Source organism: Triplophysa rosa, linkage group LG1 (genome assembly GCF_024868665.1).
Source record: "Triplophysa rosa linkage group LG1, Trosa_1v2, whole genome shotgun sequence".
NCBI classification, from domain to species: domain Eukaryota; kingdom Metazoa; phylum Chordata; class Actinopteri; order Cypriniformes; family Nemacheilidae; genus Triplophysa; species Triplophysa rosa.
Window position 1 is genome coordinate 9,427,861 of NC_079890.1, and position 124,457 is coordinate 9,552,317.

The following is a 124,457-nucleotide window of genomic DNA, read 5'->3' on the forward strand; positions in this document are numbered from 1 at the left end:
GTACATCAGTGCAGAGAACAACAGGTGGAACACCAGGACGAAGCGCGCGTGGCTCCGGAGGCGCTCCTCGCGCACTATAGTCCAATTAATAATCAGATTAAAAAAAGACAAAATGATGAAGGAACCTGCAGATGCCCACACACGCACGCCGATGTGGGGATCGTCAACTCCATCTGAATAATTTGACATCATACAGATTCTTCAGGCCTCACTCATACTGTACATCAAATAGTTTCGTAAGGCAAAATATTTCCACAATGGGATGGTACATTTGGATCGCAAGTATTTCTCCAAAGTCCACGCAAGTTCTTTGTTCCTAGTTTGAGTCTCGAGCACCTGCGTTCCTTGCACATGACAGTTCACACACGAAACCCATTTTAGTGATGGCAACAATGTACCTCACTTCACACTTTAGGCTACATGAGAAAAGAGAGACAGAAGTGGGCGGTGTTTTAGCAGTTTCATATCCGCGCCTTTTGTGTTACAATTGCATAAGCCTAAAATGCCTCATGCATTTCATACCCGTCAACATTTGGGTACCAAAATCCGGGAGACCCATGATGGGGGTGATGTGGTTGCGGGGGTGTTGTGCAGGGCAAATAGGGCACCCCTCTTTTATAAGGTGACCAGACGTCCCAGTTTTCCGGGGACAGTCCTGTTTTTGGATGTTCTGTCCCCGACTGGACCTGTCCCCGGAAATGTCCCCATTTTACAGCACGTCCAAAACAACCAGGAAACACACTGACAAAGCCCGATCAACATATCCTGCGGTGTTCCAGAGCAACCATGTAGTGATTATTTACACCAGCAGAGGGGGCTGTAAGATGCTTAGCGATGAAAAAGGTACGACGAGACATGATAAAGCGTCATCAAGTTATTATCAAATATAAAAAGACTGGAGTCAAAGTTATCGGGTTCAAGGTACTAACTACTCATGTTAAATTAATGTTAAACTGTTTTTATGTGTTATATAACAGGGCCAGGCCAGGGAGCTGGATTGTTTTGCACGAAATTGTAAACTTTACCATTAAGTTCCATCGTCACAACACAGAATTCCCACAACTGATCTAGTGATTGATTCCCACACATACGTTGGCAAAAAGTACGCAACGATATAAACAAATAAAAATATGTATCTAAGCAACAGCAATTACACTGACAACTATTACATTCGCAGAAAGGACATGTGCTCAAAATGAGTCTAAAATGCAAATAAAAAGCTTCCATTTCAAAAAGCACAAACATAGAAAGTTATTTTAAACGTTTTAATTACTGGTTGTAATGACTGTATACAGTTTGGAAAATATTAATTACAATTAGATGTTAAATGTTAAAAATGGTAACTACCGTATTATTTGTCATATTTTTCACATTTGTTATATGTTTGTAGTGTTTTTAAATTTTGTGTAATGCATGCAACTGATTTGATCATTTGCAATGGTTAGTATTTACTATTTTCACAGTGGGCTATTTTTCCACAGAGTTTTGGTAAACTTTATTAAAACCAGTTATTGTCAGTTTGATCGGCAAACAATCTAATACTATTTTAATACGTTGCAATAGTACAAAAACTAATTAATAATTATGTGCAAATAAAAAGAATAAAATGTCTTGTCTACGTTTTTTAATTGATTGATTATAACAAATGAGATTTCAATGATATTTTGACCATTTAACTAGAAAATGTCCCCGGTTTTCATTTAAAAAATCTGCTCACCGTATAAATCTTTTAAAATCGTTTAATTACTTTATAACATAACATGATTTTCATGTCAAATTCTTAAATGTAAATGAGTACATTTTTTCAGAACAATAATACAGACTGTTGCACCTCTGCAAGGAATCATTTTAATTTTGCCAGGGATCTTTATGTCAGACATGAAATACATCTAAACGCGGTTTAAAAAAGTGCGAGCAGTTTGTCCCTTCACGCGGCCCGTAGTTCGGTTGTTTTAACTTGCTTTATAAGTTAGCAGAATGTTTTTATTATTTATTTACATGGATGGGTGTATTTACCAGTGTTTGCATATTGCAGCTATTATTTATAAGAACTGCTAAGGGTCACAGTACGGGAAATATTAGAAATAAACTCTATATTACCTGTTTTTATTCAGAGTTGTCTGCAGAACACAACACTCTTTTCATATCACGTTTAAAAAGTGTAACAACAGCCGCTAATAAGACATAGTTGAAAAGTACGAAAATATTTATTTTGCAGATCAAGCTGTAATGTAACGTTATACTCTACTGCATCTAGGCTACCTGTAAAAGCTCTGGGTGGAACGATCTGTCGTCTCCAGTGAGCAGACACAGGTTGTGAGGAGCGAGCGTTAAATGGAAAACGCGGAGTGGAATATGCGGACCTTTAGCAGTGTAAAGAGAAAGTTTTTAGCGGGGATGTGAATACTCTCTACTCCACTTCGCCTACCGATCAGTTCGCCTACCAAAGTGAGCCTGTGAGGGCAAATGAGCAGTGGCTCAAGCCACGGAGCCACCTTCCTGTTCACCCGAAAGCGTTCCGGTTCCCGTTATTCCGGGTTTCTAAGGAGATTCAGGAGAAATAACTGAAATACGGTAGTTTTACGGGAGAAATAATAAAACGGAAGGGTGGCAGGAGATAGGTGAGAAAAACGGGAGACTCCCGGCCAAAACGTCCCTGAGAAGCAGGAATGAGACATTGCGGAAACGTCGCATATGGGAACTCTTCCCTTTTCCACTTTCCTGAAGTCTTATTGGATAACGCGAGTAAAAAAAACTGTCCAATTGTCGCAAGACATGCAACAGTATGCAAATACTGACGAACCCCTGGCAGTATAAATACGGTGCATAGCGACAATACCTCAGAGTCTACAAGAAAACGTCTGCTTGCCTGATGAGCGTCGAACACGTCGGACTACGCAATGTCTCGTTCCCGCTTCTCAGGGAACCGAGGTTACGATAGTAACCGAGACATTCCCTTTCAAGAGCGGTCTCTCAACATTCCGGAAGCTCCGCATATGGGAACGATAGACAATCCCGCCGTGAGAGTAGCAAGATCAGCCCGACCAACTGGGTTAAAACACACCAAGCACTGGGTCATGCACACAGATTCAACCAACCGCAAAGTCGCCCTGAGCGCTCACAGCTGGTTGGCTGAGACAGACCAATGAACTGCCAGTTCGGACTCATGCATATCCAAGCCAAAGAAATGAGCGGGCAGACACCAGAAATATGACAGGGCAGACACCAGAACAGTAAGAGCCAGCACGGAATCCCGGGCAGACATAACAGTGAACATAAAAGTACACCAAAGCACAGCGTCAACAGCAACGCGGTAACAACTGTGCAGCATAAACGATCAGCAGCTAGGAGAAAAGGGTTGGGTTGGGGGGGGTGGCAAGCGCAGTAACCATAGGCCATGGCAGCGTGAAAGAGAAGATTCTGAGGTATTGTCGCTATGCACCGTATTTATACTGCCAGGGGTTCGTCAGTATTTGCATACTGTTGCATGTCTTGCGACAATTGGACAGTTTTTTTTACTGGCGTTATCCAATACGACTTCAGGAAAGTGGAAAAGGGAAGAGTTCCCATATGTGGGGCTTCCGCAATGTTGAGAGACCGATCTCGAAAGGGAACGGGAGTGTTGACAGGTGGCATTTGTAGCATAGGCTAGAAGAATGTACTGAATGTTAAACTAAACCTATTTTTAAAACTTAGATTAAAAATTTATATTTTTTCCAATTATCCAAATAGTTTTAGATTACTGTATGCCTCTGTCTGCTGTTAAGCTTCATGGAAATGCTGATTTACCTTTCCAGTTTAATTAAAGTTTAAACTTTCCACAATACTCTAAATTTGAGATGCACCTGTATTGTTGGGGTACATGCTTTCAATATGATTAAGTAAGATTCAGTAGAATGTAAAACTTTTTATATACATGTTTTAATATTCATATAAGTTTATAATAGAAAAGACCATTTTTTTCTCTCTTTCTTATCAAATTTACACCTGCAAATTCACCACCAGAGGTCATCATCATCACAGTATTTATGACATTTCTGTCATCTTGTTGAGGCGTCTGTTTTGGCACTGTCATATGTAAATAGTTTGTTTTAAATTTCCTGTGTACTTGTGCAAACTGGTTTTCTCGATCTTGTACGTTTTGATGAAAAATGCACATTAACCTATTTGTCTTAATTGTGAGCCCTCTAGGCCTAAATCATTTTAATCTGGGTTGCAATATTGTACCAGTATTGTACAGGGAGAGAGGGATGAATTTGCGATGTGTCATGGGAAGACTCAAATCTGGGTCTTAAACATGAGTAGCCAAGATCAATGTGTAATTCAGCTATATGTGCCCGTTGCCCCTTTACAAAAAAATAAATAAATCTCATATATAAATCGTGCGTATTTCAACATCATTTGCGAAGATTTCACATCACATCTGATAGAGAGGCGTACACGCGTTTGCTGTGCCTACGTTCGTTCTATGAATTAGTACGCACTTTAAGAAATGATAGTAAAATCTAATTTAGGACGGTTTCTTCGCAACATTTTATAAATGAGGCCGTGTCCAATATACTAGGCCTACTGTACATGCTTGTTCTTCTAAGGTTTTTGTGGCCTTTAGTGATCCCCTTGAAGGCCACTGTGGTTATTTGAGACTTGTGATACATAGATTAGGTGACATTCATTATTTTAGTTAAATCACGAGGAGCAAGCTTGCGCTGTCAAGATAAGAAGATATTCATTCAATTACAACTATCCCCTCTTTTTTATAGTAAGATAAAATATTTGATTCGTGGATAAATAACAGATTAGCATTTTTTTTGACAATTAAACATATGATCGCAAACGCATAAATGTAGTGAATAATTCCAGAACTATTATCCAGCGTTGCGTGATGGTGATGATGACGTAGGCTAAATCGAAACTTTGCACAGATGCAATCTTGAAGCGTTTCCGGGGAAAATAAAAGAAACTCTCTTGAGGTCTCCCAACGGTCTTATAGGTTTCATTTCACGGAAGCCCACCAAAGCCGCACCTGCAAAAGTAAGTAACAACATCTTGACACGTTTAAATTCAAAAGCTTTGGGTATTCACGTAACATTTTGAAATTGAATAATAAATCAAACGTAACCTATTTTTTACAAACGTTTATCAAAAAGAGCATAGCCTATTTTTTATAGATAATGTAAAATCTTACACGTTTAGTTACTGTATACGATCTTCTCTTACGTTTAAACTAACATTTAACGGCGTTGAAGCACCTCGGCACTTAGACTACACCTGACAGCATCATTCTTTTGAGAAAAAAAGAGTTTTAGATTTAGATTTTTGTTGAAATAGTTTGCAACTTGTTTATTGGAAATATGTTAATTAACAGGAAAAAAACACAATGGCAATCTAAACCTGTAACTTTAAACGTGTATATAAATACATAGGCCTACATCGTATCGTATTGTAACATTTTCTCAAAATGTTTAATCTCCCATTTGAAACTCATGCAGTCATGGCAGTACAACAAACTACCATTGTGACAACCCAGCATCATGTGTCCTCTGGAACCTGGACCACGGGGATCTGTGACTGCTGTTCCGATATGAGCACCTGTAAGTCACCTACTGACTCATATCATAGCCAGTTAATATTGAGCCATGACCATGTGGACAATACTCCATACACTGTAAACCCGAATGTTCAAAGAAATTAAACAGTTTAAGTAGTGTAAACTTAATTTAAATTATGTTTAAAAAACTTAATAAAAATTATTACTTAAATGTTTTGAGTTCCTGTAACTAATTCTTACTTTTGAGTTAGTTTAACTTAATTTCAACAAGTTAATTCAAGATGATTTGTTGAGAATGAAATTCAGTTCCCAGCATGCTTTGCGTGAGACTGCATTAGGAAAGTAAATTTTGAAATGAAGTGTTATTTTATGAGTTTTTAGAAAGGAAAAAGCCTTGTTAATGATGAATGTTCAATTATCTTGGATATTTAGAAGAGTTTGTTGTATTTTTGACTTTTGGGGTTACCATCGTTCAGAAGAGTGGTGCTTATGAAGACTGCCAAAAATGATAATCATAATTTTATGGCTTTATATTGACATTTAAGCATTGAGACAACATTTGCATATTGCACTTAAGTGTAATATGCAAATGTTGTCTCAATGCTTAAATGTCATATAAAGCCATAAAATTCTAATTTTATCTGGACGTTTGTTTAATCCTGTTCAATCATTATAATCTGGTTAGGAATTCCACTTTAATATAGTTTATTTACTTATTAAATATCTGAAATGTTGTCTTTCAATCACAGTATATGGAGCCATTTTACAAAAAAAAGATTTTTGGCTACTCGTGTGAAATGGGGAAATACATTTACAATCGTGGTTCTACATTTTCTGTTCCTTTTTCTAGAGAAACCAAGGTTATGTTTTTAATATGGTATTTATGCTTTGTTTTTATGGATGTTGTATATGTATGTCAGTGACTTACATATGCATTTACATTTAGTCTTTTAGCAGACGGGAGCCGTGTCATGAGGTGACTGTCATGTGATGAAGGGAAAGAGGGAATGTCATTAATTATGTCGGGTTTAAACACCTGTGGTTGTGTTTGGGAGGAAATATATTTTTTTGTTGAATGTATACAGGCCTACATTTATTGTAGCCTACTTATGCTCATCATGATTAATAAAAAGGAAGATACAAGTATTACGATGATTGGCGAAGTTCCTCACTCGGCTCCTTAATGACTTTGGTTTTATTTGTGCCAATACCTGTTGAGAGAAAGAGAGAGGTTTAGTGATTTTTTTAAATTTGTCTGTTAAAGGAGTCAAAGACACAGAAAAACACATGTTTTTCTGTGTCTTTGGTGTGTTATAAGTTGCCCATGCATGTATTAGACACGTAAAATTGCAAAAATTAAAGTGTCAAATCGTGGTATGAGTTGACTAAGACCGCCCAAATGTATACGCAAGTCAGTACTGTCAGTAGCATTACAGTATTATACAGCATTATACAGTATTTGACCAATCACTACGCACTGGTTAACTGGCCAATCATAGCACACCTCGCTTTTCAGAGCGATGAGCTTTGTTAAAAATCTGTGCGTTTCAGAGAGGCGGAGTAAAGAGGAGATACAAACAAGCACGGTATGTGGAAAATACAGCGTTTTTGAACCTTAAATCGTGTATACACATTGCATTACATTTAAATCAAACGATAATATTCTTTTTAGCCTTTTCATAGGACTCTTTTAAGTATTCACAGACGAGAGAGGTTTTAGTTTTTTGAATGTTGTAAGAGATGTGGTTGACCGGACTGAGTTAGGAAGAATGTTCCACCAGGAAGGAGGTGTGAAGGAGAATGAGCGGGAAAGTGATTTACTGCCCTTTTGAGAAGCAATACAAGACGCCGCTCGTTTGCTGAACGCAGGGATCTTGATGGGGTGTATGAGTGTAGGAGGGTGTGAAAATATGCCGATGCAGATCAAGTGATAGTCCTATAGGCAAGCATTAGTGACTTGAATCTGATATGGGCTTCAACCGATATCCATTGGAGAGAGATGAAAAGGGGTGTCACAAATTGGAAGACAAGGCATGCTGCTGCATTCTGAACCAACTGGAGTGGTTTGATAGCTTTTGCAGTGAGAACAGCAAGGAGAGCATTGCAGAAGTCCAACCTTGAGATTATAAGGGCCTGGACAAGGAGTTGTGCTGCATGCTCAGTGAGATAGGGTCTAACCTTTCTTGTCATGGTCCTGCCTTCTTATTCATGATTTTCTAGTCTTGTGGCAGGATCGTGACAGATCCCTTATGTTTAGTGTGAGAAAGTCATGGTTTGTTTACCATTGACATGCCATGTGCTTTCTCGTGTCTCGTCATTGGCCCCGCCCCTCTTGTTTCCCGTATTGCTTTCCTGCCATGTCTCATGTTCCTCACCTGCCCATCGTTATCTTCCTTTTTGTCTCCCTTTAAAATGCCCTCGTGTTCATTGTACCTTGTACTTGTACCGTTGTACTTACCTGTTTGTGGAAGTCTTCGTGTTAGCGCGTGTGCCTGATTCCTGTTACCTTGCCTTGTCTTTGTCTGTGGATTTACCTTGCCCTGCCTTGGTTACCCTTCCGTGTTTTGTAAGACGTTTTGTCGTGTTTTTTCAGTTATTTGTTATTCTTTTTTTACGTTTTGCCCCCACGTGGGAAGTCTTTGTTTTGTATATATATATATATATATATATACACTCACCTAAAGGATTATTAGGAACACCATACTAATACGGTGTTTGTTAATAAAGTCTTTGTTAACCCCTTCATCCCCGCTGCCTGTATTTGGGTTCTTCCGCCACGCCAGCCGTGACACTTTCTAATGTTAAATAAGGCAAATCGGCATGACCGTGTTGTCTTTGTTTATCAGTTGCATTTTGGAGTAATAATGTAGTACTTAGAGGAGCAGGCACATGCACAGAACCTGTACAGAGCACATGCCCTTTTTGCCCTTACACTTACACAAGTGTCATGAATCGCTATGGTGGGAGAGAACCCAATTGCAGGCAGCAGGGAATTAAGAGGTTAACAGACTTTATTACAAATATAAACACAAAACAAAAACCCACGCGGGTGTAAAATAACAAAGACAAGGGAAATACGAATGGCAGACTTAACAGGAAAAATAAACTACTAACTAGACTAACAGAACACTAAAACTAAACTGACAACAATTAGATAAACATTTACTCACAAACAGGAACAAGGTACAATGACAAAACAGACTTGGGGAAACACTACGGTGGCACACTGGATACACAGGTAAATAGAACGTAATGCACGAGCAATAAGACAACGAACCATGAGGACTATTTAAAGGGAAGACAAACGAAGGATAATGACACAGGGCAGGCGAGGGTAATGAAACACAGCAGGGAAACAATACAGGAAACGAGAGGGGTGGGGCCACTGACGAGACACGAGAAAACACATGAGAAGTAAAAAACATAAACATCTCATGGCTTTCTCACATAAAACAAGGGATCCTGCCGTGATTCTGCTACAAGATCAAAAAAGACATGACAAGATGGGCAGAATCACGACACACAAGGCTTCAAGCTATAGACGTGTTCAGCGGCAACAACATAAACAAAAGTTATGTGGCCCGAGGTTTACTTCCGGTAGACCTCCGCAAAGAATCATTAACTCTTGAGTAGATGTAATTTAATACAATTAATATACAAAAAAATCTTATAAATTGATATTATTATAAATTAAATATAGAATAAATTGTTACATTATAACCAAAGACAGACCGGAAGTTGACTTCTGGTCAGGCGTGTGCGTCTGATGAAACCGTCTATATTAACACATGAAAAAAGTAAACTTCACCCTGTGTACATATAGTCTTTTTGAGAAAAATACATAAAATGTAATTCTGTGCTAAAACAAGTAGGCTATTCCTAAATATTTTTTTGTGTGTCTGTTTTAGGTTGCTGTGGCCTGTTTTGTTTCCCTTGCATGCAGTGTCAGACTGTGTCTCAATTTGGATGGTGTTTCTGCATGCCGTTGTTAGACTGCTGCATGATAGTGTCATGCTGTTTCCGCCAGAAGACAAGAGAGCGATATAATATCAATGTGAGTTCACAAACCCACACAAACACATGCACATTTAAATGTAATCCACATACAAACCAGTTGACATTATACACTTAAAGTGAAACATTTGACTGATTTATAAGCTTTTCGATGATGGGAAAAATAAGTAAGAAACAGTAATAAGATTATGTTAGAGTGGACAAATAAATCTGACCAGAGCTTTGAATGCTGTTGTACATTGCGTAGCATAAAACACATACTGTAGTCCAGTTATGGTATCAATTTGTTATATTTTAATTATTGCTGGGTCGGTATATCACTTTTCCTTTTTTCATTCTTTGTATATTTGTATTACATAAAAAGTAAAATGTAGCAAGATTAGGACTATGTGTGCAGTGGCTTATTCATTGATTAAAGTTTTTAAATAAAACACAGAGTAAAAATAAAGTTAAATCCTGCCCATTGTCCATCAGGACTAGACTTTGAACTTGAACGCACGCATGCATATTAAGCGGCCGTTGAGCAATACCTACAAGTTGTAGATGCAATGCGTGGCCCTGTGCTTTTCATCCTGTGCGCACTGCCATTTTGTTGTCTCAAGCTTATCAATTCTAAATGTCTATTTCAAAGAGCGCATTGCATATTTCTAATAGCTTTTTTAAAGCTAAGAAATTGGACCGATCTAAAGCATGCTGTATGAAAGACACTGTTACTGAAAGGCTTGGAGGAAAGCAAATATTGTATGATGTTTTGACGAAAAAAAACAGAAATACACAGATCATACATAAAATTCAGTGGAAGTTAATAAATGAAGATTATTAATTTAGACAGGTGTGTCAAAAGCAGACTTTGAAGAAAAGTGACGGAAAAAGCAATGGGGGACTGTTCCACAGTAGAGCTTTGTGTCTAGCAAAACCATTGCATCACTATAGCAACACTAAAGAGCGAGCTCTTACTTCCTGCTGCCAACTTTGAATTACATTCACTGAAATGCGCTTCCATTTCACCAAGAACATGATCCAAAGCACTGATAGACAGCCTGTATGTATCTCCATGTACTATAAATATGTGCAGAAATATTTCTGTCAAGTATGTAATTTCTATAACCTCTGTTCTTGTCTTGTTGCTTCTTTAATTAATATTCACAAATTCATTTTCCAAATGTTTTTAAAATGATTTCGTTCATCATCATTTCAAAAAGAGGGCACAAATGGCCGGGATATGCTCCCTAGGGCCCGCTCGTGGCGCCGACACTGCAGATATTAAATTATGTGTTCTGAGTCACACCACAAAAATGTGGTATTAAGCACCAAACCAAATTGGAATGATATAGAACAGCCAAGTAAATAAAATACGTTGTCAAAATCTTGAAAAAAATATCAGTACTCTCTGCTCTGAAATTCAGTCAGCGCTGAAGCCATTCCCAATTTTGAAAAAAAGCATTATACGCAGCCTCTCTCAAAATGGCGACACATAAATTATGAAACCTATATAATGTTAATAATAATAACCTTAAATGCAATTAATACAATGATAATTTACTGCATGCAAAACCAGATATGTAGGCTTAGGCTATGCCGCTGCAGCAGGTGCTTGACATGACGTCACTGCTGGTGGGAAGGGCCCCATCTCGTGCTTTTTGGGGGGCCTCACAGATTTGCGGTACACTGTATGTGTGCGTGATAAAACTTAATCTTCAAAATGTTGTTGAATTATTCAGGTAATGCAAACTTGTCATGGTTCTGCCTTCCTAGTCATGGTTTTTTGAGTCTGGTGGCAGAATCATGACATACCCACGTGTTAAGTGTGAGAAAGACATGGCATTGTTTAGATATTGGCATGCCATGTGCTTTCTTGTGTCTCGTCTTTGGCCCCACCCCTCTCGTTCCTCGTATAGCTTTCCTCCTGTGTCTCATTACCCACACCTGCCCATTGTTATCTTCCTTTGTTAGTCTCCCTATTTAATGCCCTTGTGTTTGCTGCCCTGTGCTGAATCGGTTTGTATAGTCTCCGTGTGTGCTCGTGTTCCTCTTGCATTGCCTTGTAAATGATACGTTTTTGTGAATTACCTTGTTACCCTTCCGAGTTTGTGAGACGTTGTGTCACTGTTTATAGTTCGTTTTATTTTTTCCCTGTCCTTATGTTTTCTCCCACGTGGGAAGTCTTGTTTTGTATATATTCTTAGTTTAGTTTCCCCCATCGAGGGTGTTTGTTTTGTAATAAAGTCTTTGTGTTAACCCCTTCACCACCGCCTGCCTGCAATTGGGTTCTTCCACACAAAACCTGAAAAAACTAATGTAATTAGTCCAAAAAATTACCCCAAAGGTCTATTGCAGCTTATTACAACCTGTAGTAATGTTAAAAAATACCCATTTCTTAAAATTGACATTTTATGAATATGTGAGTGCCCTAGGATCAGATGATCTTTGTGCTGCTGATGCAATGCTCTTGAGCCCCAATTATCACCCAGATTAAACCCTTCAATGCATTAAAGTAAAAGGTTAAGGTTTTTGTGTTATGATCTCAGCCTGGTTTGTCATTAGTTGCTTATGCTGCGTCCCAATTTTGTTATGAAAAGAGTATACATTTTAGTGTGTAGAAAAACAATATGCACGCACCGGGACATACTAACAGGAAACGGAAGTGGCCGTTGTGGCCTAGACAACATTGTGCTCATTAACTGTCACACATATCAACATACAGCTCTTCTTTCCATTTAAGTACTTATTCATTTATTGTTTCATAATTATGTAATGTTAACTCGTTATATTTATTAATTTAGTGATGCATCAGTTATTTAATTTTATTAATGCAGTGGAGCCTCACTAAACTCTGCCTAGTTGCGGTGAGTTGTGGGCAATATCAGCCGTTAGAGTGAGCATCATTCTGGGCTGTGTTCAGAAACGGTGGTGTGGTTGAACACCCTGTTGTGATGACGCAAGAGTTGCAACTATAGCCCTTTTCACACAGAGATCCTGGAAAATACACTGAAAATGTGTCCAGGAATTTGTCCCGGGATCGTTAAATTTTGTTCATTCACACTGCCAGTGATTTTCTGGACTCTGTGCATGCGTTCACACACATCCCGTTAAGATCCCGCGAAGACACGTGACGTAATATACTGCAATGTAATGATCACGGTGAAAGATATTTCCTAGCGGTGTTTTTAGGTGGCTGAATAGCTCAATTTGTTATTATTACTGCCAAGAGAAAACGTATCTCAAACCCTGTGGCACACCGTTTCCAGGAAACTTGTTGTTCAACCCGGAAACCGTAGCAAAAGCCGGTTTGAGCTTGAACGTGCCCCAGCACTTCGGATTTCTAATGGAAGTAGTACCGTAGACCATCCGGGAATCTTTGGAATACTCTTTTCAACATACTACGATTTGGGACATACTAATTCTATTTTCGAATACTATTTAGGACAGATAGTGTGCGAATTGGGATGCAGCAATTGTGTTCCCTATCAAAAGCTACACTCGATCTGCTACACTACAGCTCTGAGTCACAACTGAAACCATCTCATATGCAGGAGGCCCAAAGGTATCACTGTGGAAGCCGACGCCATGAAACCTAGAACTCTTTGAAAGTGATAAATAGTGACTTCCTGGCCTAGCCTGATGCTCCTCAGGGTGCTCTGGATGGATTCGACATGTGTATAAGATAGCTGTGCCTGCATCGCGATCGAGTCCCATATAACTCCCAGATACGTTGTATTTTGCGTAGGGGAGAGAACGCTCTTTTTGACCTTGAGTCTCAACCCGAGAGCTTCGAGATGAGCTAGGACGACATCCCGATGTCGAAGCGCTAGCTCCCGAGACTGAGCCAAAATCAGCCAGTCGTCTATGTAATTCAAAATGCGGATGCCCTGGAGTCGCAGAGGAGCAGTCCTTGAAGACAAAGAAACCTGAAACCTGTCCGCTTCGCATGTATTTATAACCTGCAGGGGTAATTAGACACGTCACCTGCCAAGGTTATTTAAAGCCAATTTTTGGCGGGTTTGACACACGTGCTTCACAACCGGTCGAACAAAGAATGTTCTCCCATAGCGTTTGAAACGCAGAATCTCGTTCCCGCTTTTTCAGGGAACAGGGTTACAGCCAAGTAACCTGAGATGTTTCCCTGCTACTTTGCTCCCTCGTTTGTTGCCATAGCCACTCATTTGAACCACACCCACCTCTTTTTATTCCCATGGTTACTCATTAGTTCATTGGTTTCTGTCAGATATTTACTGCCCTGCTTTGTGTGTTGTTGGTTGTTTAGTTGTAATGTGATTGTAGATTTGTAGATTCCCATGGTTACTCATTAGTTCATTGGTTTCTGTCAGATATTTACTGCCCTGCTTTGTGTGTTGTTGGTTGTTTAGTTGTAATGTGATTGTAGATTTGTGCCAGGATTATTGTGTTGATTTTGGTTTCATTTATCTTAATTTGCTATCTTAATAAATGTTAACTGCATGTGGAACTGCAACTCTGCCTGTTCCTTTCTTGCCTGTCTCCTGCTGCTGGTAGATGTGTTATTTTAATAATGACTAGTCAAATACATGTAAGACAAGTAATGATCTTGGTGTTAATACAGAACTTCAGAACAGGTGTTGAGTGTTCATCCGGACACTATTTATACTCTGCCTGTTCCTTTGTTCATTGTCTTGTCTAAAATGTAACCAGTGTGTGTTTACTCCTTCGAAGATCTTTTGTTCCTTGTTTTTCCCTGTATGTGGACATAGTATTAAAATGATTATTGTCTAGAATCATCTCATCTGGGAGTAATTGTTAGAGTGTGTTGGTCAAAGTCCAATTTACGGTGGAAGAACCAATAAAATCTTACAGCTTTTTTGATGATGTGATGCAAGACACAAGGTTTTTTATTATTTTATCTGAACATAAAGATAAGATCAAGAAGTTAATTTAACATAACAGAATGAAGAATAGAATTGGAGCAAGGCAATAAAAGTAAAAAACAAAAATAAACAACAGGGAGAGTGTTCTGAATTGGACAAATTAACCGAGATAACCAAAGCAATATCAAACATCAAATAAAATAAATAGATATAAAAGGTAACCCTTATAATGACGCCATGTTTTTTCCCATCAATAAAGCAGTTTTAGGGGCTTTCTTATTAAATGAAGAACAAAGAAAGCGTGTAGAATGTCTTTAAATAAAAAACAAAACTGGTCTTTGAATCAGTGATTAATTTAAGGTGAAGCTTGGCACTATGGGCCCTATCATACACCCGGCATACACTAGCAAAGTGTTTTTGCTAGTTTCAGCCTGGCGCAGTTCTCATTTTCCTGTCCTGTGCTGCGTTGTTTAAATAGCAAATGCATTTGCGGTCATTTGTGCACGCATGGGCGTGTTGTTCTAAAAAAAGAGGTGTTTCAGGTGCATTGTTGGCGAGTTGCTATTTTGAGGAACTGAAAATAGACTGCGCCATAGACTATTTCAAACCTGGTCTAAAGTCAATGGCGCAATATGTGTAAATAGCGAATCCGCCATGGCGCGAGTGCAACTGGCTCTTAAAGGGAATGAGAGATGAGACTCTGATTGGTTTACTGCACGTTACGCCCAAAAAACACCCATTACTCATTAAGAGAATCGGGACAACCCGTTTAGACCATGCGCCCTGGCTCGCCGACCGTTTTCCCGTCGTTAAACTAGCAAAAGTGGATTTGGTCACAACCTGAGTGCACTTGCGCCCTGTGCTTTAGACCATGCGCTTAGATCGTGAAAATAGGGCCCAGAGACTTCTACATTTGAGTTATCTGAATTAGTAAATAAATGAATGACAGTGTGATTTTGTATTGGTGTCATCGTGATCAGCACATTATCAGCTGATTGTGAGTTTCACAAACGTGACCTTCAAACTCAATTACATTCTTGATTTTTGGGTGAACTATCGTTAAAACTGCATGTGTTTATCTAAGTATGTTTTAAAGAATGTGCTGGTTTAGCTTGTTAGTAATTGAACATTAATTTTTATTCATTTTATATTAGTGTTTATTTATACCTTAAATATAATATTAAACCTCATTGTGGAAAAGTTTTCATAGTCATGTGAATTCAGTGGTGTTAATGTAACACTGTCACTTTCTTTGATTCTTAGGGTTCATGCTGTGATGACTTTTGCACTCTTTGCTTCTGTTATCCATGTGCCTGGTGTCAGATGTCTCGTGAAATCAAAACTCGTGCTCGTTCTGGTTCTGTGATCACCCAACAGATTACCCACAGTTAGAGATCAGTTTGAGTTGAGTTGCAAAAGTATGGCCATGTTTTCTTGTTAGGTCTACTTTGTGTTTTTCACATTTTTATTTAGAACTCTTCTGTTGCTGTATGCACCAATACACACTTCTTTTTTTCTTGCTGTTTTAGAAACTTTATTCGTAATGCAGTATGTACTACAAATAATGGTGAAACAATGGTCATTTGTGTTTTTTGTTGTAATTTCAATTCATTTTGTATTGGTACTTGTTTTTTAATAAAGCCAAAGAGTTCTGAAAATTCTGTCCTTTATATATTTGTAAAAAAAGGGCCTTTAGATTTAATAAATTTGACATGTGCAAGATGTGTGAACAGCAACTCATGGGCTCATTAAGGATGACACTTACTGGGCTTCTGCAGAGCAACTTTAACACTTTTTTCATCACTACGTACCAACACAGCACCTTTTAAATGAGATTGTTGCACGTCAATTGCAGGTAGTTAATCTATAGTAATAGATAATAGATTATAGCTTTACAGTATAATAATAGTAATTAATGTTTAACACAAATATGTAGAAAAAAACATTTAAAGATAGAAAAGACATGATAAACATTAAAAAGTTGTAGCGGTTTTAGCTAACGTTATTATATTGATGAGCAAAGCTCACCAAATATGGTTCTCCACCAGATCTTTCAAGATCATATACATGAAATGAGTTATTTAAAACATCAATTTCAGTCATGGAATTAGTTTAGCTCAAAGTAAAATACGTATAATAATCGTGATCAAATATACATATTTTACGGTCTCTGATTAGTAATATAAAGTATAACAATACTTGTATGAATTCGTCCAGCGAATGCCTCAATGATATTATATACTTTACATTATCTCATGGCCATAAGTAATGTGACTTTACCAAACAGCATTTAGAGCAAAGGTAGTGAATCGAAACACAGTAGAAGGGACCAAGCTTGTGTCATGGCTCTGCCTCTATTAGTCATGTTTTTCTTGGTCCTGTGGCAGAGCCATGACAAAGCCTTTGGTTATGTGTGGAGAGAAACATATTATTGTCCTTTTGACAATAATATGCGTAATATATCTCTCCAGTGTCTCGTCATTGGCCCCGCCCCTCTCGTTTCCTGTATTGTTTCCCGGCCGTGTCTGATTACCCTCACCTGCCCTGTGTCGTTATCCTTAGTTTGTCTCTCCTATTTAATGCCCTCTTGTTTCTTTGTCCTGTGCTGGTGTATTGTATATGGTCCTTGTGCTGTGTGCGTTTATATGCTTCATGTTATTTGTTTCCCGAGTTCCTGCCTTGTCTTGCTCTGTGTGTCCCGTTCTGTAAGTGTGTTATTTATTATCTTAGTTCTTGTTTTTGCCCCCTCGTGGGAAGTTTTTGGTTTACAGTTTTTTGTATTTTAGTTGATCTTATCAGACACCCCCTCGTGGGTATTTCCTTTGTTCTCTGTGTTTCGTGTATTAAAGTCTTGTTTTACCCCTTCACCACCGTCTGCCTGCATTTGGGTTCGTCTCCACGCCCGTCATGACAGAATACACCAGCCAGAACTACGAACCCAGTAGGCAGCATGGGCACGAGACGGTCCCACCAGGCTCACCTCCTCTGCGGCATTCGTCAGGGGAACGATGACATCGAGGACTATCTGGATAGGTTCCTGGATGCCGCAGAGGAAGATGTCTTCGGGGAGGAGGAGGTGGCGGTGCTTTTTAACGCCGGTCTCAGGGACCCCCTGTCACGGGCGGAGATGCGGTCGTTGAGACCGCTGGACTTCGATGTCATGTGGCGGTACGTCATGAACCGACTGGGTTGAGTCCAGGGTCTCAACATGACACAACCACCCATCTCCGCTGGCCGCCATACAGGAGGGTCAGACCCTGCAGATCGGGGTTATAGGCATCGCTACACCGCTCTCCTCACCCCCTGCAGCCTCGCCACCAGTCAGCCTTGGTGGCAAGCAGGGAAGACCTGGGGGTCCTGGGGGTCCACCTCCGTGCATTTGGGTTCGTCTCCACGCCCGTCGTGACAGCTTGTGAGCGTGAATACAGAAAACCCATCACAAATGAATATATATGGTTGTTTACTAAACTCTACTCTACATGGTAAACAAAACAATGACGATCGCATAAAACAAACAAATACATGAAACACAAATGCGCTAGGAAGCACGGAGAGAGAAAGAGAGAGAGAGAGAGAGAGGGCATGGCAGCGATTTCTGAACACCAATAAAAATCATCTTTAACAAAGAGGCACAGACTTAACGCAGCTATTCTATAAATAGAAATGGATACTTGCAAGGTCTGTGCTGGACCGATATCCGTATGCGCGTATAGAGATGGAATTGTTCAAAAGGTTTCAGAAGGCAGTCCTGCAGAAAGTTGTGGGCCTCGTGATCGGTCGCATGGCTTAACCACGTGGCAGCAGAAGTCCATTGTTCCTTCTTTTCTCACAGTGGGGGGGAAAAAGGCAGTCTCCGAAGAGACGCCACGAACCAAGTTTTGGAGGCAGGTATAGCAGAAGAGAAGAAAAGGAAGGGACTCCAGAGCAGGCTCGATATTTAACCTCATGAGAGGGCATGCCCACCTGCGTTTGAATCGACCAATCAGAGTTGAGCAGGGAAGAGGTTCTTTGTCCACTCAACAGCTAATTTGCATCTTTATGACCTCCTGGCAACTTTACAAAATACCATTCCAAATTATAACATAATGAAAAGAGAATGTTCTATGGTCACACAATATATGTAAACAAGGAGAAATTGTAAAGACAAACATTTATATATCAAATATGCTAAGGTTTGAATTGCATCAAGTCATGATTCATTCGGAGGTACGAATACAAACAAAGCCTGAATTAACTTGCCTATTTAACAATTACAGATTATTTAAAAATGGCAAGCGCGACAACATATAACCTAGATATTTAGATATATTTATAGAAAAAGACAGTTGAATCACACAAGTTCCTATTTGTCAGAGAAGTTTCTCTGGTTAGCCTCAGATGTAAAGTTTCAGATTAGACAGAGAGACTTCTCCCCTCTGCTTTGAAGCTTAGGAGTCGTAAAATATCCAACAGAGAAACAAAAGGTTATCAAAACTCTCTGTGAGAGGTTTTGACTCTGGTCTTTTGATGATGGCATCAAGAAACCAGGAGAAAGGGGAGTGAATATGGCAAGCCGAATTAGCTTTTAATCATTCTCAGGATATGAATTTTTGATATCAACAATTCAATTTTTACTAGTAAAAATTATAATTCTTGATATCAAGAATAGAATTTCTACTAGTAACAATTGCTATTTTTGATATCAGTAATTACATTTTCATTAGTAAAAATGTGAATTACAATGACGTCATCACTCATCAAAAATTGAATTTCAACTAGTAACAAACGTAATTCTTGATATCTGTAATTGCATTTTTACTAGTTAAATATCACAATAGGCTGCCATTCAAATTCAATTTCAGATATCAATAATTCATTTCTTATACGTTAAAAATCTTATTTCAGATATCAGAAATGCAATTCTTACTAGTAAAAAACATAATTTTTGTTATCAAAATGTAACTTGTTGCTAGTAAAAATGAATTCAAGAAATGAAATCAAGAATTCAATTTTTACTAGTTGAAATGCTCATTCTTGATATCTGTAAATGAATTTTAACATGTTGCATTTGGTATTTCTGACATCAGGAAATAGATTTCTGATATCAATAAATCTGAGAGTAATTGTAGATATCTAAAATGGCTTTCTTACTAGCAACAATCACATTGTTGATATCAAGAATTAACATTGTCACTAGTGAAAATGTAATTATTGATATCAGAAATTGGCATTTTTACATGTAGTAATTCAATTGTTGATATCAAGAATAGACATTACCACTAGTAACCACACAATTGTTGATATCAAAAATTATGTTTTTTACTAGTAAGAATTGCATTTCTGATATCTGAAATAAGATTTTTAACATGTAAGAAATGAATTATTGATATCTGAAATTGAATTTGAATGGCAGCTGTTGTGATATTTAACTAGTAAAAATGCAATTACAGATATCAAGAATGACGTTTTTTACTAGTTGAAATTCAATTTTTGATATCATGAATGTACATTTCTGCGAGTGATGACGTCATTGTTGATATCAAGAATTCACATTTTTACTAGTGAAAATGTAATTACTGATATCAAAAACAGCAATTGTTACTAGTAAAAATTTGATATCAACAATTCAGAATTATCATTTTTACTAGTAAAAACTGAATTGTTGATATCAAAGATTCATATCCTGAGAATGATTAAAAGCTAATTCGGCTTGCCATAAGTGAAGGGGGTTGATGGCTCTTCTTTCAATGACTCCGACCATTTGGCTTATGCTAAATTCTCTACACACACACTGTAGAGTATAAAGTAAAACAAATTTTATTGTTTCTTGGGTTGCTTAATGTTAATGTTAATTCACACTGATCCAACAAAGTTTGAAACCCCTGGTGTTTGTTGGATCAATGTCTATGAGAATGTCAGTGTTGGAGTTTGTTGACATTTGTAATGTGGATCAGTGTGAATTATAGCCTTTAAAATATCCAAAGACCCAAACTCTTAATAAGCGCCCCTATTTTTGAGCATTTTATTGATTGCAAAAACATGTTCAGAACATGTATTGAATTATTTTAGCTTTCAAATGATGTATAGTTTTTGATTGAAGAATAATGTAAAACAAAGTTAATATCTATGCAGACACATTTAAAACTCCTTTTCCATTGGCCCTGTGCATGTTAAGGGGTTTAAAAAATGTATGCATGAAATGTGCCATTAGAGATATCCCTAAAACCCACACTACAGAGCATTTTGCAACACGCAAACAACAGTGCACTTCCTCCTTCAGTCATATTATGTTTCACATTTTCTCTTTGTTGTATGTTTGCTCTTATACTGTGTAATATTAAAAATCTGTAACAGGAAGAGCTTCTGGGCCAATGATTGCAAAACATCTTGCAAAATACCCACATAGCAAAATTGGTTTGGCCCAGTGATGGTCCACACAACCCACATTCACTTGGCCCACATACAGCAATGAATTACGGTCCATGAGTTGACCAGGTCTGGTTGTCAGAACTTGGCCACATACAGCCCATGGCATAGCCATATCTCAGCCAATTGTATGACTGGTCACACATATACGGGTGCTGGTCATATAATTAGAATATCATCAAAAAGTTGATTTATTTCACTAATTCCATTCAAAAAGTGAAACTTGTATATTATATTCATTCATTACACACAGACTGATATATTTCAAATGTTTATTTCTTTTAATTTGATGATTATAACTGACAACTAATGAAAATCCCAAATTCAGTATCTCAGAAAATTAGAATATTACTTAAGACCAATACAAAGAAAGGATTTTTAGAAATCTTGGCCAACTGAAAAGTATGAACATGAAAAGTATGAGCATGTACAGCACTCAATACTTAGTTGGGGCTCCTTTTGCCTGAATTACTGCAGCAATGCGGCGTGGCATGGAGTCGATCAGTCTGTGGCACTGCTCAGGTGTTATGAGAGCCCAGGTTGCTCTGATAGTGGCCTTCAGCTCTTCTGCATTGTTGGGTCTGGCATATCGCATCTTCCTCTTCACAATACCCCATAGATTTTCTATGGGGTTAAGGTCAGGCGAGTTTGCTGGCCAATTAAGAACAGGGATACCATGGTCCTTAAACCAGGTACTGGTAGCTTTGGCACTGTGTGCAGGTGCCAAGTCCTGTTGGAAAATGAAATCTGCATCTCCATAAAGTTGGTCAGCAGCAGGAAGCATCAGAAGCGTCTCGCCTGGGCTAAAGACAAAAAGGACTGGACTGCTGCTGAGTGGTCCAAAGTTATGTTCTCTGATGAAAGTAAATTTTGCATTTCCTTTGGAAATCAGGGTCCCAGAGTCTGGAGGAAGAGAGGAGAGGCACAGAATCCACGTTGCTTGAGGTCCAGTGTAAAGTTTCCACAGTCAGTGATGGTTTGGGGTGCCATGTCATCTGCTGGTGTTGGTCCACTGTGTTTTCTGAGGTCCAAGGTCAACGCAGCCGTATACCAGGAAGTTTTAGAGCACTTCATGCTTCCTGCTGCTGACCAACTTTATGGAGATGCAGATTTCATTTTCCAACAGGACTTGGCACCTGCACACAGTGCCAAAGCTACCAGTACCTGGTTTAAGGACCATGGTATCCCTGTTCTTAATTGGCCAGCAAACTCGCCTGACCTTAACCCCATAGAAAATCTATGGGGTATTGTGAAGAGGAAGATGCGATATGCCAGACCCAACAATGCAGAAGAGCTGAAGGCCACTATCAGAGCAACCTGGGCTCTCATAACACCTGAGCAGTGCCACAGACTGATCGACTCCATGCCACGCCGCATTGCTGCAGTAATTCAGGCAAAAGGAGCCCCAACTAAGTATTGAGTGCTGTACATGCTCATACTTTTCAAGTTCATACTTTTCAGTTGGCCAAGATTTCTAAAAATCCTTTCTTTGTATTGGTCTTAAGTAATATTCTAATTTTCTGAGATACTGAATTTGGGATTTTCATTAGTTGTCAGTTATAATCATCAAATTAAAAGAAATAAACATTTGAAATATATCAGTCTGTGTGTAATGAATGAATATAATATACAAGTTTCACTTTTTGAATGGAATTAGTGAAATAAATCAACTTTTTGATGATATTCTAATTATATGACCAGCACCTGTATATATTCCCACAGTTCTATATTTTACATCTGGGCCAAATAATACACTAATACCCAGCTAACAAAACTGTTATAAGAACGTTCATTTTTTCCATGTTTTTGAATAAGTTTTAAAAACTTTTTTAATGTTTTAAGAACGTAGTGAATAAGTACCTTTACTTAGTATAGTCAAACATTTGTTTCTTGAAGAGGCATTAACATTAATCCATTTTGATAGATCCAATTACCTGTATGGATATGACTAATCCTGATCCATCATGATGCCACATAATATTCCATTCTATTCTGTTACATGTCTATAGGTTCAGGGATTAGAGTCCAGTAGCTCTTGCACTAAGCTTCAGTATAGATCTCTCTTTGTCAAAATATCAACCCACAGAGAACCCGTCAGAATTTAAATAATCTCCCAAAAATAACACACACACAGGCTGCTTTGATGGGCATATAGGAGATGAGCATATTAGTAAGTGTCAAGGATACATGGAAGAAAGAACCCAATTGCAGGCAGCGGGGATGAAGGGGTTAACAAAGGATATTTATTATACAAAAACACAAAACAAAGACCCACAGTGGGGTATAACAAGACAAGCGGGGTAATGACAGGACATAGACTAACTATCACTAAACTGAAATAAACAACATTAGACATAAACTAGACTGAAAACTTACTAACATGACTGGGGTTTTCACAGAAAACAGGAACACAGCAGTACACAGGAAATTCACACAGCGTACACAGGAAATTCACACAGCAAACACAACGTAATCCACGAACACAAGACAAAGAAACAAGAGGGTATTTGTAGGGGAACACAAACAAGGGATAACGACACAGGGCAGGTGTGGGTAATGAAACACTCAGGGAAGGATAACAAGGAAACGAGATGGCGGGAACAGAGACGAGACACTGGAGAGAACGTATATTATTGTCAAAAGGACAATAATATGTTTCTCTCCACACATAACCAAAGACTTTGTCATGGCTCTGCTACAGGACCAAGAAAAACATGACTAAGGAAGCAGAGCCATGACAAGTAAGCAAACAGAACTACAATTTAAACAACAATGGTTATTTTTTTAATTTACCTTTACATTTATTCATTTAGCAAAAGCTTTTTTCCAAAGCGACTTACAGATAAACTTTGTTGTCATACTGTATTGCTCAAGCCGTACACACACTTGGTCATGGCGGTTGTTTAAGTTAGATCCAGATTGCTCAATGTAATGCAAGACTATGCGGTCTGAAGACACGAATGCATGAAAACATTACAGAACACTAACATTGTGTTGTGCAGACACACATGCACGCACACGCACAAAAAAACATTTTGCCGATTCACTGAGCAAATAATTATCTAAAGAACTGCAACTGAGAACAGTCACTGGCCTAGATATGAATCCATAAAGCAATTATATTTCTCATGTAAGACAAAACTTCTTATCTCTTTACTGACCTTGAAGCAGTTCTGGGTTGCCATGTATTTTAATTACATCAAAGCTAGGCCCTTACATTGTTGATATTCTTTGGGTTTACAAATGCATAACTATGTTTTTGTGTCACACAAAACTTTTGGTTTTAATGGTATTATTTTTCTACATGAAACAGCACTAGAGCACAATCAATATGTAGTACTCCACCCTCAAGAGCTGACCTATCACAGCATTTCAATCCTTTCATAAGCACTCAATATTGTTTTAGGAGAGAGGCAGTGGAGTCGAGAGGAAGTGAGGGTAGTGAGTAGGAGAAACATTCCAACTCCTTTAATCAAATGGTGAGATTTGCTTGCTCAGACAAAGAGTCTAGAAAAAACGAAAGAAGTCACATTCTTCAAGTAAACAAATCACTTAATGTACTGTAGAGAAAATAGGCCACAAAATTAAAAGGACAGAAATGAGCATACAGTAAACATGTCAGGTATACATACAATCATGTTTTGTAAATTTATGACAAGAATAAATAAGCATTTATGTAAATATATAGCAAAAAAAAAACTACAGTACAGAGGAAAAGAGAAACGGAAGTCACAATATATAAAAGGCCTACTATGTGCTTTGGTGGTAAGACACATAGAACTATGTAGAACATGTAGAAGCTATTCAAATAGTGACTGAGATCAGTCTCTCATGTCTGTGCATGTCTGACATGCAGATTAATTTGGAAAATTTATTTTGATTTGCTTCAGATTTTTGCCAGATCTATTTGTAGCATAATTATCTTAAGTCTTGCATCTGGAAAGAAGATTGTTACTACATTAATGGAAGCCATCTTGTCAGCTTTAACAACCAAAATAACGAAAACCACAGGTGCTGTGAGAATATGCAAATATGTCACATTCTCATTAATATTGAAGCAGTAAGAGGCCAACACAGTAGGTGGCGATAATAGACATTATTGTTTGTGTTACCTGAAATAAAACCAAAAAGAAGAAGACGAAAAGGAAGCAGAAGCATCCAGAAAGTGAGGTGAATTAAGGAATATTGCTATGTCGGTAGGTAAAATAATCGTGTAATTTAAAAAGTATTTATATTAAATATTATGTAAGCTTGATAGAAATGGCATCAGTAAATTCACAAGGATTGTGTCGTGGCACACGTAATCTTTTTCTATCAATGTTGTTACGTGGTTGGTATGAATTTTCTACCTTCACACGTGCCTGTCAGTTGGTAATACCTAGAATTTCAAAATCAAGTGCAGGTGGTAGATCCTTCTCCTATCTAGCGCCTAAACTTTGGAATAGTCTTCCCTGCACTGTCCGGGAGGCAGACACACTCTGTCAGTTTAAATCTAGATTTTACTGTAGCCATATTACATTGCTAAGTAGCAAATGCCTGATTTATATCTTAGTGGCATTTTTATTAATAAAATACCAATGTGCTGTATGGTGGCTAAAAATAAAAAATATTGTGTTTTGTAAAAATATATTGGCCAAGGCAATATATTGGTCTTTCACTAATATTTGTCGTCCTCACCAACTTGTTTCAACTGGCTATTTTTCTAGACTTTTTTATGTTGCTTTTTAGGTGAGCTCTTGTCACCGTTGCCAACTGAATGACCCCCTTAAGACTGCTGTGCCAGTCTTGCATTCCATTAAGGTACTGCTTACAATAACCTTGTTTACCGTTTTACCAGCATTTGACTGATGCTAATTTTGTGCCATGCAGGTGAAAGAAGCTTGGGAGGTCCTTGGTTTGGATTTAATTGGACCTCTGCCAGAAACAGCACGTACCAACAAGTATGTCCTTACCATGACCGACCTGTACACCAAGTGGGTGATTGCAGAACCAATGCAGTCTAAGACAGCAGCTGAGGTGTCTGCAATAATAACCACAAAATTGTACTCGTTCGGCATTGTTAGGAAGATTATTACTGACCAAGGGAAGGAGTTTGTTAACAAGGTGAAGTTTTGTAAAGGTTTCATTATGTTTCGCCCCACTCTAGTCTCAACATATATGTTGTTGTCTCCAATTAGTCTTGCAAATTTAACTGATGATCCCTCTGCAGCTCAACGACAGCATTTTCAGTGCACTGAAAATCAAACACGCCGTCTCCAGTGCTTACCATCCCCAGACCAATGGGCAGGTAACTCTTTGGTTGTATGTCTATTGGAAGTCCCATTGTTGTCTTGCAGTTATTCATCAACTTTATAAATACAGTACATTGATTTAACAGGATGAAAGAACCAATCAGAATATCAAGCGGACCCTCAGGAAGTATGTGAATGACAACCACAATGACTGGGACCTCCACCTTCCTGCTGTGGTGTATGGGATCAACACTGCCAATCAGGTTCTCTCTTAACATGCTTATTATATTTTTAATATCTACAGTTAATTGTCAATGGTAAAACTGAATTGAAGAATTTATTAAATATTACCATTAAAGCGGGGGTAACACACAGAGATTTTGCCAATCTCATGTTAATCCTGAGCAATCTAGAGTAGTATTGCATTCTTTATATCTCCGAAGAGTCTTTAGTTTTATCATAAAATACAGATACAGATGTACAATTCTGTATTTGACAAATAAAGCTAAATAAAGTAGTGAATTACTATTGGAATTAGACCTTGGCATAGGCTGTTCCATGTATTTTATTTGCTGTGATTCTACATTATATGTAACTCTTAGCCTTTGTTATGTCACTGTTACACTGTATACAGTCTCTGCCTCGATAGATACCATCACCAGTTCCTTATACTTTTCAAAGTTGGCTTGACTGAGACTCCATTGATCTGTTGGTTGCAAAAAATCCCTTCAAGATAGAGACCAGATCATTTGTTTTCAATGAGTTTTCATTTTTGGGTATTGTTGTTATTTGTAGGTTCTTAGCAACATAGAGAAAGCACAGAGCAGGCAACAAAAGTCATTCCAAAATAGTAAGAGCAAGTATGTGCGAGAATGTTCAATTGAGGCTGGCGATGATGTTCTGCTCTCTGGGGACCCCAAGAAAATGAGGACAGGAGACACATTGACAAGTCAGCACCAGGGACCATATTCTGTGGCCAACATCTCTTCCAAAGGTGTGGCCACCATTGTAAAAGGGTCAGTCTGCAAGAGGGTCAGTGTGTCAAGACTAAGGACATACTACAGATTGAAAAGTAAGATTTTAATAAAATCTGTATAAAATGGTTTACAATTAAATGCAAGATTTAAAAAAATATTGCATGTGTGTCTGTAATTCCTCTTGTTACCAATTGTCACTTAATTGTGTATCATCAGATGGACCAAATGAGATGCGGTTTCTCCAGGACCATGGTTACTCAACATTTAAATGGCAGATAGATCATCCATATGCTTGTTCAGGAGCAAAGTGGGAGAAGATCTTGAGCCCTATTCAAGATGAACTGGTAAGCATTCTGTTTATTTATCTTTGAATTGTTTATTCATAACCATTAATTAATCATATCAAACATTCTTCATTTTTAGTTAAAGTATGTGTTGGATGAAAATCGTCCACCAGGAGAACTGATTGTAAAGCAGGGCAAAATTTGCCTTACACGAGAAGACTTCTGGAGCCTGGGTTTAAGCCAGTTTATGGAATCTAATGAGCGTATGTTTTATTGTGTTACTCCGATAATGCATAATGTTACACATGACAGATTTCACAGGGATGTAATCGTTCTGCAATTAATTTCAGATTGGAAATGCTTGCCTTAAAATTATGGAAGAAGCTGCACGAAGACATGTACTGTATTACTATTATATCTTTTAAAAAGATTTTTATTTGATGCATGCATGTTTAATAACTTTAAATGTTCTTTCCACCAGGGAAAAAGTGTTCACATTATGGACCTTTATGTTGTTCCAACCTGGAAGAACAAAAATGTGTACCCAGTGCATGTTTTGCCTGTAAGTTATTTTTTGCTATCATACACTCATCAACCAAGAAACTCTTTTGAGAACAGGCACAGAAGTATGTTTTTTGTCCATGCATATTGTTTTGTTCCAATACTAATAGGAAAATGTGGGGTCCACGGATGCCGTAGTATTTCCAGCTCGGAGCAGGCAGCCAGATGAAGCTGATCATTATCTGCTCTGTGTTAAGTTTCTTTTCTCTAATATTTTTAGCCGTAATATTTAAATTCAACAGATAGGGTTAGTGAGTTCTATTTTCATTGATATTAACAAAATACCCATTGCAGGTTATGTTGGTAGCTAAGAGGGAGATACTTTTTCTTGATTCTCTTTGCCCTGATGGTTTTGGAGATAAGACTTACAGAACCATATTTAGGTTGAGACCTAAGATAATTTACTGGCCTTTTTCCAGGCATGTTATTTGGTTACAGTTTCCAAAAGGAGCCTCGTTCTCAGGCTTCAAGTTTGTATAGAGCCTCGTTCACAGGCTTCAAGTTCATCAAAGAGTAGTTCTCAGGCTGCACACCTGATAATTTAATTGCACGTTATGTAATTTTGTGTTCTCTATGGAATCCCAGACACATTACAAGCTTCATTGACCCAGGATCCTGGACTGAAAAAACAGGAAGAGACCTTGAGGTATGTTTTAAATGATGGAATTGTGTCAAGCAAATGTATGTATATAACTAAACATGTTTATTACACTGTGCTCTGGAATACTTGATTCTGATTGGCCAGTTGCAACATTCCAAGGTTTGATATTCCCAGATAACAAGCACACAAAACTAATAACACATGGTAACCCAGTCTTTATCACACTGTCAGGCTTTATTCTGAGATAACAACCTGCTGCCTGTACATCATCCCTTACCTAAAAATTGCAGTTGTTTTTTAAACTAACTGGATGCACTTTTCCTTTTCCAGTTTTTTCCTCAACAGTCCAGTGGGGATTCTTGTGGTGTCTACATGCTGATGGTAAGAATGTTTAATTTATCAAAGCTGTTAGATAAACCAAAGTAAAGTAAAACCAAAGTATTACAGTGTTATTTGTGTTTCACAGTATGCTCTCAGCATCTGCACATCATGTCCCTTAACATTCACAGAGGTAAGCTGGATTTTCACACAAGTATGTCATTGAACTACTGGTATGTGTACATTTTTTTGTGTGTTTGTGTGTTTTAGGAGGAGGTGCCATTGATTTGCCAGTGGTGGTAAATTAACCTCATGGAAAGATTTTGCCTAGAAGGGTATGATAGATTCTACAGATATAATTTCAGTATCTTGGCTGTATTAAGTTAGCTAAAGCAATTACATAGAGTTCATATACATTTACATATATTTTCAAAGGCATGGACAGAGGTTTGCATACTGGACCGAAGAAGCATCCCAACTCCTTCAGGGGATCGTTGAGCCTGTGTTTAGGGTGTCGAAATTCACCACCACCAAACTGTCACCCAGCAGAAGAGTTGTGGATGACAAGGACATTGATAAGGTTAATGATTATACAGTAGTGGTTATACATGAAGCATTTGCATGACTGCTGAATAAATAGTATAACTGTTGTGCCATTTTACTATGTAAGGAATAAATGACTATAGGCCATTTAATTAGTCAACCAATTAGAATGAAGCATAAACTTCATTTACTTCAATAGGTGCAGCAGCCAACCATTGTCCGAGACCTAAATACAGCGTGGTACTGGGTACAGAATCACAGACACTTATTCCGTGGGGAGGTGACAGAGCCTGCCTTTTTGCAGATAAACAGGGGTGATCAACAAAATGCCATCAAGAACCTCTTGGGGGGTCAATTCTCTGAGGCGAAGGATGCCTTTTTGTTTATATTTCATTACCAAGAAGACATGTTCTACAAAGAGAAATGTAGTGTGTGAGTGTGTGTGCGCGCGTGTGTGAGTGAGTGTGTGTGCGTGCGTGCGAGAGAGCGTGAGAGAGAGTGCGTGTGCGTGCGAGAGTGTGCGTGAGTGTGTGAGTGAGCAAGCGAGCGAGCGTGTGTGAGTGAGTGAGTGAGTGAGTGAGTGAGGAATGGAACAAATGTATAAATAAATTGAAAGAATATATAAATAACTGTATTCTGTGTGTTTCTTAAATGCAGTTAAATATCTAGAACAGTTATGTAGAACCTATCTTTAGAAAATGAATAGAAAGAAAACACATCTGTATGCACATCTGTATTTTCCAAATTGTGTCTAGCAAATTTAAACAATTCAGTTTAATTTGACCATTTATTTAATTCAATGAAGTTAATTTGTGCCACATATTAACCAAAATTTAACCGAAATGGATCGGGTAGTTATTTTTTATGACCACCTTAAAACAAACATGCATTATAATTCAGCAACAATTTAACAAGCCAGGAAATATCGCAAAGCATTGTAAGAAACAAATTAAGAAAAAAGAAACTTATACAGATATAATAAATACATTTATTAATAAATGTAATACAAAATGTATAAAATATATATATATATTAAACTCCGAGTGTAAAACAACAGCAGTCACGGTATAGCCTACATACCCGAAACTGCCGTAAAGTGTTTCGATTTATTTCAGACAGGAAGTGACGTCAGTTTCGCACATGCGCGGAACAAATCGTGTTTCCGGGACGGATCGGGTAGCCACATAGCCTACATACCCGAAACTGCCGTAAAGTGTTTCGATTTATTTCAGACAGGAAGTGACGTCAGTTTCGCGCATGCGCGGAACAAATCGTGTTTCCGGGACGGATCAGGTATGTATGCGTGTGGCGGGGAGCAAATTACGGTTGTGGTGCATATCCTCAACCTACTGTACTGGAGTGTACATGGCCAGAGATTAACTATGCGACGTAATAACAAGCGTAACAACTTAAGTTATGACAGACAGGTGCATTAACATCAGTAATGCTAACTTTACCTTCCATGCGTTTTCCTAGCATTTGCAACATGTTTGTAATGCCTTCACAAAGCGACGATGTCGTCTTAGGAGAGCACTGCTGATTTTATTGTCAAGGAATATAAGTATTATTGCTTATAAATTAAGTGTACCCTAGAAATGCATTGCTAGCCCACACCTACACTTGTGCACAATATTATTGAGAAGTGCTGACCAAATTATATATTGTATTAAAATAGGCTACTAAATTTAATTGTATTTCCATATGCCATCTATGCATTAATACAGACTACAAAAATGTGAATGCATACGTTTTCAGTGAAGCATTGACATAATGCATGAAGTAATGTAATATGTTTTATTTACAGAAAACGTCTCCGGTTACTGTCGTAACCTCGGTTCCCTGAGAGGAGGGAACGAGACATTGCGTGAAACGCTGGGGGAATCCCCTTCTCCAACCTTTACTGAATCCTTATTGAATAACGGCAGTGAAAATAAAATGTAACTGGCCAATGCCGGTCAAGACGGCGCTTAGGGGCGTGGCACCACCCCTATATAACTCGCCATCTGGACCGCATTCCTCAGAATCTTACGACTGAAACATACAGCGCGATGATCTGAGCACGCGAGCACGGCGGTTTACGCAATGTCTCGTACCCTCCTCTCAGGGAACCGAGGTTACGACAGTAACCGGAGACGTTCCCTTTCGAGAGAGGTCTCTCTACATTGCGTGCAACGCTAGGGGAACCGAATAAAATCACGCCGTGAGAGCAGCAAAGAGTGAAAACTAGTGCTCCCCGCATGATCAGGAGAAAAGGAGAAAAAACCTCCCCCTTCATCCACAGGGCGTAGCCTCGAGCACGAGTATCAAGCCCATTGGATACCGCGCAAGCGGGAGCCAATCCGATCGGTCCTAAGTTTGGGCAAAAATTTGCATACCACTAACTTTTTAGTGTGAACTGAGCTGTGATGCCGCGCTATGTTTAGAGCGGCAGGACATACAGCAAAGAAATGATGTTAAGGGCGATAGATAGCAGTGCACAGAATAGCTGGTTGCACCCGCCGGCTAAAAAAGGACACCTAGTAGCTCGACGAGTGGAATTGAACGGGGCGGAAACAAATACTGTTATTCCGCATCACCGTCTCAAGTCGCAATACATACTGATCCAAGCTATGCAGAAAGCGTCGTCTACGGGCTCATAGGCGTAGACGCTATGCCTCCCCCACCGCCTATACGACCTAGCTGAGCGCAGCATAGCTAAGCCGTTAGTCGCTACAGGCAGCTGTGGGTGGTGCCGAAACAGACAGCACTTGTGCCGCTAGAGAGGACACATCCAGCCTGTAAAATCTGGCGAAGGTATTCTGCGAAGACCAGCCCGCTGCTGCACAAATGTCCTGAACAGACACCCCTCTCGACCAAGCCCGTGAAGAAGCCACAGCTCTAGTAGATCTAGGCCCTAAGATCGATCGGGCAGTCCAAGCCTTGACTGGCGTATGCCAGCGCTATCGCGTCTGTTATCCAATGAGACAACCGCTGCTCTGAAACGGGACATCCCTTAGCTGGTCCACCGTAGCAAACGAACAGCTGGTCAGACTGTCTGAACGCGGCGGACTGCTCAATGTAAATCCTCAAAACTTGCACCGGGCACAGCGCGCGCTGAGCGTAATCCTGCAAGACTGGCGGCTCCGGGGAGAAAGCAGACAGGGATATAACTTGCGCTCTAAATGGTGTTGAGAGGCACATAACCCACTTTAGGTTTGAGCATGACGCTGCAGTCGTTAGGTCCGAACCGCATGCAGGCATCATCGATAGACAGCGCGTGTATGTCCCCTACACGCTTAGCAGACACAAGTGCAAGCAGTAGGACGTTTTTTAGGGAGAGCTACCGCAGTCCCGATGATTGCAAGGGCTCGAACGGAGGAAGTGAAAGCGCCTTTAAAACCAAGGCTAGGTCCCAGGGCAGCACCGTAGGAGGGCGAGGGGGGTTTAGTCGTTTCGCACCCCGTAAAAAGCTCACCACCCAAGTATGCTTGCCTACCGAGTGACCGTCAATCGGAGGGTGAAAAGTGGCAATGGCAGCGACATAAACTTTCAGTGTAGACGGCGAGCTGCTGGCGTCCAAGCGCTGCTGCAGAAAGGCTAGAATGTCAGATACGGGGCATAGCTCTGGATCGAGACCGTTTTCCTCGCACCATTTTACAAAAACCGCCCATTTAAAAGTGTAAAGGCGCCTCGTAGAGGAAGCTCGCGACTCTGTGATTGTATCCATGGCACGACTCGCTAAATTCCCCAAGGCTCCCTGCCCCCGTGAACCCGCCACAAGTGCAGACGCCACAACTCGGGGTTGGGGTGCCAGATTGTGCCGCTCGCTTGGGTCAGCAGATCCCTCCTCAGCGGAATCGGCCACGGAGGCACTGCCATCAGCTCCATTAGGTCTGGAAACCACGGCTGATTCGTCCACCTCGGGCGATCAGCGTAACGGCAGCTTTCTCTGTTCTGATTTTGCGTAGCACCAACGGTAAAATCTTCACTGGTGGAAACTCATAGAGGCTGGTTCTCGGCCACGGGCTCGTGAGCGCGTCCCCCCCCCAGCGGCGAGCTCGACAGGGAGAAGAACAGAGGGCAATGCGTATTCTTCTCCGTCGCGAAAAGATCGACATCTGCTTTCCCGAACCGATCCCAGATCAAGCTTACTGACTTAGGGTTCAACCTCCATTCCCCGTGATGGGGGCCGTCCCTCGACAGCATGTCCGCTCCGCAGTTCATCTGACCTGGCACATGCATCGCCCTGATGGAGAGCAGGTGACGATCGGCCCAAAGGAGGAGTTGCACCGCCTGTTCGAAGAGGGCTCGTGAACGGACACCGCCCTGTCGATTTATGTATGACACTACTGACGTGTTGTCCGTACGAATCAGTACATGTTGCGACTCGATCTGTGGGAGAAAGCACTTGAGGGCCAAGAAAACAGCTTTCAACTCTAAGCGGTTGATATGCCACTGTCTCTCCGACTCCAACCAGGAGCCCGAGGCGCCATCGCACAGGGCTCCCCATCCCGTCAGAGATGCGTCTGTCGTAACCACTTTCTGCCCTGTGATAGGACCCAACTGGACGCCGCGGCGATACATGTCGGGGTTGCGCCAAGGCTTCAGGGTGTTTAGACATCCGCGTGTTACCGCGACTCTCGCGTGCCCCGCTAACCAAGCATTTCTCGGCACGCGGGACCTCAGCCAGAGCTGGAGGGGACGCATGAACAACAAACCGAGGTGGCACACTGCGGTTGCTGACGCCATCAGCCCCAGAAGCCTCTGAAACACTTTTAGCAAGACGAGACGTCCCAGACCGAAAAGGCTCAAGGTCGACGTGATACGTTGAACGCGCTCTGGGCTCAGATGAGCGCACATGGTGATCGAGTCTAAGCACACTCCCAAATACACGATCAACCGGCTGGGGAGAAGCACGCTCTTCTGTCTGTTCACACACAGCCCCAAGGCTTTCATGTGCGAAAGGAGCCTGCATACATGGGCATCGAGCATCTCTTGCGAGTGGGCCAAAACTAGCCAATCGTCCAAATAATTCAGAATGCGCATACCGCTCGCTCTCAGAGGGGATAAAGCCGCATCCACTATCTTTGTAAAAGTGCGCGGAGCTAACGCCAGCCCGAAGGTGAGCACCATGAACTGGTACGCAGTGCCCTCGAATGCAAACCTCAGAAAGCGCCTGTGGCGAGGGGCTATTTGAACATGAAAATATGCATCTTTTAGATCCACTGAAATAAACCAGTGCCCGGGCCGAGTCTGCGAGAGGATCTGTTTTATCATCAACATTCTGAAAGCGCATTTGTACAGCACACGATTGATGGGTCTCAGGTCTAAAATTGGCCGGAAGCCCCTATTTCTCTTTAGAACAACAAAATAGCGGCTGTAGAAGCCGCTCTCGCTTGAGGGGACTACCTCTATCGCTTGCTTCGCGAGGAGGCTGTCGATCTCCTGTCTCAACAGCGGTATATTCCGTAGGGAGACTACAGACGGGACCACGCCATTGAAGCGGTGCGGCCTGCGCCGAAACTGGAGCGTGTAGCCGTTCTCTACTATGTTCAGCACCCAGGGCGAGATACCCGGGATGGACTGCCATGCTGCCTTGCGAGCCTGCAAGGGACGCAACGTCTCATTCTGCACTCTCCGGGTTATCCCTCGCGAGGGAGAAACCGCCGGCGGCGTACGAGCGCCGCTCCGAGCTCCGCCGAGAGAGCTCTGACTCGCAGTAACCAGAGTATGAGACAGGACATAAGGCGGGATTGGTGCATCGCCGTAAAACCGGGGGTGCGACCAGCTTGGCACAGGATGAGACAACAGCAGCTCGCGGCACAGAGGCGGCGAGCTTGCAGCATTCATCAGAGGAGGAAGATGCTCTGATTGTGAAAATGTGTGCATTTTTATTACATTTGACACAACAACATCCATAACACAATCGTTCTCTGTGTCGCCTGCAACCGCTAGGGGGACAGACGAGAACCTCGGACTCTTCGCGGGAGGTCCCCCGTCGAGCACTTTCCTCCTCCCAGCGAACTCGTCAGGAACTCGGCTTCGGCCCCAACGCCAAACCTCCCCTCGGGCGACGATCCTTCCCTGGGCCGTGGCGGCGGAGGGGGCCGCGAGCGTGGACTGCTTCACCGGTCTCTGCGCCGAGCGCGCAGATGAGGATCGGTGACGCGAAGACAGCTGGGCGGGGTGTCTGGGGAGTACCTGGCTCATAGCGCGCGAGCGCTTCTGGTCCTCCGTGAAACGCTGGATGACGGCATCCACAGCGTCCCCGAATAGACCAGAGGGAGACAACGGAGCGTTCAGGAGGGCTCTCTTGTCCGCCTCCTTGAGATCCGTGAGCGTCAGCCACAGGTGACGGTGGAGCGCAACCATGAAGCCCATGGTGCGGCCGATAGCTTGGGCTGTGCGCTTAGTGGCAATAAGCGCGAAATCCGTGGCCACGCGCAGGTCCTTAACGCCGTCCGGGTTAGGTTCTTCCCCATCCAGAGAACGCAGCAGCTGAGCCTGGAAAACCTGGAGTATCGCCATGCTGTGCAGAGCAGAGACAGCCTCCCCAGAGGCGGCATATGCCTTCTCTGCTATGTGGGCGGTCATCCGGCACGGTTTAGACGGCAGCACCGCCTCGGATCGCAGCGATGACGAAGACGGACCCAGGTGCGCCGCAATCGCCTGCTCGACGGCGGGAATGCGCCCATAGCCGCGGGCTTCCGCCCCATCCACCAGGGAGAAAATAGCCGATCCCGAGGCGTGGGTGCGTGCCGACCACGCTTTCACGACCTCCTCATGGACATCTGGGAAAAAGGCGCGTGTTTACCTCTGGGCGGCGGCGCGGCGGCCCGGCTGAAGAAACCACGTGTCCAGCTTACTCCTCGCCGGCTCGTCGGGGGAGTTCCACTCGAGGCCAAGGTCTTGTATGGCCCTGGTGAGAACATGAACGAGCTCTTCGTGAAGCACGGGAGGGGCATCCCACTCTGCCCGTTCCTTCTCCGACGCCGCTAGCTCCTCTGACCCCGACAGATCGGATCATCTCCATAGCTTCATAAGCGGGACGGAGGCTATCATCCGCGAAGGACACTGGAGACCCGGGGGCCGAGAGCGATGACGGCGGTGCAGCTCTTTATCTCCCTGGGGGGGGAGGGGCGGCGGCTCGCTGGCGGCGGCGGGACGCTGCCTAACAAAATATTCGAGGGCAGTGACTCTCCGAGCCTTAAGCACCCGTTCCGGAAGGTCTTCGCAGTGCGGGCAGTTAGACTCAGAGAGAGCCCCCTCTGCGTGGGCCAGACCTGGGCAGAGCACGCAGTGTGAGTGCGTGTCCTGCGGGTCGATGGGCCCTGAACATAACTTGCAAATTGGCATACCGGAACACACGAGCAGAAGGATCCGATGAATTCTTCTTCTCTGAAGCGTATCCTCAACAGCATGAGAAAGGTGAGTGAAGGAGAAAGATTCTGAGGAATGCGGTCCAGATGGTGAGTTATATGGGGTGGCGCCACGCCCCTAAGCGCCGTCTTGACCGGCATTGGCCAGTTACATTTTATTTTCACTGGCGTTATTCAATAAGGATTCAGTAAAGGTTGGAGAAGGGGATTCCCCTAGCGTTTCACGCAATGTAGAGACCTCTCTCGAAAGGGAACTATAGAATAAACAAGAATAAAAAATACGTACATTTGATGTAAGAAAATAAATTAATTTAATCATTATTAATACATATATAAGTAAACATCACATAAATCAAAGCTTTATTTCAATTTATTGTTGTAACAAATTGTCCTTTATCTACAGGTGTTGAACCCCACACCCTACTGCCATCTCGCAGCTGACCACCGTCGCCACCTTCGTGATTTTAACGAGTGTGCTCATCTGTCCCTGTAACAGTCAAACAAGATTCAAGTGACCTCTGTGATTTGTGCTCAATACTGCATGTAAATGTGGAGGTAGTTGCACGTGTTAACTCGCTGTTTATTCAACTCAAATTTTCCTGAGTTCATCATCAGTAGGCTACTAATGGACAAATAAAATATATACATTATGTTTAGTTACTTAAGTATATAAGCAATGCTTTGTACCACATATTAACAGACATAAGTTCCATTACTGTGATAGTGTATTTCATGTTGTGATGTGCTCATTTTCAATACTTCTCGAGAAATGACAGGTCACATGTTACACAGACATTAAAAACGTCTGTAACATGCGTATGGTTTTAATATATATAACGTTAAGTCTACTTCGAAGACGCGTGTGTGCGTGGAGCTCCCCTTTATGCTATACATATTAAAACACTGCATTTTCACAGCAAAATCAAACGTTACTAAACTATGCAGCATCGTACAGGTTAACCTTACGCTACAGCACTTTAACAATTGCGACTGCAACGCCAAGAGTATGGGAGGCAAATCCTGCCAAATTTAAATAAATAAATTAAACGATGAAAATGAAAATGAAAACCAGATTAGAAATTTCATTATACACAACTGCGTGCACAATATGTGCCAAAATGAAAAATAAAATGAAATTATTTCATTTTCATTTTTACACTGACAATGCGTTGTCCCTCTCAAATTGAAAAAGAAAATACAATTGGTGATTTGACATTTCATTTTCACTAAAATCTCGAGGCAAGACTGCCAATTTGAAAATGAAAAGGCAAATGTGAAAAATAAATTGTAAAAACATTTTTACAAAGGTTTTATTAATGTTCACGCAATAATACTGACACAATTCAAATTAAAATGTAAACTTTGATTTTCATTTTATTTTATTTTCTCTTCTCTTTTATTTCATTTTCGTTTTCATTTTCTTTTTCTTGTTCACAGTCATACAAATTACATGTTAATTAGTGGGTGTGGACGAGCGTCTGCATTACTGGGAACGCCCACAAAAAACGTCATATTCGTTTATTTGAACGAACGTGTGTAGACCTTGTCAGGCGCTTGGCATTAGCGCTTTGTAATGATGACGATGACTGTGCCTGGTGCAATACCGAAAATTGTTGCATGGTGTTCTGCATCTCTGATAAGTTAACAGACGAACAAACTAAAGCATTGGAGAGCCCGTATCTCTAGCGTGCCCTGAAACATGCCGGAGCGCGATTGTCCCCACTCCGCCGCTGACCTGCTCACTGTACATTACCATCCGCACCCGAGCACGCTATCATCATTACACTGTGACTGCTTTTAAGAAAACATAAACAAAGCGATCTTTGTCAGCACAATAGAATCCATCGTTATGTTCGGTTTGAGGTTGATAAGATGTGTTTAACCTCACGCGCGCTGTGCGCAGACCAATTCGCTTATGGTATCACAAGAGCGGCTCATATGTGTTTAAATCAGCCCCGCGTACTTCATTCATTATGATTATGAGCCAATCGTTATACAAAGTGCTGCACTATGTTATGAATGCATGTTTTAAATGATGCGCCTGTTTAAATTCCTTGAAGTTCAGCTGTCATGGCAAAAAACATCTAATACGCACAGCACTATTAATTGATTCGAATGGTTTTTTTTGTCCCACGGCGCGGTGACACAGGCCTGCACTTATAAGTGTTGTAGGTATTAGATGTTTTTTGGTATGAGCCCAAGCAATGTCATCAATGTACATCGTACTGAGAAAAATTGCAATAATATCATGTATTATTATGTATTCTGGCTTCACATTTTCACATTTATTATCTGTACTATAGAAATATTATATAGAAGTGTATAGAAATATATTTTCACTAACTGTATGTAAAGCCACTCAAATAACATTTTATTTTGGATTTTTTGTTGATCTATTCTATGGACCTAGATTGGAACGTCAGCGCCCTCTTTAGGCTTTACCGGATAAATACAGCAAAATTGTTGCTACATAAAACATTATTTTGGATTTTGCGTTGATGTACACTATTGACCTGGAGTGGAACGTCAGCGCCCTCTTTAGGCTTTACCGAAGAAACACAGCTTGCCTGTAGACACATGCAGTTGTTTTTAAATATTTTTATTAATGTGTCTGCGCGCATTCTCTACAGAGTGTACGGCACTTTGACGCCAAAAACAATAGTCTTGTAAAAAATTACGCATGCACGATACGTCGCAGACTGACATAAATTCACATTCCTGGCAGCATAGCCCAATTCCAATTCATCCGCCTTCCGATCCTGAAAACAATATTAACACAAATGAGTAAGAAATTATATAATTCAATATTAATTATTATTAATTATTATTTTATTTTGATGTGAACATTTTTACTCTGAAATACAAAAGCTACATAAGGGGGTATTTGGTTAATTTGGGCATATTGTGCCTGTACATATCAGATATGGTCAAAATAGCACTGTGCATTACTGATTGGATTACTGAATTCCCTTATACAATTACTTTCCCCACTTTACAGACACTCTGTTTAAAATTACAATTCTATGATGAAAACATTTGAGCATGAGCTAGAATATCTATTTCCAAATGGATCAGTTAAACATTGGTATTGCTATTTTAAAGCTGCTGTCCTAAAATCATGATTTTTACATTTGTGTGTGATTGTAAAAGTGATACGCTCTTTATCCAGCAGTAGGTGGCAGTGTTAAACAGTGGTAGATTGCCACATTTCACCGTTTTAGAACACGTTTAAGTCATGATGTATCTTTTACTTTTAAAGTAATTAAAATTTGATAAATAATACTGTTTATTTGACTAAGATATTAAATATAATATAGTATATAACACGTGCGTGTGTGTCAATGTATGAAGAGTTCATTTGCAAAAACAGATAACAACGTTTCAAAAAAAGCAAAAATCATTTTTTAATGTGCATTCCAATTAATATAAATCAATCTGCAGTTTGGTTGTTTTAATTAAATAATAATAGCTCGAAAACATACATACATGATTTTTACATCTGTTTTATTCTTTTAAAGGGACATTTCACTACCAAATCAAAATTTCCCCATGTTTTACTCACCCTCAAGGCATCCTAACTGAATATGGTTTTCTTCTGGAAGAATAATCCAATCAGAGTTATAATACCACCACGTATCAATTTGCTTCCAAGCGGTAGAATGGGAGTAAACGGGTGTTGATTTTTTGAAGCTCAGAAAATCCATCGATCAAAGAACTGCTTGACAAGACTCCGTGGTCTTAACAAAGGTCTTCTGAAGCGAATCGGTGCATTTGTTTTCTCTTAAACAAACGCATCGATTTGCTTCAGAAGACCTCTGTTAAGACCACGGACCCGTGTCGAGCAGTTCTTTGATTGATGGATGCACTTTTTGGAGCTTCAAAAAAATCAACACCCGTTCACTCCCATTCTACCGCTTGGAAGCAAAATGATAGGTGGTATTATAACTCTGATTTCTTCTTTCAGAAGAAAACCATATTCAGTTAGGATACCTTGAACACGAGACTTCCCTTGCCCCTTGTGGCTGATTTATTATTGTATTTATGAGAATCAGGAAGAAAGCAAGCTTTTACTACAGGCGACTGTCAGTGTGTGAAAGTGAAAGCTACATATCACAGACCGACTGCAGCTTTTGAAGAGAGTGACACACTGGCAGAGCACACGGAGCACTTCTCTGCACCAGCTGCTGGTGATGGAGCTCTATAGAGAAGCGGATCACTATCTTATGTCCTATGGCATCTCACCTGGTAAGACTGTGCAAATAAACATTTGTTTCATTAACATGTGTTTGGTTTTACTGTTATGTTTTATTAAGTTAAAAATGCACTTTGCTCATGTGACATGGTAAATTCTGCTTATATTGTTTTATGGTTTCCTGTTAGTGACGGAAAATGAGAATGAGATGAGGGATTCTGACTTACTACAGGATGTGTTCAATGCGGAGACAGACTGGGTTTCTCACAGCCCTCTGCAAACTGAACCATGTGTGTCATCCGCTCCAGTAAGTCTGCATTTAAAGCCTTTACTGATAATTACTGTAGCTGATAACAAACTTATCTATCAGTGAGTTATTGTGGTTTTACTGTGGCTGGTAGATGATAATTTACCTTTTTGATCAAGCTGTGCAAATATATAGCCAATATGCACCAGTTATGTTGTTTGGATGTTACTTGGTAAATTATTTGGGTAATGATGAATGGTCAACAGAATTCAACTTTTTTTGTTGTAAAAATTCTCTAGATAGCAGATAGCCCAGATGACCTTCTACAGAAGAGAATGGTGGTTCTGAAAGGGCTTCTGACCAGTGAGGAGATCTATCTGACAGAGTTAGAGACGCTGCTCACGGTAATCTGCACACCTAATCTACATCTGTTGATAACTGACCAACAACATTTTTTCAATTCATCAGCATTTATTCATATCACTTCCTGTCCTAAACACTTCCTGGTTATAATAATGATATCTAAAAATAATAAGTGTGAAGACCAACCCAAAATGGAGGAACATCAGAGAAAAAAAATAATGTGCTAGCTATTATTTCTAGCCTCCATTATCAAGAAGAAGTTCAGAACACCATATTATAGAAAACAAGCACAGATCAGCTATCATTTCTAGTGTACTTTACCAAATTTTTAGCATTTTCTTTAAACACCTCTTCAGATTAATAGATTTTCTGAATATAATATGGAATTTCCATATTCAGTTATAAACAAATGTGTCTGAATATGTAAGCACTGATTTTAGAGAATAGTCTCAAGCTCAATACCTCCTTCAATAATTTATTTTCCAGTTTCCAAAACATCTTATTCAAGTAAATCCCTTTTCTCATCTGTCACTTCCTGCAGATCAACTTCTCTTTCTCTTAGCGAAGTACTGCTTCCCCTTCTAGTCTGGTTGTCATTTGAGTGCCAAAAAAAATCCAGAATGACATGCAAGGATGAAGTACAGAACACATAAAAGTGTCATATTTCTCATTCACTTCCTCGCAGTGTTGAGTTATGTTGAGCTGAACGTTCTGCAAATGTGTCGTATAGTGTTCAAATAAGTGTGAAGTGTGTAGTTTAGCATTCATCTGATCCCCTTCATCTTTTTACCTACAGCCCATGAAAGCTCTGAAGGCAGCAGCAGGTACATCTCAACCTGTGTTGTCCACTGAGGAGGTTCGGACTGTGTTCTATCAAATTCCTGAACTCAGAGACCTGCACAAGGACTTTTACACTAGCCTTAAAACCAGACTGCTTAGTGAAAAAGGGCTGGATCAAGAAGATAGGTCTCAAAATCAGGGGACCCTGGAAAGTGCAGTGATACTTTACCAGGGGAACCCTCAAGTACCTGTAGGAGATCTGTTTCTTAAGTTTGTGAGTTTTTTTGGGGTTATGTAAAAATATGTTTAGGTCATTATGTACACTTATTTTTTTTAAAGTATATAAAGCCATATCTACAATGATTATAATTAAACATGCTGAATTCTAATCTATCATAACGTTTGCAAATCCTTGTTTATGAAACAATTAACATTTCATTGGCCATTTGAGAACATTGGTTATATATCCTTACACCCTGCCCAGACATGTGCATTCATGATTGTTGTATTTATTGTATAGGTTAACCAGTTAGGAGTGTACCGGGGCTTCATTGATAACTATGAGAATGCGCTGGAGATTGTGCAGAAGTGTATGCTGTCAGACCAGCGCTTTAGGACACTAGCAGAGGTCTTCTGTTCTTCTCTTTTTAATTTTTATTTTGGGAAGCCTGGCATTTGTTTATATTTGTTCTCTTTAACATTTAGAGTATGATGTCCTTCAAAGGGTCAGATAGGGTCAAAACTAAGTATACCATGGAAGGTAAACAGATGGTTTTTGTTTGTTTCTCTTTGTGTATCTGAATACATTTGTAAACACTGGTTCCATTCATTGATCAATTGATTCATTGATTTCCTTTTTGCACTCCATAGCTCTCCTGTATAAGCCGTTGGACAGAGTGATGAAAACCACCCTCATGTTACATGTAAGACACTGTTCAAGCTCATTTCTCCCTGCGTGCATAGTGTTTATAAATTTTCGTTCATGCTCAAGGATTTATTATTGTTCATCTCTCTCAGGAACTGTGGAACCACACGCCACCTGATCACCACGATAGTGTCTTACTGCAGGAAGCCCTTCGTCTTTCCAGCAGCTTCCTGTCTGGGGTCAATGAAAGGTCCCAGTGCAAAAGGGCTGTCATGCTCAGCAAAGGAGAGGTACTCGTACACCTTCAGTGTCACATTACAATAGTGCAATTGTACAAACTGTTCCATGCCAGCTTGAGTGTATGCTGATATTTAATCTATGTCTGCCATAGAGACGTCAACTGATACGTGATGGGTTTGTGGTGGATGTCTGTGAGAGCGGGCACAACCTGAGACACCTCTTCTTGTACGCAGACTTGTTGCTGTGTGTCAAACTCACAAGTACTGGGTAGGTCCCCACCAATCAAAGCAAACTACTATACGTTTAACATCACAATTTCACATTGGACCATATGGATTTGTAGCCATAAACTGAGTTTGTATGCATGTTTCCAAGTGTAGGAGACAAGCACATTACAGGTTTTGCTGGTACCTGCCATTGGTTGGCCTGAAGCTGCAGTGGGCTTCGGAACAGCTTCCCTCATCAGAATGCCAAATAAAAATCAGCAAAACCAGAGCCAAAATGTACCAGCTCAAACAAGCACTCCAACAACACATGGTAAGGCAAGAGAGTTTAGACTGGGTGTGTGTGATTTTCTGTCATTTAGCTACTATTTTAGCAAACTAAGAAACATGTTTTGTTCCATGTTTTGTTCAAGCAATAATGTGTGTGTGTGTCTGAGTTTGTTTCTAGCCTAGATTAACTATTGTGGACAAATATGCAGATGGTTAGACAAATCTTTAAAACAACTATGGGCATGTCATCAACAGGAATGACAAAAAAAAGTTCTGTACATGTGAATTAGAGTTAGTCTATAGTCATTCTAGAGTCTTTCATAATTTAGATGTAATTTAGAAATTAAATACAGAACAAAATAATTATTTAGAGAGCTACATAAATATGTTTGTTACAGAAAGGTGGCAAGGGGTCATTTTCACGTGCAGTTGAACGTTTGAGGCGGAAGCTTGAAGAATGTGAGCTTTGGCTTTTAACAAACACACCATCCTTTACTTTAGATCTACACAGCACCAGTGGAAAGGTGAGACCACAGCACTCTCACACGTGAACACTTGCACATCCTCTCTCACGGATGTGAGACACGCATTATCTTAAAAAACTCCTTAAGACGTTTAAGCAGATGAGGAACATTGAGAAAAACCAAGACTCAGGAAATTCTATAATAGGCTTAAGTTTAATAGACTGGTATTAAACAAGGTTTCTTTCTCCTCAGAGTCACACAGTCCGATTGTATTCTTTATATGACTTGGATGAGTGGAAAGAGGTCATTGAGATACAGAGTGGAAAGAGTGAGTGCATCTTCTTCCAAATGAGCACCTTTTCCCATTGTTTGACTTTGTTTAAAGGGATTTTCAAAAAAATTCTTCCATTAAAGATGGCTTTCAATTTGTGATATATTATTTTATCATTTATTTGGTTTAGGATTTAGTTGTAACACAAGTGACAAATTCAAACAAGTAGCAAGTTCAGTCAATAAATTCAAATATTAAAATAACATGCAAACTAAGAATGTTAAACTATTTCGTATTATTTCGTAAAACAATAGTAATAGTGATGCTTTTAATTTAAGGCTTGTCGATATCTTTGTCATGACTGTGAAGTCAAATACCACGTTTGTTCTCATATTATGACCTAGTTTTAACATTTTCCATTTGTATGTTTGTGAATGTGTGGTAAAATATTTGATAGGTATAGAGACAGTTCCTCCAGACCTGCTGTCTGTCACTGGTTCCTGTATCAAACTCAGAATGACTCAACAACCTCCCCTTCATTGTGTTAAATCTAGTAAAGCTCTCTCTGTATCTTCCACACAGTAAATAATGTTTTCTAAATCTCTCCAGTGCACAATGATCATACAGTCTCTCTCTCCTTCTGTGGCTTTCACAGATGAACAATCACACGTGTGTGGGAGCATATATGTGATGGTTCATTCGGCGTGTGGTCTGCAACATCCAAGCAGTAAGTCACATTACAGACATATACATATCTTTTGACCTCTGAATGGAAGTTTCCGAGCAACAGATCAAACCACAAGCTCATCGCATGCAATCTGCTTTGTGTATTTAACATACTGCCTTTATTGAACACTCACTTCACCAAGTCTCTGCAATACCCAGCCAGACATACAGTATGATGGGTAATTGACACTTCTACTTGTAAAGACAAAAAAGATAAAATGTCATATAAATTAAAAAAATCAACCCAGTCACTTAAACCAGGGGTTCCCAAACTTTTCAGCCCGCCCCCCCCCTCAAAATAACAGTGCCAGTGACTCGAGAACCCCACTATTCTCGGAGGTGCATGGTTAAAATATACAAACGCTGCGCGCAAATCAACACATTCTCAGTCCCGACTCGTCACATATTTACTCTCGGTTAGCGTCCTTCGGCGTCACTTTTGAACGCGCAGGGTACCCCTTTGGCGTCGTTTTTCGACGTGAAGGGCACGCGAATTTTACCGTTATTATGAAAATGTATATTAGATATCATTTGCAATGATGATGTTTCGGGGTTAATGGCCAGGATAATTGCGTTTACATGACGCTATTCAGACAGTTTCACAGTTTGAGCAAGTAATGTAACAGTTTATTTATCGTAATATAAAACACATAATACAAGCAGTCACAATGTCGTTCAAAAATACAGATATTCCAAGGGTACCAACGCGAAACGATAAATTTGTACGAGGAACAGAACAGATCCGAAAGAGATCACCGTCCTCCGTAAATCTCAAATCCAGTGAAGGAACGACGTTCAAATATTGCCGCCAGAGGAAGTTACGTCAGCTTCGATGCCATTGGCTCTCCCGTGTCTCGTGACCGAGACATTCGTTCATTTCGTTGGCTTTGAACGTGAAACGGTATTGGCTCCCGCGACCGACTTCATCTAGCTGTTCCGGTTTGTCTTTTGAATGGGAGCGACTTCATGTATTCACGGACAAGCAGGGCATCTTCATGTAAAGTTATTGTACGGCTTTGGTGCAAAAAGGTCTTCGAAACGAGTTTTTGTTATATTTTGTAATGCTTTTGGTCAGTTTGTGCAATAAATACCTGTGACTTTACTTTTATTCGCGTGTTGCTTTTCAAATGGCTGAGAAGTGGTTAGGGTTAGGTTTAGGGTGAGGTTGGGGTTAGGTGCTACAAAATATTTAAACCATAAATAATTATGAAATGCTAAGAATTGCACGTATCTCGGTCTGGAGCATTTAGCAAACAGCAACGCAGTTCCCTGTTCGTGGAAAAACGACGCCAAAGGGGTACCCTGCGCGTTCAAAAGTGACGCCGAGGGGCGCTGACCGAGCGTAAATATGTGACGAGTCGGGAGTGAGAACGGGTTGCGCAAATGCGCACATGCACCTATTCTACCCAAACGCGCATAATGACAACACAATAGAGCACAGTCTAACATAATATTATTTTATAGTTATTTACTCATCACTTTACTTGTTGTTGTACATAAACTATGAACTATTAGTACAGATGGACGAATTTCATCAAACTTGATTCGAGTGCTGATGGATGTGCCTCTTTTCGTACCTGAGGACGATGGCCCCTTTGACTGCGGCGCTTCTACGCCCTCCTAAACTGGCCTCCCTGTGTTGTCTTTTGTTGATATTAAGCAACGTGTGATTTCGACAAATAAGTAAATAATCTGGGTGCACATGGGACTGTTTAACGTGGTGCTGTAAATGGACTTGCTGCACCTAACCTAATGCGGTTGCTAATGTCGTTAATGTGACGTAATCACCTCAGGGGTCATGATGGAGAGGGAGGAAATTCCTAAGGCTGATGGCTTTTTATTTGCTTGGTTTTATTTTAAACTTAACTAATATATATTTTTATTTTGTTACACTTATTGATTTCATAAGCTATTTCTAATAATAAAAAAAGATTTCTGGAAATCATCTTGCGACCCTGCCCTCGCAGTTTTGCACCACTTTGGGGAACCCCTGACTTAAACTACCTTAGGAGGTGGTTTAAGACACGAACAAGGCATGACTCACCCTTGTGTACAGTAAATGCATGTGGTTGTTCGGGCCACAAAAGTAAACTTTAAAGCCTTAAATTTGACAGTTTTTGGCATCATCCCAGAAGTGTTCTGCATCTTATTGGCACATAGTCTTGGAATAGTAGAGCAGATTTATAGCTATTTCAATGCAACACATTTATGTAAATGTTAATTGTATGTGTAAGAAACATTGTATCTTTGTGTGTTTTATATACAGGTGTATATGTATGTGTAGAGGTTGATGGCTTTGAATTCTACGACAGGCAAAAACAAACCTGCCTTTCAGCATTCAGTGTGACAACGGTGTGGGATGAGGTGAGGAGTTGGCATATTGAATTTTTAGATTATGCCATCTTTAGTTTTTGGATGCATATATCAGCTTGTGTTATGGTAAATAGGAGCTAGTGTTTCAAGTGGACGGAGCTCAGCAGCTGTTCCTGGTGGTTGTATCTCAGTCTGAGAGTGACTCGCAGGATAACATCTTGGGTAGAGCTGTGTTACAAGTGAGTTCACATACTATTTGGTCTGTGACTATTGGTTATCATTTTTTTTAAAAGGACAGAAAAGGCTCACAGATGGAAATTATGGTAAATTTAGGCCTTGCGGAAACAATCTTTGTGACCTGCTCCTTTAAAGCAGTGGTCTAAAATCTGGCATTGACTCACTGTTTTCATATAATTAAAGGGAGGGATAGTTCAGACAAATTAAACAATATGTCATAATTTATTCCCTCATATCTAGTTCAAAACCTATATATGACTCTTCTGTGGAACACAGAAGAAGATATTTTGAGAAATGTCTTAGTGTACATGGATGAACAATGGATGTCAGCAATGGTGTGGACAATGGATGTCAACATTGTTGTTCGGTTACCAGTATTCCACAAAATATCTACTTTTGTGTTCTACAGAAGAAAGTCACCCATACAGGTTTGAAATGACATGAGCATGAGTACATTTTTCCCAAGCTATTGTTTATAGGATGTACTGTTGTTTTTATTTTTCGTAAAGATATTATGGAAAAGCAGACATATATGTTGTATGTATACTTTACAGCTAGACCCTGACATCATGTTTAAGAAGTGGAAGAAACTCACATGTTCTTTGGGGCATATTGATGTAACCTTGTCAATGAAGTACTTGCCCCACCCTCTTGAACCTCCTAGCTGTACCCCTCTCATACCGGAACCAGTGTTCTGTGTGCAGATTGCACAAGTGGCAAAGTGAGTTTACAAACCAATTCATTTTCAAAGAAGTGGGATTCATGTTTTTCCTAAATTGAACATTTGGCCTGCATGTTTTTTGTTGTTGTTGAGGAAATGTAGAAATAGTAGAGGTGATTGGCCATAAAAAAGAAAGAAGGAAATTAAAACAGAAAAAGGCAACAAAAAAGGGTTTCTAGGCCTAATCATGTGCGTGCGTGCGTGTGCGTGCGTGTGTGTGCGTGTGTGTGTGTGTGCGTGTGTATGTATGGTTTTACATAGCTATACATACATCAGTGACAAAATTGCCCCTGTGTGTGTGTGTGATGTCAGGCAAGAGGGTGTGCTGGTCCCTCACATTGTCCGTTCCTGTGTGGAGGAGGTTGAGAGGAGAGGATTGAATGAAGAGGGCATCTACAGAATCTCAGGAGCTAGTAGAGAGATACAAGAACTCAAGCATGCATTCAACACTAGTGAGTGGGTTTATGTGTGTGTACCTATTTAACAATTATTTAGGATTTTTTGGGGTGTCCTCCTTTGGAAAAACAAAAAAGTTAATAATGTTGTTTTAATAATGTCACTTGCAGTATCATTGGCAGTATATGAAAACCCCATGGTATGTGTTTGTGTTAATTCTAAACTCTTTGATTTCCACAGTAAGTATCTGTCATTATTGTCTGTAGATTACCGTGAGGCTGTGAGTAAACTGAGGAGTTTAGATGTGAACGCAGTGTCAGGCACTTTGAAGCTATACTTCAGAGAACTTCCTCTAGCTCTTATTCCCTCTGACCATTTCCAGGGCTTCTCAGTAGCAATAGGTGAGTTTCTTACACACAAGGTCAAGCCCCTTTATATTATTATTACAATGTAGAACCTGTCCCCTTGGTGAAAGTAAATATCAAAATGGCAACTTCTGTAAGAAAACCCCTGTAACTGTAAAGCTTCTGCAAGTTTTATTACAATTGACAAAGTTGCAATGTGTAACTTTTGTCTGTATAGCGCTATTTGGAACATAAATTTGCAGATTACTTTACTGTACACACTTTGAACTCTTTGAAAGTGTTAAAGTCAAATGATGTTGATTTTACATTTCTGGCGAAATCTCACCAGACATCTCAAAGTATAAATCATTATTATAAGCTCACTGTAGAATAATCTCTCTCTCTTTCCCTCTCAGACATTGCTGACCCATATGTCAGGGCAAACCATATGCTGGCTGTATTGCAGGGCCTACCAGATGTAAATCGCAACACCTTCCTCTTCCTCTTACACCACCTGAGACGGTACATCACTTCCTGTCCTCAGCTCATAACTGTCAAAACACTGATTGCGTTTCAGTCCTGACCTGTCTTTCTCTCTGGCTTTTTTGTTATTGTTCCTTGCTTTCTCTTTCTTATACACATCTTTATTTTCCTCAGTGTTGCAGAGAAGCAGGAACAGAATAAAATGTCTTTAAGTAATTTGGCCACAGTGTTTGGCCCCAGTCTCTTGCGTCCCCCAGTGGATCGTGTTGACATATCTCAAGAAGTGGAAGTTCAGGCAAGTTATTCTTCATTTCAAAATGAAATACATATTAGTTCAAATCATAGTAACATGAAAGAGTATTGATAATGGTTATTCATTATGATATATTTAGTTTTCATTCTAGAGGAAAATACAAAAGAGGCACATTTTCAAACGATTTGAAAATGGTTTACTCATTTACATTTATGCATTTGGCAGACGCTTTTATCCAAAATTACTTACATTGCATTGTATTATACATTTGTTTCTGACTATGTGCAATCCCCTGGGATCAACCCATGACCTTGGCATTGCTAGTGCCATGCTCTAACCACTGAGCCACAGGAAAGCTTACTCATATTTTAGTTCATTTACGTCAAAAGGACAGTTCACCCAAAAATGAAAATTATGTTATCATTTAGTCATGTTACTCAAGTTGTTCCAAATCTGTATGCATTTCTTTGTTCCGATAAACACAGAGAAAGATATTTGGAAGAATGCTTAGAACCAATCAGTTCTTCACCACCATCGACTACCATAGTAAGACAAATTACAACGGTAGTCCAAAGTGCCCCAGAACTGTCCTACATTCTTCAAAATATCTTATACAAAAAAAGAAATGTATAAAGCTGTTTTTCCTAATATGATTTTTAGGATTGCTGTTGTAGTAAAAATTGGACTTTATATTTATAATTATATTTGTAATACATAATTTTATTTAAAATGAAATATTTTTACATATTTATAATTATACATTTTGAATTATTTTGATAATGGTAGATCGTGGTAAAACCAATGTTTGAAGTAGCCTAACTGACGACCTCTACTGGTGTGCTTTTTTCATTATAGGTTCAAGTTATTAATCTCTATCTACAGTGTCATAACCTTCCCGAACCTCTTCTTACTAAACCTCTGGACCTAGAGGAGCTAGAGACATGAGCAACAGCCATAAACCAGACTCATTCAAAGACTCAATTTTTATAAGCCATATGTTTTATGAAGGCATATTTCTTAAATATATTAAGTGAGATTCTATTCCCATTTTTTACAGTTTCTAAATAAATGAGCTTGAAGCTAAACTTTGGTCTTTGGACAGTATTTAGTAAAACATCAGTTGGCAACTATCATAGCTTGTAAATGCAGCCAAAGTCTTTCAGTTTTTTATAGCAAAAGACTACAAGTTCTGTGAGATTCATGGACTATCTCACATGCCTTCTCTTGTCTGTATCTAAAGTAGTCCATTTTAGATGTTAAGGTTTGTTTTGGTTCCTTATACTGCTGTGGAATTAAATCCTCTTTTTAACTTTTTTTGCAGACAGTGTAATGTTTGCCTACAGAACTTTCAGAAATTTTTATTTTCCCCTCTACCCAAGAAATATTCCCCATGCCACAGTTGTCCTGGAAAGTTTCTTGGTTTTCAAGTACTCAGCTGGCAGTAAACAGAAATAATGTTAACTGCCATTCTGTCAGGTTCACTATCGTCAAAAATGATTGACATTAGCATACAGTTTAGATTTGTGGTATAGTTCTGTTCTGGGCAAAAACTCCCTGTCCATCCATGTAGCCAGCATGAATAAGAGCAGGGAGCGCAGCGATAACCCCCCTTAGGGTAAACAGAACAGGAAAAATAGGTGTCATTAGTTCTTAATGACATTTAAGTGTAACACATCATGTAATTGAGACTTATGAAAAGGAATAGCAGAAGTCAAGTCCTGATTGAAAATGTGAATTGGAGTTGGGGATGGAGGGGGGTAATGTGCTCCTGAGCAACGCGATAAGCTGCTGTTAGCTGAATGAATTTTAAAACAGAAGCTGTGATAACATCATATTTCTAGGTAGATGAAGATCAGCTGATGTGAGCCTGACTCACGTGACATGCCAGAACTAACGTGTACACTTGATTTCTTAATTACAGTACAAACTAAGAAAACTGCTATATGAAATTGCTATTTCTAATAACTTGGACCTTGATAAAAGTCAGCAGAGGGGAGCAATTTCATATAGCTGTTTCCCTAATTTGTACTGTAATTAAGAAATCAAGCGTAAAGCGTTAGTTCTGGCAGGTCACATGAGTCAGGCTCACATCAGCTTTTGGGTACACAAAAAAGCAATGTTACTTACAATTTTGATGAGTGGTAACACTTTACAATAAGGTTGTATTTGTTACTTACAATTTTGATGAGTGGTAACACTTTACAATAAGGTTGTATTTGTTAACAATGACTTAATATACACCATTAGCTAACATTAACAATATACAATACTTCTGTAACATTTATTATTCTTATAATAATAATAATAATATATTCATTTCAGCATTTACTAATATATTTTTAAAATAAAAAGTTTAACTGTTAACATTAGTTAATGGTGCCATGAACTAAAATGAATAATTGTGTTAACATTAACAAAAATTTACAAGGATTAGGCTATACATGCTAAAAAAACACAGGACCACAGCAGTATAGTTTACTTGAGTGTTAACCCTTGTACTGACTACATTTTAGATTCAGAGACTCTGGGTGGGCTCAGAGGGCAATAGGGGAAAAGGTGAAGTGAGACACTTGTAATATCCTAACACAGATGGCCTGTTCACTCACTCTCTCACACACACATACACTTGTGGGGGCCATCAATAGCTCTACCACTCTTTCCCCAGCCCCTCACCCCAACATCCATGCAAATCAATCCGTTATAGTTCAGCTTCAACAAGACCAAGTTCACCATGGCATGAACCAATACTTCAAAGAGATCCCAGCTTCCCAACCTCCCCTAAGTTCGCTGGGTGTTGCTTTTCACCTCAATTTATACCCCACCTGGCCGGGGTGGGATTCCTTCTCCCTCCTTCTGCATGAATTTGACTTTGATCCGTAATCCCAACTTGGAAAATCGCTGCCGTTCCCAGCGTTTACCACAGGAAAAGTGCAGCAGTGTCAGATGTATGTGGTAACGCCATCCAGACATGCCCCAGTTTCAACTAAGCATCGAATGGTTTATGAACGAAATCAGGGCTCCTGCAAGCCAGTGCTAATGCAGAGAAGATAACACAAAAGATATTGCTCTCAACAAAAGGAGAACGATTGACTGAATAACAAAAACAAAGGACCTGTATGTTTTAGCAATGTCTGTCTGTCTGTGTTAACAGTACGTTCACATGATAGTATGCAAGTTAGTATGTCTTCAAAGGTGACATTAATATTATGGATGCTATAGAAACCTGAAGGTTTTTTCAGTAATCATTGTCTGTCATTTACTTGTATTTGATGATGTTTGGCCTACAACCTAATGTGCCACACAGTTGTATGTTTGAGGGTTAGAGTGTGGTACAGTGAACGAGTGAATATATCAAAGTTGGCACCGGTTTTATTAGAGGTAACACAGAGCAGGAATCTTGTTGCCATGGACGCAATGTGTTCGTATGAGCGGCATGCATGCAAGAGATCAACTGGATTGACCTCCTCACTCTCGGGTTAACAGAAGCCGTGTGTGTGTATCTTGTTTCGTTGTGCCTGTCCATGTGTATGCGTGCATGATTTGAACATGAGCGTGCCGGCAGCATGTTCACACAGGCTTTTTTAACACTGTGGTTCGATCTATGGTATCATTACTCACACTGTGAGAAAGAACAGGAGAGAGTGCTGTACAGCTTATTGAACTTTGTCTCTTAATGTACTGTAGGCCTCGTGTCTCGTAAAAATTCCCCAGTAAACAAAGATCCATATTCTTGTGGGGGTTTCGAGTACTAGACAATCGGGTGTCTTTACGAACTGCATGCCTAAATGTACAGGTGAAACTATTTTTGTTTTGTTTTACTGTGTCAAAAATGTCACACATGTGATGTATCAAGACATCGCACAACTGTGTGTCTAAGGGGGCTCAGATAGTGTTAAGAGCGTGTTATCTGATACACACACTTGACTGGTAGACAAAATAGAGGACATGTGGATGTTGGAGCACATGAGTTAGTAAGACTTCCTGCAATATTATTCACGAGGAAATGAGAGGGCAGTTTGATTCTTCAAGCTGTGGGAGATTTCTTACACTAAATTAACTGTCGTCAGTCAGGCAGACAGGAAAACTGGGAACAGGTGTTTCCTGTGGAAACATAGCAGGTGCATCATTGCCTGTCTGGCTTGCTTTTACTGACTCTCCCCACGTGTCTTTCCCCCTCCACACTGTAAAAAACAGCTATAGGATTTACTTAATTTTCTTGTGCAAATTATACACACAGTTTTTTTTTTGACAGGACAGCAGAGAACAGACAGGAAAGAATTGGATAGAGACAGGGGAGTGGGACCAGCATAGGACGCTAGACAGGAATCGAACTTGGGTCAGGCATATAGTGCACTGGCACTATATGTCGGCACACTAACCACAGGACTATTGGCACTGACTGTTTTTTACATTATATTTTACTTTTGGGGAAAGTTTTTTACACTGTTTTTAAGTGAAATTTATTAAATTAACAATTAATTTTTTTGCGTAAATTTGCAGTGAATCTTACTAGTTTTTTACAGTGCAGACTCGTATGCAATAACTTTCCTTCTCTTTGAAGTAATGTAAGTAATTTTTACACCCATCTGTATTGTTTTATATAGGAAGCAAATTTATAAATAAACAACATTACAATGTGTGTTTACAGTATTTATTATGAGGTAGAGTGTTACGTAAATCACTGATATTTGTAACATTTACATGTTGAATGATAGTTTGAGAAGTTCACAATAATACGACTTTAAAAGGCACCATTTGAAGTTCAGTTTAATATTTCTACAGTCTGAATTCACCGCCTTTGTGTTTACAGTTTTAGCCAAGCCACCAAAACAAAAATATTACTTGAATCGTGAAAGCATAATACAGTCTGGCATACATCGCATTTTATTTTCTTGTTTACCCAAAATTCAATGCTTTCGTCAAAGATCTGACAATACAGGGTACAATTTCTCAGCTTCTGACCTGAAAAACTGTGCTTCTTGAAACTAAAAAAAAAACACAAAATTGAAATCAACTGTGAATGTGAGCCACTATCACGCATAACACTGTAGACTAAACATAAATGCATTTAGGGTAACATCTTAAGTGACTACAACATTCAGTTTTCCAGAAGTTAAAAGTTTTGAACTAGTGTTTTCATGGATGGGGTGCAAAATCATTTTCTGTCAAAATAATAATACAAGTTCAACACATAAGCAGTTAAATACAGCATGTGAATATTCAGTGACATCAGTGGCTCGGCAATAGACACATCCTAAACTATTAAAAATAAAGGTGTTCTACTATGCCACCGAAGAACCATTTTTGCCTGTAAGTTCCATAAAGAAACTTTAACATCCTCATGGGAAAACTCATATAACATGGAAAAAGTTCTTTAAACTATGAAAAGGCAAGAAACAAATGGTGACCAAAAGGGTCTTTGGGTGAACAAAAATGTTTTTTATGGCATTGCTGTGAAGAACATTACAGTATGTAGCACCTTCAATAAAAAAAAGTGAATATAATAGGACTAGAGGTCTGACAGATAGAATATCCCTAAGCATCTGTACATTTTTCCCAGTGGAATCTCACCTTAGGTCTCTCTGCTCATTATCTCTCACTCTATCAGACAGGTCGCTCAGGTGACCATGTTGGACACACTGTTGGGTGATACTGGTCATGCTCATTGCTGTGACTAATCTTTGTAGTACCTAACAGAGGATCCGGAGTGTTCTGCAATATATTCTCTGTATCCGGAGGAGAGGTAGATGTGGAGTATCTTCCATTACGGCTGTCATTTTCGGCCTTACGGTCCTCTTCTTGCTCAAGGTGCCTTGCTGTATTTAGACTTCTTCCATGTAAGGCTTTGTGTTTATGTGTCGTTGTGTGCGTATGTTTGTGTCGTAAATGAACTTCAGGGTGAAGTTTCTCAAGATGTGGGGGTGTGTATTCTTCATACAAGTTTGGGTCTGAGTGTTTCTGTGCAGTGGTGTTTCCCTGTGGGCACTTTCCCCTGGTGTCCTGCCCACGAAAGCCTCTTAATTTTGGGCTCCAGTGTTCCCGCCACTGCAAAGCCATTGTGGTGCGATCGGCAACTAATCGCTTTTCCTCCGGGACCCAACTCCGCCCACTTTCCTCTGCACCAATCAGAAGGAAGCTTCGACCCACCTGAAGTGCAGGGCAGCCACAGGTCAGGTCCCGGTTAGGAACCCAGAGAGCCTGAAGGCCTCGTTTCACGTGTGATGAACCTGTGCGGAAAACTGTATGGACCAACACAGAAAACTGCCACCAGGGGCCGGAACGTTCCTTACCTTTCACCTGAACCTTCAGCACTGAGCCAAAGAATCACAGAAAACAGGGAAAAGATAGTAAAAAAAGACTAAATACTATTAATCTTTTTGTAATTCAATTAGCTTTTAAAAAAGCCATATTCTACACTATAGACATGTAACCCTGTAGAAAAATCGCAACAACTGTTTTACTTTCTTTTATGGACACTGCTTGTTTCAATACCGGGTCTGAAAACTATTGTTAAATCATAACATGTATTTACAATCCAAATGTCACTATTTGCATTTAGCATCGTGATTCATTTTATCGCACGCAGTACATGCATTACAACAACAATACAGTTTTAGGGACGTACCATAGTCCTTGAGGCAATACGTTTCTAAACTCATTCTGACTTTAGCTTGGGAGGGTGGACAGTAGGAAAGACACTCCTCACCTAGAGAAGAGTTTAAAGAAGAGAGAAACAATTAATTACAGAATTAAATGTACAATGTTTTATTTGATCTGCTTTTTTATAGAGACAATGCTGGAAGATAAACAAAAATAAAAAGGTTAATAACTCAATTGCATCGAGTAAGTTCTAGTTTGTAAAACTAAGACCACCAGTATCATACTATCATGTTCTCAAAGGCAAGAGATGGGATTTTTGTAAAGCTCTATTTAAGTATTTAATAAAGCTCCACATCCAGCAGTGAAGTGATGTGCGTTTATGTGTAAAATGCATTGCTGAATTCTCTAGAGAACTAGAGTGGGTCATTCTGCTAGATACAGATCACATAATGTGTGTGTGAAATCAATCAGCAGTAATGGACTTTCCTGTGTTAAAGTGCTTCCAAAGATATTGGCAGTGCAGCTGCCACAGGTATATGTTACTATAATCAGGACATACTGTACAAGAATCTGTTGCTGCCAATAGTATGAACATGTTTTACTCATAAAAAAAGTTTGAACTTGCTGTCTGCGGGTTACCAGTCCAGTATTTTAGATTTTACAACACTGGGAAAAAATGCTGCAATTCACTCAACTTTTCTAATGTTTTAATGTGAGGCATTGAGCAAATGAATATTTTTTAGTGATTCTTTTGGGGAATCAATAGACTATATGCACGCAGGGTGATGACGTACGTCCACTACAATCTCTTTGTTACCTAGAGATAAGGATATGTTCATAAAAAAAGTTCAAATTTTAGCGAACCGACAGCAGTACAGCTGAGAATTGTTGAGTGCCTCAAGTAAGTGCAAAAGTTTACTTTGTTTTTTTCATATTTGTGGATGTAGCTTAAAACATATAGCTTGAAACCTTTTCCCTTTTTGGTTGTCAATGTATGATGTTCTGTTTGGATATATATTGAATTAAATTAAAACTACTCAACTGTTATTGATTCTTTGCGGAGGTCCACCAGAAGTTAAGTTTGGGCCACATTGTGTTTGTTTATTTTGTTGCTACTGAAACCATCTATAGTGCCAAAGGCAGTAGATTTCTAAACTGTAGTGGCACCAAGGGCAAATGAAATTACAATGATCATGCAGTTTGTGCATGTTATTAACCTGAATGCAATTTGTGCCCTGTGTAAACAGGTTGTACAAATATTGTACACATCTAATCCACAAGGGGGCAGTAAATCACAACTGGTCTATGGTTTTACAAGCAACAGTTCTTGCTTTAGTCTTAGACAAACGGTGAACCTGGAAGTTTACAACCTTAGAGAACAACCACATGATTTTCACATGTGGTTAACATGAATGTGCAAAAACATGTGAGTGAATATGTGTAATATGGATAACATCACATCACCACATGTGTCAAATATGATCCCATGCATTTCACCCAGTATGTGAAATTCATGTGTCTTCTCTGTGAGAAAATAAAATGATTTGTAAAAAAGTAAACAGTTATTTTAATCAAAACAGCATCTACCAGTCTACTTACCAATGCTGTACTGGGGCTGGTAAACTGGGGTGGGTGGCGCAACCTCCTGAATACCTGAATGAACAACAGACAGGGAGAAAGGGGACGAGGGTCTCATTAAATTACAGCAAGCAGTGACAAGTTTATTTGTGTGCCTTCCATTTTGTCCTTTCTCTTTTTCACACCTCTACTGTGGTGACTAATTCTAATCCCTGTGGTGGCTCATTAGAGCATACTTGGCATTTGTATGTGTTTGGGTGGGAGGATAAGGACAGTTGTGCTGTGACTGCAGTTTGCCCTATTGTGTATTAGCCTTTGGCAAAAACAAGTGTATGTTTGTCACAGTGTGTGTTTAGACAATTTTATGCATGTGTGTGGTCTTAGAGGTCAATAGGGCCACCTATCAGTAAGCTCTCTGTCACACATACATACATTCTGCCCATGATAGGTCTGCTGTACTGGGTCAACCATATATTACCCATGACTTCTGTACTTCTGCCCACATCTCTTGACACAACTGGGGCACTGACACTTTATACCCATCCAACCCCAACACACCCCCCCGCAGACTTTCTAAACTCCTTTGGCTATAACTCATAACAAACGTCAAGGGCTTGATGCTTCAAATGCTTCATTCAAAAAGATACATGTTTGAGACGTGTTTGTAGGCTTAGCAGAGTTAGAAAGGCCTTTGAGTAATTGTGAAGGCCGGAGGGTTTGTGGGTGAATCTATCTGCCATGAAGTTACACTTGTCGCAGAAGATGTGAAGAACAGAACCTTAATATCATGAGACTTTCTGTTGTCCAAAGTTATTCAAAATAAAGACCCCTACAAATCTTATGTGTTGTGCTAATAATATCTGAGGCTTTTGATAAACGACGGCTGCTCCATTAGAGGTGGCAAACGGTTAGTTAGTGCTGGTCGTGTTTTTAGCTGCGGCTCGCCTTTGGTGGAGGAAAGATGGGACCTCACGCTATAAATATCCATGTTGAGTCGATCCATGTAGAACAACAAACAAGCTCTTCTATCACTGAGCCATAACCCGTGAAGAATTATGCGTCTGTCGTGCTAGGAGGGACGCTGATCTGGTTGTACAACACGACAGGTGCCGCTCGCCATAAGGTGTCACTTGATTAGAAATGTAAAAGCATCCTGCGGCTAAATGTGATCTGAGGGTTAAACCCAATGCTGTTTGATGGATTATCACTTATTTAGACAGCAGGTACATCTGCAGAGCAAAACACCCGGAAATCCCGGAAAGCTGATGGCAATGTTGAGGAAAGCCAAGTGATAAAAGCTGAAAGGTTCTGAGACTTTGCATGGTACTAGATATTCACAGGAATGTAGGCAAGGTTTAGAGCTACGAAAAGAGACTTCTGCTAAATCCCCCATAAACAAACAATACAACTATGATACAACAAACAAAGCAATGACAATGAGCTCAGAGAGTAAACAAATAAAGAAATTTGGTTTAATTGGATCAAGAGGAATGGAGATGAAAATAAATCAAGACTAAAACTAAACAACCCATTTCCAGATTGCCAGAAATGATTGGAAAGAATCCTTGATGTAACCAGAAACTTTACTTTCATTACCATTCAGACATTTAGGATCACTTGACTGAAATGTTGTTCATTATCTTAAAAACCTCTTGATCTGAAAAGACTGAATGACTATAATTAGTTTTGTGGAAACAAAACATTATTAAAAACATTTTTCAATAGATAACATTTTTTTGTTTTAGCCATAGTTTGACTTTGAAAATGTCACCCGTTTAATCCTAGTAGCTGTGTTTTTTCACAAAAAATATTAATAAACAATGAGTAGGTGATGCCAAACATTTAGTGTATATATGGCCATATATTGGACTAAAATAGTGATGCATTATTATAGCAATGATGCACAGGCGCTGTGGAATTGTACTCACGAATGCAGGGTCGAAGGGGTGAGTGGCCTTGCTTATATCCAGGGGCACAACGGTTACACCTCTGCCCTGTGACTCCCTCTTTACACAAACATTGCCCTGATGACTGGTTGCACCAATGGCCCAATGCACCCATTGGGTGGCACTGACATGCTGGGAGAGAGAGAGAGAGCGAGAGAGAGAGAGAGAGAGAGAGAGAGAGAGAGAGAGAAAGAAAGGAAAAACACTTTGACAAGGCTACAGACATTGACAAACATGGCTGCCACAAAATGTTTTGTCCATACCTTGATCAAGGCAAAAATTAGATGGACAGATCTGACAGAATGTACATAACATGTTGGAGAAGTTGCATCAAACACCAAAACAAAGCAATAACAAACTTTTTTGCATACTGAAAATGTGAGATTATAAAAGAAAGTTAGAAGTAGAGTGATTAAAAAAGATATTTTAAAAAATGTGTTGAGAAAATGAATGAAATAGGACAGGTATTAAAGTTCACCAAAAATAAAAAATCTTTTCTCATTTACTCACCCATTTTTTAGCCATAAAAAAAGGCTAAAAAAGGCTTTTTACTTGTCATTTATTTGTTGCCAAGGTGTACCAAATCTGTATAGATTTCTTTGCTCTGATGAACACAAAGAAATATATTTGGAAGAATGTTTGTAATTTTTCCTACTATAGTTACAAGCATTCTTCTAAATATCTTTCTGTGTGTTTAACCAAACAAAGAAATGTATACAGATTTGAAACAACTCAGGTAAATGATGACAGAATTTTTATTTTTGGGTGAACTGTCCCTTTAATGTGGGTCTAGTGGAGTTAGACACATGAAGGGAAATGTCAATGAACACTACACAGAACAAGATAACACTACACAGAACAGTCAGCTGTGGTTCATGTCCTGAGTTCTAATTCAAGTCCCGTTTGCTCCCTAAGCAACAGTTTCCTCATAAAACATATGTGTGATGACTTGGAGACCATTGAGAAGGGAGCTATGCTTCTCTGCTTCTGCTCAACCCTTGTTCATCCAAACAAAGCTCCAACTGTCCTACAAACATTTATGCACTCTTAAAAAAGTCAGGCCTTCTTCAACATTAACAAGTATTAAATCTTTCACTTTCTAGATAATTATATTGCACTTAATTCAAATATTTACATTTTGCGATTTTTCAGAACATAAGTTAGATTTTGTATACATTTTACTTTATAGTTGGACATTAAGTGACAAAGAAACATGGTGATATATGACATTTGTACTGAAGCACACGGTGTAAACTGATGTTATATTGGGTTGCATCGAATGAAACGCTTCGTGAACATGCCATAGACATGAGAGCAGTCAAAGGGCAAATGTCAATGCACATTCCAATGCTCACGGTGTAGCCATAACATAGACACAGACTATGCTGCGTTTCACAGCCACACACCTCAGACCCCACAGATGGGCTAAACCAAAAGAAAACATCTTTTTTCTTTTGCTTGCGAAGCAGAAAGAATGATTCACACATACCAGTTTAAAACATCTTAAAACATGACTTCCACACACAATCATTTGTTACTGACGTTGGCAGGCCTTGCGATGGCTGAGTGGTTTGCTGTGGTCCCGTGTGTATCCATTCTGGCAGAACTGGCAATGCCGTCCCATTGTGTGATGCCGACACTTCAAACAGACGCCTCCCCTGACTCGACCGGACTGCTGATACACAGCCATACTGAACCTACACTTAGTAGAATGACCATTACATTCACATGCTGGGAGAGAAAAAATAAAAGTGGGCAAAATTGATGAGACAAGAATATCGGATTTATACATTGTATATAGATTATTTTTCTAGTATAATTTTAAATGTGGATCCAATCACAGATAGACCAATAGACACACACACAGGCTTATAACTCACGGACGCACGGGTGTGGTTGGCTGGGGGTGGCCCGCTGCCATGGGCGATCATAAAAAAAATGCTCACATACATCACAGTCTGGTCCAGACGTATGATGCTCACACTGACACACAGCACGGCCCTGGTTGTCTCGGCGACAGCGTGAGGCATGGCCATTGCATTTGCATCTGCCTCCGACCTGCAGGTCGGAAAGGGCGAGAGGGAAATTAGATGGGGCAGAAAGAGCAGACGGAGGGAGGTCTTGTGGAGCCTTTCTTCTTGATATAGAATGGGACTTATCTCTCCCTCCATTATTTCGTCTTCTCCTTAACTCTCGCCCCTTGGGAGCCTGCTGGTTATTTAGGGACCATTTACAGGTGCCATCCTGGCACGGTTTCCAGTTTTCTTTCTTGCGACTCCTCACCTTACCTCTTCCCACTCTGTCTTGAGACCCCAACTCCTTCCGGGTGACGTTGTGTCCATTTAGCTGTAAAGTACTTTTATTCCGATATCTCTGTGTGGCCTTTTCTGTCTTTCTGTCTTGACTAGTTTCCCGAATCGTTGATGTTTTAGTGCCTGTATCTTTCTCCCCAAACTTCAGTGCTTTAGTCATCCTTTCTCTCCCTGCCCTCCATCTTAACGCACCTTCCACCTCATTCTGTTTTTCTTCCTGCTTGTTCATTTTTGCCACTGACTGGTTAAACACTATCCTTATGTCAGTAGCAGTCACCCAGTCTTGGAGCCCTGGACTATAGTCAAAATCTGGTGATGAAGGACGTCCATCCAAAGTCGAGAAAGCCAGGACAATATTTCCACGATGCTTCTGTAGTGGCCTGGGATCTGAACACAGAGCCTCTGTCTCTTGGTGCCTTGTCTGAGCAATAGACTGAGCGGGAAGGCCAAACATACCCATACAGTTACTGGAGTAATACTGTAGGGGGCGCCAGCTCCTGCCAAAGTCCATCGACTTTAAGATGGTGATGGAGTAAGACTCCACCGACTCCACCTGTTGACAAAACTGAAGACTAATGTATGTGATTTCAAAGCGTCTGCCCAGGGGAATTGTGAAAGTCCAATCCCTGCCACCCGAGCCTTCAACAGGCATCCAGCATGTCAGATTGTGAGGATTATGAAGGTCTGTTAAGGTGCTGATGTTTGTCTTGGGTGCTTGCTGGATATCCTCCATGGTCACAGGCACTCCATATGCAGCATTGATAAATTCTGACAGGCAGTGGCGCGGACGCCCATCCAGATGGTAGCAGGGGTCATGTGGAGAAGTCCAGCTGAGAGGAGATTGAGAAAGAAGAGGTGAAAGAAGGGAAAGAGGGAAGAGGGTGAAAAGAAAGGAGATGGTCTGGAAAAGAGGGGAGTGATATCTGGACATGATGTCATCGAGCCTGTGAAAGTAGGAGAGAAGAAGACAAAAAAAATTATATAAAACGCACAATAAAATTTTTGTGTATTGATGGATTTACAATATTTGAGAGAGGACCAAACAGGTGAGAACATTGCAATGTTGTTAGGTTCTCAGACCCTCTGTGACCCAAAAACATCCCAACTCATGACTCTAACCACATAATGCAGCCAATCAGTGGCATATCTGTCAGTAGAGGCCCTCCCTTTACCTGGTTTATGTCAGTTAATGTCAGCTTTTAAAGATATATTGAACCTGACATTTCAAGGCCATAAAGAATGGATGGGGCAATTGAGTGTGTAAACATTGAGAGTTTGCAAGACATGAAAAAGAGCACGTGGAGTAGCTGGTCTAATATTCCAACCCCCTTTCCATTTATCATATTTATGGCTATCCACCCAGCCTTTTTAATCCGACCCTGGCCAGTGCAGATGGGGAATTGAGAGTGGAGAAGTGAAGAAACAATACAGATATGATTCAGATATAAAGAGGAATATAAAAGGGAATATTAGGATCCATATATTAAATTTAGGGCTGTGCAAAAATATCGATACATGTAACTATCGCAATATTTTTTTATCGATAGTGATACCTCTACTATCGATATATTTTTTTAAATCATGTCATATACATATGGCCAAAAGTAAGTGGAAGCGAGCATGGCGAAAAATGCTCTCAGAGCTGATGTGTGGGTGTGCTTTGGTTTTCAAAATAAGTAATGGAGTAATGAGTTATATAAAATAATGCTGTTTGTAGGCTTCGCAAGTCATGACACAAGTCACTTGGCTACTGCAGTGCATTAGACAAAAAGTTTATTCCAAAAAGTAACAATGACATTTATTGTGCTTTCACGGATGTGACACCAGCACAATTACAGCAAGGATGAACCAGGGGTTTTATACTGCCCATGTTCATTGTTTTAACTGTAATGTACCACAACAGCCAAGTGACTTGCGTGACCCACCTTATTCCCCTGTGCTACCCACTTGAGGGGCGCAATCCACAGTTTGAGATCCCAAACTTCTGATCTAAAGGTCCATGCATCGCACACCATGGCAACTCTGCAGAGGTAAGGGATGTTTTTACACTTACCCTTACAGAAAACCCCAGGTGGTGCACAGCATGTTGTATTTCTAGCTCTACTTTTTACATTTTCTATTTAGAGTATTGCAATTTATCGCAAATGTGTATCGTATCGAAATACATAGCAATATATTGTATCGTGACCCATCTATCGTGATAATACACAGCCCTAATTAAATTACTGTAAAATTCCACCTTGGTCCTCAGTTTGTACAACTGCCTACAAATAAATATAATTTGGATAAAAATAAATGGATTTTTAAAATGTAAAGACATGTTTTTAAAATGATGAGTGAAAGAGAAACAGAGAGAAAGAGAGATGAGTAGAAAATAGTAGAGAATTTGAGAAGGTTAGAGAAATGCCTTGCTCCTCACTAAGATTAGAAGATAAAATGGAGTGGCAGATTTATAGATTGAATCCGAGATATGCATATAAGATACAACTTGAGCTTTCATTCAGCTATACTTCCTTTGGCTAGACAGAGTAGCCTGTGCCCATCTGTCTGCTGGCACATGGTAATGAATCTCTTCCTCTGGCTTCCTCTTCTCGGCCTAATGACACAGCGTGTGTATTTATCTGTTGAGAACCAACACCACACAAACTTGCGAAATATCTCCTGCAGACATAGGCTACTGTAAGAAACAATGCATGAACTGCTCTAAAGGCCTGATTTAAGGGGGAGTCAAATGAGTTGCATGAAACTCTTTTTTTTGTGTCCAGTCAGTTCTTAAAGTTATTAGATCTCTGTTATTGAACTGTTGGAAGCGTACCCTAAAATAACAGATGAGCACTGTGTCTGCTAAACATATGCTTTCTGTTTTTCTGTCAGTGTATCTCCTGCCCTCAAACTTCTGAGAATATTCCTAAGTGCCGATGATTGATGATCTTCTAACAAGCGTTTGACATTGACAGCGAAGTCAGCAGGGATGCATAAACGGTCCGCTAGGAGAGAGGAGCATGGAGAGATCCACGAGAGCGGTCACCTCGCTCAATTAGCCATAGGCTGAAATATGAGGACCCCCGAGGGAAATGAAGGTCAAAGGATTACTGACGGTGAGAAGTAAAATATCTACCTTGTTCTGTTTACACTGTTTATACATCAAATAAATACTTTCCGTATTTATTTGATCTTCCTATGTGTTGATATATTAAAAATATTGATAAATGTGAAGCATTTTCTTAAAACGTCGTCAGGTGTCTGCTTCAACGCGAGGTGATGATGAACGGCCAACGTAGTACTGTCCAACCTTCCTGCCCTCCGCGGCGCATTCCCAGGATCCAGTGTTCGGCTCGCGATCATTCCACACGTTGCAACGTGCCCCGGGGGAAACTGAGAACACTGCGAAAACCCCATCCGCATTAATTGATCGTTTGATTAATTGAATCTCAGGTTTCAGAGAGACGGCAATATATCTGAGAACGATGCGTAAGGCTGTAAGTTGGGAAACTGATGAGAGTGTGGAGATATTCGCGGCTGTTGGTAAGGCAAGAGAGGCGCGAGTTTGAGAGGGGAGGGTTTGATAAACTCCTCAGATAATTTGTAATCGTCATTATTGTTTTAATTATTTTAACAATTCAGTGTACATGCTTGACGTACCTATTGTAGATTAGACGCTGTCAACGTTGTCCTTGCAAATTCAGATTTATTTGGTGGTTCTGTCTAGCGCGTAAAGAACCCTGGATACAGTTTCCACAATTTGCCTTGCTCTTTCCATAAATTAACACCCGGGTTGTGGGATAGCTGCTAAGTGTGCTTTCCTGTTCATCCGAGCTATAGCTTTGAAAATGATATGGGTCCATCTTCATGTTATCCCAAAGTCAAAGAGAATGAGCGGAACAACTTGTTGTGCGTAAAACACATTGTTGTCGAGCCAACGAGAAATAGTATACGACGTCTTAATTTATATTAGAATCAAATATCAGAAGGGGTCAAAATATGTTTACTATATCCAGACCTTCTCGACTGGAGGGACAATCATATGTTCTGGCTGCATGGGCAGATATTTAATCATAGTTCTTTACATGCATAATTTTTTACATGTTTATTAAATTGACAGATCATTATTTAACAGATAATAAAATAAGAAGTATTATTTTTTTATTATTTTAATTGTCAGCTGGATATTTTTGAAGGTAGACCGCCTAGACCGCCAGACCCGGCCCTGACTTTATCAGACAATTTCGTCAACAAAGTGTCTAAAATGTGCTCACACGTACGAAAATATTTGGGAGAGAAGTCAGCAGGCCCGACTCTAATTTTAGTAGACTTTTTATAGCCACGTATGTGCCGAAAGAATACCCGATGACAACCTTGATCATGACACTGAGCGTTCCTCTTGTTAGCGGGTCCTTCGGTCTAAATCCTTAAACATCTATTATGACGACACGAACTGTCTGTTGAAGCTATGACATCCCTTTCAAGATAGCCTATTTAAAGTTCGAAAGAACAACTGCACTATGGTTTATATCAAACCAAAAAGAGTTTCAAAAAATTTCAATTTGTTATAAAAACGTTGTTTTTGCTATAGACTATATTAACATAAAAGAAAAAGAAAAAATGTGCTTATGTTTTAGACAGATGAGAATTGGCCTGCCTAACAAATGTAAACATTCTTCGTCATGGACGACAATTAGCCTACTGTTGAAGGTTGTACAAGCTGTTTTCAAGACATATACGTATATAGGCCTATGTGCGTAATGAAATGATCTAAATGCATGATTTATAAGGCTATTAGGTCAAAGGCCCCGGTCCATTATTAAATAATAAATCTCTGTCTTCTTAAGAAATTAGAAGAGACAATTCAGCCAAACTGTTTTTTGTCTCTCTATTTCCACGCACACCTGTTTAGCCATGTCGTGGCTGGCAGTAATTTCGAATTATCTCCAAAAATTAAAACCGGAGATGCAAAGCGAAACATACAGTATACGCTATATTAATATTACAGTACTTCGTAAGATCACTGCAGTGTGTTACGAGTATTTAATTAATTATGGTTATATATAATAAGTTATGACTGCAATACACTGCAATAGCTTAACACATTAGCCTATACACAACATATCATATCATTCATTTGTTTTATGCGGCACGTTTATCAGATTGAACACAAGTGCTGTTTTTAATAATTCCGACTGTGAGGCATGGCCTGTGCGTGCTTTACGAGATCTTATTTAAGCAACTAAGCCAGATGTAACCTTCTGTAAAAATTCTTTGAACGAGAATATCCACAGTGCGTCAAGTTTAGGTTCAAGCATGGACAGATTAAATGGGAAAACACATGGAGCTACAGTAGAGCAGGAAAAATGGAAAACGCTCTCTCTCTCTCTCTCTCTCTCTCTCTCTGTCTCTCCCACGCTGCGAGTGAAATCATGAAATGTCCCTGCAGGTTTCACTTCAATGTTGAAAAACAGATGCACATGAAATCGCCTTTCGTGCTTTCCATGCTTCACTTATGCCAAGCACAACATTCCACGATGAACCTAGGGCGGAACAATTAGCAAAGGGGGTTTCGTCCCATTTAGTTTTAATTAAATCTTTAAATGAAAGTTCACCACGTGTTACAAGAAACACAACAGAATTTATCATCTTGTACAGTGCGTTGGCAGCTTTGCAATAGCTGATAACTGATCAATGCCGGCCTATTGAGATTATTTTTATTCCATATTCCCACTGCAATATGAGTTTGCATTGTGCAATAAGACATAAATCATATGGGATGTGAACTAAGGCGAACCCTATAATGATCATTTAATGAAAAGTCCGTTTTATGGAGCTGTAATTACAACCATTCGTGTTTATCAGTTGACCCGACATATGTCACAGTATAATGAGACACAAAGTGCGGCCGGAAATTGCACTTTTGTACTAAAATAACGGTTTTGCAGCTGGCCACCTACATGGCCTTAAGATGTTGTTTTGGGGTTTGGTTTTTCTCTGCTCTGCAAGACCGATGGTGCCCTTAAAATTTTTAAAGTAATAGCCTAATTGTTATTTGGGAACGCGACGCTAAATTGGCTGTAACAAGTTTGATAATTAGGCGCATTGGTAAAACATAAAAGGCAATTAGTCTACATGCAAATTACAGATAATTTGAGGTTCACTGTATTCCCTGGAAAAATTACAACGTTTTCTTACAAATTCACCTGTGCATGAGATTCTGGAAACTGCCCAACAGCAACTTTTAAAACTTTTATTTAAAAAAATAATACATAAATAAAACCCACATTTTTCTCAATACTTGAGTACTAAGTATATTAAGCGAACGCAGACAAATAAATTGGTTGATATTAGATAACATTTCAGGCATGTTTTGCACGGTTTGCCGTGAATAAGGCATAAACTCTTTTATCGTTAAATTACGCATAGCCCTCACATACCATCCTTATTGTACAATTAACAGACCATCTGGCCCATCAGCCACTGTCCTTTGTCTGAAACAACTTACTTAAATCAATCTTCAAACGGCCTATTTTTATTTATATAATATTTGTTTTTTATCTTTAAAAATGTTTCGAATTTATTACGATAATTCAAACAACAATAGGCTACAACAAATATAACAGCAACAAGTCCAAACAACAAGGTCATTTGTTTGTCACATCTATTATCTCGGAGATCATAATAATAACTATAATTAATATGCTACTATTATAATTAATTATCAGCGTTAGTTAACGTTGTTGTTAATTAATTAAATTAAGCAGGATTTTACACCATTTTCCAGATGTGGATTATAGCGTTTAAACAGCACTCTAAATCACTTCCATTTTACGTTATATCTAAAAATGATAATGTCAAATAATTCGGTATGCTGTAAAATACAAAAATGACTAGTTGATCCTGTGATCTAAAACAAAAAAAAATCTTACATGTTCTTCGATCTAAATAGCCTATTGATTTCCCTTTTAATGTAGGTATAGTCTATTTTTACACCATCACTGGTTATAACTAATCAACAGTTCAATGTGTCGTTCTAAATTTAAATGATCTGCCAGCAGATCTGAGCAAATCGGGTTTAACTTATGCAGCGACGGAGGCATCAGATGAAAACAGCAATATTGTTACCTACCATGTGGGTGCCAACGGCGGTTTGCCAACGTAGCCGCGTCCTAGTTGATCAATAAGTGCACGGCAAATACAGCAGACATATACTCTGAGGGAGAGCAGCGCGCATTAACAACTCCTCCTGCATTCACTGCGCCGCGGCAGAGTTACGTATCGCCCTGACGTCAACTCCTTCTCTAACACTGGCACACATCCACTCAAAAAACTCAACGCAGTTAGACCGTGCCTTTTTATAGGCCCCACATTAATAACGATTAGAATGTATGTACAAATAACGAAACTATGTCATGTTCCCTCTTCAGACAATTATGGGAAGCAAGCCGTTTTCGGTAAACATAAGGATTTTGAACTTGTACCCTTACTAAAGTCAATTTCAATGAGCAATTGAAATACCACTTTGGATAACCCAGAGCAATTGCACTCCTACTCTAGAGAGGATCTAAAGCTGACACCTATGGAAATAGTGAGTGAGGTTAAGTCAAGGGGAGTGAGAGTAAAACAGAACAAGTGAATTGAACGGGAAACAAAAGAAACTTCCCCAGTGAAGTCCCATAAAACTGATTGATGACTTCCCTGGAGGACTGTTTCCCAGGTGTGTGCCTGTGTGTACCCATGCTTCAGTGCATGCAGTTGGACATTTGATGTTTTTTGATGGGAGTCAAGTACAACAAACGTAATTGAGGGATGAACAAGTACACTGATGCATATCACTTTTTTTCTTTCACCACCCAGTTCTGTGTGACAGAGCTGAGATCTTACAACAATTCTGTAGCTACACAATAGTGTCTGGTAGATCTATTACACTGTGTGATATTGAAAGCAAGCCGGAGAAAGTCCAGACATCGAGGCTGACAAAGAGGGTGCTGGAATGAAGAAAGAATCACACCAAATGAAGACGAGAGCTACTGTAGTCAGACTGCAAAAAGACAGGTATGTTATCCTATATGTATGACACTTAATTTGTCAACTGATGTCATGAATTAATTTATTGTTTAATATAAATTCATATTACTGTGTGACTGCAATTGCAGTTTCTGTAAACCTCTTTACAAATAAAACTACACCAGTAGTTTTGCCAGTAATTTACTGTAAATGTAATCTACAGTTTTGTTTTAAGCATAAACTTACCTAGTTTATATATACTTTCATAAAACAGTACTTTATATCTTTGGTCACTTTTCTTGTTATGTAAATGTATCGTAATTTAAGAAGTTTTAAATATTTTTACAGAAAACAAGAGAAAAATGCTAAGGAAGAATGCCATTTTTTTCAGGTGTTGATGTGCTAATGCCAGTCTCTTCTTGCTCATTTTAAATCTCAAAAGTCAAAGTGTTTTAATTGTGATTAAAGTAATTGAAAACAGTACTAATTGGAAAGTATATTACCAATTAATCACTAAGTAGTAATTAAATCTACAGTAAATTACTGGCAAACCTGCTGCAAAAACTACAGCAACGTTTTTCAGTGTAGCTTTAGAAATTTACCCCTGAAATATTTTGATTCTCATGTTTGAACTCTATTAATTTCACCCTTAATTAAGTTTAAAGTATTTGATGATGCAAACTTTGTTTGATTTGTAAACAGCTCCAGGTGGGAACCTTGTTTTGTTTCTAGTGGAAATCTCTATTTCTGTTTTGTTTTGTTTTCAAATGAAACATAAATCACATCGTTATTAATTATATGGATACACATTTCATAACATTTCAGAGACCAACTATCAAACACAATCAGTGAATATCAGAGAAGCACAAAGTTAGGCTCAGGCAAATATAAATTCATCTAAATGCCTGTTTTATTTTTATACTAATGTAAATATTTTAGGCAAAGTGCAAATATTTTCTGATACTTTTTAATCTGATTTTCCTGATAAAAAGTGTGGGCTATTGAGGGACTGGCAAGTTCATCACTGGTGAATTTTCATTTTCATTTGTATTGTATTGTATTGTATATCTTTATTGTCCACCAAGGTGGACATCTATCTCACCAGCACCTCAAGGTTAGTAGATCAGACGTATTAAAAGAGAATCACAAACAAATCACATTATACACAAAAGCTTAAAAATGCATTTTTTGTGTGTTTGGTCACATGTACAGTATATTTCTTACATTTGCTGTCTGTAGGTCTCTAATAGGTTCATCTTTTTAAAGGCAGAGAGCTAAACAGCGGCTATTTATTCAAACAAAAAAGGGCACATTAGATAGGCCTATGTGCAGGAATACTGATCAAGGCAAAGGCATGACCAGTCCTTGCTCCATAAAGGCAAGATAACCAACAAAGAAAATGGTCATTGATGAATTTGTAATGTTTAAAATGTGTGTTTTTTGGGCTAATTCTGAAAATGTTCTTATGCATCTGACCAAACAAAGACAGGTTTTAAATACCTCTCAAATAAATAATAAATGCTAGCATTTTTTAACATTTTTTATATTATATAATATAAAAGTTATATAAACTAATGTAATCTACCAAAGTTATGTTTTCAGATAGCAAAGTGGATCACCTTGATGGACTCTAAAAACACTTGCTTTTTGAAGCACTGGCGCAAAAAGAAAACGTGACAATTACTCACACACAACATGTATTATTTATACACAACAACACAGTATACAGCGATTTAACACTGAATCCACAAGGTTGGACTCAACCTTAGCATTACTTGTATAAGCAAAAAATAAAAATGCAAAGATGAGTTTATTTAATGTAAAAGAGAATATAACAAACCTCTCTTCCCCGAATTGTTGGTGATTATGATACATCACATTAACTTTAGTTACTGGCTTTTTCCACATGGACCGACCAGTTTATTATGGATACATATTTTAGTTGGTGTCATAGGGCGTGGGCTCTACTGCCCCCGTGTGGTCTCTAATAGTAAGCACTTGGCATGTTCAGTTGTTTATTTTCCTGAAAATAGTGTAGTTACTAAATTATTCAGTTAGTGCTAAATAAGTACATTTTTGCATGGAGTATTCCGTTAAGTAAAGTTTTTCATGATGTTCTGAAAAACTTGACCTTGCAGGCAGTAACACACAGACAAAAACTCTTAAAAAATGTATTTAATAAAAAAGCTTTTAAATTAGACACGCTTTAATTTTGCATAATTTAAACAAATCTCCACCTATGGTTCTTATGACTACTAATATAATCACATAACAGTAGCAGGAGAGTGCTGCCTAGCTTCATCCCCGCAGAGAGAAGTGACATAATCAATGAAGTGATGCATATTAACAAATATTAATAAATGCTATAAAACTATAGGCATATTGCTAATTCATGTTAGTCAATGCATACTAACGTTAACAAATACAACGGTAAAGTTACCGTTTTCTCAATAGTTTTACGCTCTTGTGATGAATGGTTCGTATACCTGCATGTTATTTTAATTTCATGAACAAGACTGTTTTGTTATACACTGTGAAGTAAATGTCCTTGGTTTCATGAAATTATTAATATCAATATGCAGAATTGTAATAGGCCCACTGTTCTCCTTCTGCGTGTAATGTTGACGCGAATTACGAGAGGGTCTTAAACATGCACATAGAACCCCAGAAGCCTAAAACTGCTCCAGGTGATACTCGAACTCAGAACCTCGGCATTGCTCTGCTTTGTACTGCAATATAAGTACCGCGCGCTAACCGATTGCGCCACTGGAGTGCGTTAAATCAGCTTTATAACGCTTTTCAAGCTTTTTTAAACGGGGTACATAGAAATGTGCTTTGCTTCTTAAAGTAAAATTGTTCATCTCAAGATAGAATTGTCTCGTTTCCTTTGTTTACAAAACCAAATAATGAAGGAGTAGTGTAGTTTTTGGCGGCCTGTTTTAATTTTAGTCTAGTCTTTGTGTCAAGCTGTCGTTTTTATTAGTTTTTTTTAAGTCACGTTCATACTCTTTTTAGTCTAATCAAGTTTCAGTCAACTAAAAGTCTGAGCATTTTAGTCTTATTTTAGTCTATTTTTAGTCGACGAAAACTGATGACATACTCTAGTTTTAGTCAATGAAAATTGTATTTTAGTCTCTTTTTAGTAACGCAATTCTATTCAACCCTGTCAATATAGTATACAGGTAAGTACCTAGTAGCATAGGCTCCGGGCTCGAGCACCCACGGAAATTGCCGAGCACTCACGGAAAAACGGCATACGTTTCGCAATCAATTTTAACCAATCAAAATGCTTTTAAAAATAGGGTGCCTCTCTGATTGGTTGATCTTACGAGTCGTAATTCAGATAGAGTGGTTGACCTTGCAAACAGCAGTGCGCATTGTTAATCGTTGCGATAACGTCAATTTGTCTTTAAATTTCGCGTACACATGGACAGGTTCGTGATTAAAAGGAAAACTTCAATTGACCTTAGCATCTCTTCAGTAAGTAGCAATGTTGCTATTTCTTCAAGTGAACAGCCGTTGTCGTCGACATCAGCAAGTAATGACAGCAGCAGAAGTAAAGGCGGGAGGCAGAAGCAGTCTCGAACATATCAAGAAAACTGAAAAAAAATTCCCTGGATAGCATACAATGCTATCAAAAACAAGGTATTTTGTGAACTCTGCTGTAAAGCAAAGACATGCGAAGAGTGAAGTGAACATTTAAGTGAAAATGTTTAGTGCGCATTATTTATAAAATACAAAATTTACAGAAGCTGTTAAAATGTTTTACACTTTCTTGTGTATGCTCCGCTGTAAAGTAAGTAGACTAATATACAGAATGAATTGTTCGTTGCGAGTTTGAAAATATTTATGAAAATAAGTTATAATTTGCTTATGAAAAAAAAATTGGTTACGGTGGTTGGGGCCTGTGGGGGTGGGGTTTGGTTTCGGCGACGTGAGCACCCACTGGCGAAAAAAGAAATCGGCGCCTATGCCTAGTAGTATAGACGAAACCAAAATTTTCTTTTAGCCAAACCCATTTCAAACAAGGTTGTCTTATTATATTATTGTTACCTTATAGACTCAACAATACGTCCATTCCAGACACGGAAGACACTCTGATTTGAATTTACGGCCATCGATAGGGCTGGGAATCTCTAGGCACGTCACGATTCGATTACGATTCAGAGGGCTGCGATGCAATGATAAAACGATTCTCGATGCATCTTTTTCCCATACAAATTTTCTTTTTCTTGCTGTGTGACTATTAAAATCAAAGTATTTGTAATTACCCAGACCGATTTTACTTCCAATATCTTTTATTAATAAAACAAATGGAAGTGATTTCAAGTCAACTGGAAGGTTACATTTGCCAGCATTGCAAAGAAACAACAGGAAAAGAGTGACTGCCCTCAGTGCCCTATAGTAGCATACAGAATGCAGTAAATTAATGCAGATTATTTTTGCACATAGCACTGGAGCTAGAGAGATTTAAAGGTTGGTAGCACAGGCCAAACAGTAGAAGCACAAGTATAAATTGTCGGTTTGTCATCATTAAAAAAAAAAGATGCAAGTGCAGTTCATTATGAAAAGGCAGGTAACTGACAAAGGACATTCATGTTACATACAGATGGATAAATTAGGGTCATATAATTTTTACACTACCTAAATTTCAGAGATGGCAAAAGTACACACATCCTTTACTTAAGTAGAAGTACAGATACTCATGTTTAAAAGTACTCAAGTAAAAGTTAAAGTACTGACTAAACTTGTTTACTCAAGTAAAAGTATAAAGTATGGGCTCTAAAATGTACTTAAGTAAAAAGTAGCCAATACTACCTGTTTTAGAGTCACGCTCCTACCTCACAACTGAACTACCATTATGTAGAACACAAGCATAAAAAAGACTGATGGAATAAATCTATTTGCCACTACCTAGGTAGTGGAAAAAAACACAAATTTATAATACAATTATGATGTAAGATAAGAGTGTAAAGGACAAGCGTATTGATAATAATTGTGACAGAATTCCCTTTGTCTCAAGTTCTCAACCTTACTTTTAGCTATTCTTTGTGTTGCCTTCCGCCTTGGTCCGTGGCAGCTTCTTAGACTACTAGCCTATGTCTGCGATGCGTAATAGTCAGGAAATGACTGTTTGGTACTGTGATTGTCAAAACATTTTATAACAGAATTTCACTGCTTTCAATTTTAGATTAACTGTCCCTTTAAATTTTAAGCACAGACCATTCATGGAAATATCATTATACAAAGGTTGTAGACACTTGGGAGATCTTGTCAAAAAGAGAAAACTGAGAAATAAAGAGATAATTAATTAGGCAAGTCAATTTACTTGGTAACCATTACTGTTTTTCTCGATTGGTTTAACACATTTCTTGAAATTATGCCTCGGTTTAAAATATTAAATGTTTAGCCTCTTACATTGTTACACATTACACTCGTTCAACATTAAAACTGATGTCAGTGTTGCTAGATTAGGTGGATGATTTCCAGCCCAAAGGCTCACTAAAGCCTACTCACTCCAACAAAAACCAGCCCAAAATTTTAACTTCCAAAATAATGTGATAGTATTTTATTGCAATGTCAATCAACGTTGATAAGGATCGTTTTTTATTTCCTTATAATTTTAATCATGACAAGATGAAAAAATAAATAATAGTAAATAATAAAATATCAGAAAAATAGATCAAACAGATCAAACAAGGCAAATGCATTAAGAAAATTAGAAAATAAGACTAATAGGATATGTCCAGAAACCACTTCAAATGGCAATCAGGAAATTAGCGCATTTTTGTGCAAAAGTGCCCACTATAATTAGTTCATCAAAAGCAACGCAATGAGCAGGTATTTTTCACTCGTTCATGAACTTAACGCACACACCACGGTAGCAAAAAATATGCAATTAATACATACTAATGAACAACAATAATGCGCTTACCTTAACGAGCTGCCTTAACTTCTGAAAGAACTACAGTACATCTTTCGTGAAGTATATGTTTGTAGAACATGCGAATAGCTAAATAACATATTTAAAATCTGGTCCTTTCGCGCTAAAAATCCCTACCATTCACGAGTCACCACATGATGCAGAATATCACGCTCGAGATCTGAGAACAGTTACTCCGTCTTCTTTGATTTGATTGGTCACCGCTTTGCTCTGTAAACAGTAACTCCCGCCTTATTACATTTGATTGGCTAGTGGCCACCTCACACAGCGCTTCGGCTTTTAGGCAGACCTATCATTAGGTTGAAAAAGTCACGCAATGACAAGAAATAATATTGATTGTGCATCAAATACAGATTAAAACTAAAGTAACGAGCCTGGTTTGAAAATGTAAGAAGTAGAAAATACAGGTATTTGCGTAAAAATGTAAGAAGTGAAAGTAAAAAGTCGTCAGAAAAATAAATAGTGAAGTAAAGTACTGATACCAGAAAAATCTACTTAAGTACAGTAACGAAGAATTTGTACTTCGTTACTTCCCATCTCTGCTAACTTTGTTTTAATTTTTCTAATTTGTGTGTTTTTACTATACAATAGTGGTATATTTGTCACATAAATTACTGTAGTATACTATAGTATTTGCTATAGTAAACTGCAGTAAAATTCTTAGATACTATTGTTTTTTTAACTTTACTATAGTATACAGTGTTTATCAATTTACTACAAGGGCACTACAATTTTCAATAGCAAATAGCAAAGTTCACTAAAGTATTTTTTGTCTGAGTATTCAATTTAACGGGACTTTTATTTTGACGGGTCTTTGAGAAGACGCTTGAGTTTTTGTTTGCCGATAGCTTCACTCAAACAGTAAACGCTCGTAAAATAAACTCTCAGAGCAACTCTGGAGATGAAGTTCATTTGTTAATATCCTCATACACTGCAGACGCAGATAAATCCTCGATCACACGTGTTGTATGTTAAACTGTGCACATAATTCACTCCGACACGCAGAACAGCCAGATGACATTTAAATAACAGGATTCCTCTCCGCATCTAGGTTAAAGCATCAGCCGAAATAACGTTATAACATTTCGTCTCGTCTCGGTCAACGAAAATGAAGAGACATTTTAGAATAGTTTTTATTTTGTAAACCACATTTAGTCTCGTTTTTATTCGTCAACAATACTGCATTTTACATTTAATTATAGTCATCATGACCAGCATTTACGTTGCGTCTCGTCTCCGTCACGTGATAAAGGTTCGTTGACGACGATATTTAGTCATAATTTTCGTTGATGACAGCAACACTAGTATGTAGTAATTTTATTGTAACAATACTGTGACCTTATTACTGTAACAACAACGTAACATTTAAAAAATATTTTTTAAAACTTCATATTGCATAGGGAAGCAATGACATACACCAGCATTCTACAGTTCCCAAAAATACACAAAATGGTCCCCTTCTTAAAACAGCCAACAAGATTAACTTGAGTAACATGATGTCAAACGACTGTACCATTCAATAAAAAATACTTGTACAAATATAAAGTCTATTTTGCATGTTACTTTCTATACCTACTCTGAGACACTAAAAAAATAAAGGTACATTCAGAGTCTTAATTCTTGGTAACGCCGTGTAAAAAAAGAGATTCAAAATATGGACAAATGGGTAAAACAGCTGGACAGAGAGGTAAAACAGAAAGCACTGTCCAAATCCCATCTGGCAAGAAAAACAAATATGGAAAGTTATGACAGCTGCTTGATTTTGTCTCTTGGTTTAAGCCAAGAGCATTGCATTGCATTCCATTGGCATGTTTTATAAACTATGTTGACAATCCTGTTCTTCCACAAGAAACCTCAAATGTCCTGTCATTTCTGTCCATTCATTAATCATTGCATCTCTGCATTCAGAGTTCTGCTGAGTCATGGGTGAGTCTTATTCCCTCTTTCTCACTTTCCTCCTTAGATCCCTTTATTCCCATGTCACCTTTCCATGCCTCCTTCAGGCACTCTGGGTGAAATTAGGAAAAATAATATGTAAGTTAGTGGTTTGATACGTGAGTGTATATGACCAACCATATTCACGCACGAGTGAGCACGCACGCGCGCGCGCACACACACACACATGTTGGGTTTCCATGTTTTATGGGGACATTCCATAGACGCAATGGTTTTTATACTGTACAAACTGTATATCATATTCCCTACCGCTAACCCACCCCCTAAACCTAACAATCACAAAAAACTGCTCTTTTAGATTTTCAAAAAAGTTAATTCTGTATGATTTATAAGCTTGTTTCCTCATGGGGACAAAAAAAATGTCCCCACAAGGACAAGGGTTTTGGATATTGCCATCTTTGTGGGCCATCCCACACATACACACACACACAAAAGGACAAAAAATACAAAAAGGACAAAAAGACACAGAGAAATGCATTTCCTACCTCGGTCTGAGTTTCTCAGAACATGGGCCTCACAGAAGAATTTGTCAAGTTTCTCATCTTGATGATGGAAGTACCAGTTCTCTACAACTTCTTCATGTTCTTCTAACATGGTTTCACACTGTAACACAAAACAGTTTCCTTACAACACTGGTATTTGTATGTTTTAAACAGACAACTATATCTACATTGTCTTACAGCAAGGCTTCCACAACATGTGTGAACTTAAATGGTCTGTTTAAAGAAATATTTCACCCCATAATGAAAATGATGTCATTAACATGCCATTGTACTTGAAATTACACGCTTACAAGGTCAGTATACAGTCGGTTTACATTCATAACATCCACACTAGACATGTTTGCATGTTGTGTGCATGTATTACCTGCCTCTTCATGTCCGCTACCTCCACTGATGGCTCATCCCACAGTTCATAAGGAACCCCAAGTTCAACCTTCACTCCCTTATTCACCAGGTTCTTCAGTGTGCTCATTGTCTGACTGGTGCCCTAACAAACAATAAAAGAGGTGACCCCAGAGGTGTAGTCTACGTGATATGCAGGTATACGCCGTATACACACTAGAAAAGATCAAGAATTTACATATACCCAGATACAACATCTTTTTGAGTCAGAAAAGTGCGACGCACTGACTTTTGGACCATTGGTGCACCCGGGAGATATGAAACAAAAGGATATCATGAAAAGCAAGCATTTAAACTACACTATTTAAGTGATTTCGTAAGCCTGCCCCTGAAGCTACTGGCACTTCGGGTGACGCTGCAGCAGGTGTTACAGAAAATGAGCCCGACGAGGCTCTTGCTACGCTGTATGCGGGCTCCCCCTCTGCCGTGATAGCGTCCCGGGGTGTGTATTATACTTTCTGCTGATAAATCACCCCACTTTTAAAACCACTGCGTAAAATGAGGATATTTGTTATCATTAACATAACTGTAAGGGCATATTAAATTGTATCCAACTAGCCAACTTCACAAATGCTAGTTTGTGTGGTGAAACAATAAATGAGGGAGAAAGATAACTTATACAACAATGTAGGCTATATAATTGTTTTAGATGATAAGAGATGAGAACTCCTGGCAAGCCTTGTGAAAGTCAAGCTAGAGACACTGCCAGCAATCTGTAAGTGCAACCGCTGTTTGACAAAACTGCACAAATTTTCATTGTTAATTATTATAGTTAACTATCAATGTCAATAATAGGTGCAACTTGCACTCATAAGTGTGACCCAGTGTGTGAAAACTAGGCTAAAAATCTAGTAATTAAACTAGTCAAAACTACATCAAAATCTAAAGATTATACATTCACAAGATATTATTTACATTATGCTGGGCGCCCTGCTGAAAAAATAATAGAACCCTGCCCAAAACACGAGATGCAGATGGGGATCAATAGAACACCCATTAATGCCAAAGACATTTTTTTACATTTTGTAAAATAAAAATTTGTGGTTCATAATAGTAATAGTAAACCAATAGAATTTATGTAATACTATTTTTATCAGGGTGGGTTTATGTAGAAATAGTATATCACAAATAAATTACTTTAAAACCTGTGCTTTGTATATGTATACAACCTGTGGTTGTATACATATACCGTCTAAGGCTAAATGTAATGTAATGTAAATGTAACTGGCTGAGAGACAGTGATTAACAAGACCAGCAAGTCACCCCAGTTGTCATTGGCTATTGAAATCTTGCTTGCAATAAATCTTTCAGAATGCTCTTGATTACATATAGAAGCATACTCTATGCATTCGTGAGTGTGGTGGTGCTTATAAATGGGTTGTCGACCTGGGACGGGTGAGTAGGCTGGGGGGGAAATCAGAATATACTCACTTCAAAAAACTAGACTACACTACTGGGCGACCCATATCCTTACATTTTATTCAAAAAGGAGGAAAAGGAGGTATGGTGAGTTTAAAACCTTAGCATAGCGAAGGCTCCCTGGTCTCTCAGCGTGTACTTTATACTGCAGAATTCTTTCACAGATGTTGTCCATTGCTTCTGTGAGCCGAGTCTCTCTGGAAACACAAAGTGTATTCAGAATTAATGATTCTATCGTTTACTCACGGGGAAAGAACTGTTAGAATTGACTTGTAAGTGGGTTATCATCACATACGAAGTGTTGTATTTTATTTTGCGTCTTCTCTTGCCACTATCCAAAACTTCTCCGATCTCTAAAACCTCTTTCGAGCGGCCAGTTTTCTCTAAGGCGTCCTGCAGCTCCACAGTCAGTAACTTGCAAACTATCAAAAGAAAATGAATATAGTCGGTACAGTGTAAAGTTAAACATTTGGAAGCGGTTTCGTTTAGCCTACAAGCAGATAAACAAAAAGGCAAACTTTGCAAAAGTTTAGTTTGTAATGCACATGTTTAGTTTCTAATAGTTCGTTTAATGTTCGGGGCACTATTGAGGAAATACATGACAAAATACTTCTAAATCTACGTATATGTCCAGTATAATTTCGTAATTGTAACGTACTTAGTGTAACGTTAACGCACATAATATTTGTTTACTAAAAGACTCAAGAGTTAAGCACTTTATGATGGTTACCTTCGCATTTATTCGGCAACCGCTCTTCTTGGTTTGCAAAGACGAGTCTAAACATAAAAAAAAAACTAAGAGCAAAGGGTTTCATACTGAAATATTTATCAGACAGTTCACACTAGAGCCACATCAGCAACATTTCTAAGGATGTTTGTGAGGTTCATGCTAGCACAACGGAACACGCGTACTACGTGGACGAAAGGGAAAATAAGAAAAAGAGCAATCGATGCAGGCGTGGTTAATCGAAAGCAAAACGCATTGAATATTCAGTTCACAAGCGCATCAAAACACAGCGCAAAGTGCGAAGTTTTCTGATCGAATTATAAAGATAAAGAGCATCAAAGTTTAATTTCAAGCATTCATTTTAATCTGATTTGAATTGCTGGACTTACTCAGCCAATATTAAAGAGATGGTTATATGACACAATGTTTTTACATTATGTATTTAGGATGATTTTGAATAGTAGTCAATATGTAGAAAACAGTAAAAAGCTTTATCTGGTCAAGTCTGAAATGGGATGCAATAGCTTGCTTTTATTTTCCATGCATTTATACATTTTTAATATTTTTGTATTAATTAATACTAATAGGTACTAAAAAAAGTGTGCTTTATTAGGAACAAACTCTAACATGAACACCCACCAACGGTTTAATGAAGAATCAACCATAACAGACTATTAGCTATATACTATATATATGGTAAAGTTTATCAGAAGAATGAGAAAGTAAAATGCATACAGCAACATTTTTATATTTGCATTACTGTAACCCTGGCACATTATGCTCATATTTTTGCAAACCTGTAAAGGTTTTACATAGCCTATCATTAAAAGCACGAGCGGTAGTCTTGTCTCAGGTATGAGGATTGAATTAGATGTTGGTATAGAAGTTTATGAGTCTGGGGTGTCAGGGTGCATTACCCGACCCATGGCCCTCTTGTGGATTCAGGTGTCAGTGCCTTACGCCTAATTGACAGATAGGCATGTTGAACCTACTGGTAGGTTGGTGGGGGATGGGGGTTTGTGAGGAGAAATCCAGACAGAGTTCTGAGATAAGTACTTCATACCTGTAAACAGAAAGACTAAATTGTGAGTTGGTGGCTATTTGCATGGGAGAGGTACATGCAGTGAGCTGGATTTGGATAGCCTGTGTGTTATTAGAAGAGTGAGAGACACAGGAGTGCTGTGTGTGTGAGGGGGTATCAACTGTGAGAACTCCTGAGAAGTTAAAGAGAGAGGTATGAGAAATAGGAGTTGTGTTCAGATGTTTAAGGTCACAAAGAGGGCAGCACCAAATATACTTCAAAAGTAAGAGTGAAAGCTATGAAGAAAGGGAGAGAAATTGTTATCACAGAAAATATATATTAAAAGCAAAAAGCCAAACATCAGCAAAACGTATTGTTGCATGCATGTACTATATTATACTTTTAAAAATCTTTGTTATATATTTTTTAATAATTTCAAGCATGTCTGACTTGCTGGCTGTGCATGCTTGAATGTATGGTAATGCAACTTTGTTGTTTTATTTTGTGGCCAATGTTTTCATTGTAGGCAATTGATGACACTCTGGCTGTGCCCTAATAGAAACACTTTTTTGCATTGTAACTATGATAATATAGACAAATGTAATAATATAGCAAACAGGCAGTTAGTGGATTGGTGGATTTGCACGTACTGTCAATAAATTTTAGAATTGTACAGCTTGCTCTGGGTCATTATATTTCTTTATATATTTTAATACAATAGCATGCAATATTTTAGGCACAGATGAAGCCTAGTCACTCTTCTTGGCTTTTGTTTCATTATAAGTAAGCTGATAGTCTCTCTCTCTCTCTCTGTGTGAGTGTGCATGTGTGTGTACACACTCCTCTCAGTATCACTAATTGTTTTTAATGTCACTGTGTTTTGAGCTAGACCGGCTGGAAGGATGGTGTTACATCCACAAACAAACAACCATGTGCAGGTAGACAAGCATGGATATAAAATACTACCATATGCAACATTACACATTACCAAGCTTAATTAAATATTATTTTAAACACATGCCAAAAGCATCTACCTATTTAGAAGACTCAAGAATACCCACACATGGCTTACCAGACAAGACTCGGTTGTCACAGCGACGTCAAACAGACGAGTTAAGCAGAAAGGAAACACCTGTCACAGTGATCCTGACATATCAGCCACATGGACAGTATTACTGCAAAATTACTCATGGCCAAAGTCTCATACCTGTCGTACTAAACAAATACTCTGCGAATAACTTGTGACACTATCTTTATTATTGGATATATCTGCAGGAATAAAATCACACAGAGAAGACACAAAACCAGAGGTGAAGGTAAGTGCTCTGTCTATTTGGCTTTGTATTGCGTCTTTTATTATTCATGCAGTGGTATTTGGGTAGTTGAAAAATATACTGTACATGTGTCTAATGGTGTGACATAAAAATGTAGAAAACAAACTGTTAATAATATATTATTTGATATGATTAATATTTATAATATAAAATAGCATAAGAGTGATTCATCTTCATTGTTAGGTTTTCTTTCTAAAGGTTTGCTGTCACACCATAGGAAACATCTATGGTTTATTTGTCAACTACCCATTTATGTACCAGGATCCACAGTAAACACATTCTTATTTATCAAAAAATGTCACATTGGGTATTAAAACACTTCCATAAAGTTGTACTTTTCTTTGTGCGTTATAGTGTCATATTGTACAGTGTATTAAAAGTGCTTGTGGATAACATGATTTTTGATTTTGACTTTATGATGGTGAAATTAATAGCTGCATCACACATGAAGTCTCTCAAGTCATTTTGGCATTGCATATAACAAAACCCATGTTACATTCTAACACAATTTGATGGCAAAGTTTACATGTTGTGGGCAAATATACTGCACTACAGCTATCACATTTTCATAAGTATATACACTGCAATGCAAAAGTATTCAGAACGTTTACCAGTTTTCTACTATATTTAACGTGTAACAATTGAAAATGAATTATTGTATTGCTATATGGTGAAATAAGATGAGATTCAGTCCTGTTGTAGACTTTCAAGGCTTACACAGATCAAAAACAATTACCCTAACAAGGACACAATTGCTTTCCAATCTGCCTCCATGTGTGAATCATTAAAATAACTACCACATTTCCTGCAGAAAAATACCCTAGTGTCAAGGGATAATTATTCTTGTTGTGAGTCTAAGGTGAAAGTAGGATGCGCAGGGAGAAAGATTATGTGGCCAAGAGCCACAAAAATTAGATATGTGTAATCCAAATCAAACCGTTCCACTTCTCAGAAAACCACATGCAGTGAAGAAAGCTAGAAGCCCCCATCATGCTGTGGGGCTTATTTCCTGTTGGGCTTATCACCAGGGATCAGGCATTGTGTTTAAATAGAACTAGGAATGAGGTGGTTCAAAATTTACTAAGAGAATGATCCCAAACAGACACAAATTTACATAGCAATGGCCCGAAAACAAAAAGGTTAATGTTCTGGGCCACTGAAAAACCTGATCTCAATCCAGTTGATGATCTGTCACACATTTTGAAAATTGCAGTGCCTGACTAATGAGATCAATGTGAAGCAGATCTGCATGTACGAATGGGCCAGAATCTAACGTTATGCAAATAACTTATTTAGAAGTATGTATCTTACGTTCCTAGGAAGTTAAATTACATGCTTCTAAAAATACAAAAGTATATTTAAATATATATAAAAATTGAGCAGTAAATATAAGTAGAATTCTTTTATTTCTGTATATTGGTTTGTTTTCCTGTGCTCAGTGGTTAGAGCAAGGTGCTAGCAACACCAAGGTCATGGGTTCGATCCCAGGGGATTGCATAGTCAGAAACAAAATGTATTGTACAATGCAATGTAAGTCGCTTTGGATAAAAGCGTCTGCCAAATGCATAAATGTAAATGTTTTAAAGGGCATTTTTACATTAATATAATGTATTACATACAAATGTTTAGAATATAATTTTCAAAGAAGAGATTCTGATAAAAACTTCTAAATATTTTTGCTTGGGTGTGGGTTTCAAATGTGATTTAGACATTAAGAGAACATCAACAGTTCTATTTATGTGTGTGATCTGGTATGTGTGCACAGAACTACACTACACACACTTTTGTCTTGTTTTGACTTATGTTTTTTTTCTGAGCTTACTTCTATCCTTATAACTCCATTCCCCAGACCGAGCCTTTTACCTAAACATTCTGAATTTGAAAAGGTTAACTAAAACATTATATTTTATGTTTATGATATTTCCCTTGTGGGGATAGTTGATTTCAGGTTTTTTTAATCATTGTGGGTATAGAAACCTGACCCACACACAAACACACACAAGCACTAACGCAAATACAAACACACAGTATCAGAGTGGCTTTTGTATTAGCACACTTAGTTGTCGCATGTAGCCTCCCTTGAGCCCATGCCAGACCCCCAAAAGATATTTTATTATCTTTATTTATATATTTATTTATAGAGATTTATATATAGATTTTTAATATTTCATATTACATTCCCACACACACATATACACATACAAATGCACACTTTATTTGGGGCTTTACATTAATGCAATATTTCACAACCTGATCACTTTTGACCACTATTCCCGGCTGAGCCTGGTTTCTCCCGAGGTTTTTTTTTCTCCATTATTCAGCATTGGAGTTTGGGTTCCTCGCCACAGCAGAGCAGTGCAGTGTTGGCTTGCTCACCGGGAGACTGCATTTATTTATTTATTCATTTATTTATTAGATATTATTTATTATAATGATCTTGCTTGGTCTATAAACACCATGCACTGTGCTGTGTTTTACCTTTCTGTGTTTTTCTTATTTGCTCCTGTAAAGCTGCTTTGGAACAATGCACATTGTGAAAAGCGCTATATAAATAAAATTGAATTGAATTGAATTGAATTATTCAAATCATAGCCAATCACTGCACAAAAACATAAAGAGCGGGTTTCTTTTCTCTAAACCTTTTTTTCCAATATGTTATTACTTACAAAAAGGGACTGCTGATACCTTAACCTCTTCACCATGTTTAACCCTTCTCCATTTCCAGGGCAAACTGTCTGCAAATATACCCTGTTACCCAGTCATCCCTGAAACAGAAGTTAAACTTGAGGTTACAGCACAAGGTATAACACTGTGGTTAACAAATTCTGCTGGCATTATTTAAATACTAAAGTCTTTACTTTTAATGCTTTATAAAATCAAAGTAAATTAATAGAGAATATTAGACATTAGGGCGTTATGAATAGTATTTTCTGTAGGTGATTATTTGGGGAAATTGTATTGAACTCAATTTCCACTCTTATTCTTCCAACTCTGTACCCGTTTCCTCATCTCTTTTTCCCTATCTCTTTCTCACTTGATCCCTTATTTCCTCGCTTCCTCCCCTTTCTCCTCTCTTTAGTATGCCAGATAAAGTGTGCAAGTTTCAGGGTCAGTGTTATCATAAACTGAAGAAGGCATGTTCGAAGAGAGGTGCTCTGTTCCAAGATCCATACTTTCCTCCCTCAGCTGAGTCATTGTTCTACAAAAGAGCGCCCCCTCCAGGAGTAACATGGAAAAGACCAAAGGTAAGTGAAAGATACAATGTCACATAAATGCCTATATAGTGTACAAGAATGTGTGCCATATTATTGAAGAAAATGCATGCAAAGTTAAAAAGTATAAGAAAAACTTAAAAAACATCTTGATAAATACAGACATCCCTGTTTTGATGTGTTTCCTTTTGGGCTGTCAAATGATTAATCGCGATTAATTGCATCCGAATAAAAGTTTGTGTTTACATAATATATATCTGTTTACTGTGCAAAATAATTTTGTATTTATTAACACATACATGCATATATTTAAGAAAAATCTAAAATATTAAAATTAATAAATGTTTAAATATAATTTCAATTGGTAAATAAATATTAATAAATACATCTAAATATTTCCTATATATTCATGTATGTGTATGTTGTGTTTGTATTTATGAATACAAAATTAATATGCACGGTACATAGACATATATTATGTAAACACAATTTTATATTCTGGATGCGATTAATCGTTTGGCAGCCCTAGTTTCCTTAAACTGGAAGTTGGGGTGAACACATCAAAGGACACATGCCTTTGTAACGAATAGCAATGAGTATTTGAGGACATTAGCACCTCACAGCTACCATGGACTTCAGCAAAAACTCCAAATATGATTTCATGGGGTTTTTAAGAGCATTTTGGTGATAAAAGTACCACACCAGTGCAAACAGAAAAGGGATAACTATTTGCTTTTTGGATTTTGTTAATTTATGTATTACCTATGTCAATGTCAACAAGTTAGATACAATACAACTAGAATTAAATAAATGCTGATGTTACACCCATGTATGTAATTGTAAAGAACATGTTAAAGCTCTATACAACACATTTAACACAATGTCAAACACATTCTCTGATAAGACAGACCAATTTTAGAATACAGTGTATGTAAGCACAGTAAACAAGACAAACAGAGTTATATACAAAATGTAATTTTTAGAGACACAAGAACAGTGAATGCAGCAGTATTGAAATCAATCTATCATCTTCTTCTTCTTTTCCTTTCGGCTGTTCCCTTCAGGGGTCGCCACAGCGAATCATCTGCCTCCATCTTGCCCTATCCCCTGCATCCTCTTCTCTCAGACCGACTACCTTCATGTCCTCCTTCACTACATCCATAAACCTCCTCTTTGGTCTTCCTCTTGGCCTCCTGCCTGGCAGCTCTAACCTCAGCATCCTTTTTCCGATATATTCACTCTCCCTCCTCTGAACATGTCCAAACCATCTCAACCTGGCCTCTCTAACTTTGTCTCCAAAACATCTCACATGTGCTGTCCCTCTGATGTACTCATTCCTGATCCTATCCATCCTCGTCACTCCCAAAGAGAACCTCAACATCTTCAGCTCTGCTACCTCTAACTCTTCCTCCTGTCTTTTCCTCAGTGCAACTGCTCCAAACCATACAACATGCTGGTCTCACTACTGCCCTGTACACTTTCCTTTCATTCTTGCTGGTACTCTTTTATCACACAACAGACCTGACATCTTTTCTCCACCCATTCCAACCTGCCTGCACACGCTTCTTCACCTCTTTTCCACACTCCCCATTACTCTGGACTGTTGACCCTAAGTACTTAAAATCCTGCACCTTCTTTACCTCTTCTCCCTGTAACCTCACTGTTCCACTTGGATCCCTCTCATTCACACACATGTATTCTGTCTTGCTGCAGACTAACCTTCATTCCTCTTCTCTCCAGAGCAAACCTCCACCTCTCTAGACTTTCCTCCACCTGCTCTCTGCTCTCACTACAGATCACAATATCATCCAGCAAACATCATAGTCCATGGAGATTCCTGTCTGACCTCATCTGTCAGCCTGTCCATCACCACCCAAACAAGAAGGGGCTCAGAGCCGATCCTTGATGCAGTCCCACCTTCACCGTGAACTCCTCTGTCACACCTACCGCACACCTTACCACTGTCCTACTGCTCTCATACATATCCTGCACCACTCTACTATACTTCTCTGCCACTCCAGACCTCCTCATACAATACCACTAGCTCCTCTCTTGGCACCTGTCATACCTCTTCTCTAAATCTACAAAGACACAATGCAGCTCTTTCTGACCCTCTCTGTACTTCTCCATCAACCTTCTCAAAGCAAATATCGCATCTGTAGTGCTCTTTCTTGGCATGAAACCATACTGCTGCTCACAAATGCTCACTTCTCCCCTTAGCCTTGCTTCCACTACTCTTTCCACACTCATTTATGGTCATTCAGTTAATGAGATACAGAATCAGAATCAGAATCAGAATCAGAAGAGCTTTATTGCCAAGTGTGCTTGCACACACAAGGAATTTTCTTTGGTGTTGGAAGCTTCTAGTACAGACATTAACACAATGACAATACAATATAATACGATTTACAGTCTAAAAGATTCTAAATTGTGCATATATAAAATAAAGACTATTTTACAGAAAATGGGGGATAATAACATATAAGAGACATTGTACGGGTAGTATATAGTAGAATAAACATATTAACAGATTGTATGTACACTTGTGCAAATGGATAATTTAGTAAGTAGAGGTAGTGTTATATACATGTATACATAAGATGTAGATATAATAAGGCACTAGTAGTGCACACTATAGGAGTAGTGGAAGTGGAATATTGCTCTTAAGGAGCAGTTATCTGTTTAGGAGGGAGATTGCCTGGGGGAAGAAGCTGCTTCTGTGTCTGGAAGTCCTGGTGTTTGGTGCTCTAAAGCGCCGGCCAGAGGGCAGCAGATCAAAGAGTTTGTGTGCTGGGTGTGTGGGTCAATGATGATTTTTCTTGCCCTGTTTTTCACTCTGGAATCGTACAGGTCCTGAAGTGTGGGCAGAGGAGCACCAATAATTTTCTCAGCACTACGAACTGTCCGTTGTAGTCTTCGTAGGTCTGATTTGGTGGCCGAGCCATACCAAACAGTAATTGAAGTGCACAGAACAGATTCGATGACCACTGAGTAGAACTGGGTCAGTAGCTCCTGTGGTAGGTTGAACTTCCTCAATTGACGGAGGAAGTATAACCTCTGCTGGGCCTTCTTTACAATGGAGTCTATGTGGGACTCCCACTTCAGGTCCTGAGAGATGGTGGAGCCCAGGAACCTGAATGACTCCACAGTATCCACAGTGCTGTCCAGGATGGTGAGGGGAGGAAGTGATGGAGGGTTCCTTCTGAAATCCACTATCATCTCCACTGTCTTGAATGCATTCAGCTCTAGGTTGTTTTGACTACACCAGGCAGCCAGCTGAGCAACCTCCTTTCTGTAGGCAGATTCATCACCGTCTTGAATAAGGCCAATGACTGTGGTGTCATCTGCAAACTTCAGGAGTTTGACAGAAGGGTCTGTAGAGGTGCATTCGTTTGTGTAGAGTGAATATAGCAGTGGAGAAAGAACACATCCTTGAGGAGCTCCGGTGCTGATGGTACATGTGCTGGATTTAAATTTCCCAACCTCACTAGCTGCTGCCTGTTCGACAGGAAGTTAATAATCCACTGACAGGTAGAGGTTGGCACAAGAGAGCTGGGTAAACTTGGGCAGGAGGAGGTCTGGGATTATGGTGTTGAAGGCCGAGCTGAAGTCTACAAACAGGATCCTGACGTAAGTCCCTGGTCTGTCTAGGTGTTGTAGGATGTAATGCAGTCCCATGTTTACTGCATCGTCCACAGACCTGTTTGCTCGGTAAGCAAACTGGAGGGGATCAAGAAGTGGTCTGGTGATGTCCTTCAGGTGGGCCAGTACAAGTCTCTCAAATGACTTCATGACCACAGATGTTAAAGCAACAGGCCTGTAGTCATTAAGTCCAGATATTTTGGGTTTCTTCTGTACAGGGATGATGGTGGAGCGTTTGAAGCATGAAGGGACTTCACACTGCTCCAAAGATCTGTTAAATATATTAGTGAAGATGGGCGACAGCTGCTCTGCACAGATTTTCAGGCAGGAGGGTGAGACATTGTCTGGGCCTGGTGCTTTTCTGATCTTTTGTTTGCGGAAAAGCTGGCAAACATCCTCTTCGCAGATCTTAAGTGCAGGTTGAATGTCAAGAGGAGGTGTTAATGGTATAGCAGAGATAGGGTCAGGGCGGGTGTGAAGGGTGAGACTCTGCATTTCAAAACGACAATAGAAGTCGTTCAGGTCGTCAGCCAGTCGTTGATTACCCATAGACTGAGGTGATGATGGCTTGTAGTTGGTAATGTCTTTCAGGCCTTTCCACACTGATGCAGGGTCGTTGGTTGAAAACTGGTTCTTCAGCTTTTCAGAGTAGCTTCTCTTAGCTGCTCTTATCTCCTTTGTCAGTGTGTTTTTGGCCTGATTATACAAGACTTTGTCCCCACTTCTGTAAGCATCTTCTTTGGCCTGACGAAGCTGTCTCAGTTTCATTGTAAACCATGGTTTGTCATTGTTGTATGTTAAGCGAGTCCTGGTGGGAATACACATGTCCTCACAGAAGCTGATGTAGGATGTCACTGTGTCAGTTAACTCATCCAGATCAGTGGCTGCAGCTTCAAAGACACTCCAATCCGTGCAGTCGAAACAGGCTTGTAAGGCCCGCTCTGTTTCGCTGCTCCATCTCTTTGCTGTTCTTGCTACAGGCTTGGCAGATTTAAGCTTCTGTCTGTAGGTCGGAAGAAGATGAACCAGGCAATGATCAGAGAGACCCAGAGCTGCTCTGGGAACAGAGTGGTATGCATCCCGTATTGTGGTGTAACAGTGATCCAGAATGTTGCTGTCTCTGGTGGGGCATGTGATATGCTGCCTGTATTTTGGCAGCTCACGGGAGAGGTTTGCTCTGTTAAAGTCCCCAATAATGATAATAAGAGAATCCGGGTGTTGCTGCTCCGTGTCAGTGATGTAATCCGCCAGCTGTTGCAGCGCCGCGCTCGCACAAGCATGTGGAGGAATGTAAACATTAACGAGAATAAATGAGGAAAACTCGCGTGGCGAATAAAAAGGTTTGCAGTTGATAGAGAACGCTTCTAAGTACGAAAAGCACATCTTCTTCAGTGTTGTTATATCTCTGCACCAACCTTCGTTTATATAAAAACATAATCCACCACCACGTGTCTTCCCTGTAGACTCGGCAATGCGATCCGCTCTGAACAGCTGAAAACCCGGCAGATGTAACGCGCTGTCCGGTATGGTGTCATTGAGCCATGTTTCTGTGAAACACAGCGCAGCGGAGTTGGAAAAATCTTTGTTTGTCCTGGTGAGTAAGAGTATTTCGTCCGTTTTGTTGGTAAGGGAGCGGACATTCGCCAGGTGTATACTCGGCAGCGGGGTCCTAAATCCGCGTCGTCGGAGTCTGACGAGCGCACCCGCTCGCTTTCCCCGCTTGCGTCTTTTAGAGCGTTTGTACAGAGCTGCCGCTCCTCCGAGTAAAATGTCCAGTAAGAGTTAATTTTTCAATTAATACCTCTGTAGTTTCCACAACTCTGCACATCTCCCTTGTTCTTAAAAATCGGCACCAAAACATTTCTCCTCCATTCCTCAGGCATCCTCTCACTCTCTAAGACCTCGTTGAACAACCTAGTTAAAAACTCTACTGCCATCTCTCCTAGACACTTCCATACCTCCACTGGTATGTCATCCGGACCAACCGCCTTTCCTCTCTTCATCCTCTTCAAAGCTCTCCTAACTTCACCCTTGCTAATCCTTTCTACTTCCTGCTCAACAATATTTGCCTCTACTACTCTTCTCTCCCTGCCATTTTCCTCATTCATCAGTTCCTCAAAGTACTCCTTCCATCTTTCCCTCACCCTCCTGTCACCTGTTAACACATTTCCATCTCTATCTTTAATCACTCTAACCTGCTGCACATCCTTTCCATCTCTATCCCTCTGCCTCGCCAACCGATACAAATCCCTCTCACCTTCCTTACTATCTAACCTTGCATACATATCCTCATAAGCTTTCTGTTTGGCCTTTGCAACCTCTATCTTAACCTCACGCTGCATCTCCCTATATTCCTGTCTACTTTCCTCCGTCCTCTCACTGTCCCACTTCTTCCTAGCTAACCTCTTCCTCTGGATACTCTCCTGAACTTCCTCATTCCACCACCAAGTCTCCTTGTCTTCTTTTCTCCTTCCAGATGATACACCTAGCACCTTCCTACCTGTCTCCCTGATCACTTTGGCTGTAGTAGTCCAGTCATCTGGAAGCACCTCCTGTCCACCTAAAGCCTGTCTCAACTCTTCCCTGAAAACAACACGGCACTCTTCCTTTTCCAACTTCCACCACTTTGTCTTCTGCTCTGCCTTTGCTCTCTTCATCTTCCTCACCACCAGAGTCATCTTACACACCACCATCCTATGCTGTCTAGCTACACTCTCTCCTACCACTACTTTGCAATCGCTAATCTCCATCAGATTACAGCGTCTACATAAAATATAGTCCACCTGTGTGCTCCTGCCACCACTCTTATATGTCACCCTGTGTTCCTGCCTCTTCTGAAAGTACGTGTTCACCACAGCCATCTCCATACTTTTAGCAAAGTCTACCAACCTCTGTCCTTCTGGGTTCCTTTCCTGAAGACCAAACCTGCCCATCACTTCCTCATCCCCACTATTCCCTTCACCAACATGTCCATTAAAGTCTGCGCCTATCACCACTCTCTCACCTCTGGGAACACTCTGCATCACTTCCTCAAACTCGCTCCAGAATCTGTCTTTCTCCTCTTGCTCACAACCTACTTGTGGAGCATAAGCACTGACAACATTCAACATCACCCCTTCAATTTCTAGCTTCAGACTCATCAACCTATCTGACACTCTCTTTACCTCCAGAACATTCTTCACACACTCCTCCTTCAGGATCACTCCTACTCCATTTCTCTTCCTGTCCGCACCATGATAAAACAGTTTAAACCCCGCTCCAATGCTTCTAGCCTTGCTCCCTTTCCACCTGGTCTCCTGGACACACAGAATGTCGACTTTCCTCCTCTGCATCATATCTACCAGCTCTCTGCCTTTACCTGTCAACGTACCAACATTCAAAGTCCCTACTTTCAGTCTGAAACTCCTGCCTTTCCTCTTCTCTCTCTGCCTACGGACACGCCTTCCTCCTCTAACACACCTTCCTCCTCTCCTTTGACCAACAGTAGCCCAATTTCCACCAGTGCCCTGTAAGTCAACGGCACCGATGGCGGTCGTTGTTAACCCGGGCCCCGACCGATCCGGTATGGAAGTCATGTTAGTGATTCGCATATTTGATTTGGCAAGTTTTATGTCGGATGCCCTTCCTGACACAACCCTCTCTATTTATCCGGGCTTGGGACCGGCACAAAAAGTACACTGGCTTGTGACCTCCTGTGGCTAGATTGAAATCAATCTATCATCTACATTTGATTATTACTAGGCCAGTGTCTGTTGGATTGTTCACGTATTAAATCCTCATTTCCACTCATCTATAGAAAAAGCTGAGATGTGCAGCAGACATCAGATCAATATCACTATTATATAAGTCCCAAAAACAATGTACGTTAAAACCTTTAGCCATTCCAATCATAACTGCTCTTTTCTACACAGCAAAATATTTCCAAACAAAAAGCTATTATTTAAAATACATTACTGCTTGGTAAACTCTAAGATTAGTACAAGTTAATGCATATGGTTTGACGACAAGTCAGCAGTATCTGATGCTCTAGTATTGGTGAGTAAATCGCTCTGGTGACTCTTGTGATTCTAAATGCGGAAACAAGGTCAGCAGTATTAGAGATATGTTAAATTAAAGGGGTTTTGCCAGCTGCAAGACGTCAGCCTGAAGTAATCTGACCCATTAGAGTGTGTGTGTCATGTGTATGGTGTCGAATAAGGGGGATTACCAACATAATGCTATCTTTACATGTGATGTAGTGAGTAAAAAACAGAAGCATGAAAAAATAGAGGGACTATATGGAAAAATGTAATTTAAACATTTTAATGGGAGGAGTGAAAGCTGTGAATAATTCATCAGGTACAAACTGAGATGATGTTAGTAGCATCAGGTTGGCCTACGAGCGCATTCTTATTTATATTTCTCTTGTCAGTAAATAAAAAAAAAGTCAGTTCAAGCCTATGCATGTTTATGCCTCTTCTGTTTATAAGTATAATCTGATACTGATGATGCTAAATGTGAAATTATACAAGTCAGAAAGGTTTGCTTCTGTATATTAAAAGCTAATGCACATGTCTAAATATCTACAACAGTAAATGGCATGGTAATGGTAGGGTGATGAACCAATTGCAGTTTGTTCAGTATACCCACTTGTGTCAGCAAAATGAAATAAAATGTTTTTTAAATTAAACAAAAACAAAATGATGATGATGCACCTAGGAATTATGTAAGGACCCACGACTATTTGTGGATGGAATCAGCACAAGAGATCTGCATCAGGGCAGCCTGGGCAACTGCTGGATGGTAGCTGCCACATCCTGTCTGGCATCAGAACCATCACTCTGGAAGAAGGTCAGAATAGTTGGTCCAAAAGAATATACCTATCCAGATCTGACAGTAATACATATACAATAGCATACATTTTTCCATTTATGAGATGCTTTTATACTTATATATGCTTTTTTAACTTACAAATAAGAAAACCAAAAATTAAGTTTTGCCAATTTATCAGGATTTCACTTTAGTTTACATTCTTCACATTCCCAACTGTATTGGTTTCAGGTAATTCCTGACCATGCTGAACAGGAGTGGAACCCAAAACGTCCCGACCTGTACACTGGAATTTTTCACTTTTGTTTCTGGCGACTGGGACAGTGGACAGATGTTGTAGTGGATGATCGTTTACCTGTCAGTGATGATGGAACACTGCTTTTCTGTCGTTCTGCAACCCCACGGGAATTTTGGAGTGCTTTGCTGGAGAAAGCCTATGCCAAGTGAGACACCTGTCACACACGGACAGAATCCAAACACGCACACACACGCACGCACACACACACACACACACACACACACACACACACACACACACACACACACACACACACACACACACACATACATGTTGGTATTGGTGGTTTACAGGGACATTCCATAAACCTAATACATTTTATAGTGCACAAACTGTATATTCTATCCCATAACCCTAAGACTCATTAAAAAGTTTCTGCACTTTTACATTTTCACTAAAACATTTTTTAGTATGTTTATTTTACGTTTTGAATTACAAGTACATCTGCATGTCCTCATAATGTAGGGGGCGTGGCCAAACACATGAATACACACAGCATTGTAAGGACTGTCCTTATAATGTAGGTCAAACCAGTGTACACAAACATTTTATTACTCTTGGATGTTTTCAATGCTAGATTTAATTTAAAAATAATAATAATAAATAAATAAAATGTATTTTATTTCTCTCTCTCTCTCTCTCTCTCTCTCTCTCTCTCTCTCTCTCTTTCTGGATGTATGTATCAGACTCAATGGATGCTATGAAGCTCTAGAGGGAGGAAATACTGCTGAAGCTCTGGTTGATTTTACTGGTGGTGTTTCTGAATCACTCAGTCTGGACCAAGAGAAACTGATGCAGCATACTGGCCAGAGGAGGCTGATGTTCCAAACACTAGCCTATGCCCACAGCCATAAAGCACTTATTACCTGCTCCATTCGGGTCAGAAGACATAGAAGAAAACAATGCTATAGTCTAAACACTCTTCAAATACACAAACTAAATACACATGACAATATATAATACGTGATGGCTACCAGAGAATGAGCCCTCAAGTCTAAATGCTGCTTACACAGAAACAATTTTTTAAAAAGTGCACGTCATTGTTTATGCACACAATGGCAAATTTAACGAAAATATCTGTGGGCACTCTTTCAATATCAAAAGGCAATTTGCTTTCTGTGAAAGTAGTCACAGTATTTTGCAGATGAACACATTTGCACATCAGTTCTTACAAATACTCAGGCATTTGTGTGCACACCCAATGTTCGGCAAGCAAGAAGTGCAAGGTCTACAAATCTCTTATATTTGATGTTTGATCTGTCTTGACATAAAGTTTGTTATTACTGTATATACTAACTTAACTTAAGTTACTTTATAAAGATCATGTTGAATTTATAGCTCCATATTGCAAAAGTTCCGTTTTTTTTTGGTCTGCAGCCAGCAGAAGGCGAGCAAGTAGAATCAGTTCTGGATTGTGGACTGATAAAGGGCCATGCATATGGTGTGACAGCAGTCAGGAAACTCCGCATGTCAGAGAATCTACAAGTTATGTGTGGTACACCCCATATATTTTTGGTGCGGATGAGAAACCCATGGGGCACAACTGACTGGACAGGAGCTTGGAGCATAGGGTGAGTTTTTCTCTAACCCATCTCTCTCAGAAATTAAATAATTTTGAATGGTTAAATTAAATTGAAATAAATTTTAGCCTCACCTGAAGCATGTCTTTATGATAATACATTTTTTTGACCCTGTCAGAAATTAGTGTATTAAAAATCAATCCATTGAGACAGATAATTTGGGTTTCTGTATCCAAATTTAATAGGCCAGTAATGCAAATTAAAGGGATACTTCTCCCAAAAATGAAAATCTGTCATCATTTACTCACCTTCGAGTTGTTCCAAATCTGTATACATTTCTTTGTTCTGATCAACACAGAGAAAGATATTTGGAAGAAGTCTTATAACCAGACAGATTTTGCCCCCCATTGACTACCATAGTAGGAAAAAATACAATGGTTGTCAAAAGTGCCCCAGAACGGTTTGCTGTCCTAAATTCTTCAAAATGTCTTCTTTTGTGTTCAACAGAACAAAAAAATCAAATATTTTTTCCTACTATGGTAGTCAATGTGGGGCAAAATCTGTCCGGTTATAAGCATTCTTCCAAATATCTTTCTCTGTGTTCATCAGAACATGTATGTCATTTTGTCAGTTACTAACAGATGAAAGACACATACATCCATCTTTAAAATGCAGATGTATGTCACATTTATTACTCCTATAGTGTACTTCAAAGAGTAAACATGCACTTTAGACAAGATAATATTGAACACAATCAGTGCTCGTGTTTTCGTTTGTAACTTGAACCGACTAATGTCTCCAAAAGTGTGTGCTGTGTGTGTTTTCAAAGTTTCTGTGTGTTTGTAATGTTAAGCAGATGTCTAATGGTGCTGCTTGGTGCTCAACCTATGAGGCCTATAGCCTTTGTTAAGATCAGAGAATTGATATTTTATATAAGAAAACTCAGTAATATATTTAGAAACCTTAAATGTTTTCTTTTATATAAGAAAACTCAATCATATATTTAGAAAAACCACCATACTCTCTGGATGGGTTAAATGCAGAAGTCACATTTCGGGTATGGGTCACCATACCTGACAAATAGGTCACTTTCACTTCACTTCAATTTCTGGAATAAACCTCTGTCGTGAAGCAGTCACTCTCACTGCACTTTAATGTTAATGCAGTATGAGTTTTACGGCACAGTTTTAACAATAAACATTTAACCCATGTCAAAAGTTGACCTGTTGACCTGTTAAAATTCAATCCAATGAAGTTGCATGTGCCGTTTATAAGGCGCGTGGCAATGCTGGGGTTTCGAATTCGAGTCTCCCCTTGGGCAGTGTTTTAAGAATCAATTTAAAGTACTAATCTTATATGAGGCTGGATCTAAACTGGATGTGTATGTCTATGTGTAATGAAGGTGTAAATTACAGTCAGGGGCGTAGCCAGAACTTTTTTTAGAGGTGGCCAGGTAAGACCCAGTGGTTTTATTAGGGTGACAAAAAATCCTTACAGACAGAAATTCTTTAACTTCTACTGTAATTTACACCAATTCTTCATTACACATAGTTTGCTGGTCAAAAACATACACAAAGAACGTAAAGTAAACAATTTATTTGCAATGCTTTCATGTGCTAACATTATTTTTAAATAATTTGCTAGCTATCATTTGCAGTAAGTTAGCATTTTTTATAGAAAATAAACTTTGCAGTACCCCAACTTAAACTTTCGCGAAAATATAATTAATGAATGAAATCCAGTTAAACAAGACTGATTTTACTGACCTGGAGCCGGCTGCACCAGCTGTGCATAAGTTACAACTTAGCCTACTGTAGTTTTGACTTAAACGGGCATTAAGTTACAACTTACGCACTACAAAATATTTTTGAGTTGCACCATTCAACTTAGTTGAAGCATAATCTCACGTATAAACTAAATATTTACGGAAGCCTCCTAATGGAATAAGCTCTTGTTTCACTCGACATTCTTCAATAATTTACACACATGATAATGCTGACATTTACAGTAACTTACCTTTTAAAATAGAGAACATTATGTGATGACATTTAATTTTTGACTGCTCTAACACAAACTGTCCTAGCGCGCCTCCATGTGTGTATATCTGCCTGTGTTGTGCACGTCAAAATGAAATAATCTTCTATTTATTTAATTGGCGGTTGGCAGTAAAATGAAATCACCCATATTGCATGTCATTTATTATTGCATTAAGTAGGCTGTATTGTTTTAAAAAGCATTTGTTTATTAATCTACTTTTACACAAAGGGGTAAAAACGGTACCGTTTTTACCGTTATTATGTTAGGTAAAATAAGTTTAAATCAAGAATGTTTTGAAATTCACAACATTTCAACACAACTTCTTCTCACGAATTTAAAGGCTGCTATTGGACTGTTGAAGGTAAATGTCATATTATGAGACTATGCATTACTTTACGGAGAGCTTACGAACTAGCTACTTTCTGCCTTAAGACCAAATGGTGCAACCGAATAACATACAGATTTAGTTACAAACTAGCTAGTAGTAGGTACTAAGCCTCTAGTGTGGACTTTACGTTCACGTTTAAGAAAGAACTTACGAATGGCTGGTGCAACCCTACCCTGATCCTTCTGCTCGCGATGCGATGAACTTCCATGGTACACAGACAGTACACTGTCACGAAGCGAAGAGGTTAGCAGCTGTTCAGCTAATAGCGCTCAGACTGTTTGCGTCAGTGCATCAGCGTATGACATCATATTAACGAGAGAGTAATGTTCTCGCGTTACTTTCAGTGCATTCACAAAATGATCTGCACAGCACTCTGTAAACTCCGACACGCATGTCAAAACTGCTTCGCACAACAGAGGTGTTCAGGCCACCCATGGCCACCATGTAGCTACGCCCCTGATTCCAGTAGAAGTTAAAGACTTTCTGTCTGTAAGGATTTTTTGGTCACCCTAATAAAATCACTGGGTCTTACCTGGCCACCTCTAAAAAAATGTTCTGACTACGCCCCTGTGTCTGAGCTCTGAACAGTTCCAGAGTTTAGCAGCCAAACGCGAAAACACTCTACTTCTTTTAGTGGAGAACTTCGCTAACCTGGGAACTACCAGAATACAAAGTCTTGTGATCTTACTCACATGCACGACAACCACCCAGTAGTGCGTTACAGTAACCCATTCTTCATAAACACATGAACTTTGTTCTGCATCAGAAACGGATAGTATGTTCCACAGTTTGGCAATGTGGAAGAAGGTTTTGGTAACATGAGATTGATTATCAAAAGACAAGTTGTAATCTAACAATATAACAATATAATATAGTCTTTGCCTGAATTGAATTAGGTAACAGTAAATTCATCCAATTGCAAATTGTATTGTAAGAGCTTCTGTTTTATGATAAAGTAGTTATGTTATGAGTTATGAAGTAAGACTATAGACAGTTTCCAGTGGTGTAAAGTATTGGAGTAAATGTACTTAGTTACTTTACTTAAGTATCTTTTTGGCTACTTTGTAGTTGAACTGAGTATTAAAGATATTAGCAACTTTTACTCTCTACTTAACTACATTTTTGAACAAGTATATGTACTCTTTGCTCCACTACATTTGTAATGACTAATGCAATTACACATTACATTTTGCATGGCACCTATCTTATAATTAATATTACCATTTACAGGGCAATGAAGGTACTACATTCTTGTGGATTTTGCCATAACTTACAAAAACTTGTCAACATGGCTTCTTCATATGAATATGAGTGCAGTATCGGGTAGATGTCAATCGCTGGCGGTTTTTACACGGTTAGCCCTTACCCGCTAGTTCTACAGTAATATATTGGGCAACACTGTTGCCAGCTAGTTACTGTAGGTCACACATCTACAAAAGCTCTTATTTTTAAAACTAACTCTTCCTAAATGTGCTCTAAACGTGTTTTCTCGAAATTAGACCATATGGTGGGACTATTGCCATGAAGTGATGTAAACCAGTAAAAAGAATGTATAGTATTTCAATTTTCAAAAGTGCTCTCACACTATATAGACAAAATATTAACCTATAGAATGAGTCCGACACAGAGAAATGAACAATCCACATATGAATCTCAATAATGGTGACAATCGAACAGCTTCATGCTGCAATGCATGCTGGGTACATAGTACAAAACTCATTCATGATTGTTTGTCACCATTGATGAGGTTTGTATGTCAAGTGTCTAACTGTGTCTCAATTGCAAAGAAAGATTTTCTGACAGAGATCTTTCCATTATAACATGTAATCACTTTACCAAACAAATCTTAATAAATCTTAAATGCTATATTATTATTATTTAATGATTGAATTCTTTCAGATGTATCTTCAGTTACTAAGCAAACATAAAGTTGCGGTTCCTGTAAAGTCCCTTTCAGTGTTATTGTATAAGTGTACATTTTAAAGCTACAAGAAAGTCAAAGAGTCCAACCAAAGCAAACACTGATCGCCATAATGGTGACTTAAAATATAATTGAATCACTATGAACTAGAGTTAAATCTCAATAAGATCTTACACAGATGACAGAAATAAAGTGAAAGTGGTGTCTGTAATATGTGAAGATGTTATTGATGTTTGTGTTTAATTCTCCTCGGGTGAAATCTTGACAGATTTATTGTGTTCATCTGTTATTTAGACTTGTTCATCTAAGACTGTGTGACTTAAGTGCGTTAATAGATTCTTTAATAATGTATCTTCAAACAGCCATTGCAGTAGTTTACTGTAAAACACCTACAGTAACTAGCTGGCAACAGTGTTGCCAATATATTACTGTAGAAATGGCAGGTAAGGGCTAACAGTGTATGTGAAATGAGGACATGACTGCAGCTGGCGATGAGGCCCAAACCAGCATGTCCAGTGCAAAAAGGCTTTGACTTTAATTCTACTTAACATTATTTTATTTATCCGTTATATTGAAGAGACCTTTTTGAAGGAGTTTGGTTTACTTATGAGCAATTGAGCTTAAATGAGACTTAGGGTGTTTGTAATAGATGTAGGTTATGGTGTCTACCATGATTTGTTGCAATTTTGAGGTGTTCAGTCTTACTATGATTTAAGAAAATAAATGCGATTGCTCTCCTCACAAATCAACTGTTTCTAGTTTTTCACTGACGTGTCTCTTAAGTGTTGAGGACTAGTGCTTCTTTGAGCCTACATTCAGTTGAGTAAAATACTCAAGTACTGTTAAATTCAGATAAAAAATCTAAGACTTTTACTGAAGTCGTTTTGGAATTGGTGACTTGTAACTTGTAACGGAGTAATTTTCACTGCAAGGTATCTGTACTTTTACTTAAGTATGGTTTTCAGGTACTCTTTACACCTCTGACAGTTTCATCGGATGTGCGCTTCTGGTTTGTGTTTGGCCATTGTCTAATAATATTCATATTGTATTTAATTTATGTTAATATTAATTTGTATTATTATTTTACTGTATTGTTAATAATTGTGTTAAATAAACAACTTGTTGTCAGAGCCGATAGAGTCGTTGGAGGTGGAGGAACCCTCGTCGTCGCCTCTTGCCTCTGAGCCCCAGACTCCACCTCGGCCCATCGACCCCGTGGCATCCCCTCAGCCGCATGCTCCCACGTCTCCATCATCGCCCACTGGCTCGGCCGGGCTCCTTCCTCCCTCCGGATCCGCCTGGGTCGTCGGCGTGCCGTATTCACCTCAGGACCCTGCTCCTCCTGCTGCAACTCATCGCTCCGTCCCGTCGGCTCTGTTGGCCTTCTCCCTCCCATCGGCTACTCCTTGGTCATTAGTTGCTCCGGTCTCGCCGCGGACTCCCAGGTCTCCATCTCTGCCTCAGTCAAGTGTGACTTCGGTTCCGCTTGGGCCCGCTGGATCCTCGGCGTCACCCTGTTCCATTGGCTCTCGGCCTCCTCCTCGGTCTCCTCCACTTTGGCCACATGGACTACCTTGCCCTAGTGCCTGCCCCTTGTCCACCTCCTGAGCCCCCTCCTTTTGTTACTGCGCGAGTACGCGCCTGGAGAGAGGGGGGAGTACTGTAACACTCTCCGCCTGCACGTTCACTATCGGACTCCAATTCCCACAATCCTTTGCACCCACACCTGTCATTGTTGATTTCATCTGCACCTGTTTTCTATAGGACTCTATATATAGACACTATTTAAGTTTCGCCTTTGTTTCTGTTCATGGTCGGTTCTACTGTTTATTTGATGGTATCTCATGTTACCCTTTTGTTAGCTGGAAGTTATGATTTTCTCGTGTTTTCTGAATTTAAGATGGATTTAAATTGTACCTGTGGATTATCTACCCGAAAGAAGATTAAAGCTTGTGTTATTGGAAATTTGTGTGTACGTCGTCAATCCTCGTCTGAAGATACCATGACACTCGTGGGCAGGGCTCCGACACGTGGTGCGGTTGCGCATCGGGCGACCCGGTTTCGATTCCCGTCTCGGTCCTTTCCACCCCCTTCGCTTTCTCTCCCACCTCGCTTCCTGTCCTCTCTATCACTAAGCTGTACAAATAAAGGCGAAATGGCAAAAATAAAATAATTTTGCTGTATGCGCATTTTATTAAATAAACAATTAGTTGAATGGGTCCTGTATTTGATCGCATTTAAACAAACCGTACGGTAATGTATACCGGAAGTGAAGTTGGGGGTCACAAAAGTGCACATGCGCAGTAACATTTGTTTATGTTGTTAAGATGAAATCGTCTATAACTTAAGTGGATCCTAGAAAAGCATTTGATTTGCTGCGTTCCATGGTAAACTGTAATCTGCATTCAGTATAGTGTGTGAGTTGTGGACAGAATATAAAAACAGTGAAAAACCAAATAAAATATAATCCATTATGTTATGAAAGTCTTGTGTGCAGAACGTATTTGTTACGGATGTAACCTCGGTTCCCTGATGGAGGGAACGAGACGTTGTGTCGAACCGACAGAATGGGGTTTGTCTTGAGAACCTATCATCTTCTGAGTATTTAGAAAAGGCCAATGAAAATTGGCGAATGAAATTTGCATGCCGGGCTCCTCCCGGATGTCCGGGTATAAGAGGGAAGCCGGCGTGCTCATTCATTCACCTTCGGTCTGAGGAGCCTAAAGCATCCTCCCCCGACCGACCGCTGGGGTGGGCGGCCAGAGTTGTGGCATGAGGGACACAACGTCTCGTTCCCTCCATCAGGGAACCGAGGTTACATCCATAACCAAGACGTTCCCTTTCTGTCGGTCTCTCGACGTTGTGTCGAACAGACAGAATGGGGTTCCTATGTAAGACACCACAGCACTGAGCCGCGTCACAATCTCTGCGGAGCGACGTTGACTGGCCTGGGGGAGTCAGACGAAGACGCTAACGTGAAATTATGACCATCCAGTGGAGAGGAAGGGGGACCCAGAGCTTTACACAAAGTTGGGAAGCCCCTGTCACCGGCCGTCACGGGCGGAGGCCTAGTTCTCTAAATGGCGAGATGCCGCCCGGCACCGTACGTGCCACTGGGTAAGCATTATTCCCCCCGGGGGAAAAACGCTGCAGAGGCCACTACCTACCGTAGGGAGGAATTAGTGGAGACACCACATGGTCTCACCATCAGGGGAGAACTCATGGGAAGAATGTGCGGACTGCAGGAGTTAACCGCAAGGTGGGAGTACACCTGGGGAAGTCATGGGTTGCCAAGGTGGGAACCATTCATGAGGATACATCAGACGGAACAGCCCACGGAGGGGGGTTACCACGTCTGGAGCACTAGGTCCGGTTAGAGCCATCTGGGAGATAACTCAACTGTTCCCCGGCCTAAGGGGGCAGGGCTGCTCTGCCCAGCCTGTCCCCTGGAAGGGTGCTTAGTGATGGATGGAATGCCTGTTCTTTACCCGAGGGGAAAGAAGTGAGGCGGGATCGCCACTACTCCCCCCGGAGGGGGAAGGGCTTCCGTAGGTGTACGCCCTAACGGTTGCCGGTCCTACCTGTTGCCGTGCAGGACGTGGGCTGAGACCGGAGGTTGTAGAACCTCGCGAAGGTATTGGGCGTAGCCCAACCCGCAGCTCTGCAGATGTCTGCCAGAGAGGCGCCCTGAGCCAGTGCCCACGAGGAGGCGACACCCCGAGTGGAATGTGCCTTAACTCCTAAGGGGCAGGGGCGATCTTGCGACCGGTATGCCAAGGATATGGCATCCACGATCCAGTGCGCCAGCCTCTGTTTGGAGACAGCTCTCCCCTTCTGCTGACCTCCAAAACAGACAAAGAGCTGCTCAGAGCTTTTGAAGCTCTGCGTGCGGTCCAAGTAGAGGCGCTGTGCGTGTACTGGACACAACACGGATGGGGTTGGGTCTTCCTCCCCGGTGGGGAGCGCCTGCAATTTCACCACTTGGTCCCGGAAGGGAGTGGTGGGAACCTTGGGCACGTAGCCGGGCCGTGGTCTCAGGATAACGTGAGAGTCTCCAGGCCCGAATTCTAGGCAACCCGAGGACACAGAGAATGCTTGTAGGTCCCCTACCCTCTTGAAGGAGGCGAGCGCTACCAGGAGGGCCGTCTTTATCGACAGGCGAGAAAGATCAGCCTCTCCTAGGGGCTCGAAGGGGGGCCTCTGGAGGCCCTCCAGGACCACTTCGAGGTCCCAAGAGGGTACGGGGCGCGGGCGAGACGGATTCAACCGTCTTGCGCCCCTCAGGAACCTGGTGACCAGGTTGTGCTGTCCTAGAGACTTACCAGCAACTGGATCGTGGTGTGCGGCTATAGCGGCAACATACACTTTCAGTGTGGAAGGGGAGAGGTTCTTCTCAAGTCTCTCCTGGAGAAAGGACAGTACGTACCTGATCGAGCATCTCTGTGGGTCTTCACCCCCACCCCACGTGGGGGTGGAGTCGCCACTCTCCGCGAGGTGACCACTGACGAGAGAGCAAGTCTGCTGTCTGGTTCAGGTCGCCCGGGATGTGTATGGCTCACAGGGAGCTGATCACCTGCTGACTCCACAGGAGGAGGCGTCGGGCGAGTCGTGTTAGCTGCCGTGAACGAACGCCACCCTGGTGGTTGATATACGCCACGGCAGCTGTGCTGTCCGACCGGACCAGCACATGCCTGCCCTGCACAAAAGGTTGGAACCTCTTCAGTGCAAGTAGCACAGCCCACAACTCTAGGCAGTTGACATGCCAACGCAGGCGGGGGCCCGTCCATCGCCCCGACACTGCGTGCCCGTTGCACACAGCACCCCAGCCCTGAAGGGAGGCATCCGTCGTTACCACGATGTGTCTTGATACCTGCCCTAGGGGGACCCCTCCCGTAGGAAGGCCATAGACGGCCAAGGGGTCAGGGTGCGCCGGCAGAAGGGCGTGATGACTATACGCCTGCTGCCGGTGTGCCACGCTCTCCAAGGAACTCGACTCTGTAGCCAGTGTTGGAGCGGTTGCATGTGCACCAACCCGAGGGGGACTACCCCCGCCGAGGATGCCATGTGCCCCAGGAGCCTCTGAAATTGTTTCAGGGAGACCGCTGGCTGCCGGAAGTGCTTCAGGCAGTGTAACACTGACCGGGCGCGCTCTGTAGTCAGTCGCGCTGTCATGGAGACAGAGTCGAGTTCCATACCGAGAAAGGAGATGCTCTGCGCGGGGGAGAGCTTGCTCTCCCAGTTGACCTGTAGCCCCAACCGATCTAGGTGCCGGAGCACCAGGTCCCTGTGTGTACTCAACAAATCTCGCGAGTGAGCCGAGATGAGCCAGTCGTCGAGATAGTTTAGTACCCGCACACCTCCTTCCCTGAAAGGAAGGAGGGCGGCCTCCACGACCTTCGTAAAGACCCGTGGAGACAGGGACAGACCGAAGGGGAGGACCCTGTACTGATATGCCCGTCCCTCGAACGTGAACTGCAGGAACGGCCGGTGTCGAGGGAGGATCGAGACATGAAAGTACGCGTCCTTCAGGTCGATTGCCATGAACCAGTCCTGACGCCTGACGGACATCAGGATACGCTTCTGCGTGACCATACTGAAAGGCAGCTTGTGTAGGTGCCTGTTCAGAACACGCAGATCCAAGATAGGGTGCAACCCCCCGCCTTTCTTGGGGACAATGAAGTACGGGCTGTAAAACCCGCTGGACATCTCGGCTGGTGGGACGGGCTCGATCGCTCCCTTCACCAGAAGGGAGGCGACCTCCGCCCGAAGTATGGGGGCATCCCTGCCTCTGACTGAGGAAAAAAGGACGCCCCGGAATCTGGGCGGACGTGTAGCGAACTGAATCGCGTAGCCGAGACGGATCGTCTTCCTCAAACCAAGCTCCCAGAAACCGAGACAGGGGGACTAGAGGTTTGATCTGCTTCATCGCCCCTGCGGAGGGTGGTTCGATGGCTAGCAGTACGGATTCCTTGCTGGGGGAGGACCCCCGGGGAGGAGATCGGCTCTGCTGTTTTTCCTGCCTGGTGACTGTCCAGCTCAATGCACTGTCTGTCTGAGAGTGCTGAAGGCTGGTGTTTATACTCGACATTGCGCTTCGCTGTGACGCAACGTCGAGTTGCCGTCCACCGGAACGGCTGTGAAAACCCAGGGAGAGAGGAAACTCTTTTTGTGAGGAAGTGGGCGCTGACCCCCCAGGGGGGACCAGCTGATGGTAGGATGGGGCAGGAACCGTCCCTATCCGACCCAGCGATGGAGTGGCTGGAATCGGGCCCGATGGTAATCTCAATCTCCCTGGGGTCTCTCCGTCAGGGCCGCTTCTGCGACGGCTGCTGACGGGGAGGTGGTTTCCTCTTTGACGTCCTTTTCCGGGAGGCAGCCTGAGAAGGGGGCACTGGAGCCGGAACCGGAGTCGAAGAGGGCCGGGGCTGCTGGGAAGCAGACGCCGCTCGGGATCTCGAAGGCCTGACGGCGGCCGAGTCACGGCGGGGCAGGATGTGTTTAATGGCCTCCGTCTGCTTCTTCACCGTCGAGAACTGCTGAGAGAACTGCTGAGAGAAACAGCCCTCCCTGCGAGATGGGGGCGTCAAGAAAGCGAACCTTCTCGGCATCCCGCATCTGCGCAAGGTTGAGCCAGAGGTGCCTCTCTTGGACCACCATTGTGGACATCGCCCGACCCAGGGCCCGTGCTGTCACCTTAGTCGCCCGTAGAGCGAGATCGGTGGCAGTACGGAGTTCCTGCATCACCGCTGGGTCGGTCTTACCCTCGTGGAGCTCCTTCAAAGCCTTGGCCTGGTGGACCTGCAGGATGGCCATGGCGTGGAGGGAGGAGGCGGCCTGACCCGCAGCCGTGTAAGCCTTCGACACCAGCGATGCCGAAAATGTGCACGTCTTGGATGGGAGTCTAGGCCGAGCTCTCCAGCTGCACCGCGACAGCACGCTCCACCTGGGGAATCTCGACATAGCCCCTGGCCGCCCCACCATCGAGGGAAGTAAGGGCGACTGAGCTTTTCTGATTGGAACGGGCTGTGAGGGGTGCGTTCCAAGTCTTACTCAGCTCCTCATGCACTTCCGGGAAGAACGGGACCGGAGCTGGGCGCAGCTTGGAGCCGCGCTCAGACCCCAGGTACCACGTATCCAGCCGCGAGCGCTGGGGTAGAGGCGGTGCTGTGCACTGCAGCCCAATGCTCGCGGCGGCCCAGAAAAGCATGGTTGACATCTCAACGTCTGCTTCTTCCTGGGCTCGACCCCCCGGGGGAGGGAGCTCCGAGGAATCGTCGTGGTCGGATGCCAAAAGATCGCCCTCCGATGCTGTGATCGACATCTCATCTTCGTCACGCACTTCCGAGTACGTGGTGGAGGAACAAGACGGAGTAGGACCGTCTTTTGAGGAACGGTCAGATGAGCGAGGCGGGGCGTGAACGGTCCGTGAGCCTGTGGCTGGCGGTCTAACGTTCACGGTGATCCCCATATCACCCCCGGTGCTAACCGAAGCGGGCGGCAGGGCCGTAGTCACTGCCGTCACGGATCGGGTAGCAGACGAGGTGGTGGCTTTATCCAAAAAGAATACAGCCACCCGTGACCGAAACGTCTGGATCGCCATCCGCCCGCAGTGCGGGCAGGACGTATCCACGAAGGCTGCCTCAGCGTGCCGGAGACCCAAACACCTGAGACAGACATCGTGTCCGTCCCCTTCCTCAATGAGCGCGTCGCACCCAAGAGAACAGCGGGACATGCCACGCTCGAGAAATTTGCTCTTTTAGAAAAAGAATTGCTCAGACACTTCCGGAACTGCCGAGATGCCCAGGGGAAAGTCGCTGCAGGAAGGGACCGTCCACTGCACCACGTCGTAGACTCCAGCAGAATAGGATCAACGAAGATCTGAAGATCGCTCATCAGATGCTAAGGCTCTGAAGAACAAAAGGTGAATGAATGAGCACGCCGGCATCCCTCTTATACTCGGACATCCGGGGAGGAGCCCAGCATGCAAATTTCATTCGCCAGTTTTCATTGGCCTTTTCTAAATACTCAGAAGATGATAGGTTCTCAAGACAAACCCCATTCTGTCGGTTCGACACAACGTCGAGAGACCGACAGAAAGGGAAGTGAATATACCTGGCTGCATTCACAAGAGGACGCCCCTAACTAGATGTAGAAGATGAAGACCAGAGGTCTTCAACCATTCTCCAAAATTTAGCACCAATCCTGCTCCAAACACACCTGAACCAGCTAATTGTTACGATGAAGACAATGAGATGAGAGCTGGATCCAAATGCAGTTGAAAATCTTTATTTAACCAAAAACAGGACACCCGAAACACCTTAAAGCACACAGACAAAGGACAAAAGAAACACATAGTATGTAAAGCAGACACACTAGCTCACCTCTTGTCTGCTCCACTTCCTTGTGTTTTTTGGATTGTACTCCACACATTACAGCCACCTTGTTGCAATTTTCTCCGTATAGAATCTTGCCATTGATCTTCGTTTGGGCCATTATTCTTATCTCTTTGTCACTATATACTAATGTCCTGATGTGTCCTAAAACTTGGCGGCTACTACCCAGAACAAAATGTACAATGACTTTGGGTCCATCTCAGTTCTTATTTGTGCATCTTTGTTTTCTTCCTCACTTCCTTTCATTGTGTCTTAGATCCACACCCTCTTTAAAAATGTATTACTTTTCACTGGCATTTGATACTGTTTGAGGCTTGTGGACTGACATTATTATTGTATTGAATTAGATTTGTAATCTTTTTTCTTCATTTATTGAATTATCTTTTTTAGTCTGTTCCATTTCCCTCTGTACAGCACTTTGGTCAGCCTGCATGCTGTTTTTAAATGTGCTTTATATAGAAATTAAACTTGAAACTTGATGCGAGGGAAGGTGCAAAAAAGAGACGAGAGGATGGAGGAATCAAAGCAATTGGTCGAATATTGCTACGTAAAGTTCATTCTCATATCATCAAATATAAGTAAATATTAAATTAATTTTAAAAATATTAAAGCGTTAAAAATTAAATTAAACATATTCTTGAGTTAGTTCATAGTTCATAGCCCAGTACATTAAAACTACAAATGAAGGGAATAAATAATGACAAAGAAGATATTATAAAACATATTTTCGAAAAAAAAAACATTTACGAAACACACTCTGTAGAGCAGTTTATACGTTTAGGGCTATAGATACCATGTAAGGGGACCCACGGTGTATAGATAGAAATAGCAGTTGCACTTTATTTTACAGTATGTGTACCTACAGTGTACTCACAGTGTACTTACCTAAGAAAGTATGGGTAGTATAAGGTAACTACATGGTATAAGTTAAGGTTTAGGGGTAGGTTCTGGGTTAGTACCTAGTTATTACCCAGTTATTATATTTACTGTAATAAGTACACATTTCAGTCAATAGATCCGCCTTAATATCCCACATTGCACTTTTATTTTATGGTATGGCTGCATGAAATTTGTCAAATAAAATATAGCAAATAACACATTTCTGCTGGTGACTCTTACAGATCTCCTCAGTGGCAGCATCTCGGGCGCAAGGACAGAGAGAAGATTGGGCTTATTGTCAGAGATGTGGGAGAGTTTTGGTAATTTTTGTTCAAATCTGTCAATGAGATTAAAATTGCGAAAATAGTAAAGATGAACTTTTTAACTTTGTGTCTATGTTTTACAATTTTCTCAGGATGGAGTTTGAAGACTTCTGCCGTTACTTCACAGATATGGTGGTGTGCAAATTGCCGGAAAAATCCCTTTTCTGGCACAAGACCTACTGGAGGGAGGTTCGATGCCTGGGGGCCTGGACATACATACTTGGAGTTCCACCTACACCTTCTTCTGCCCATATGCCCATCAAGACCCAGAAGCCTTCTACAGGACTCCAGTGGTCCAAACAAATGCCAACTGAAAGAAGAGATCAAAATGAGCAGAAATTAAGTCAAAAATTGAAGGAGGGACAAACTCGGGGAGAAAAAAAGAGAAAAAGGGAAAATCAAGTAGTGAAGGAAAGGTCATTGAGAGGAGGACATAGACCATTAAAAGAGAAGTGTGTGGAAAAGCCGGAGGGAGTAGGGGAGAGAAGATTGGAGAGACAAATGGACAAAAGAAGTCGATGTGGAGGGTGTATCAATCACAGAGACACGTTCCTATACAACCCCCAGGTAAATCACTGCAACAAAAAAGTCTAGTAAATATTTTTTAGTAAAGACTATTTCTTTTGAGTTCTAAAGGTTAAAATACAAAACTGTGCATATGGTATACAGTGAGGTTCATGTTTAAATTAGTACAAAAGTCCCATTGCAAAAGCTATAAAGCTAATACTGACTTATATTAATTATGCAATTTTGTTTTCTTTTGTTTAGATTTTTTGTTGGTTTCCTGGACTGTTTTATAATTAATTTAATACAGATTTAATAATATAATGTGGTTAAGATATAATATAGAAAATTTATTTTTGTTGTGTCTTACATGTATCTCTCTCTCCTTGTTTCCATAGTTCATGTTTGAAATTGGTGGAGATGGAGATGAGGTGTTAATATGTCTGCAGCAAGAGGACAGGAGGATGAAAAGGAAGGAAGGAAGAGGGGAGAACTTACCAATTGGTTTTGAGGTTCTAAGGGTGAGTGATTGAGGAAATGGTGGACAGGCAACCAGTGCAGAAAAAACAAATCATCTCGAGTTTTGCTTGAATTAGGAAAAGCTGACTTGATCTTTTTTTAACATTCAGTTCGAAATATGCTCGTCTTTTATGCAACATTTCAGTTTTGCTTAGAAGCTGAAAAGAAGCAAAAAATCTTTAGACTTTTCTGAATTTGACTTCAAATTCTAAATAGACTGGTCACTTTCTAAGGTGGAGGTGAATCGTGTGTGGCGGGTACAGTGTTTATGTGAGCAGGCCGCTAGCTCAGTGTATATGGACTCTCGAAGTGTCACACTGCGTGTGACCCTTGGCCCTGGTCGATATGTTATCATCCCCACTACGTTCCAGCCTGGAGACACTGGACAGTTCCTACTCCGTTTTTTCTCACGCTCACATGTGTGCCTCAGGTAAAAATATATAAATATTTCATTCGCCCATTGCAATGTCTGGTGCAATCACGCATCTGTTTTGATTTTCCTTTTTCGTTGTTTGTCCTCTTTCTACAGAGAGTTAAAGAAAGAACCACCTGCTCCTTCATTGTGGCATTGTTGTGTTCCAGAGCCAAGTGCTGTAACTACAGTCCATCTTCTAAGAGCCTCTGGCTTCAGCAAGCCCAAACAAACAGGTTAAAAGTCCATTTCCCTCAGCCAATCAAAAAGAGTCAGCATTGTCTGTAACTAAACTAATTATTGAGTTATTATTAGGAGTCTGATGAAGATAATAATTTTATGTATTCCCACTCTTGCTTTTTGTAGCAGTTTAGCTGTTATTAAAATAGTGATGAGCTTAGCTCACCAAATATGATTCTCCACCAGATCTTTCAACATCACATCCATGAAATTAGTTATTTAAAACATCAATTTCAGTCAGGGAATTAGTTTAGCTCAAAGGAAAATACGTATAATAATTGTCATTACCTATACATATTTTACACACTGTAAAAAAATTCCCTGTTAAATTACAGTAAACAACTGGCAGCTATATTTTCCAGCACATAGCTGTAATTTTACAGCATTACCTACTGTAATCTGCAACAACAGTTTATTACTGTAAAAGACATTATAATTTGCACAATATAATACTGTTATTTTAGTGTTCCTGCTGTGATTTCCATTAATTGTTTATTGCCAGAGGTGGGACCAAGTCATTGTTTTCAAGTCCCAAGTCAAGAGAGGCGAGTCCAAGTCAGGTTGCAAGTCCTGAATGTTAATGGAACTGAATCAATATCACTTTTGTGGCCACAAAAATCACCATTATTGTGATCAGTGTTTGCTTTAGTTGGGCTCCTGATCCTCGGCTTCAGTAAAGTTACTTATTCAGTGGTGTAATAGTGTTTCAGAAAGAACGCTTGTGCACTAAGACAGAAATGCTAAAAAACAAGTTACATGACATTTAAACATATGACATTTAAAATAAAAAATATATATTTTTAATAAAAACGCCCCTCTCGTTTCATGTATTGCTTCCCTGCCATGTCTAATGTTTCCCACCTGACCTGTGTCATTATCCCTCATTTGTCTTACCCTATTTAATGCCCTCTTGTTTCATTGTCCTGTGCTCTTGCGTTTCATGTGTTGTTATACCTCGTGTCATGCTCGTGTTCCCCTTGTCCTGCCAAGAAACTTTTCTGTGTTTGCCTTGCCGTGTTATTAGTTAGTCTGGTTCCTGTCATTTTAGTGTAAGTCTAGTTTTCTTGTTTTCTTGCGTTTTTGCCCTGTGTGGGAAATCTTTGTTTTGTATTATTCTGCCTTAGTTGAGTTTTCCCCATCGAGGGTGTTTTTGTTATCAGTTCTAATAAAGTATTTTGTGTTAACCCCTTCACGCCTTCCTGCACTTGGGTTCTTCCACACCATCCGTGGCAACTGACACACTTAGACATCAACACTCATCACACAAACCTCAACAATGGTGACCATTATCAAAGTAATTCAGATAAACAGATCAACTGCAATGCATGCTGGGAGTCATGAATGAGTTTTGTACTATGATGTTACCCAGCATGCATTGCAGCATGAATTTTTCTTTTGTTGATTGTCACCATTGTTGAGATTCATACACTGATTCTTCATGTGTTTGTGTGTCTGAGTAGTTAAGCTGTTTTAACAGTTTGTGATTATATTTGTTCATTCCTAAATAAATTCACAGTGTTTTATAAGCTCATACTCGAGTAGCAGAGAACTGACATTGACAGTGAACAAGAGAAGACAAACTTTAAAATGAGTTCATCATTAAACAGAAGTGAGCCTCTGTCTAAGCTTGCTTTGACCCAATGATTGTATTTTAAAGGTACAGTGCGGGATGTTTTGTATGATCTATTAACAGAAATGCAATATAACATTCAGATGTGTATAAAAACCTTACGTAATGAAAAGTTATGTTTTTATTACCTTAGAATAAACCAGTTGTATCTACATAGCGAGCGGGCCTATCTACATCGAAATTTGTTATGTTGCGCAGCCATGTTTTGTACAGTAAGCTCTAACAGACAAACAGCTCTACAGAGCGCGTTTCGTATGTTGGTCTTCGTGTGTGTTTTTAGACGCAGCTTGCGTCATCACTGAGTTGAAGACGCACAAAGTAGTAAGTAGTAGTACGGAGAGGAGGAGGAGTAGTCGTCGTCTAGCTGAAGCAATTGATTGTTCTGTCTTAGAAGTTTTGATAAAATGGAGGACCATGCGTATTGTGCACAAGCGCCGACAGAGCGTGAATCTCCGTCGTCAAAGAAGCGCAAACGTGATGCTGCCAGACGAATTAGAGACAAACGGCGGCAGAAATCCAGGATAAACATCAGTGTATCTATTACCAGATGGAAGGCACTGTTGAAAGACAAATGTTTTCAAGGCGATGCCGAAGTTGCCTGTTTTCTGCTAGACTGGTAAGATAATTCAACATTTTCAATGTTTCCACTTTTTCAATGTTTACCAAACAACTGTTTTGTTGAAACGGTAACGTTAGCATTTTATACCAATGGCCATATAACCTCCGAATGATGTTTTTCCGTCCCTGCGGTACGTACTCCGGTTGTTCCTGACTTTACAAAGGGGGAGACAAACGTCTACTAACTTACACCTAACTGCCTATGTCGCTGTCAGATCAAACGCTTTGAACAGCGTTGCTATTTATGATTAGCTAACTTTAGTTACTTCACTACTCTCAGCGTGTACTAGATAGCACGCAAGAAATATATCTAATTATAGAATTGTAACAGTAACTTTCGCAATAGAATACATGTTAAATGATTAATTACGTTAATATATTGCCTTACCTGCTTGTATCACTGCTATCCGCTGTCTCAGTAGACGACATCTTTTTTTACTGTTGTGGCCACCATCGTAATTCGAAAGGGAGGGGTGGGCAAATGACTAATACAAAGCTAGTGGCTGCTGATTTTCAAGAACTGTGCCTTTAATACAGCTACAACAGCCAAAGAAAACTGATTTAACATTAAAATAAAAGAGTCAAAAGCCCAACTTAAGCAAACACTGATCACAATAATGGTGATTTTTGTGGGCACAAAAGTGATATTGATTCAGTTCCATTAACATTCAGGACTTGCAACCTGACTTGGACTCGCCTCTCTTGACTTGGGACTTGATTGGGACTTGAAAACAATGACTTGGTCCCACCTCTGGTAATAAACAATTAATGGAAATCACAGCACGAACACTAAAATAACAGTATTATATTGTGCAAATTATAATGTCTTTTACAGTAATAAACTGTTGTTGCCGATTACAGTAGGTATGCTGTAAAATTACAGATATGTGCTGGCAAATATAGCTGCCAGTTGTTTACTGTAATTTAACAGGTAATTTTTTTACAGTGCAGTTTCTGATTAGTATTCGTCCAGCAAATGCACTTTAACACTATCTCATTACCATAAGTAACGTTACTTTACCAAACAGAATTTAGAGCAAAGGTAGCATAGATCGAAACACAGTTTAAGTGACCGAATCCTATGAGAAAAAGCCAAGGAACCATCATGAGGGAATACATGGTTATTTATTGAACTAACTCTACAAACAATTAGGCCTAGACATATACGGACAAAACACATAATACAGAGAGAGGGAGAGAGAGAGAGAGAGAGAGAGAGAGAGGGCATGGCCGCGAGGCAGGTAAAACATTTCTGAACACCAATAAAATCATCTTTAACAAAGAGTCACGAATTTAACACAGCTATTCTATATATAGAATCGGATACTTGCGAGCTCTGTGCTGGACCAATATTCGTATGCGCCTGGATAGAAATCTTGAATGGTTTAATACTATAATAACTATAATAGCTCGGAAATTAATGGTGACATGCCAATACAGTAACTTCACATCTCTGATAAACAAATCTGATTAAAAAAGAGCCTGTGCCTCTAACTATAATTTTTTTAATGCATTTGGCAGGCACTTTTATCCAAAGCGACTGACAGCACACTCAGCTCATACATGTCTTTTATTAGTATGTGCAGATCGAACCTGTCATGATCCTGCCTCACCTTGTCATGCTTTTAGTCTTGTTTCCTAATCTAGCTTCCCGCCTGTAATTATCCCTCCCACCTGCCTAATGTAATTATCCCTTGTTTTATCCCCTATTTTGTGCCCTTGTGTTTTACTGTCCTGTGCTGTTTCGTTCAGCTTTCTCCTGGTTTTGCACCTGGTTTTGGGAAGTCTTTGTTTTCAAGTTCATCTATGTTCAGTTCTCGTTTTACCCCATCTTGGGTCTTTAGTTTTTTGTTTAAATAAAGTTTGAGTTTTTGTACCTGCCGCCTGCACTTGGGTTTTCCTTCTTGGCTCCCCTATTTCATGACAGAACCCATGACCTTTGCATTTCACTCTATAACAGCTCCTGGTGTGTATGCTATAATCCGGTGTGAAGTGGACTCTGTCAGGACCCGAATTTTCCAAAAAGATGGAAGCCCCGAAATGAACACCAAAGCCATCTTTTACAGAAGGAATCCCAAATCCCAAATCTCCATTGAGGTTAGATGCACTTGTTTTCAGAAGGTTGTCTGGCTTTTATAAAGGTTTTTATATAGATAAATTTGAAAACTTTCATATGTGGGATGTGAACCGAATGCCGAGTAAAGCTCTGAAGTCTAGGAGTTGGAGGTGTGTCCTCTTTCATACCTGCATGTATTAGAATGGAAATAAAATATTGAGGTTTTATGAAATTAAATTATCGGTCTGTTTATTAAAGGTGTCATGAACTGGGCTTGTTTATTGTTTTATACTGTTGTATGAGGTCTACTTATGACGTTCGCGTGGTTTTTACATTCAAAAACAATAAGTAATAGGCTATTTTCTACCCGGGTTTTGAGGCCTTTTTTTTAATGGGCATGCCGCATTTAAGACTTGGAAGTAAATGCCCACTGCTATGATTGGATAGCAGTTTGCGTAGTAAACTTAGTTGGAGCCTTCTCTGAATTTGGTTAGAAATGTAACATTAGGTTACACATTCGCCCTATTCGCACGGGATTAGTATTATCTGGGGACCTCGTGTGATTTAGAAATGACCTCCCACCATCTGTATTTCATGTGGCGCATTCGCACGGGATAAATGAAGCCTGTGATTTTACTTATTTCCCGGATGTGATGGCAAGGCTTTGCATATAGTTTGTATAGCTTATAGTTGTATTGTGTTTAATGATATCCGTACCTGTCAGCATTTGAGACCCGTGATCGCGAACCGGACAGAAGATCACCACGATTGCGGGGCAGTCAATTTATAGGCAGTCAATTTAACCACACTGTATATGAATAATGTTTACTGTGTGTGTGTGTGTGTGCGTGCGTGCGTGCGTGCGTGTGTGTGCGTGTCATTCATGAGTAGCTATGGAAAAAAGGTTTGCTGTTGGACTCATTTCTGGGAGCAGCCCAACTTCAGACAAGAGGTGATGAGCGAGGACGGAACAGAGTGATTGACTTGCAGGGTGGCCAGTCACGAGGATGTGTTTTTGTAGAGACCTCCTCAAGCCAGTGCCTCACTGACCTCTGACTGACAGGTGTGCTCAAGGTAAAGACAGGTAGTAATGATGTTGGATTGAGCAAGAAAAAACAATCAATCTGCCATCTCTATCATAATTTATTGCCACATTACCATGGCCAGTGGAATTTATTCCCATGACGTGATGGACATCCCCTTGGATGCTCTGCTCAAGGACACAACACAATGTTTATGTGCAGCATCTTTCAATAGAATTTATGGAGGAATCTTCATGTTGCCTGCCTGGAGAACACTGTACCACCCTAGAAGACCACAGACATAATTTCAAGCGATTTGTTATGCTGTAGGTTTAGTTCTTTGATTTACTTTGAAGACATCTTGTTACAGAGTAATTATGGTCATAATGTTTAAAAACATGTCATAATACCATGTCTGAAGGGCAAAAGAAATATTAACAATGCCTTAATTTAAAGTACTGTATTTTACATTTCATTATGTAATTGACAGAAAAGTTATACAACTCCTCACAGAATGTTATTGTTCCAGTTCTGGTCAAATGTTATATTACATTTCATATAGAATAGGATTCTTCTAATATCTCTTGAAATTGTTTTTAAATCAAGCTGTGATCCTGCCAAAGTTTCTTAGAGTTTTGTACTTATAGTGATTCTTTTTCCTAGAAAAAACAAAAATAACTGTTTTATCTTTGTTGTACAATAAAGTAAATGCCATCACCTTGCAAAAGATTTTCGATTGAGAGCCGACCCCGAAATAAGGGATTTTGATAAAATGGCCTTATTTGATTTCTTCAAACATCTTGTATTTCATCTCAAAACATGCTCTTCTAAGTCCTAGTTTAGACTAGACTTTGATCACTTGAACAAAAAGAATCTACATTCCATAATATTAAATCTCTTGACAACTAATTTTGACACCTGTCATAATAAAATAAAGTCTTTGGGGGATAAAAACCAGCCCATTAAATTAATTTATTACATGGCTCTTTGGAATGCTTGATTCTGATTGGCCAGTCGGGACATTTGAAGGTTCGTTATTCCCAGATAACAACCTCTCAAAACTAATAACACACGTAACCCGGATGCAGAAAATCATTTTGACAGGGTTTTTTGACAAATTAAATATAAATATGTATTTTAATAACATATGACATTATATTTACAAATGATAAAAATGATAATTGCCTGTTCGTGACATTTGAATGTCGTTTCTTACCTTAAAACCGAAAGTAAATGGCTTTTCCTCGTGGAAAGTCTGCATTCGGTTAAAATGAGCTAATAAAATATTTCAAATTCACATTTCATGTCCAGTTTTTTCTCATGTGGCAAGTAGCCGTGTAATAACACCCTTTACCCTAGTAGCATGTTGCCTTTAAGTCAAACCAGTTCACACAAAATCACAGCATCACAAATATGGCATACATACAGTAAGTAAGGTATAATGTACAAGCAACTGTTTTGACTTGAAAGGAAACATGCTACTAGGGTAAAGGGTGTTGAAAGCTTTTATAACATGAAACACAAACCCTGCAAAAGTAATTTCAGGTAGTCGCCGTCTGCGTGTGTCAAGTACATCAACTCAACTCAACTTTATTTATATAGCACTTTTTACAATTTCCATTGTTACAAAGCAGCTGTACATAAGACATATTGACTATAAGCAAACCAATTAAAGTTGTACCTGCAAAAACAAGAAAAAGGTGAAAACAAAGAAGACAGACATACCCACATACAAAACACTCCACACACACAATATGCACACGTACTAACACACAGACACACACACACACGGACGCGCACACACACACACGTACACAGACAAGTACGCGCGCACACAAAGACACTCACGCGCATACACACACACACACACACACACACACACGCACGCACAGTGAGAGCAAACATTTAAGATAAAGGAGAGAGAAGCACAGGTAAAATATAACAGACTATAAATTTCTATATGCAATATTAATTAAGTAAAACTTTAAAATTCTAAAGCAGCCCCCCGGCCAGGCAGATGCAAAACAGTATGCAAACGGTGGCGAGGAACCCAAAACACTAATCGAGAAAAAAAAACTCAGGAGAACCCAGGCCCAACCAGGGGATTCCAGTTCCCCTCTGGCAAAAGCTGCTGCCTCTGCACAAAAAGGCTAAATAAAATAAATAAACTTACTAATAAGGTAAATTATAGTTTAAGATTATCATTAATAATCTAATAGCATTTGAAATTTTGTGGTGAGGACGTGTCAGGTGACCGCGTCCTTCTTTATCCAGCTCTATCATCTCAGCTCTTGTCAGGTCTCCGCTCTACCATCAGGTCAGGCCATGAAAAGCATCCTGCTCGCTGTGGTAACCTTGGAACAATGAGACAAGACTGGCTGAGAGTAGAGTACTGTTCTGCACTCTTTGATGCAACAAGTACATCAGTTGTGTTTTTGGTTCCGGTTGATCTAACTAGTGCAGCCTAAACCCTCAGAAGATTTATATTATGGAAGTCTAGTGTATGCAAGATTAAAAAGATGCGTCTTTAGTCTAGATTTAAACTGACAGAGTGTGTCTGCCTCCCGGACAGTGCAGGGAAGACTATTCCAAAGTTTAGGCGCTAGATAGGAGAAGGATCCACCACCTGCACTTGATTTTGAAATTCTAGTTATTACCAACTAACAGGACGCCTGAGAGCGTAATGCACGTGAAGGACTGTAATACAAAAGGAGTTCATTCAAGTACTGAGGAGCTAAACCATGTAGGGCTTTATAGGTAATAAGCAAGATTTTAAAGTTAACGCGATGCTTTATAGGTAACCAGTGCAAGGTTGACAGAACCGGGCTAATATGTTCATACTTTTTTGTACGTGTAAGAACTCGAGCTGCCGCGTTTTGGACCAATTGGAGTTTTTGTAATAAGCCTGCAGGGCAACCACCTAACAGTGCATTACAGTAATCTAGTCTTGATGTCATGAATGCATGAATTAACTTCTCTGCATCTGACATTGACAGCATATGACGTAGTTTAGATATATTCTTAAAATGGAAAAACGCAATTTTACAGGTGTTGGCGACGTGGCTCTCAAATGACAGATTACTATCGAATAGAACGCCAAGATTCTTTGCTGACGACGAGGGTTTTATGGAACATCCGTCAATAGTTAAGCAGTATTCTTGGTTGTTACTTATAGCAGTTTTCGGTCCAATAAGTAACACTTCTGTTTAGTCCGAGTTCAGTAATAAAAAGTTGTTACTCAACCAGTTTTTTATATCGACTATGCATTCCATTATTCGATGGAACTGCTGTGTTTCATGATGTTTCGAGGAAATATAAAGTTGAGTATCATCAGCATAACAGTGAAAGCTAACTCTGTGTCGCTTTATTATGTCTCCTAGAGGTAGCATGTATAATGCGAAGAGCAGAGGCGCTAAGACTGAGCCCTGTGGTACACCGTACTGGACTTGCAATTTGCGTGACACCTCATTGTTTATTGCTTCAAATTGAAAACGGTCGGATAAATAAGATTTAAACCATTTCAAAGCTATTCCTTTAATGCCGACGTAATTTTCGAGTCTATGTAGGAGTGTGCTGTGGTCAATGGTATCGAATGCAGCACTAAGGTCTAGCAGCACCAATAACTAGATACAACCTTGGTCAGACGCCAATAGCAGATCATTTGTAACTCTGATCAAAGCAGTCTCTGTACTGTGACATGCTCTAAATCCAGACTGGAATTCTTCATTGATGTCATTCCTTTGGAGGAAGGAGCATAATTGAGTTGAAACTACTTTTTCCAGAACTTTAGATATGAAAGGTAGATTCGATATAGGCCTGTAGTTCCCTAGTTCTCTAGGGTCGAGTTGGGTTTTTTTGACAAGGGGCCTTATAACAGCCACCTTATAGTTAATAATACCAAGAATAGGATCTATAATTTCCGGGAGCATCTTTTTCAGTAGATTTGTAGGTATAGGGTCTAGCATGCATGTTGTTGATTTAGATGATCTAATGATTTTAGACAGCTCATCGTGCTCTGTTGACTAACGCCCATGGAGATAAGAGTGTCTTTGAAAGCCATTCCTATGGCATCTGTATAGTTATCTACATGGATGTTAAAGTCACCAACGACAAGGACTCTATCTGCGGCTAGTACTGGTTCTGATAAGAACCCACCAAATTCGTTAATAAAATCTGTGTGGTGCCCTGGAGGCCTATATACAAAAGCCATTACATCACATGGCAAATCTATGGCCCACACTCGAGTACAGTAGGTGGTGGATATGTACCTCAAACGTAAGTTGCCAGCCACCCGCCATTGAAAAGGAACAGAAGAAGAATTACGTCACATGATCACGTCAATATGGCATACGACGGCCGATCGAATTCATACTACACCCATTCAGGCAAAACAGTACTTACCCATTTAGCCCTCGTTAAGTAGGTACTTAGTGAAATTGAGTACCTACTCATTGAGTATGCGATTTCGGATTCAGCCATAAACTGAATCAAAACAGAATATAAACCTGACAACAGGACAGAAGCCCAACCATAATTTCACTCAGTTATGCTTGTTACAAATCCTCTCTTTCTCTAGACAAGCAAACACAGATCTATGGAGTTATTCTGCGGACTATATTAAAAAGGAATTGCAAACTGCATTTTCAAATGCGTTTTCTATTTGTCGTGTCAAAATTGTGACATAATTCAAACGCAAATGCAACCGTTTTCATTTGCATTTACGCGAACGTACAATGTCTGCCAAATTTCAAAAGGAAAAGCAAAGTCTATTTGCAAACGAATTACCTGTGTCTTACGAGTTACGACCCTGCCGAATTTAAATCGCAACAGCAATTCCCCATATGCCATTTCACTTCCTCTGGTGTCGCGTATTAAGCCTGCCAAAACTCAAATGAAATCGCAAATTCCTTTGCATTTGCGTTTCCTCTGACTTGTACAGAAACCTGTCAATCAATGGCGGGGGTGGGCTTATTCAACGGGGTGTGTTTGTATCGGGAAGTGACGTCATTCACCATCGCAGTGGTGGCAGTCAGTCCAACACTAAGGTGACACCGGTTGTGGCTAAAAGGGTTGCAGCTACAGCTAAAAGCCAAAATAACAATAATGGAACAAATGAGGATCAGATGCAAAGTTTCATATAGAGAAAATCTTTACAATGAATCACAATTGCTGTATTTAACAAGTATAATTTAAAGAAGTTAAACGGGCTCGATAAACAGATGAACACAAACAGTGGTCTGGTGATTTCAATGAGCTACCAATAAAAGTCATATTGAAGCCGTGTGGATTCATCATAATTACATTCATTTCTCAGGTTGGTGCATCAGCTGATGGGCTCATTTACAGCACATGTTGTTGAAAAGGCTGTTCGGAAATTAAATTTTAAATACAGCAACAACTCCATCCAGTAATTTGTAGATGACAGCTAACTTCTGTGTGCAGCAAACTCACTAAAACACTGGAGCACAAGTTTGTCTTTGTCTCACTATGTTATGATACACAAATAAAGAGATGTAGAATTCACGTACTTATGTAATTTATTATTAACTTGTTACAGTATATGCATAATGAACAACAATGATAATGCAGGATACTGTTTATTCATACAAAGTGAACATGTTTTGTTATGGTTTACAACACGTATTAATCATGTTGCAAAATACGGTCACAGTGTTGTCAAGAAATGTCATGTCCTCGGAGTACTGTGAAAACGAATATCATAAACAAACATGTTTAGAGGAATGTTGCAGAAGGTGATGATTATCCATCCTGCACGGAAGTTTCACATGCTAAGTGATGCCGCTCTGAGCCCAGACTTCCAGCGCGAGTTATTTCCAAACAAAAAAAAACTGAAAACTGCACTGTTTTCAACGCCGATTGTGAGTGCAGTTGTAACTTCACTCCTCATGTGTTTAGCTGTATCACATGTATGTATCTACTTAAGTTCCAGTCGATGGTGAAGGATGTCACTTCCCGATACAAACACACCCCGTTGAATAAGCCCACCCCCGCCATTGATTGACAGGTTTCTGTACAAGTCAGAGGAAACGCAAATGCAAAGGAATTTGCGATTTCATTCGAGATTTGGCAGGCTTAATACGCGACGCCAGAGGAAGTGAAATAGCATATGGGGAATTGCTATTGCGATTTAAATTTGGCAGGGTCGTAACTCGTAAGACACAAGTAATTCATTTGCAAATAGACTTTGCTTTTCATTTTGAAATTTGGCA

General features: G+C 40.0%; 6 protein-coding genes across 14 annotated transcripts in view; 3 read left to right on the forward strand and 3 right to left on the reverse strand.

Moving 5' to 3' along the window:
• zgc:194312 (uncharacterized protein LOC794943 homolog) overlaps positions 1-701 on the reverse strand; it is an 18,684-nt gene extending 17,983 nt beyond the window's left edge. Inside the window, exon 1 of one of the 2 annotated variants that reach the window (XR_008962702.1) lies at positions 1-701. This exon is cut by the window's left edge and continues 740 nt beyond it. Coding sequence is in view for 1 of the 2 variants with exons in the window: in XM_057330497.1 (XP_057186480.1) it covers positions 1-192 (192 nt within the window). In the remaining variant the exon portion in view is untranslated. The other variant, XM_057330497.1, reaches the window with a different exon arrangement.
• Positions 702-4,940: 4,239 nt separating this feature from the next.
• ponzr1 (plac8 onzin related protein 1) lies at positions 4,941-29,943 on the forward strand. Of its 7 annotated transcripts, XM_057337914.1 has the most exons (19): positions 4,941-5,031; positions 5,490-5,591; positions 9,457-9,602; positions 25,537-25,608; positions 25,678-25,911; positions 26,018-26,095; positions 26,186-26,302; positions 26,835-27,111; positions 27,233-27,360; positions 27,440-27,559; positions 27,651-27,698; positions 27,782-27,862; positions 27,972-28,052; positions 28,447-28,507; positions 28,793-28,843; positions 28,929-28,973; positions 29,051-29,115; positions 29,216-29,360; positions 29,523-29,941. In XM_057337914.1, exons 2-14 carry the CDS (start codon positions 5,492-5,494, stop codon positions 28,465-28,467), a joined length of 1,503 nt encoding a protein of 500 aa, XP_057193897.1. In that variant the 5' UTR covers positions 4,941-5,031; positions 5,490-5,491; the 3' UTR covers positions 28,468-28,507; positions 28,793-28,843; positions 28,929-28,973; positions 29,051-29,115; positions 29,216-29,360; positions 29,523-29,941. The 7 variants fall into 7 exon arrangements, with proteins under 7 accessions (XP_057193897.1, XP_057193887.1, XP_057193905.1 ...); XM_057337904.1 differs by having other exon boundaries at positions 27,972-28,507; positions 29,523-29,943; XM_057337922.1 differs by lacking the exon at positions 27,972-28,052.
• Positions 29,944-40,776: 10,833 nt separating this feature from the next.
• On the forward strand, positions 40,777-51,941 carry si:dkey-33c9.6 (active breakpoint cluster region-related protein). Of its 2 annotated transcripts, none has more exons than XM_057339724.1 (22): positions 40,777-40,926; positions 41,062-41,180; positions 41,420-41,524; positions 42,280-42,537; positions 42,784-42,891; positions 42,969-43,023; positions 43,134-43,186; positions 43,281-43,418; positions 43,520-43,635; positions 43,749-43,905; positions 44,261-44,386; positions 44,579-44,654; positions 45,055-45,150; positions 45,253-45,324; positions 47,590-47,687; positions 47,771-47,875; positions 48,428-48,594; positions 48,907-49,046; positions 49,257-49,391; positions 49,751-49,856; positions 49,992-50,112; positions 50,926-51,941. In XM_057339724.1, exons 1-22 carry the CDS (start codon positions 40,872-40,874, stop codon positions 51,013-51,015), a joined length of 2,496 nt encoding a protein of 831 aa, XP_057195707.1. In that variant the 5' UTR covers positions 40,777-40,871; the 3' UTR covers positions 51,016-51,941. The 2 variants fall into 2 exon arrangements, with proteins under 2 accessions (XP_057195707.1, XP_057195715.1); XM_057339732.1 differs by having other exon boundaries at positions 42,280-42,339.
• Positions 51,942-52,519: 578 nt separating this feature from the next.
• On the reverse strand, positions 52,520-69,890 carry ntn5 (netrin 5). Its single transcript, XM_057336187.1, has 7 exons — positions 69,621-69,890; positions 62,075-63,450; positions 61,737-61,925; positions 60,177-60,326; positions 58,270-58,323; positions 56,696-56,776; positions 52,520-56,381 (listed from the first exon to the last, which is right to left on the reverse strand). The coding sequence occupies exons 2-7, from the start codon at positions 63,435-63,437 to the stop codon at positions 55,675-55,677; spliced, it is 2,544 nt and encodes an 847-aa protein (XP_057192170.1). The 5' UTR covers positions 63,438-63,450; positions 69,621-69,890; the 3' UTR covers positions 52,520-55,674.
• A 4,506-nt stretch (positions 69,891-74,396) lies between these two features.
• cnpy4 (canopy FGF signaling regulator 4) lies at positions 74,397-81,642 on the reverse strand. The gene is made up of 6 exons (XM_057336200.1): positions 81,453-81,642; positions 81,018-81,144; positions 80,823-80,919; positions 79,266-79,388; positions 78,884-79,001; positions 74,397-78,450 (listed from the first exon to the last, which is right to left on the reverse strand). The coding sequence occupies exons 1-6, from the start codon at positions 81,535-81,537 to the stop codon at positions 78,347-78,349; spliced, it is 654 nt and encodes a 217-aa protein (XP_057192183.1). The 5' UTR covers positions 81,538-81,642; the 3' UTR covers positions 74,397-78,346.
• A 2,113-nt stretch (positions 81,643-83,755) lies between these two features.
• LOC130561664 (calpain-5-like) lies at positions 83,756-118,725 on the forward strand. The gene is made up of 14 exons (XM_057346136.1): positions 83,756-83,786; positions 86,530-86,605; positions 86,884-87,049; positions 95,357-95,488; positions 95,699-95,910; positions 96,452-96,644; positions 97,143-97,336; positions 111,146-111,223; positions 111,319-111,793; positions 112,129-112,251; positions 112,483-112,679; positions 112,779-112,897; positions 117,110-117,246; positions 118,097-118,725. The coding sequence occupies exons 3-14, from the start codon at positions 86,885-86,887 to the stop codon at positions 118,259-118,261; spliced, it is 2,190 nt and encodes a 729-aa protein (XP_057202119.1). The 5' UTR covers positions 83,756-83,786; positions 86,530-86,605; position 86,884; the 3' UTR covers positions 118,262-118,725.
• Positions 118,726-124,457: the final 5,732 nt, after the last annotated feature.

Coding starts and splice junctions, on each gene's coding strand:
- ponzr1 (XM_057337904.1), top strand. CDS start 5,492: ATGGCAGTACAACAAACTACCATTGTGACAACCCAGCATCATGTGTCC. Junction 26,096..26,185: donor ATCCCCAGACCAATGGGCAG/GTAACTCTTTGG, acceptor TTGATTTAACAG/GATGAAAGAACCAATCAGAA. Junction 26,303..26,834: donor GGATCAACACTGCCAATCAG/GTTCTCTCTTAA, acceptor TGTTATTTGTAG/GTTCTTAGCAACATAGAGAA.
- si:dkey-33c9.6 (XM_057339724.1), top strand. CDS start 40,872: ATGGAGCTCTATAGAGAAGCGGATCACTATCTTATGTCCTATGGCATC. Junction 43,419..43,519: donor TCATGCTCAGCAAAGGAGAG/GTACTCGTACAC, acceptor TGTCTGCCATAG/AGACGTCAACTGATACGTGA. Junction 47,876..48,427: donor TGGGTAGAGCTGTGTTACAA/GTGAGTTCACAT, acceptor TATACTTTACAG/CTAGACCCTGACATCATGTT.
- ntn5 (XM_057336187.1), bottom strand. CDS start 63,437: ATGTCCAGATATCACTCCCCTCTTTTCCAGACCATCTCCTTTCTTTTC. Junction 61,926..62,074: donor CCAACCACACCCGTGCGTCC/GTGAGTTATAAG, acceptor TTTCTCTCCCAG/CATGTGAATGTAATGGTCAT. Junction 58,324..60,176: donor ACCCCTTCGACCCTGCATTC/GTGAGTACAATT, acceptor TTGTTCATTCAG/GTATTCAGGAGGTTGCGCCA.
- cnpy4 (XM_057336200.1), bottom strand. CDS start 81,537: ATGAAACCCTTTGCTCTTAGTTTTTTTTTTATGTTTAGACTCGTCTTT. Junction 79,002..79,265: donor TAGCGGACATGAAGAGGCAG/GTAATACATGCA, acceptor TTTGTGTTACAG/TGTGAAACCATGTTAGAAGA. Junction 78,451..78,883: donor TCTGAGAAACTCAGACCGAG/GTAGGAAATGCA, acceptor AATTTCACCCAG/AGTGCCTGAAGGAGGCATGG.
- LOC130561664 (XM_057346136.1), top strand. CDS start 86,885: ATGCCAGATAAAGTGTGCAAGTTTCAGGGTCAGTGTTATCATAAACTG. Junction 95,911..96,451: donor CTGGAGAAAGCCTATGCCAA/GTGAGACACCTG, acceptor TGTATGTATCAG/ACTCAATGGATGCTATGAAG. Junction 112,898..117,109: donor CAGCAAGCCCAAACAAACAG/GTTAAAAGTCCA, acceptor ACTCTATAACAG/CTCCTGGTGTGTATGCTATA.